Source organism: Rosa chinensis, chromosome 1 (genome assembly GCF_002994745.2).
Source record: "Rosa chinensis cultivar Old Blush chromosome 1, RchiOBHm-V2, whole genome shotgun sequence".
In the NCBI taxonomy this organism is placed as follows: domain Eukaryota; kingdom Viridiplantae; phylum Streptophyta; class Magnoliopsida; order Rosales; family Rosaceae; genus Rosa; species Rosa chinensis.
The window spans coordinates 67,351,126-67,479,782 of record NC_037088.1 but is presented as its reverse complement, the minus strand read 5'-3'; the positions used below and the strand labels follow the sequence as shown (position 1 = coordinate 67,479,782).

The 128,657-nt window shown below is 38.9% G+C and overlaps 17 protein-coding genes, 2 long non-coding RNA genes, 2 other non-coding genes and 1 pseudogene across 54 annotated transcripts; 9 read left to right on the top strand and 13 right to left on the bottom strand.

Moving 5' to 3' along the window:
• Positions 1–5,140: 5,140 nt before the first annotated feature.
• On the bottom strand, positions 5,141–9,269 carry LOC112184549 (two-component response regulator-like APRR5). Of its 2 annotated transcripts, XM_040512557.1 has the most exons (9): positions 8,974–9,095; positions 8,614–8,728; positions 7,857–8,018; positions 7,619–7,749; positions 7,363–7,512; positions 7,083–7,251; positions 6,649–6,988; positions 5,712–6,462; positions 5,141–5,613 (listed from the first exon to the last, which is right to left on the bottom strand). In XM_040512557.1, the coding sequence occupies exons 3-9, from the start codon at positions 7,942–7,944 to the stop codon at positions 5,491–5,493; spliced, it is 1,752 nt and encodes a 583-aa protein (XP_040368491.1). In that variant the 5' UTR covers positions 7,945–8,018; positions 8,614–8,728; positions 8,974–9,095; the 3' UTR covers positions 5,141–5,490. The 2 variants fall into 2 exon arrangements, with proteins under 2 accessions (XP_040368491.1, XP_024178583.1); XM_024322815.2 differs by lacking the exon at positions 8,614–8,728 and having other exon boundaries at positions 8,974–9,269.
• Positions 9,270–18,539: 9,270 nt separating this feature from the next.
• On the top strand, positions 18,540–20,693 carry LOC112184559 (ribosome-binding factor PSRP1, chloroplastic). The gene is made up of 4 exons (XM_024322824.2): positions 18,540–18,878; positions 19,668–19,811; positions 19,907–20,261; positions 20,366–20,693. The coding sequence occupies exons 1-4, from the start codon at positions 18,627–18,629 to the stop codon at positions 20,494–20,496; spliced, it is 882 nt and encodes a 293-aa protein (XP_024178592.1). The 5' UTR covers positions 18,540–18,626; the 3' UTR covers positions 20,497–20,693.
• Positions 20,694–20,841: 148 nt separating this feature from the next.
• Positions 20,842–22,593, bottom strand: LOC112184552 (transcription termination factor MTERF8, chloroplastic). Its single transcript, XM_024322818.2, has 2 exons — positions 22,246–22,593; positions 20,842–22,177 (listed from the first exon to the last, which is right to left on the bottom strand). Exons 1-2 carry the CDS (start codon positions 22,493–22,495, stop codon positions 20,901–20,903), a joined length of 1,527 nt encoding a protein of 508 aa, XP_024178586.1. The 5' UTR covers positions 22,496–22,593; the 3' UTR covers positions 20,842–20,900.
• A 291-nt stretch (positions 22,594–22,884) lies between these two features.
• Positions 22,885–25,390, bottom strand: LOC112184532. Its single transcript, XM_024322800.2, has 3 exons — positions 24,466–25,390; positions 23,466–23,587; positions 22,885–23,372 (listed from the first exon to the last, which is right to left on the bottom strand). The coding sequence occupies exons 1-3, from the start codon at positions 25,216–25,218 to the stop codon at positions 23,228–23,230; spliced, it is 1,020 nt and encodes a 339-aa protein (XP_024178568.1). The 5' UTR covers positions 25,219–25,390; the 3' UTR covers positions 22,885–23,227.
• A 668-nt stretch (positions 25,391–26,058) lies between these two features.
• Positions 26,059–28,992, top strand: LOC112184521. Its single transcript, XM_024322790.2, has 6 exons — positions 26,059–26,779; positions 26,936–27,104; positions 27,349–27,525; positions 27,652–27,735; positions 27,978–28,059; positions 28,176–28,992. The coding sequence occupies exons 1-6, from the start codon at positions 26,427–26,429 to the stop codon at positions 28,631–28,633; spliced, it is 1,323 nt and encodes a 440-aa protein (XP_024178558.1). The 5' UTR covers positions 26,059–26,426; the 3' UTR covers positions 28,634–28,992.
• A 2,891-nt stretch (positions 28,993–31,883) lies between these two features.
• Positions 31,884–33,055, bottom strand: LOC112181795 (60S acidic ribosomal protein P1). The gene is made up of 3 exons (XM_024320196.2): positions 32,894–33,055; positions 32,425–32,631; positions 31,884–32,109 (listed from the first exon to the last, which is right to left on the bottom strand). Exons 1-3 carry the CDS (start codon positions 32,960–32,962, stop codon positions 32,053–32,055), a joined length of 333 nt encoding a protein of 110 aa, XP_024175964.1. The 5' UTR covers positions 32,963–33,055; the 3' UTR covers positions 31,884–32,052.
• An 809-nt stretch (positions 33,056–33,864) lies between these two features.
• On the bottom strand, positions 33,865–38,614 carry LOC112184507 (serine/arginine-rich splicing factor SR34A). Of its 3 annotated transcripts, none has more exons than XM_024322784.2 (14): positions 38,480–38,614; positions 37,542–37,807; positions 37,279–37,399; positions 36,661–36,726; positions 36,506–36,580; positions 36,270–36,402; positions 36,094–36,140; positions 35,955–36,012; positions 35,364–35,413; positions 35,218–35,274; positions 34,874–34,956; positions 34,704–34,775; positions 34,543–34,585; positions 33,865–34,224 (listed from the first exon to the last, which is right to left on the bottom strand). In XM_024322784.2, exons 3-14 carry the CDS (start codon positions 37,363–37,365, stop codon positions 34,204–34,206), a joined length of 792 nt encoding a protein of 263 aa, XP_024178552.1. In that variant the 5' UTR covers positions 37,366–37,399; positions 37,542–37,807; positions 38,480–38,614; the 3' UTR covers positions 33,865–34,203. The 3 variants fall into 3 exon arrangements, with proteins under 3 accessions (XP_024178552.1, XP_040368871.1, XP_024178546.1); XM_040512937.1 differs by lacking the exon at positions 38,480–38,614 and adding an exon at positions 37,967–38,379; XM_024322778.2 differs by lacking the exon at positions 37,542–37,807.
• A 4,151-nt stretch (positions 38,615–42,765) lies between these two features.
• Positions 42,766–46,926, top strand: LOC112184475 (polyadenylate-binding protein-interacting protein 12). Of its 4 annotated transcripts, none has more exons than XM_024322746.2 (12): positions 42,766–42,943; positions 43,067–43,192; positions 43,316–43,904; positions 44,100–44,216; positions 44,320–44,364; positions 44,464–44,536; positions 44,634–44,746; positions 44,911–44,970; positions 45,056–45,103; positions 45,249–45,317; positions 46,352–46,413; positions 46,518–46,926. In XM_024322746.2, the coding sequence occupies exons 3-12, from the start codon at positions 43,401–43,403 to the stop codon at positions 46,576–46,578; spliced, it is 1,152 nt and encodes a 383-aa protein (XP_024178514.1). In that variant the 5' UTR covers positions 42,766–42,943; positions 43,067–43,192; positions 43,316–43,400; the 3' UTR covers positions 46,579–46,926. The 4 variants fall into 4 exon arrangements, with proteins under 4 accessions (XP_024178514.1, XP_024178507.1, XP_024178525.1 ...); XM_024322739.2 differs by having other exon boundaries at positions 43,058–43,192; XM_024322762.2 differs by having other exon boundaries at positions 42,769–42,943; positions 43,058–43,192; positions 44,103–44,216.
• A 2,182-nt stretch (positions 46,927–49,108) lies between these two features.
• On the bottom strand, positions 49,109–50,206 carry LOC112173505 (small heat shock protein, chloroplastic). Its single transcript, XM_024311143.2, has 2 exons — positions 49,837–50,206; positions 49,109–49,732 (listed from the first exon to the last, which is right to left on the bottom strand). Exons 1-2 carry the CDS (start codon positions 50,081–50,083, stop codon positions 49,302–49,304), a joined length of 678 nt encoding a protein of 225 aa, XP_024166911.1. The 5' UTR covers positions 50,084–50,206; the 3' UTR covers positions 49,109–49,301.
• A 1,262-nt stretch (positions 50,207–51,468) lies between these two features.
• LOC112184469 (protein IQ-DOMAIN 14) lies at positions 51,469–54,757 on the top strand. 2 transcript variants are annotated; one of them, XM_024322734.2, is made up of 5 exons: positions 51,469–52,415; positions 52,527–52,913; positions 52,996–53,241; positions 53,374–53,550; positions 53,658–54,757. In XM_024322734.2, the coding sequence occupies exons 1-5, from the start codon at positions 52,287–52,289 to the stop codon at positions 54,333–54,335; spliced, it is 1,617 nt and encodes a 538-aa protein (XP_024178502.1). In that variant the 5' UTR covers positions 51,469–52,286; the 3' UTR covers positions 54,336–54,757. The 2 variants fall into 2 exon arrangements, with proteins under 2 accessions (XP_024178502.1, XP_040368490.1); XM_040512556.1 differs by having other exon boundaries at positions 52,996–53,250.
• Positions 54,758–60,538: 5,781 nt separating this feature from the next.
• On the top strand, positions 60,539–60,610 carry TRNAG-UCC. Its single transcript has one exon. It is a non-coding gene; the product is annotated as a tRNA-Gly (tRNA).
• A 312-nt stretch (positions 60,611–60,922) lies between these two features.
• On the top strand, positions 60,923–60,994 carry TRNAG-UCC. The gene has a single exon. It is a non-coding gene; the product is annotated as a tRNA-Gly (tRNA).
• Positions 60,995–61,795: 801 nt separating this feature from the next.
• Positions 61,796–64,295, bottom strand: LOC112195993 (growth-regulating factor 4). Its single transcript, XM_024336250.2, has 4 exons — positions 63,638–64,295; positions 63,336–63,506; positions 62,815–63,256; positions 61,796–62,739 (listed from the first exon to the last, which is right to left on the bottom strand). Exons 1-4 carry the CDS (start codon positions 63,855–63,857, stop codon positions 61,953–61,955), a joined length of 1,620 nt encoding a protein of 539 aa, XP_024192018.1. The 5' UTR covers positions 63,858–64,295; the 3' UTR covers positions 61,796–61,952.
• Positions 64,296–68,534: 4,239 nt separating this feature from the next.
• On the bottom strand, positions 68,535–70,474 carry LOC112201524. The gene is made up of 2 exons (XM_024342421.2): positions 70,292–70,474; positions 68,535–68,913 (listed from the first exon to the last, which is right to left on the bottom strand). The coding sequence occupies exons 1-2, from the start codon at positions 70,412–70,414 to the stop codon at positions 68,818–68,820; spliced, it is 219 nt and encodes a 72-aa protein (XP_024198189.1). The 5' UTR covers positions 70,415–70,474; the 3' UTR covers positions 68,535–68,817.
• Positions 70,475–70,944: 470 nt separating this feature from the next.
• LOC112172731 (putative zinc finger A20 and AN1 domain-containing stress-associated protein 8) lies at positions 70,945–71,427 on the top strand. The gene has a single exon (XM_024310202.2). It carries the CDS (start codon positions 70,966–70,968, stop codon positions 71,425–71,427), a length of 462 nt encoding a protein of 153 aa, XP_024165970.1. The 5' UTR covers positions 70,945–70,965.
• Positions 71,428–76,087: 4,660 nt separating this feature from the next.
• LOC112184410 lies at positions 76,088–79,101 on the top strand. Of its 19 annotated transcripts, none has more exons than XR_005804492.1 (5): positions 76,088–76,328; positions 76,965–77,019; positions 77,879–78,115; positions 78,211–78,295; positions 78,725–79,101. XR_005804492.1 is itself a non-coding variant. In XM_040512545.1 (4 exons), the coding sequence occupies exons 2-4, from the start codon at positions 78,066–78,068 to the stop codon at positions 78,926–78,928; spliced, it is 339 nt and encodes a 112-aa protein (XP_040368479.1). In that variant the 5' UTR covers positions 76,088–76,328; positions 77,879–78,065; the 3' UTR covers positions 78,929–79,101. The 19 variants fall into 19 exon arrangements, 8 of the variants coding, with proteins under 8 accessions (XP_040368479.1, XP_024178459.1, XP_024178453.1 ...); XR_005804491.1 differs by having other exon boundaries at positions 76,965–77,056; XR_005804489.1 differs by having other exon boundaries at positions 76,958–77,019.
• An 837-nt stretch (positions 79,102–79,938) lies between these two features.
• Positions 79,939–84,146, bottom strand: LOC112172722 (annotated as a pseudogene).
• Positions 84,147–91,980: 7,834 nt separating this feature from the next.
• Positions 91,981–93,821, bottom strand: LOC112184404. The gene is made up of 6 exons (XM_024322664.2): positions 93,731–93,821; positions 93,311–93,619; positions 93,108–93,206; positions 92,568–93,016; positions 92,444–92,476; positions 91,981–92,346 (listed from the first exon to the last, which is right to left on the bottom strand). Coding segments are annotated over exons 2-6 (630 nt in total). The 5' UTR covers positions 93,359–93,619; positions 93,731–93,821; the 3' UTR covers positions 91,981–92,345.
• Positions 93,765–100,166, top strand: LOC121050950. The gene is made up of 3 exons (XR_005804496.1): positions 93,765–94,299; positions 94,923–95,115; positions 100,030–100,166. It is a non-coding gene; the product is annotated as an uncharacterized LOC121050950 (long non-coding RNA).
• A 757-nt stretch (positions 100,167–100,923) lies between these two features.
• LOC112184376 lies at positions 100,924–119,306 on the bottom strand. 5 transcript variants are annotated; one of them, XM_040512540.1, is made up of 4 exons: positions 119,011–119,306; positions 118,118–118,186; positions 102,197–102,671; positions 100,924–101,246 (listed from the first exon to the last, which is right to left on the bottom strand). In XM_040512540.1, exons 1-3 carry the CDS (start codon positions 119,289–119,291, stop codon positions 102,212–102,214), a joined length of 810 nt encoding a protein of 269 aa, XP_040368474.1. In that variant the 5' UTR covers positions 119,292–119,306; the 3' UTR covers positions 100,924–101,246; positions 102,197–102,211. The 5 variants fall into 5 exon arrangements, with proteins under 5 accessions (XP_040368474.1, XP_024178405.1, XP_040368475.1 ...); XM_040512541.1 differs by lacking the exon at positions 100,924–101,246 and adding an exon at positions 101,435–102,144; XM_040512542.1 differs by lacking the exons at positions 100,924–101,246; positions 102,197–102,671 and adding exons at positions 116,524–116,687; positions 117,636–117,766 and having other exon boundaries at positions 117,815–118,186; positions 119,011–119,166.
• On the bottom strand, positions 110,791–112,601 carry LOC112172716. 2 transcript variants are annotated; one of them, XR_005804495.1, is made up of 6 exons: positions 112,459–112,601; positions 112,038–112,346; positions 111,835–111,922; positions 111,296–111,743; positions 111,172–111,204; positions 110,791–111,074 (listed from the first exon to the last, which is right to left on the bottom strand). It is a non-coding gene; the product is annotated as an uncharacterized LOC112172716 (long non-coding RNA). The 2 variants fall into 2 exon arrangements; XR_005804494.1 differs by having other exon boundaries at positions 110,791–111,204.
• Positions 119,307–121,496: 2,190 nt separating the features above from the next.
• LOC112184348 lies at positions 121,497–127,187 on the bottom strand. Of its 4 annotated transcripts, none has more exons than XM_024322610.2 (16): positions 126,760–127,187; positions 126,229–126,279; positions 125,914–126,150; positions 125,653–125,751; positions 125,512–125,567; positions 124,996–125,107; positions 124,592–124,762; positions 124,071–124,328; positions 123,756–123,968; positions 123,458–123,661; positions 123,257–123,382; positions 122,836–123,144; positions 122,633–122,731; positions 122,092–122,540; positions 121,968–122,000; positions 121,497–121,869 (listed from the first exon to the last, which is right to left on the bottom strand). In XM_024322610.2, coding segments are annotated over exons 1-16 (2,535 nt in total). In that variant the 5' UTR covers positions 126,877–127,187; the 3' UTR covers positions 121,497–121,868. The 4 variants fall into 4 exon arrangements, with proteins under 4 accessions (XP_024178378.1, XP_024178382.1, XP_024178387.1 ...); XM_024322614.2 differs by having other exon boundaries at positions 124,996–125,104; XM_024322619.2 differs by having other exon boundaries at positions 125,914–126,144.
• Between the last annotated feature and the right edge of the window lie 1,470 nt (positions 127,188–128,657).

Below are 128,657 nucleotides of genomic sequence, written 5' to 3'. Positions count from 1 at the left end.
AACCTGTTGTTCCTACACCTCCCCATGTTAAACCCGTAGAATTTAAATGGGTATTTGTAAGGAAGCGTAATGAGAAAAACGAGATTGTGATACACAAGACTCGTCTAGTGGCGCAATAATTTTCTCAATGCCCTGAGGTTGATTACGAGGAGACATATTCTCCCGTAATGGACGTCATAACGTTCCACTACCTTTTCAGTTTGGTAGTTTCCGAAAAACTGAATATGCAGCTTATGAATGTGGTCACAGCTTATCTCTATGGGGATCACGATACAGAGATATACATAAAAGTTCCAGAAGGACTTAATATACCCGATGCAAATAGTTCTAGACCACGGAACACGCTCTTTATTAGTTTTGAGGCGTTCACTTTATGGATTGAAACAATCCAGACGGAGGTGGTATAACCGTCTAAGTGAATATTTAATCGGGATGGGATATGTGAATAATAAACTATGCCCATGCGTGTTTATTGAGGAAACAAGTTCCTAGTTTGGAATTGTGGCAGTCTTTGTCAATGACATGAATTTGATCGATACTCCTGAAGAGATCAAGGAAACTGCAAAGCACTTGAAGTTGGAATTTGAGATGAAAGGCCTTGGGAGAACAAATTATTGTCTCGACCTGGAGCCCGAGCACAGTGCAGATGAAATTTTGGTCCATCAACCAAATTACATCCAGAAGATGTTAAGATGCTTTAATGAGGATAAAAGCAAGCACAACCATGGTCGTCTAAAGTCTAGAGAGAACCGTATCGTCCTGCAGATGATAACGAAGAGATATTGGTGCCAGAAGTCCCATATCTAAGTGCAATAGGCGCATTATTGTACTTGGCTCAATGCCCTAGACAGGACATCTCATTCGATGTGAACTTGTTAGCTAGATATAGCTCTGCGCCAACACGCCGCCACCGGAATGGCATAAAAGACATTTTTCGCTACCTTAGAGGTAAGGCGGATATGGGCTTATTCTATCCCTATGCATCAAGGAATGGATCAAACCCCCTTGATCCTCAGAATGATGCTTGCCTTGTTGGATATGCTGATATAGAATATCTATCAGACCCGCACAAGACATGTTCCCAGACTGGTTATGTCTTTACCATTGGGAATACTGCAATTTCTTAAAGGTCTACAAAGTAGACACTTGTTGCTACCTCTTCGAATCATGATGAGATACTAGCTCTTCACGAAGCAGTATGTTAGTTCGAAGCACATGTGGACTGCATTCCACCACTGATGAACCAACCATTATCTACGAGGATAATGCTGCTTACATAGAGCAGATAAAGATGAGTTTCATCAAAGGAGACAACACCAAACATATTGTATCGAAGTTCTCCTTCAATTAGCAACAACAGGAGCATTAGAAGATTGAAGTTAAGCATATTTGATTTGAAGACAATCATGCAGACCTCTTTACCAAGTCACTACCAAAGTACACATTCCAGAAGCATGTTCAAGATATTGGTCTACGTAAACTATCTGAATTACTTAACATGTAATTTTCAGGGGGAGTCGAAATCAGGGGGAGTATCCTGAAGCATACCCACTTGACCATTGTGTACTCTTTTTGTCCTTCGTCTAGGGTTATTTTTTCCCACTGGGTTTTGTTACCTGGCAAGGTTTTAACGAGGCACATCTTTAGCATGGTCACCCCACTTATACTACATCCTGAAGATGGTTTGATTCGACATATACATGCATTTGCTCATCTTTTCCCTTCGACCACGGGTTTCTCCCACTGGGTTTACCGGGCAAGGTTTTGGTGTAGCAACTCTAATGCATCCCTCTCGTAGACATACTATCTACTTATGATGATGATAAGAAGACTTCACCTATCTCTATTATGATACGACTACTCCACATTCACGCGCGTTGTGCTCTTTTTCTCCTTCGACCAAGGTTGTTTTTCTCCCACAGGGTTTTTATTACTTGGCAAGGTTTTTGACGAGGCAACTTAGAAGCGCTCAGCCTAGGCAACACTATTGACATGAAATATCCAAGGGGGAGTGTTGTAAATAATTATGGCTAATATCATGTAAATAGATGGAGAGTCATATATGTCTTTCCTTTCACTATAGATTAGTGATTGATAGGATTGTGAATAGGAGTAATTGACGTTGTTATTAAACGTTGCCTATTTGTATACATCATGTACTCCTATATAAACCCCCTCGTGGTGAGATGAATATACACACAATCTGATTCTCTGTGTCCAAACTCTCTCTCTCTCTCTCTCAGAAATTTTTCTGTTTTACAACAATTTCTGAAAATTTTCGAGAATCTTTGCTCGGAGGCAAAGACAGATTTTATCATCCTAAAAATTCGTTCTCACAAGGTTTCATGCACCGAAAGAAAGTATTGGATAAAGGTCCTTGGGAGACATACACGACTGGACAGGCACACTGTTTGTTACTGTACTGGGATAAAAATAGAAATTCTTGACAGTGGTCAGGCGTTAGGACCAGTGCAGTCGCATATTCAAATTCAAATACAAATCTAAGAAACAGTTGTTTGCTCATTCCCGAACTGTCTAGGATTCTCGTTTGGAGAGGCAAATTTGGTGGCGGATGTTCTTGCCAATTTAGGCCATTCAGTTGACGTTGCAAGCTGGACTCAGGGGCTCCGCCTTAATGCTTGTAATTTTGTTCTTCATCGAAAAAAAAAACTCTCTAGGATTCTCTGTTTGATTTGTTCAAACCATCTTCTACATCCACAGTAATGCTATCAGTGCAGAGGTCACAGTTTTCTGGTGAAGTAGTAGGCAAGCCCGTGAGCCAGTAGTGCAATAGTCCTACCCTGCAGTGACTGATCAGTCAACTCTGCAATCTCTGATCAGTAGGACTCCGAATAGAAGCCTAATGTACATTCTCTCTCTCTCTCTCTCTCTCTCTCTCCCTCTCTCTCTCTCTCTCTCTCTCTCTCTCTCTCTCTCTCTCTCTCTCTCTCTCTCTCTCTCTCTCTCTCTCTCTCTCTCTCTCTATCTGATCAACCAAACCAGAGTCAAACCACTGCCGCTTTCTTCCTTTCGTCTTCTCTTCCTCCTCCGATTCACAAGTGGATTTTAATGAAATTGGTAATTGCAGGTACTGTTATTTCATCCGTTATTGTTCTTTATATGCATTTCTATTTTAATGAGCTTTTTTCATAGACAAGTTGTCGAGTTAGCTAGATGACTAGGCTGTTACAAATAGTTGAGCCTTCACGTGCGGACTTCCGGATGCCACTGAGGGATGCAGAACCCTAGAATCGGATCAGGAAACGTGAGAAAACTTTTCGGTTTTCTTCTGTTTTTTTCCTAAATGGGTTCAGGAAGTATGTGAATGTGATTAATTTACATGGCAAGGGCACACAAATGAGGCTAAGGAAGACATTAATAATGAAACAAGTTTGAGAACCAATACCCCTGGTTACCTATGATTATGTTCGTTTTCGAAGACTTAAGCAGGCATAAATTGCTGAATTGATGTTATCTATAGTTTTTTTTATCAAAGGTTTGAAGCATATGTAGTTACGTATCCTGGCGACCTTGCAGCCAAGGCTACACAGTAGCAGCCTTGGATCCTGGTGGCCCAGAAAGTAGTAACAATTCTGATGTGATATATCGATCTGATGTAATTAGTTCCACTAGTGTGTTTCAATGGAAAACGTTTCTTGGTTGCTACTTCTTTGCCTCGAATTGCATCCTGGTATATATTTTGTCTCCACATTGAGAATTTGTCAAAAGAAAGAGGTTGGAATTGCTCGATCTCCTGCAATAATTTTTGATATGAAGTGGTTTTATCACTTTATGGTGGCTTTGAATTTTGTTAAATGAATAAGCCAGAAAACTCCCCGGCATGTAAAAGTGCTTCTGCCATCATCCACATTGTAACTGTATATACTCTTGGACAAGCTAGCTCGATTGAAAATGATTGAATGAAATGACGGCCGGTTCCGAGAAATTTGAAGCTTATATTTGGTGACCAAACTTGTATGTAGGACTATAAGGTCCTATTGAAAATTTGGTTTAACAGACATGACATAACAAAATTGATTATTAACTTCTAATGCAAATTTTCCCTCAAGGCAAAGTTATGATAAGTAGGTTGATGAGAAACATAGAAATGAAGGGAACCAAGAAAGTTAGTACTATACGTGCCCTGAAATCTGCATGCACTCATCAGATGTTCATGTGAGACTATAAGAAATTTTTGTCAGATGTTCTGAATAATTTTAGAATGTATTCGTCATCTTGCTGCAGAATGAAAGGGAGTTTGAACAATGGAGTTTGAATATGATCGGTTCAAAGATACCCCATATCTTGTGTCAGTAGCTTACTTACACACTTCAACGACTTAATCTTCATGATCCGATTTATATATAAGTATATAACACCATTAGACTAGTGAGCTGAGAGATATATGAAACCTATTTCATTCTCCTCTCTCTTTCTCCGGCCAGCTTTCACTGTTGGGTTTCGTAGATCAGCTGAAAGAAGGAGTAACATGACGACCAAATCAGACGACGTTGAAGACGAGGACCATGGCCTCGAGTCATCATCTCATGTTGGAATGGCAGGTCCAGGAAAGATTATTGTTGTCGGCGGTATATGCGTGATCCAATATTCCTTGCTAATTATTAATGTTTGTTTATGAGGTCCTCTTAGTTTTTTCCAAGATGAGGAGAATGAACCTATGGATTGATATAGTTTATTACTGTTAATTGTATTCTTTGGGGTGAGTAAATTGATACATAATAAGGAACTTGATATTTTGGTAGATGATGGACTCCCGGACAGGTTCTTACGCAGCTGAGAGAAGTCATATGACTGACTCGGACGGTCAGTTTTGCAACAATGCATTCTGCTTCTCCCAGCAGTCAGCATACTTGCCTCACTCAAAAAGGTTCAAGAAGCAACTAAATTGGTTTCCTAGATTTTGTTGCAATCTCACAACCGAATCTGAGATCACTTCTTCTTTGTTGGAGGATCAGAATTGAATCTATCAGTACTGAAGTTTTAATTTGGTTGATTGGATAACTGTTAATGTAATCTAGCACTCAATTGGAGGGCCACTGCTTGAAAACGCCTTCCATTTAAGTTGTTGGAAGGGACATTATCAAAGTATAAGCTTGGGATCATTGATATTCATTTGAAATGAAAACAATTTCTCCTCACCTCTCAATTACAAAATCCTCAAGTAGTTAGTAACAAGAAGATAATCCAGCAAGTACAAATGTAGTTTGTATACCAACTGACATGTAAGTCGGAATGACAAAACCTGTGTACATAGGGAAAGAATAACTAAGGCAGCCCTAAGAAAATTTCATGAGGATATAAAAATTTACAGCCCTATTTTACAAGGGATATACATGGTACCATCAGTTAATATACATCCAAAAACAAAATGAATAGGAAGCGGTGTCAGCAAGCATCTCCAGGCATCTTTCCTTCTAGGCATCAAGAAATGAAAATGGTGCAACTTAAAACTCTAAAAGAAACCTCTACTCAATCCTCATATGCATTGCCCTCAGCTTCCATATGTGAAGGATCATTAAGCACTTGACGAACAAATTGTCCCTTTATTCTTGGACGCTGCTCTGCAAGCTTCTTTCTGCTCTCGTAGCGAACCTGTGTAAGAAATTTCTTGTTAGAACTATAGCCTATTTTGCAACAATAGAGGTAAAAGTGAAGCTACAATATTAAGTACGATAAAGATAATGATCTACCTTCTTCTCGTAGCATCTATCTTTCCTCTTCAACCGGAACTTGTTGAGAGCTGCTTCTCTTTGGATGGATCGATTATTTCCACTGTGATTAAAGACACTGTCTTCATTCTTGCTCTCTGGAGCAGCCCTGAACATAGCCACCTGATCAACGTTGTTACTTCCACAAGCACTTCCATACCCCAGGCTATTCAGATGACTTGCATTGCCATTGCAAAAACTACTAGTTGCACTCTGATCATTGTTTGAAGAGATATGCCCTCGATCCTCATCGAATCTTTGTTCCTGCTGCTGCATTGTCTGTTCCATCGCAACCTTGGAATTATGATAAGCTGGGTCGTACACATGCTCTGGTTTATGGTTTTGAAGATTAGTCGGATAAAATGTACTCATTAGAAATGAGGGTTCCTGCTGGGCAGCTGAACTTGGCATTGGTGATGGACTTGACTGTGTGCAAAAGGTTGGAGGCAGTACAGTACCATACCCATTGCAAAGGTTGTTAAACCTTACACCTTTAATGGGAACAGGAAGAGGAAATAATCTCTGCTGAGGGCATGACGTTCCAATTTCAGACTGGTTAGACTGACCAGTAGCTACAGTGATGACACTCCTTGGAATACTTGAAGTAGCAGCAGGGGTATCACAATCCATATTAACAGGGGATGCAGGCTTCTCAGATGTAGTTTGGTATGCCTTTTGTTGATCGTTTATGCCAGTCAATGGATTCTGGGGCTGCAATGGTCTGTTGATGTATCTGCAGGACAAAATAGTAGATTGAATCGACAAATATGAGTCCAGTGAAAGAGTAATGAATAAATCGTCTAGTGAAGAAATTAATGATTAAAACCAACTTCATTGCAGACTCTTTATATAAATCCATAGATTGATGAGGTGCCCGTATCACAAAATTCATTGCAGAAAACAAAAAATGGAAACTCACCGTGAAAATGCTGAGGCGTTAGAATGGCCCAGAGTATGCCTTTTTTCAGTAACTTGAGTCTCAATGCCACTGGAATCTGATCTTCTCAAAGAAAGATCCAACGGCGGAGTAGAATCATATGTACTAGGCCTATTACTTGATGAAGAGTTTCTGAGATTGCTAATTGGATAACTACTGCATACCCCAAAGAAGTCGGTGACATTTCTTGAAGAGTTGACAAGGAGATCGTTATCATCACAAGCCTCACTATCCATATTAGCATCCCTCCTATGACTACCTTGCTTGGCAACCTCACCTAGTGGAGCTGCTAACTTGCCCTTGTAGGCATTCACTGCTGGTCCTAATTAGATTCACGGATTGACAAATGTTAACAGGCCTTCCTACCATACTAAACAGATAAAAAGCTGCTGAATTGAAATGTAAAGATATATCACCTCTGGATTCATTTTCATGCATAAGCAACTTTTCACTACAATTGGTGTTCCCTTCATCTTTCTGCATTCTTAAGTCATCCAGAAAATTTTTAGCCTGTATCTGCTGCGAAAATTCCTGCATATCCACAGGAGCACTCTCAGCTTCAAAATCTGGCCTTGTACAAGAGCTCTGCAAGAGAGATAAAACATTCAGTCGGTCGAAATTGAGAATGCAAATTGAGGGTTTTTTTCTGCATCATCTTCATAATATAATGAACTTCCAAAATAATAAAACACAAACCTGAGAATCAGTCCCTTTTTCAATGTCTTCCTTATTCCTCTGAGCACATGCCACATAGCCACTGGAATGATTGCTTGCAGCATCATTATCAGATGTACCTTCAATCTTTTCTTGTCCAACACTCTCATCTTGTGGGATATTTCTGGCTAACTGATAGACAATAGATTTCAATTAGGCTCAGGCAGACTTGTTAACATAAGAATTCGAAACTGAACTGGAAGTAAAATTAAAAATCAAAGAAATTGAGTAGGCATACAGCTTGTCTCCTCCAAACATGCTGCCACAGGTTTCTCAGTTCATTCTTCCTAATCGGCTTAACAAGATAGTCGGAAACACCTCTTGTCATGCATTTGTAAACTGTGTTAATCGAATCCTGAGAGGACATCACTGCAACATCACAAAAATAAATTCATAAGTATTTTTTGGTAAAAACCACTATAATGAAAATCAAATAGCATAAATCATGTCACATTTATTTGTTCTTCATATCATACTTATAACAGGAATGTTTTTGCAGATCTCATGCTCCATGATTAGTGTAAGCAGAGCAAATCCAGATATTGATGGCAGATCTACTTCCATCAGTATGAGGTCTATCTTATCAGACCTTGCCTTCAGTATTTCCCATGCCTTTAAGCCATCAGGTACAGCAGCAACTGCTCAAACAAAAACAAGAGCCAAGTTAAGTTCGGTGAGTTATGTCAGCCAAAAAATTGATATGTCCATTCATGTAGATTTCACCACATAACTGGGGTGAGCCTTAGACTTGCAATTTTACATGATCTGTATATGATAAGCACTACTAGAATATCTGCAACTTTTTACATGAACTCTCAAAGGGGGTGAATAAAGCCAAGAGTTCTCTTCATATCTTAAGTTTTCACTATAAAATAAAAACCTCTATCAACAGTGAGTGACCTGAACCACAAAACCTTCATCCAAAGAAGTCGAAAGAGATGAAGAAAAGCATTAAACCACCTGAATCTCTACTAATTAGTATTTATTTTTTACTGGTGAACCTTGCCTATGCTGCAGCTAGCTAGCTGTACATAGTGTAATTATGTTAATTCCTTGAATCTAAATATTGGTTTCTACTGAAAGAATTCACTCTCGTACTGTAATTAAAATTTAAAACTAGACCTCTTCCTGGACATGGTTGACTTTCATAATATTCACCATCTTCTAACATCTTTTCGTATTAATAGTAATTAAACACGATTCATAAGTAAAACAATATTTAGCTGCTCTTACAAAGATTAGATCAATTTCTGTTCTTGGCCTAAATTTCTTATCATTAAGATACACCAACACAAAATCACACAGCACTTGAACTTCATGTGAATTCAACAACAACACCCTTCAAATTCTTCATCATCAGCACAGTAGTCACAGAAATTAGAAAACCAAGATCTTAACCCTTTTCTCCTTTTTAACCCAAAAAGGCAAAGAAAGAAAAAAGAGAAAAGAAATACAGGATCTAACTCATTGAGAATCCCTATCTAACACACCTACAAATTCACCATCAAAAGATTGCCAAAAAAACACAAACCCAGTTGGTTATTTTAACCAAAGATCAAAACTTTCAAGTCAAGAACCAAATACCCAACTCACCTCTATAGCTACATTTCCTGAGCAAAGCAGCTATAATATGCCTTGTGGAGTCATCAGCCTCAACCAACAAGACCCTCATGTTCATTCCAGGCAAGAGCTTCTCCCACCTCATCACAACCCCACTTGATGAGTCACCGCCACCTCCGCCATTGTTCTTCATCTCTGTACTTCTCTGCTTCTCACTCTCTGTTCTCATTTCCTCACTACTCACCACAACCTCACCCATTTCTCAACTTCACAAGAAGAAGAAGAAAGAAGAGAGCTTTGTCTTTGTGTCTTGTGTTTCAGAAAAAATCTCACCGTTTTGGTTCATAAAAAGTCTTCACTTTTTGTCAAAGGCCTAGAAAAATATCTCAAAAATCTTTTGCTGCAAATCGGACGGCGAAGAAATCTAGGTCGTGGTGAATCCAACGGTGAAAAATATCTAGAAAGAGGGGAAAATATCTTGGGTGCCACGTCAACAGCCCTATCGAAAGGAGCGGCGTCATTGGGTTCTCTGTTTTGGTGGCCATGATTTTAAACTAGCCATTCTTTTTTGTTTTTGAGATTTTTCCGTGGAGACAGGTGGCATGGAGGTGGGTCCCTCTGAGTAGATATAATAGGGTAATATTTGAGATATTTGGAGATATTTATGAGTGCTTTGAGGGAACCAAAAGTGGAGATCATGGCTAGGATCATGCCACGCGGATGGCAAGCTTTAGCCTTAAGGGGAAATTAGGGCCTTCCATTTCCAACTGGTCAATTGCCCTCTTCAGATTTTCTTAATGTTTGCTATAATAATTATGAAAGTTGCTTGACAAGTGGGTAAGAAAACGTGTGGTGTTGTTTGGGTTTGATTGGGTAAAAAGGGGGAGGCTTGGATGCTATTTGATACTATAATACCCAACCCACTACCACTAGTCCACTAGGGGCCAAGATACTTCATTACAGTGACATTAACCCCCCCCCCCCCCCCCCCCTTGTTTAACATTGACATTTGTTCAGTAGTGACATGAACCTTTGTTTAATAGCCTCTTATCACTCTCTTTCATACTAGATGGCATCAATGAGTTGGAGTGCTCCTTATTCACACATTGCATCAGTCTCATCAGATACTATTTTTTGTATGACTTTAAGAGTTTGAGGTGGGTAAGTGTTACTTGTTTACAAGATTTTGAACATGAGTTTGTGGAAATGATATACTAATTGAAGTTTGCGGGTAAGATAGATACGAAAGCATAAACGATTAACTAGCAAAACCAATGAACTTACAGCAAATGCCTGTAGTGTAGATAATGAACTAGTAAAACCAATGAATGCCTGTAGTGTAGATGAGATGTTGAACCCATTTTAATACTTATGCTTCTCTATCAATTATAAAAGTGTTGTAGAGAATTGGATAATTGTATTGTATTCATCTCACTATAAGGTTCATATAGGGTTACATCATGTATACAAAAGACAATACAAAATAGCTATACTAATCAATCGCACATTACAAGTATGTCAATCGCATACATTAAGCAATACCTATTGCATGAATAGTCATTATCATTTACAACAGGATATTCTATGTCAATAGTGTTGCCTCTGCTATGCGCTTCTAAGTTGGCTCGTCAAAAACCTTGCCAAGTAATAAAAACCCTGTGGGAAAAAACAACATTTGGTCGAAGGAGAAAAAGAGCACAACGCGCGTGAATGTGGAGTAGTCTACATCCATCCACACTCCCCATTGTGCCGCTCAAACTCGGTGATGACGTTTTGATCGTTACCTCAGTAAAAACCTTGCCAGGTAACAAAAACTCTGTGGGACAAAAATAACCCTGGTCGAATGGCAAAAAGAGCACAACACGTTCTTCACTCTTCGAGATCGAACATGTAGACATCATACCTCCCCCTGATGTCAAGGTCTCCCCCTGATTTCTACAATTATGAGAGTTCGGATAACTTTCTTAATCTGATGCTCTTCACATGTTTCTCGAAGGTGGATTTAGGTAACGACTTGGTAAACAAGTCCGCTACATTATCCTCTGAACGGATTTGATTCACTTCAATATTTAGAAGTGTTTGTTGTTGCTGATTGTAAAAGAACTTAGGTGATATATGCTTGGTGTTGTCGCCCTTGATGAAACCTAACTTCATTTGCTCAATACAAGCTGCATTATCTTCATAAATGCATGTAGGTTCATCTGTGGTAGACTTCAAACCACAAGTTCCTCGAATGTGTCTAACTACAGACCTTAGCCATATGCATTCTCGCACGGCTTCATGTAGAGCAATAATCTCTGCATGATTTGAGGAAGTAGCAACAAGGGTCTGCTTTGTAGACTTCCAAGATATCGCAGTGCTTCCCATGGTAAAGACATAACCCTTTTGGGAGCGACATTTGTGAGGGTTAGAGAGATACCCTGCATCAGCAAAACCCATCAAGACATCGTTGTCATTTTGATCGAAGGGAAGAGGAGAACGGAATGTGGCGTTTTGCCTTGTGGAGTCCGATCCCACACTTTTGTTATTTCTTTTATCTCTATAGGGATAAAACAAGCTCATATCAATCGTACATCTCAAGTATCGAAAGATTGTCTTTATGCCAATCCAATGACGGCGTGTTGGCGCAAAATTGTGTCTAGCTAACAAGTTCACTGCGAATGAGATGTCCGGTCTTGTGCATTGAGCTAAGCACAATAATGCACCTATTGCACTTAGATAGGGCACTTCAGTCTCTAATAAGTCTTCGTCCTCATCCCTTGGACGAAACGAATATTTTTCAGGCTCAAGACTACGACCGATAATTGGAGTACTCACAGGCTTTGCTTTATCTTTATTAAAGCGCCTTAATAATTTTTGAGTATATGCTGACTGATGGATCATAATCTCATCACTACAGTGCTCGAGTTCTAATCCGAGGCAAAACTGTGTTTTCCCCCAAGATCTTTCATCTCAAATTCGGATTTCAAATACTTAGCAGTTTCCTTTAACTCATATAGAGTTCCAATTAGGTTCATGTCATCGACATAAACTGCTGCAATTGCAAATCCAGAACTTGTCCTCTTTATAAACACGCATGGGCATATTTCATTGTTGACATATCCTTTCCCAATCAAGTAGTCACTTAGACGGTTATACCACATCCATCCAGATTGTTTCAATCCATATAGTGAGCGTCTAAATCTTATTGAAAACGAGCTCCTTGGTTTAGAGCCACTTGACTCGGGTAAGTGAAGTTCATCTAGAACCTTTATATATATCTCTGAATCTAGATCCCCATAGAGATATGTTGTTACCACATCCATAAACTGCATGTCAAGTTTTTCGGAAACTACCAAACTGACAAGGTAGCGGAACGTTATAACGTCCATTAAGGGAGAATATGTATCCTCGTAGTTGATTTCAGGGTGTTGTGAGAAACCTTGCGCCTCAAGGCGGACTTTGTATCTAATAACCTCATTTTTCTCATTACGCTTTCTAACAAAGACCCATTTATGGCCAACAGACTTTATACTTGGGGGTGTTAGCGTTATAGGCCCAAATACCTGTCTCTTTGTTAGTGAATCCAATTCAACCTGGATCACATCTCTCCATTTAGGCCAGTCTGCTCTTCGTTGACATTCCTCAACGGAGTGAGGTTCGATATCATCGTGTTCTATAATTTCTTGAGCAATAGAATATGCAAACACATCATCAAGAATAATAGAATCTCGATTCAACGTCTCATGTACACTAGTGTAATTCATGGAGATCTTCCTATTCCCTGGAATTGATTCTAACATTGGAGTGTCCCCCAATGATGTCTCTTGGACATAACCATAATTCGGAATATCTTCATGAGACGGGTTATTTAGATGATTGATGGATCTTTCTGTACTAAACTCGCTTTTTTTCTCGGGCGAGAATCCATCGAACCTTTGAGCCTCCCATGTTTCCTTGCTGGGAGCCCGGACTGAGCCACATTGCCATCACTATTAGTGGTGGAGACGCCATGCCCAATACCCCTAGGGGTGGCGCCATGTCCATGATTTTTAGGGACATCAATTCTTACAAGCACGTTTGCAGCAGGTATATGTGATCTTGTCACTTTAGCGATATCAGAAAACGCATTAGGCATAGAGTCTGCTACTTTCTGAAGATCGAGAATTCTCCGCACTTCAATTTCGGACTGTGCGGTTTAGGGATCAAGATGAGACAAAGTGGGGACAGACCACGACAATTCCTGTCGTTCCTGTTGAACATTATTGTCCTTCTAGCCCTAGGAGCATATAGAGCTTCGGTGACATTAATGCTTGTGTCATTTGACAACATAAATTGAGCTGGTCCTCGACCATGAATCAATTGTGATGGTCCAGCTATTGTAGTCACAGAAGATCGACTAGGCGTCATCCATATAAATAGTTGCCTATGTCGCAATATAGTATGTATGGTGCCACTATCAATAAGGCATTCCAACTCTCCAGGAAACATACTGAAAAATAATAAAGTTAGGAATTAAAACATGTCCATGACATCGAATAATAATACGATTCTTTATTAATAAAGATAGCTAATGATTACATCAAAGGTCCCAAAAAGTCTAATCCAAAATAAAATCAAACTAAGACACATTATAGTCACTCTATCCGTTTGGTAACTCCAATCAAATATGACCAGAAAAGTAGAGAGAGATGTTGGTGGAGCAAGGCTCTCTTAAGTACCATTAATTTCAATGACTTTCCTAGACATCATATTTCATTGGGTGCACCACATAAGAAAGAGTTTAATACAATTGTCATTTATTAACTAAGGCATATTGCCATTACAAAAATTCTTGGAAAATACAAGGACTAATCTAATCAAAGTCTGCAGCATCCTTGTGCACTTCATCATCAGCTTTGAAATCCTCTATGGTGAGATGGATGTCTCCACCATTTTCTTCTTCTTCTGCAAGGTACACTTCTTGCTCTCTCAGGTCCCTGTATGCCCTGTATCTTGAAGCTAGTTGCTCGCTTGCCTTGCATTGCTTGAACCAATGCTCACTTGATCCTCATCGATGACACATGTCATTGTGGTTGCCTCCCTTTAACTGAGGTGCACGTTGTGCATTTTGTGGGCGTTCCCTAGTAGGGTTGGTGCTACCACCACGACCTATGGCGCCTCCACCACGATCACCTCTCCCACATGTGGCATTGCCACCACGTGTATCCGTACCAAACTTGCGGTTTCCTTCCTTGTTAGGGTGGTTATATGAACCCATACGTCTCTCATATCCCTTATTCTTAGGGTTCTGCTCCTTGAGCCATCTATTGGGTGCATTATAATTCGTCTCATGAACGTTTTTAGTTCCAATGGGCCTTGAATTATAATTTCTCACGAGTATGTTATCATGTTTCTCAGCTACAGATATGAGATTGATAAGCTGATGAAACCTCGTGATCCGTCCAGCATTGACTTCAATGCGGTATTGCTTTGATACCACAATGGCTGAAACGGGGAAGGTGGAGAGAGTTTTCTCAATTAGCTCTTGCTTTGTGATAGGTTGTCCACACACTACTAGAAAAACCCTCTAATGCACACAGATGAGATTCACACAAATATTCACACGGATAGATATCTGTGTGAAAAACACTACAATACACACAAATATCTATGTGAAAACTATATTCACACAGTATACCGTGTGAAACATATTCTAAAAGTGGGGGCCGCAAAAATTCACACGGATATCCGTATGAAACTCACATGGATTTTCGTATGAAATAAGATGATACACATGTGTTTGTGTGAATTATTTTTTTTTTCACATATCTGTCAGAAATTCACACGGATATCTGTGTGAATAAAATTAACACACAAAAATCCGTGTGAATTGTATTTCAAAATAAAATAAAATTTAATTAAGTACATTAAATTTAATAAATATATTTAGTTTCACACGGATATGCGTGTGAATTTTTTTTTTCTTTTCTAAATTTCAATATTCGTTATTATCTCGAAATTGAACATTTATCTCCCTCGAATAACTTCAATTAATGAGTTACGATGAAGTTTGCCATGGATAGACTCTAGGTTGGTTATTTTATGATTTTTATCTTTATACTTCCTTCTTATCTTTTACAATTGGTATTTAGAGATATCAAGTTATCAACCCTAGCAGCCACTCATTTTTTCTCTCCTCGAACCACAGCAGAAAGCCGACGACCCAAACCCAAGAAGAATCGACGGGTTGTACCGAGTCTAACCTGAGTGCGCAGCCACCACAGTTCTCGCCCCTTGCTCCTTCCTATTCCGGCGACTCCTTCCACTCACCGCCATCACCAATCGACTCAGATCGAGCCAATTAAGGATACCCAGAAGCTTCTTCCCTCAATCGAGGTTAAGGTAAGGCATGGGTATTCAATTTCCTCTGTTTACAATTTGTCCCAAGTCTGCCTAATTTTGCTGGTTTTTATAGGATCTGTCGACCTATTTCTCTTCCAATATCCTTCGATTTGGATCCGAATCATCATGGGTCTTCCACCTCAAGCCAGAACTCTTTGGATCCAACAATTCGAACTGGCAGTCAAGGCAATCCTTGAAGAAATTTTAAATTTATGGTTTCTGATCAAATCTGCGAAAATTTCTGTAAATGGCATTGAATTGGTCACAGCTTAGATGAATGGATTGGGTAGTGTTTCTGGAGATATGGCATGCAGCAGCACAAGTTGTAATGGAACTCTTCCAGCCCGGTGGATGGATTGGGGATGAAAATGACAAAAAATTGAGGGACCAAAAAATAAATATGTAAATAATTTAATAAAAGTTTAATAAATATATTTCATACACACAGAATTTTTATTTTTATCAGGAGTAATTGCTGGAGCTGTGATTTAAGTGGGGTCCACCAAATACATTCACACGGATAACAAAAATCTGTGTGAAAGCAGCATTAGCAACGCCAGCAATACGTACGGATTATTAATCCGTCGTTGTACCGTGTGTATTGGCACTTTCACACGGATTTCCGTATGGAATACTACGATTTCACACGGATTCTCATCCGTGTGTGATGGGGGGTTTTTCTAGTAGTGACAAAACCTCAACATGGACTGTAGACGAAGAGCTTCTGAATTATATTCAGTAACAGACTTGAAATCAGCAAAGCACAGATTGTTCTATTGAACCTTCAAGTCAGGGAGGAGGGAATCTTGGACATTGCCAAAGCGCTCTTCTAGAGCTACCATAGCTCTCTTGCATCTTTGATCGACATATACTCCAATCTGAGTGCCTTGTCCATATGGCGTCGCATCAAGATAACTGCTTGAGCATGCTTTGTAAGTACTCGCACGAACACACGATCCTGGTTAGGTGCCTGGATTATGGGTAATATTCCCTTTGAAGTGAGGTGGTTCTCAATATCGGTTACACAACTGTGGTAATCCGAGCCTGTTGAGTCAAGTATGGGAAAGTTAAGTCTATGTTCATTCGACATCCTGAAAATAAGAAGAGAAGATATATTAGTTTTGGAACTAAACTTCCACAAAAACTATAATAATAAGATTTCCGAGCTATGCTACCAAGAAAACAATTTCCAAGAATGTCTTTTGGATTAGACCAAACAATAATGTTTTAATATTGTCACAATTTGATGCTTACGGACGCTCTTAATCCAAGCATTATGAACACTCTTAGTTTGTTAAGCGAGAATCCCCATAATTTCGCTTTATTAAATAATCGAACCCATGTTTGTATATTGAAAATCCTGCAGAAAATAAAGGAATTTAAAAGACAAGAAAGCAGGAACTTTTATTTTTAAAACTTACTTGTTGAAATTCGGAGCAGATTCGCTTCTGAACAGCTCCCACTTCGAATGGTGTACAGATCTCAAAACTACTCCAATAGGGCTGAAATTTGGAGGTCAGATAGAAGAGGAAAAGGCGAACTACTTTGATCAAGGAAGGATTTTGATCTCAGGTCCCGATCAAGACGTTTCTGGGCGTGTAAACATGATGATCTGCACAGGAACGAGCGTGCTGCTGTGCTGCAGGGGCAGCAGGCGTGCGACGATGTTGCAGGGGAAGTAGGAGGCACAAGGGTGCTCAAGGGCTGCAGAAGCAGCGCACGGTATTTCTAGCAAGGGCTAGGAGCTTGCGATAGTTTTTGGTGAAAGAAATTTCAGGTGTTAGGGTTTTTTTTTTTCTGGCTAGGGCTTGAGTTAGAGTATCGTGCTGATAACGTGTTGTAGATAATTGGATAATTGTACTGTGTTCATCTCACCATGAGGTTTATATAGGGTTACATCATGTATACAAAAGGCAATACATAATAGCTATACTAATCAATCGCACATTACAAGTATGTCAATCGCATGCATTTTGAGTCTGTCAATCGCATACATTAAGCAATACCTATTGTATGAATAGTCATTATCATTTATAACAAAAAAACAATTTGGTAAATAATTATGAGGAGTAGACATAAAATGTATCAAGTGAAGTAACGTAACCCTCACGTAGGAGCACAATCGAATATAGTTTACAGAAACCTACCAAATTGCATAAAAGAAAATGATAATACCGCGACACTCTACATTTCAATAACACTTACCCTTCACTTGTAGGTAGTTAATACACAATTATGTGAGAAGTTAGGGACATGAACCTAGTACTTTTAAAGTTTAATTATGCAATCTTCAATCTTGGTTATGAAAAGTTAGGGACTTGAACCTAATACTATTTGGTTTGCTCACGTACTAGCCCCAACCAAATATAGATTACAAGACCCAACAAGACGTGGGGAAGAAAACTAAAACTATAGAACACCCAAAGAATATGGAGGTCCAACAACATATTGAGAGGCCCAACAGAAACAAACCCAATAGTTAAGGAACCAAAGCATCCTCTCCAATTTTTCTTCATCCTTTTTCTTTTCTTTTTAGCATCCTCAGTTCCTCACTATAGGCATGTGTAGTTTTTATTCATCTTAATATTTATTTTCTTTTTGGATAGAAAATGGTGTTCTAGACTTCTAGTGGACTTCCACTCTAGGGCTTTGGCTTGGCCCCTCTTCATGCATGCTTTTATCCAAGACAGAATTCGAATCCCATGCTTAAAATTTAGCTCTTTAAGCTGACAATCATGGAAACTAATCCACTACGAGCATGGACTTCTCTAGCCACATATGGTTTCAGCTGGAATCAAATCCCAGAGCTGAAGATACCAAACTTGAAATCTCCCCCAAACTACAGCTGAGTTTGCCAACTCAACCACACCTTGAGCTCTAGATTTTCCTTTGAGAAAATGTTGGAATTTCACACATCATTCTCACACTAGAGAGAAACCTTATCTACTCCTATATTAGACTGAAAATATCTACACTCCAATCCTATCCAAAATGGAAGCATATTTTGTCTACCAATTTAGGGTATTGTCCAAATTGGACTAGGAATAAACACGTGTTAGTGGCTCCAAAATGTCCAACGAAAGGCCCATTCCACGTTGCCCCACAGCATTGAATCGAGAATCCAACCAGTCATCTCCACCGTCCATCCTATTTGGTCTACAATATTAACGGTTCACATTTCTTCTTCTGCAGTGGATAATCTCTGAAATTGCCGCGTAGTGATGGTCCATCACTATATCCAAGCTTGTCACTTTACTCAAGAAGAACAAGAACCCATCTTTCTCTGCTGAAATCCCTGAGTTTCTTTCAAATTCCAAACCCAAATGGCTACTCTTTTTACTTCTTCTTCATCTTCTTCTTTGTTTCAATCAATGGCTACTCTACCATCAACCTTTTTGGCAAAGCCCCAACTCTCCAAGCTCTCATCTGACTCCTCTAATTTCTTGAACACATGTAAGAATTTGAGACCCATTTCGATTGCGATCAGACCCAGAAACAAGGATTATGGTGTAAAGATGTCATGGGATGGTCCACTTTCTTCGGTCAAGTTGATCATACAGGGAAAGCATTTGGAGGTACTTGATTTTAAGCTTAGCTTTCTATTGGTTTGTCATGAAATGCAGGAAATTGTAGAAAGATAATAGCTTTGGTTTGTTTTAGAGTTTGGGGTTTAAAGCATCTTGTTGGGTTTTGAGTGTTTTGTTTGATGTAGTGTTGTGTCTGTTTGGACTCAAACTTAGAACTCAGAGCAAAATCTATGATTTGGGAAAGTACATTATGCCACTGAAATAGTTGTTTGGTATTCTATCTAAGAAGGATTTTATATCATGTTGAAGCAAGTTGGTAGTTTCAGCTTACATTTGCAGAAAATATAGCTGTTTATGTATTGAAGTTTGGGTTTTAAAGCAATTTTCAGAGGTTTTGATTGATTTGTTTTGTGCATTATTGCGTGTGTTGAGACTAAAGCAAACAACTTACAGCAAAATTATGATCATGTCTTGAAAAGTACTTTATGCGACAGAATTTAGAAATCTAAAGGATTGTCTCACTTGTCTGGTATTTCATTTGAAAGCCATTATCTGTTTTTGAGATGAAAGAGTTCTAAGCAATTTAGCTACATTCAACATTTTCAAAATCAGAAAATTGCTTTCAAATAGAATACCAAACAACCCCTAACCCCGATGTTATATGTACAGGTCCCACTCTGAACCATTTATTTAGGTAGAAGTTGGAAATATGCAATGACTTGTGAAGCTTTTGATTAGATCTTAGGTTGCTGTTCTGTTTGAACTGTTCTGTAGTGTAAGTATTGAACTATGCAAATGAGTGGAATTTGATTGAGAAATTTGAATCTGTGAACTTAGTTGACAGAACCAATCAAGAAGCATGTGGAAGACAAAGTTGGAAAGGCAATCTCAAAGCACAGTCACCTGGTGAGGGAAGCTGATATTCGGTTGTCTGTTCGAGGTGGAGACCTTGGAAAAGGCCCAAAGATCAGGAGATGTGAGGTATTGCCGTATGGGATTTTACTCAATGTTTTAGAATAACTGCATTTTACTAAATGTGCATTCTCATAGGCAATTGTTTATCTTTGTTCATGTAGGTCACTTTGTTCACAAAGAAGCATGGAGTGTTCAGGGCCGAGGAAGAAGGGGAGACGCTTATTGCTAGCATAGATCTGGCAGCTTCTATCATCCAGAGGAAGTTGAGGAAAATCAAGGAGAAGGTATCAGATCATGGCCGTCACATGAAAGGCTTTAACAGATTGAAAGTCAGGGAGGCTCAAATACCTGTGGAAGTGGAAGAAGAAGATCCCCAGGAGGAGGAGGAGGAAGACTTATTGGATGAGGTTGTCCGTACAAAATACTTCGACATGCCACCTTTGACAGTCGCTGAAGCAGTAGATCAACTGGAAAACCTTGATCATGACTTCTATGCTTTCAGAAATGAAGAAACTGGTATGAACTACAAAAATTCCTGATCCTTCATAGCCTTGTATATCAGTTTTTATTTATTTATTTCTGTCATCTAGTGGTTGAAATCTTTCTTTCTTATTGCTCAGGTGAGATTAACATCCTATACAGAAGAAAAACAGGAGGCTATGGGGTTATTATACCCAAAGGAAGTGGGAAAGCTGATAAAGTGGAGAATGGGGTGGTAGAACGAGCTAGAGAAGCTTCCATGGCAGAATAAGTAGGACTAGCAAAGTGCAGCGCTTGTGTATAGTTATGTTCCTAATGATCTGTAGGATTTCTATCAGCAACAGTGATTTGAAAGCTCAGGCCTCATGAGACAATAGTTGATCTTAAGTGTTAAGAGGCATAGTTTTGTAATGTATGAACAAAAATTTCTGATATACAGATTACAAGCATCATTTTATTGTTGCCCTACACATTGGGACTAGCTGATAATTCATGTTTAACTTCTTTTTTCTGCTTCTTGGTAGCCTAATGCTAATTAACATAACACCAATGAAAAAAAGAATTGCTGAGGCGAAATTGAAAGAGCAATATGGAAAAGAATCAAAGACCCCTTGAATGGTGCTTTGTGAATCACAAGGTATAAGTCATAACAAGGCAGCTGAATGAACTGAACTTTCATTCCACGTTCAGATCAATTACATAAGCAGGAGTTTTTGGTTTAAAACTCTCAGATGAAACAGTCAAGAGCTTATTCAGTGACATTCCTTCCCCCAAAATCTTCCTCTTCACTTCATACCTGGCTTTAATTCTGTCATCAAGCTTGTAACCAAGGAATGCAGGAAAGGCTAATAACTCTTCGATTTCACGACCCATATCATTTATCAAGTACTCCATCTTCTTCTCCAACGCACTATGACTGTACTGCAGTATCTGCGGGTGCCTCCTGCTCATGACAACAATGTCGGCACACGAAAAACCATAAATCAAGAACAACTCAATCACCCTTTGCAAATTATCAGAGCTTGTTCTGGTGGCAGATCCCATTGCTGCTGCCATGTCCCTTGTTCTATATCTATACCCAATCTTCACCAAAAACACAAGCTTATATGCAATGTTGTCTTCAAACGACAAGCCTAGAAACAATGGGGCTTTGATCAAGAACTTGTAGATATCATTCGAACTCAACCCACATTCCTTGAGAAACTTAATTCTCGGACGCATTTTCCTCTCCCTGCTGGCACTAACCACATTGGGGAAAACTAGCAAGAATTTGAATATCTGTTCATCACTTAAACCAGCAAATGACCTCAACAACTCTACATGGCCCTTCGTGTGATCCACAGTGTAGCTCAAAATTGCAGGAAGCTTCCCCAACAAAACCCCTGTGGCATTTTCATCTCCGCCACTAACCTCAGTGAGAAACTCAACTCTCGGAGCCAGCTGAGTCTCCAAGTCATAGTTCAGTAGCGATGGACGCCTCACAATCAAGTCAATCCCACCAAAACGGTTCAAGAATGTGATAGTCCTATCAATTTCCTCAGCTGACTTGAGACACAATGCCTTGTATAGATTCACCTTGTTGAGAACATCAACAATCTTCTCCTCCGGAACTCCGCGACGAACAAGCAATCCTACCTTATAACCAAATCCCACCAAGAATCTAACGTCTGCTGCCCGAAAAAGTCTCCTCAGCTGTCCCGGCTCAATTTTGGCTTCCATATCATGACGGACAAAACTCAAAAAGGGATCAATCTCCTCAGCAGTTAACAAATTCGGACATTTGGTGATCAAATTGGAAAGCACAAGCCCATCAAGTCCAACTGAATTAAAGCACTCAATCCGAGCTCGTAATGAATCCAAACACGTCAAAGCCAGAGCTGGATTCTTCTCCAAAAGCACTTTTGTTTCTTTCTCGTCTATTCCAACTGCTTGTAAGAGCGAGAAGACCGTCCCTGCAACAAGTAAATATCATGTAAGTTTTCCTCACATGAACTGAGTGATACGGAGTTGCTTTGCTTACCTATATCGGCGGTGACCGGATTGGAGCTGCATTGGAGAAGAAACTGTGCATTGGGTCCAAGACGCAGTTGGGGTAGTAAGGGGTTTGGTTCAGGTTTTGGGGTTTTAGCGAGCTTTAGCAGAGGAAACCATTCATGGCTACGGAAGGTTGCGTTGGAAGGAGGAGGGGGTGGGTATGAAAAGAGAGAATCAACGGAAGAAGAAGAAGAAGTGGGGAAAGGGTGTGTGAAGAGAGCGTAGGCTGAGACCATGTTCGCGACTCAGAAAATGGGGTTTCGGCTGAGGAGGAGGTTGAACTGTTGAAGACGATGCCACGATGGTTAACGTTCGTCTTTGCCTCTTTGGATTGGATTGGATATTATGGGCGACAAGCTCATGGACTATTGTTGACACGCAATAGTCAAAGTCCAATCCATATAGGGTACACGGATATATTTGTGTTCCATGACTACGATGATACCATGTAACACATGGAGCATCGATACTTATGCTGTAGTATTTAACCATTATTATAGTTGTTTCTTCTTAACCCCATCCCCCTATTTTTGATGTTAGTGAGATTCAAATCTGTCATTAGAGTGATTATTCATATTGAATTTGAATTTTCTAAGAACATTTTAGCCAAAATCGCAACAAGATAAACTGAACAATCCACCAGAGAGATTTTATTGGAATTTTAATTTTTCGGTAAAAATGATTGTTATCATGAAATTACAAACATTACACTAAATTCATATTCACAACATTTTGAATCCTAATGACACGGCAGGACGATCAATGATCACAACCGTCTTCAACTCCTTTGTGTGACCAAACCTCAGTCCTCATATACTCGATAGCCTCATATCTAGACAGATATCGAAAGGCCTCTAGACCGAACAGTCAATAAACACTCCGCTGGTGCCTGTCATAAGGCTGTTGCATTGCAGCCAGTTACACCTTTCTGGGGCAAAACCAACCCCCTGTGGCTGATCAAAGATCAATCAAGCCTTGTATTTCCTTTGGCTGTCCTTGAGACACTTCCTAGGAAGCTTTCCTTCATTTTTCTCATATGTGGGAATGCCTTTAATAAAGACAACAGACGAGCCATCCTTCATTGTTTTTCTTGGTGGTCTGTTCAAAGGAAACCTGGAAGACAACCGATAGAGAAGTATAAATCTTCAGTTAAATACCGGAAGCAACAGAATATTGAAATTAGATAGTGCTTGCAAGTGCAGTTACCCCTTTTCTAAATCTTTTCTATTATTATCTGGTATGTTGTCCTTGCCGAATTCTTTTCCTCTGTCATTTAGATTATCTGTGGTGTCTTTGTAAACTTCCTTCCTTGCGTCATTCTGTGAATTCTGGACAATGAAACAAAGGGAATAAACATACGTTTCTTAAGTTCATACGAACATGTAAAACAAAAACACAAATATAATACGCTACACTTTAGAAAGCGTACAAGTCTAAACACATTGTCTCCTAAGTATTTAATGGCAGAGACCCTAAATTTTGTTGTTCTGAGCAACAGTTGCATACTACCTTCAAACTTGCAACACAAAATCTAACAATCTAACTCTTGAGAAATTCAGAACCAGAAGGTAGAACCCGGCTATATCCAAAGCAAACTGTCATCAGCACTTAGCAGCGTTCTCCCTTACATAGCCTTAAATAAACTAAATTAATCATTCACCATATAGATGGATCTATTAGAGTGCCTTCCTTTCATCTTCTAAACTGATAGTTCTTCATCAATATATTAACAAAGACATGAACTCATTATAACCCCAATTACAGTTGGTAAAAAATAAAGGAGTGTGCTAGCATAAGCTGAACTAGAAGACTTGTAACTCCTAGATTCTGAACCCCCAATACGATTACGTGAGTAGAGTAAACATAAAATCTAGTCACTTACTCCAGTAAACCTTCGAATTAACTGGAGGCAACAGTAATGTTGATCCTACACTCAATGCAAACATCAAATTTCAAACACATGAAATCACAAGCTAAGTAGGAATTAAACCAAAAACACCACAGACGACATCACATGCAGGCTGCAGAGTCTTAGTAAATCAAAAACATAATCATTATCAAATAGCCTGAGAAGCATTACCAAAATGCTCACCAAGCATTGCATATAAGCTGAGTTTAACAAACAATTTCACTGCACCATCATAAAATTAAAAGCACAATCAACCAAGAACCGAAACAATTCAAGACACAAGATGTTTTATCTTACTTCAATGGGGTTGAGAGATATACATTGATCCCCTTCACAATCCAAAACCTTTGCTTCCTTCTTCTTCTCCTCAATGCCATCATCACCCTCCTCACCGCTCACCACTTTCCTCTTATTCCTCCCAAAGCTCCTCACCTTGCTCTTCTTCTCCCTCACTTTCCACATACTCTTCCTCCTAAACACCACCTTCTCCGTCTTCCAAACCTCACAGCTCGTGTCTATCACCGTCACCTCGCTCTTCGAATACCCCTTCAGCTCTCTCTCCTCTTTCTCTTCCAACTCTTCCTCCTCATTCAGTTCTTTGCTGTTGTCCGAATTCAACGATGTGATAGCTGTAAAGTCGTGTATGCCATTTCTGGTGCTGCCCGAGCTCTTGTTCTCTTTGCTGTTGGAGTTGGTGGTGGAGGAGGTGACACAAACTCTGGGGTGGGTTTGTTTTCTGGGGACTTTTTTGCCGGAAATTCTCGAGCTTTCTTCGGAGCCGTCGATGAAGAACAGCTCGGAGATGGCGGTGCTCATCAGGCCCAGCAATGCCTCTCCTTTTCCGTCGTCTCGGGTCGGATTGGAAGATTCGGGTCGATTTGAGACCGGTGGAATTGACTCGGTTGACTCTGCATTGGGACTCGGGGATTCCGAGGAGGAGTTAGGGTTATGTCTAAGGAAGTGGTCGAGGTCGAGGTTGTCGCCGGCGGGGAAGCCCTTGTTGGACCGGAGCCGGTCGAGCCAGTTAGGCCGGCGGACCGAGCAGAGCATTGCCGAGCTGGACGGATCGGATTGGCTGAAGGGACAGAGCTTTGATTTGGGAGTGAACAGGTGATGATTGGGATCGGAGATGGAGAAGAAATTTGGTGGCTTTGTTTGGTTTTATCGACAATTTTTGAGTTCGGAGCTTAAAGGTGAAGACTTGAAGTTGAAACGAGAACTGTTCTGTGTTACGTGGGAAATAGTGTCTTGCTCGCTTTTTACTTTTACTTTACCAAGCTGGAGTGGTGAAGCATGAAACATGTGGGGAAGTTACAGTAACCATGGTTCTAGAGCTGTCGCTCTCAGAGCTCTCTAGCTAGTACTACTACATTAGTACATTGTTAGGCCACAAGCTAAGGTTTCTTAAGGGGGTGTGTTCTTAAATCTTAACTTTGCGCAGTAAACTCGTTTGTTCATTTTGGTTATAACGAGACTCTGGCTCATACAATTCATGATAAGTTTGTTCAGTACACTCATTTGTTCATCTTGGTTATAACGAGACTCTAAAAAATGTAATTAATTACATATTTTTCAATAAAACTTTTAAGATCATTCTATTTAAAAAATAATAAATATCCGACTCATATAGATTTTGATTAACTGCGTGACTTCAATTTACAGATTTCAAGTAATTGCTTTTCAAGTTTTAGGAGTATGTACTATGTAGTGTGGCAACGGTCCCAAATGACCTTTCATGACATGAACTGGGATATGAGAAATAAAACAACTAGCTACAGCACACAAGAAGCAAAACGATAATACTGGCTAAGATAGTCAAACCAGGTAATCCTCTATCTCTGACCACGTGTAAAAGCCCACAGAACAAAACCCACCCTAACCATAAAAGCTTAGGCGACGTGAAAAACAAGAAACCTCAGCCACCGGGAAGCAAGCACTTGGAAACTTTAGAACGGCAAACGTACGATTCCAGAGCCTTTGTCGTTTCGTCTCTTTCCTAGTGCTCTTGGAAATCAACGGACGTATTAAAATATCTAATCTTTTTTATCCACCAATCCCAAATCCTATTTTAGCTTCTCCACAATCTCCAGAGGGCTCCCCTGATTTTCCTGACGCAATTCCCAGCCTACACCACCGAAACGGCGCCGTCGTATGAACCCCAAATCAACTATTTGTTTCTGTGTTTGATGCTAGAAATCCCCAAAAACCAAAAAATTTAGTAACAGAGTTGCAAGCTCTGCGTCAAAGTTTCAAGCTTTATGGCGGTAACCAACATGGGCTCTCTGCATGAGATTTTGGAGATGGTGAAAATAGAGTACACGGACTTTGTGGTGTTTCTGGGTCCTCTGTGGACGGCTTTCCTTATTGGTATTGTGATTGGTTGGGCATGGAAGCCGAAGTGGGCAACATTTGGTCAGGGAAAACTAGGCTCCTCTGTTTCTAAAGTCTTGGATTCGTCTATGCCTACTTCGCCGGCTAGGTCTGTGATGTCACCACCCTTAAAAGGGTTCTCATCAGCACCGTGCTTGTTCCAAGGCTATGAAGCTTGGTTCATTAACCATGCAGTGCAGAAGAGGCTTTCTCCCTCGCCTATCGAATTTGATGACCACAGGTACTGGTGTTGTTGTTGCAATTTGTGTGTAATTTGATATGAAATGCTGTTACTTTGAGCTTAGTTTTGATTTTTGTTGGGTTTGGTCCTAAGCGTTGTTGAAGAGTGTTAAAGTTGGAACGGAATTTCTCACTGGTTCTTGTACATTTTGTGTAGTACCTGTACATCGCAGATGAATGAGAAGAAGTCTAATGTTGTGGCTCAGGAGGATGTAGAAAATCTATGTCGGCTTGTAGATATGAAAGATGGAGGTCCGGCTTGGATACATATGATGGATCGTTCAACTCCAACTATGGCCTACCAAGCTTGGCGTAGGGATCCAAAGGTAATTGGTTTCCTTAATTCTCATTTCTAAAAGATTTTGTAGAAAATAGAATTCATTACAAACAATCGATGCACAGCCATGTTTCATTGCTTTATCTGAACTTTCATTCCATTGGTTTGTTTCCTTTTTACTAATTTCTATTGTGTCAAATTATGTGGGAGAAGTTAGTTTTTGTAGAAAGCAGAGTTCTTTAAACACAATCAATACACAATCCATGTTACATTGTTTCATATTCTTCTGTTAGATTGGTCCTCCTCAATATCGTAACAGGACTGTGTATGAGGATGCAACACCGGAGCTAGTGAGGGACTTTTTCTGGGATGATGAGTTCCGGTTAAGGTGGGACAACATGCTTAGTGATGCCACAACCTTAGATGAGTGCCCAACCACAGGAACCATGGTTGTTCAGTGGATAAAGAAGGTGAGACTTTTGAATTCTGTTTTATATATTCTCACCAATCAATCTTCGATTCAGTTTTTATGATTACAAAGATTCTCCCTTGCATATGCTTAAGTTGTTTATATCTGCATTGCTTTTGTCCTGCAGTTCCCGTTCTTCTGTAAAGACAGGGAATACATAATAGGACGTCGAATTTGGGAGTCAGGAAGGAAGTATTATTGTGTGACAAAGGTATGAAGAATGGAATTTTTGTTTGACTTGTATGTTCTCTTCTCTTTATCACTTCACTTCCTTTGATGATTACCGGCCTCTGCCTTGCTATGCCATTTTCACATTTTGTGATGTGAACTGGCAATGGCACATGGGTTGGACTTTGAAAGAAACTGAGGACTAGAATTCTTGAAGCAGAAACAGTGTTCCGTTTCCCATTCTTCTTTGACTAGATACATCAATGTTTGTCTTTTCTTTTGCAGGGAGTACCCTATCCTTCTATTCAAAGGCATGACAAACCAAGACGTGTGGATCACTACTACTCAAGTTGGTGCATTCAAGCAGGTAAACTCATGCTAGGCTTCTTTAATCTAATCAAAATGGCATTAGGAATATTCAGTGCTTTGGTTTCATCAGTTGCAATGATCAAGTGGCCGCCTTAATTTGTACATAACCTGCAGTGGAATCAAGACACGGCAATGGCCAGCTGACTGCATGTGAAGTTCAACTGTTTCATCAAGAGGAAACGGGAATCCCATGGGAAATTGCAAAACTTGCTGTACGAAAAGGATTGTGGGATACTGTAAAGAACATAGAGTCTGGTTTACGTGCTTACCAGAAAGAGAGAGCGTTAGGTGGAATAATTTCTCGGCCTGCCTTTCTGGCTCAGATCAACACCAAAATAAATCTAGAGTACCTGAAAGCCTCCGCTGGCACTGAGGATTCGTCACAAACTGCAGTGGTGACTACATCTGACAAACCTTTCAGTGGGAACATACGGAATCTCATAATTGTTGGTGGGAGTATTCTCCTTGCATGCACTCTTGACCGGGGGTTTCTGGTGAAGACAGTAATATTCGGTGTGGCCGATGTGGCCAGGAAGTTTGCAAATGTGGGGAAGAAGTCAAAACCAAAGTGACTGGATCTAATCCAAGAACTTCGATAGGTATTCTGTGATCTTCATCCTGAATAATACCCTTTTCCATGTCTTCAACAGGAGAGAAAGAGCACACTAGTATAGTACCATAAACCCTCTTCTTACTCATATGAGAAAGAGGAGAGGTTGCTCTTTTTGTTGATTAATTAATATAAAGTATATGAACCCTAGAGTTGTATCAAGAATACGGAGACATTTTGTAGCTGTATATACATTAACTGATATTCTTTAGGTTTCCATACTGCTGATTTAGGCAGTTCAGCATTTGTAACTCATTGGAAACTATCAGAAACAGAGTTTACAGAGTCTTCGTTGCTTATGTTAGTATTAGCTTCACAGCGGCTTGATTTCTTTTGTGAAATTTACGCAATACTGAACTAGATGGGGTTTCCTTGCTCGTATCATATGAATTTATTCTGTTTTTTCATGTTTGTAAATTTTAATGGGAATTTTCAATTATAATAAAAGGAATTGTAATACAATGACGGCTGTATTGAGAATAACAATGTTACTACGGCGGTTGGAAATTTGACATAAATTCTCAATCAAATACGACATGAATGGCAACTAGGAAAGATAAGAGAGAAATTCCTCTTGATTTCTTCTATTCATTTCAAGTGTGGCAGGGAATCGAAAATGGTGAAAGTGAGGAGATAATATTTATACCCTTCATGAACTATACACAGACTGGAAATAAGGCATGTATTCCTTGGGAATTAACGAACCACCAAGGTTTCGAATGAGTCCAACCCATCAAATTGAGGTGCCAACTTTGGCATCTGTGTGTTGCTCACCTCCACCTTGGCTTGTGTCATGAAATTTTCAATAGATGTTCGAATCCCACCTCTGATTTCCTGATTCAAGAACATGCATGATTCAAATATATATCAAGAGATTGACATATAGGTGCGTTCTTAGTTCTCTGTTCTAACCTTTTGCTTGTAATGGTTTCTGTCAAGGAAGTAAATCCCAGCCCCAGCCGCAAGGCCCGCAACGACGAAAGGCAGTGACACATTGATAGTACTCATGGCCATCGCAACTCCGGAAGATTATCTATTGTTTCTTGAGACAATTTTTGGCCTTCTGATGAAATGTGTAAATTTATAGATAGCTTTGAGTGGAGAGGCAACAAAAAGAGAGTAAAGCAAAGGAATGTGAGATGCCTTGGTGGTCAAGACAAGTAAAGAATGGCACCATTCACCAATAAAAGGCGAACAGAGAAAAGCAGCAACAGAAGCCAGTATGAAAGATATCCAGGATTGCAATATGACGATTTTTTGTGGCAAATTAATATATAATGAAGAACAACTTTTGCCGACGACGATTGTCTGGAATTGTTTCTTTGCAATCACTAGCTAAGAAACAATGCTACACAGCCTACACCGGTAAGGGTATGAGAAAGCTTCTTTGTACTTTGGCGGGAAATGAACTGGGAGCTTCCATACTGGTAAGGGTATTTTAGGAATTGAAAAGAGTAGGGTTTGGGTTCTGGTTTGCGCCATTGTACAAACTACAAAGCTACAGTAGATTACTGCGTTAGAGTCTTAAAACGGTGCGTTTCACTTTGACAGTGTTGGTCTGGGCCTTGTCTATAGTCCGAAACTTGCGCTTGAGAAAAGAGCCTCATTGGGCCGAGCGAGACCTTGGAACGGTGCGTTTCACCTTGGAAAAGTTACTGGGCCTACTCTATAGTCTACTAATTAGGCCTGAGAAAAGAACCTTAATGGGGCTAATAGTTAAGTGGAGCTTTCCAGAAAATGGGCTTTAGGGTTGAGGAAAGAGCCTTAATGTGCCTTATTGGGCTATTGCAATATTCACAAGTCCACTCCGATGCGAACTTTCCCGCCAAATCAATGAAGGCTCGGCGCCAATCTTCGTAGCACCATCCCAAAGCTATGTCGTTCGATTCGTTGAGTACAAGAGGTGGGAAGATTATCGCAAGTATCTGAAATCGAGGGTTCCGGCGACGGATGGGACTGGATCGAGTGGAACAATGCTGCTAAGGATCGGATTTAGTTTTTTATATACAATTTCTCTAATATGATCGAGCTTGCTATATGCAATCTAAAACATGATGAACACAAGCCAAGTATATTATTTTGCATTAAGCTTTTCTTTATTCCACAAGCATGACAAGATCAAACAATTTGATTACAAGTATATATATAGATGGTGAGAGAGAGAGTTGAATCTGATCATCAGTGAAGAACAATGGTTTCGAAACAGTGAACCCCATCGATCTCCGGCGCAAACCTTGGCAATGGCATCATACTCTTGCTCTCTAGCAGCTGCTGCTGCTTCTCTCCATATTCACTATTGGCCGCCACCGGCGATGATGAAGAAGCAATTTGACAGGCCACCTTCTGTTTTTCCTTGTCGTTTTTTATGAAGCACATTGGCTTGTGGATTGTATCCGAGGAGAACATTGTTATCAGAATAGGCTCTTTGCTTCTGAGTTTGATGACGTGAGCGAGAGGAGGTATTTAAAGACTAAGAGAACTGGATTTGGACGGATACCGGCGCAATGGAAAAGTTTGGTCTATCTAACACCGACTTGATACGTGGATGGGTTAAATTAGATAGACCATCCATAAACATAGATAGACCAAACTAGCTAGGTACTTGAGAGCCTAATTTAATGAACATACCCATCGGAGAGATTGTATTAGGTACTTGAGAAAAGTTTGGTCTCTATATAACACTTGATCGGAAGTTTGGTCTGTTTCACCCGTCGGAGAAATTGTAAGGCTTCTTATTCTACGAGCTTCAGATATTTTTCCCATATCTACAAGGATGTGATAGAAACTTCCAATCAAATGTCTTGTAGATTCTAGACTCAATAATGATCATGGAAATCATTACAAGAATGCAAACTTTGGCGGTGTGGTATATTAGTCAGTGGTCACCATCAAATTGGGTTAATGACAGTGAGGGAGGAAAAATCCAATTAAATTTTGGCCTCCAGTTTGCGACACTAAAAATCACAAAAAAGGGACCAGGACAAGAGTCCATTATGCAAGAATTGTACCAGCAAACCCGATTGGAATCAGGTTATCAGGGATCGGATTCTTTGGCTAAGAAAAACACTAAAAATGGGACAAAAGGGGCCTAATGATGGGAAACACAAAACCAAACCGCACAATTACAATGCTTCCCAGTGAAGATATATCAATGGAATAGGTTGATTCGGCATATAAACTAGTTGCATAACATAAACCACACACATTGTAGATAATTAAAGATGGGTAGAAAGACTTCGTATTATTCAACAAGTTAAATGAGATAGATGTACTACAGAGTAGGTAAAGTTGTAAACTTTTAGAGCAGTAATTGAACATCAATTGGTCCTAAAATTGGCTGAAACCAAGAAGACAACAAGTATGAGCATCCATGTTTATTTTCTAGTCATCGAACAAGCTGATACCCAGGTCATCATCACTTTCTTCCTCTGGCTCATCCTGCATATACACAGCAAACAGAAGAATAAGAAACAAGTTGAACAGACAAGAACAGCAACCAATATGCAAAGAGACTAAAGCATCATAAGTATCCTTACTTCATGTAAAGAAAAACTCGAAAAGACAACAAAGATACAATGTTATACCCAGAACCAAGCATCAATACAGCATAAACTTGAATTTGAAGGTTTAGCGACTCTCATTCATGACCACAGATTCCGTAATAGAGCAACGAAATTATGCATGAATAGCAAGTAATAGGCGTATCAAATTCACAACTGAAAGCCTAGCAGAGAGCATTAAACACATTCTCACCTTCTTCTCCTCGGCTGCAGGAGGAGCAGCAGTGGCGGCGGCAGCCGGAGCAGCCATAGCTACCGGAGCTGCACCACCACCACCACATCCAACATTCATTGTAAGGCCACCAAGATCCTTCTGCTCCGCAAGATTGGCAAAGAGGTTGGGCCAGTATGCTTCCACGTTAACATTTGCAGATTTGATCAAAGTAGCAATCTTCTCAGCCTATTTCAACCAAAATAACAAAGAATTCTCAGATATATAATCAAAGTAACAGGAGAAACATGCATGAAACCACAAACTTGTAGCACAGCGTTTTATCGAGTCTACACTATCTTATTCCTTCCCTTCCACAGATTGACAAAGCATATACAAAAGATATAAACACAGCACCAATTTGGAATTAGAGTTTATAAGCTCCACAACGTACATGTTGAAATTTCCAAACTACGTAGACCTAATTAATATCAATAAGGGAGGTTCTTACAGTGATTGGGATGCCCTCGTCATGAAGAATCATGGCGGCGTAGGCGCAAGCAACTTCACCGGTAGACATGGTTTCACACAAGATTGGATTTCACAAATTATAAAAACCGAAGAACAATGCGGAGGAGGAGGGATGAGGCGCAGCGTTGTAACCGTTTTGTAAATGGGGTCTTATATATAGAGGTTGAAAGGGCTAGGGTTTTTTATTAGGATGCCACGACAGTTGTCGGTTTATTACTTGGGCTGGCCCAATTCGTAATCAACAACTCACCACTTTTTAGGGAGCCCACTACTAGCCCACTTCGTAATCAACTCATTCCTTGGGCTGGGTTTGAGGGATCACACTGCTAGCCCAATTCGTAATCAACTCATCACATGGGCTAGTTTTTTTTTTCTATTAGACATGGGCTGGTTTTTCGGGAGCGCGCACTAGTAGCCCCATTAAGTTCCTAACACAAAAAGGAAATTTCAGCTTCTTTTATTTTTTTTTATTTTGAAACGGAAAAAAATCCTATTTACATTTTACAGGACGGTAAATGAAAATACGGCTGATTGTAATTTTTATGTACGATATATTGATTGGTTTAACTACTTTGTTCTTTAGCTGTTTATTTTTTAACAAATTAGATAGAGGATCTCCATTTCATTTAAAGGGGGCCAAATAAAGTTGAAACCTTTTAATCAAAAAATAAATAAAGTTGAAACCTTCAACAAATAAAGTTGAAACCTTCATTTAAAGGGACCAAATAAAGTTAAACTACTTTGTTCTTTAGCTGTTTATTTTTTAACAAATTTGATAGAGGATCTCCATTTCATTTAAAGGGACCAAATAAAGTTGAAACCTTCAACAAACAATAGTATATATCACGTAGCTAAATCGTTTTTGAAGACCTACGATTTTTTTCAATCCACAACAATGTTACAAGGAAACAATGAACTGAAATCTACCGCTATTATTCAGAAGGAAAAAGAGGTCCCAAGATTATAAAATGAATGATAAAACGATACAGTCGCAAATTCACATGATGTCCAGTGAATAGCTCTTATTTATTCAAGTCAATCTTACGCAACAAGTCCACAAAACTAACTAATACTAAAATACACCCCCGATAGTGTCTTACCCGTTCATGGGCAAATTAAAATCACTAGACATTATCGCTCTTTTCTGGACAAATAAACACACAATAGCAGCCATAATCCAAAGCCAATGAATGTTCTAAACAAAAATAATATTTTCAACAAGTCCCCTCAGATATTTGAATTCTTGCACCTAACACCCATACGCCTTGGAAGGATGACTTGCCAGGAGGATCAAGCACTATCTGACCGCGCCTGCAATATATCAATCTTAAGTTAGCATAATGAAATATGTCTAGCTATTAACTTATAATGCCAAGGTTTTTAACTCAAAATTTGGCAAAACTTTCAACTAATATCTCTCTAATTCTACTTTCTATAGAGCCAAGTTTAAACTCAACTCCAACTAAGCATGTCCAATTATTTCCAAGAATACAGTGTTTGGATGTTGTAGGAATGTAGGTTATTCGTTTTATTCCATCCGTAACTAAAAAATAACCTTTCCATTTTCAAATTTCTAGTGCCTATACTATGCCCCACATGAACTTGTATATTAGAATATACTCCACTTACCGGGCGGGGAGACCCTGACCTTGATCTTGACATTGATCTTGGCCTGCATAGGGTAAATTTATAAAAGCATGTATTAGACATCATAAACAAAACAAAAAACAAAAAAAGAAACAAATACAATTAAGAGAGTAAGAATTACTTATAAAGCCAAAGCCAAATACCTGGAAGGTTTGACCGGAGATGCAGACCTAGATCTTGAAACTGATCTAGAAACAGATCGCTCCAAAGAATTGCTGCATTATACAGAACGAATCACAAGATGTAAAAGGAGAAAGAAATTGCAAAATAATAACACTAATAGTAGATAAGTTGGCGGACGACAGCTCAATACCTCTTATTCCTTCTTACACTACGGCTTCTGCTACGGCTTCTGCTCCGACTCCTAGAGGGACTGCTGCTTTCATACACTTTAACCTGCCCAGTTGGTACACAAACAATTGCCAGAACAATTTTGTGAGACAAACCTAAGTCAGAAATTTGAGAATATATTTCTACAGGTTACAATCAGGAATGGAATAGAGAACTCAGAGTACTCACACCATCAACCTTAACAGCAACATGTTGCAATATCCATGGTAAACATAAATCATTTGCAAAATAATATTTACACATCATTCAAACAACTAGATAAAATAAAGCACACCCTAGCAAACTTCCACAAAGATAAAGGTTTACCCGAATATAAGATCTTGCCCAAGGATTTTTAAATTCAGTATCATGAAGTTCCCGAACCTGAAAAAAGAACAATAAAAATATTATGTAAGCAAGTGAATTAGTGTGGAGCTTATAAAGGGAGCAGAAGGTCTTGTAGTTGAACTTACAGCATATTTCATGTCATCATAATTGTTATAATCAACCAAGCCATAAGTCCCTGAACACAAAGCAGGAAATTCATGTGTTAAGCAGATAAACATTTCAGCTCATAGAAAATTAGGATAACCATTAATTGCATGCTAGTGTATTTTCATAAGATCTGAAGTATTACTGATGACTCTATAGCTTTTCTAGAGTATGATGGCATGGAGAGTGAAGACACTTATCTGGTACTAATGATAGAATATTGTTGGTCTACATAAACAGTTTTCTTTAAAAAAAATTTCTCTATAAGCCACTACAGTTAGCAAACTTACATCGGAGCTGATAAAAACAAAGCAGAAAGGGTTGTTTGCATTAAGAAAATTTCTAGGCAGGGGGTCAGTATTAGGCACAAATCCTTGCACTTCCCTAATAAGAGGATCTTGAATCTCATTTAAGTTAAAAAAAAAAAAAAACACCTCAGGATGCATATCTGACTCTGACACTCAAGTGGAATGTATGATCAACTTAAGTTCAGAAATAAATTGAACAGTAGAGTAAATTGACAAATTAGCATAGAGGTATCAATTGCTAAAAATATAGGGTAAAAACTATACCTTCACTGTCACGACAAACCTCGGCAAAACACACATCACCAGCTTTTCGCATATGATCCTGAAATCAATAATCAGTAAGGTTACAAGTAGAATACAAAACAAATGGGGTGCACAAGTTTGGGAGTAGACATAACCAAACCTTCAAATCTTGCCATGAAGCAGAAGAAGGGAGGCCACGAACAATAACTGGATCAAATGCAAATATACATCAATCAGTACGAAACTAAACGTACGTGAACTTTTAATGGAAGGCACGTGTTAAACATATCTCGGATTGTTATTCAACCAAGTAAGGCATCCTAGAAGAAGACACACCTCGAAATTCAGAATGACGTGAGACACCAAATCGACCCCCACTGCTGCCTCCTCTGCTGCTACTGCCTCCACCATATCCACCACGACGATCACTAGGTGGCGGGCCCCTACTACCACCATGGGCAAGCTCAACCTGCATTGGGGACAAACAAAAAATCAATAAACCACAAAGAAACCACAATACAACATAGAAAAATAAATTTATAGCCAGAAGCATAACAGGAACTTTTTAGTACCCTTAAACGACAGCCATCAAAGTTGTACCCATCACGACCCCTAATTGCATCTTCTGCATCCCGAGAACTCTCAAACTGAAATCCAAACATATAGTCCATTAGAGAACTATCAAGGTTCATTCAAATACATCCAGAGCACAAAGCACAATAAGTACCTCAACAAAACTATAGCATGGAGGGCGAGGTGGAACCTTCAATTCAATATCCAAAATGCGGCCATACTGCAGAGGAAAAACAAGTTTAGGATGCCGAACAGACAGAACTAATACAATTCATTTCAAATAAGTGAAATAATTTCACAAAGAAAAAGAAAAGAACATTTTTTTATCTAATAAGTGCTACAAGAACTCTTTCATACTTGTTTTTAACACATACTATCATATATCAAAAACTTTTTGCATCAAGGTCAATGAACTGCACAAACCTCGTGAACTAAAACAGACACCTTAAGCAAAATTTAGAAATAAACAACTAGAAGAAATGAAAGTTGCAAGCAGTGATCTATAAACCTCGTCATGTTAAAAGGCAAGACACTGCATAACACATGTAAAATTAAGCTTGTGCTCTTTTAGTAAATCAAACATGGAAAATTATTGTGTGCACTTGCTCAAATAATAATGTGTAATGTGTAAAATCAGATTTAACTTCCGAAGAGAATGATATAAGTTATACTTCTATTGACATACCAAAATACAGGGTGTAACAAAAATTATTAAGGATAAATGAAGCTCATATACGAACAACCAATATATAGTAAATAATTCGGTGACAACCTTGTAGAATAAATCTTCAACCTCCCGTTCTCTTATATCTGAGGGTAGGTTGCCGACATAAATTGTGCGAGAAAATCGTCCACTCATATTTGAGACCAAAAGATTGGCTGCTGCAAATTTTCTGCAATCAAAGAAATAATTCATGTGAATATTGCATCCAACAATTTGTAAAAATCTGCTAGTTTGGTGTCCAGTTATCATCTTCATGTACTCTGTTGACAATATAAAAAAAACAAAAAACAAAACCAAACAATGAAGCAAACCAAGAGAGCAATCCTCGAGGTGAGCCGTGCTCCACAAGCTCCATTGCTCATTTGCTCCAAGATGCTCCAAAGCAATAATTATATTGAATTAAAATTTGAACTCCTCATCCTCTCCAGAATTTTAGCAGATGTATAGATCTTCTGAGAGTGAGCAAGAATCTCCAATAACAAAAAATTATACTCATAACTCCAAAATGATTCTCCCACTCCCTCTCTAAATCCCTATGTATGATTGCCAAGCTCATATTTGTCCAAGCGCTCGACATCTATCATAAACAAAGCATCTGTGTCATGAGATCAGGCAAGATTGGCATGTATTTATGTATTTACCTTATTCAGCTCTCTTAAGAGCATTGGAAAACAAAAACGAAAAAACAAAAACCCTAGAAAACAAGTTAAATTTCTCCCATTTATCTTACACTTACTTCCAGTGTTGCATAAACCATGTCCATGGTGCTCTCAAGGATCCCATTATTCATCGAATTTACGCACCAATCACCAGTTTTATCATGGTAATGTTTCTAATAATGATGCAGTTTCCAATTTCCCCGACTCGATTGCTAATCAGCTTTTCATAAATTACACACAAAAGCCATGCAGACAGTGTTTCTTTAGTTTAAAACGTCTTCTTGCACAATACTCTGATCTCTTAAACATCAAGAAACCGAATTCACTGCCGAAATGTATGAGCAGAAACTATGCCCTAAGAACACAAATGTAGAATCCAAGCAAAAATCCTCCAAGATAATCAAGGCCGATTTCATCCTCAATCAAAGACGTAATGAAATCGTGGCTACCTAGTTCAAATACTCTCCAAAATTTACCAGCGACTAAAAACCTAGCAGACAGTGCAGAGAATCACAGAAACGCAGCGATTTCAAAACCCTAAAAAGGTTAATGCATAGAAATTGAAGAGGGGAAGAGGACGAATATCACACCGGAGACGAATCGGAGAAGCTTCGGAGGTGAAGAGTGCGGTTGTGGGCAGCGCCGGCGCCTGAGCCGTTCAAGCTTGAAACTTCGAAACGCCGAGAAAAGAGAAAGTGAAAGAGAGCTAGGGCAAAATGCCTGATATATAAAAATGTGTGAGAGTAAAATTCTGGACCTCTTTTACGGCTCTATGGTTTGGGCCTAGGCCCAATATTAGAGTCCGGATATAACATTATGTAACCCCATTTCTATGGAGGGCCTCTGCTTAAAGGTCCAGTGTCCCCAATTTGAGCCCAAAAGTGGGCTGAGCTACTATTGAGTAACGCAGTCTATTTCAGCCCACCATATTGCGACGACTGCTTCGAAGGATTCAAGACGATAATTGCTTTGCTATTTTGATAAATAGTAATTAGGAGATGGCTTCGACCTTGTTTTTTTTTTTTTTTTTTTTCGCTTCAACTCTTTGTTTGGAAAGTTGCATTTGACACCGTAAAGACAAGAGGTATTAATCGAGTAAAATATTACTCCGCTAATCAAGCAAGAATCCAAAGGATTGTGTATATAGGTCGCTTCCTCTCTTTTTTCCAATCTTGTCCTTCTAGAATTTTAAAACAATCGTAATCTATAAGTTCTTGATGGTCTTAAAATGCACGCAAAAACACCTAAACTCGTCAAAGCCATGCATTTGGCTTCTTATTCTCCTTCATCCTACTCCATTGAGTCTTGGGAGGGTTTTCAAACTTTCTGACTTTCTCTTGTTTTCCTCTGTGTTGACCATCCGAATAGAAAGCCCTCCCTTTCAACATTCCCCAAGTCGATCAGGTTGTATGTTGCTCACTTTCAAGGCCAAACACGACGTTGTGTTTTGTTCTTCAATCCATGCACACATGTGCTAATTGAGTCGTGATGGAAAGGTTCTCAAATGCGATGGATATACATGTATGGAGAATAAAAGCTTAGCTTTGACTGGGTTCTGCAATTGCTTCCTTATATTAGGAATCGGAATGTTTGAACAAGTCGGATCATCTACCATTAATTCCACCATAACCAAATAAGTATAGAAGTAGATACGTAAGTGGTCGTATAATACAAGTATAATACTTGGATTCCGTCGACGATGATAAATTACATTGCGTGGTGTTAACGTGATAATTTCTTTGAGGAGTTGGAAAAATTTAGGACAATTAAAATGTTTGCAGTGAGAGCCTCATCATTTCCTGGTCCACAAGCAAAATGAATGAATGAGATTTAGTTAATTAGGGGTGGTGCTTTAGCATGATTTGGGGCTAGATCTACCAAGAACAATGCCAAACTATTTACAAGGCAAATAGGATCAATCAAGCACTCCAAACTATGTTGCTTGAGAAGGCAATAATAAATTGACAAAATTGGTTATTGTTGGGACGAATATTGATTATAATATTATTTTTTTTGAGTTGAAGGAGGTCAGACATTTTTATTCAATATGGAATAAGCAATATTATACAGTGACCCGCCCCTGTGGGGCCGTCAGAAAGAAACACCGCTAAACGCAATATCACATAACCTATTGAGTGAAGCTCAGAGGTGAGTAAACTAATAAGAAATTGATAATAAAATTTTTCTACAGAATCCATCAGTAGACTCGCTGACAACCTCAGATCAATAATCTCGTCAGTTCCTCGCGGGTACTGATCCCAATAAAAAATTAGGTATCTAGACAAAAACCGTCCTGGATCCCAAATTTTTATAAAAAAACCACCGGGATCCCAAATCCAGATCCAAAACTGAAGAGGCCCACATGGACCACATGCTGCAGCCCTAGGCATCAAGCCCAAATCAAAAAACCAAAGCAAGGCCCAACAGCACTTAGGGTTAGCCTTGGCAACCAAAACAACAGAACCGTTGACTTTGCCGCCCCTGACACCTGCACCCAAGCTGCGCCGAAGTCGGAAACTGCCAAAATCTCGAAAGAAGGTGAATGTAATTTCAAAGCGCCGCCCCACCGTGCCTCCATCCAACCAATGACGAGGGACTAAAAGATTGAGCCCAACGTCGTCAACCTGGAAAACAGACGAGCAAAACGGAATTGGAATCGCAAGTTGACTTTGCCCCCATACCAGTAAACGCCGGTCAGCCGGAAAACAACCATGAAGGGACTTGAACAAAATCGAACCCGACCCGTGCAAAACCCAACCCATCAATCGCAGCTGCCATGCTTGAACCAGATCTGCCTGCATCTCAGATCCTTTGAGCCGCGCACGCCGTGGCCTAGACGAGCCACCAAAACTTGATGGCACCCCTGAGATTGCACAGTCCTGCACCGTACAAGGCAATCGCTCCAGAAAAGACCAGGTCCCCAGTCCTATGAGCCGCGATGGGGCAGGAGAAACCTGCGAAAGAGAACACACGGCAAAACCCTGCCTTGATTTGGGCGATCCCAAAAAGGACGCCGTAGTTGTACTCCATACATGACGGAGAGAGGTACAGAGAGGCCAAACCCGAAGCGGTGCTCTCCCAACCCTAGCAGAGCTCTGCTAGGTCGAGACATTCTTTAAATTACTTGGAATATTGATTATAATATAGTGTCACTTAAAAACAAAAATGTCAAATCATTGATTTTTTATTGTAGTAACTATCGTGTTATTTACGTTATTGAAATATCATATTTATTTTTATGTCTAAGCATATTAACCATGTGATTCGAGTTTTTGCTGAAAATGATTGATTAATAAAATTGACCGTAATCTACAATGTGTTTTCCCTCCTTGTCTATGAATTGGAAACAAGACTAACTTTTTTAATTTTTATTTCTATTACACCAATGGTTGCCAACCAAAAATTATATGATATGCATAAACAAAAAGTATAATCACATGTTGGTTACAAACATCATTGTTTCACCAATAAATAATGAGTTTAGTGATCAAGTGATTGCTTAGTGTAGTTAAGTATGAAAATAAATAAAATAATGAGGGATTTTAAATTTCTTAGATTGCTTTGAAAAATGAACTAGGACAAAGAAATATACAAGATTCAAGTTGGAAGATTTATACACTTGTATGGTTGGACATGATATTGATGTGATTCCCTTCTCAAAGATGTGCCAATAAGGCCTTAGTAATCAAACAGAAATAGGATAAGAAGTCAAGTAACAATGATTATTTGCTTATCTTTCCATTCTATACATTTCATGACAGGAGTATTTTCTTACCTTCTATGTAAAATTTTGACATTGTTCATTCTTTACATATAACACATAGTGCGGTAGCTGTACTAGCCCTCTTAAAAAAAAAAAAATTACACGCACACACAGTGCAATGATAACCAAACAACTTATACAATACGACATGAAATAAGACAATTACGTTATGATAACAAAATACAATTACTCCTCACACTCTAATGTCAAAGTATAGTGCGCTAAAAAAAGATACTAATGGGATCCAATAAAAGAGTATGATACTGATATTAATATTCATGTCTCTACACACAATGATTCATTTAAGCTGTTTGATATATGATCATCAAAAAGCGATGAGTTGTCTATATTGCAAAAATTATTAGATTTGCACACGTGACACGTAATACGGCCATAACATGAGTATCGTAAAAGTTTGTTAAGTAAAAATGTATTTCATCCTCCTTTACTTTCACACAACCGTTATGTTTAAGAAATCACTTCCAATAATAGGTTGTAGCAACTATATTCAAACAAACTAGGATTTTTTCAAACATATCAAATTCAAAGTTTGTTTTGATCACCGAGAAAACTACGAAACAGAATTAACTTAATCAAACTATAAAAAAAGACCAAAATGTTTTGCTTCCATTGTCAACGTCACTGTCAAGATTATGATATAACAAGAACCTTTAGTAACCTTGCAGAGCTTTATACCAACTACTCCAGTATTGAAATCTCCGTATTCACAAACTTTATCTTCAACAATTGTAAGAAATAAAAAGGAAACAATTTAAGAGAATAATCTCACCTCCAAATTAGAATGGATACTCTCTTTATCTCATTATTAAATACCAAGCAAATTTGGATTTTCTTTCACTACCAAATTTGAAAAATAGCATCATGTATATCCAAATAGTGTAAAAATCTTTCCATGTTCTACAATATACCTCTCATAAATTCCATCTCATGCGTTTATGTAGGTCATACATGCATCATGCGTGTCAGAATATAAACAAAAATTTAAGATCATCACAAAACACATGTTGTATTTGCCAAATTGAAAACTCCAAAACCAGAAAATATATATATATTTTTTTTTTTTGGGGTTGGTGGGTCTTCTTCCCCATCCATAATTCCATATCATAAGCGCAATATATAATCATCACCACGGTTTTGGTACGTTGTGAAGAAGAGAAGGGTCCAAAAAGGCAGTGCCTGCGTAATCGGACGATCCCAAGCACAAAAAACACATACCCTTTTCCTCTCTCTATCTTTCATTCTCTCTCTCTCTCTCAAACTCTCATCATCAGTGAGTCTATATATATTTTTTGGCTGAATAAATATATAATATTTATATAAAAAAAAAAAGAATAAAGATCTGTGCTTTCTGCTTTGTTTTACCAATTTTGATAAGAATTTGCAGTCTTTGCAGACCCTTTTTTTTCTGCTTGGCCTTTCTCTCAATCTGTTATACTAAAGCGATCTTGAGGTGGGCTTTGTTTCATTTCAATGGAGTTGATGCTCTAGATAAGCCTCTCTCTTTTTCTCTCTTTCTCTGGTAAGCCAAAAAAAAAAAACAAAAAATGATCCCTTTTCTGTTCTGTTTCTGGATTAAACAAAGAAACAAGATGATGATCTAGTTTAGTTTTGTAGTTTCTGATCAAATGGTTTGGTTTTGCAGGTAGTTTGGTGTTATAAAGTTGCGTACTTTAGAGCTGTTTCGGATCAAAATAAAGGTCTCACGTGTTTTCGAAAACCAAACAAACATGGCTGTTGCTGAGAATGCACCGAGCTTCGATAACTCATCGGAGTCCAATGCTCAGAGCGATCTCGAAAACCCACCAAAACCCAAAATGGACTCGGCTGCTGTGGTGAGTGTGGACCCCAATTTGCAGTCCAATGGTGGTGGTGGTGATCAGAACAATTCTGAGCTGAAGAGCCAGGAGGGTTTGTCAGTCCCCAACCACAAGGCTCAAATGGGCCAGATGCAAAATGGGTTCGAGTCCAATGGGGTGGCTGCTGATGACCATCAGATGGTGAAGGCTGGTGGGTATGGGACTGATCAGAGCTCCAATGGGGATGAGAATTTCAAGAGGGATATGAGGGATTTGGAAGAGTTGTTGTCCAAGTTGAATCCCATGGCTCAGGAATTCATACCTCTAAGCCTTGCCAACAACCAAGGGCAAACTCTTCCTGGTGGATTTGGCTACACTAACAATCAGTTGCTGCAGGCCAATTCCGGCAATGGGAATGGATTTATGGGCAAAAGGGTACGTCTGGATTTTTCGATTTCTTGGATGAAGTTCAGTTTTTTTAGGATATTTGGTGATCAGAAATGTGAGCTAATTGTTCAGTTTTTTTGGTTAGTTTATGATGGAAATGGATATGTATACTTTGTTGGCTTTTTCTTTGTGTACATTTCCATCAGGAAGTGGATAGCTAATTGGGTTTTGTTTTAATTTCAGCAGAAGAAGAATGGCTATAGTAATCAAGCCAGGAGAAGGAACTATTACAAGCTGAGTTTGGCACAGCGAGAGGAGATGATCAGGAGGACTGTGTATGTTTCTGACATTGACCAACAGGTATGTGTAGTTTGGTGGTTTGTTTTAGGTTCTAGGCTTGCTGTCTGCCTTTGCATTTAACTTGTGTTGTTGTGCAAATTGACACTCTTTTCTGCATTATCAGGTTACTGAAGAGAACCTGGCTGCTCTCTTTATTAATTGCGGACAGGTAAGCAGTGTTGATATTTTCCTCATATGTTCTTGTTCATTATACAAGGTGCCATGATGGTGGATTATCTTCTGAATTATTTTCTGTCTGCTTTTACAGGTTGTAGACTGTCGTGTATGTGGTGATCCTAATTCTGTTCTTCGATTTGCTTTTATTGAGTTTACAGATGAAGGTATTATCAAAAGCTATCATACTTCAACTAGATAGTGACGATTCTTTGTTTTGTGATGATAAATTGATGAGTCAACAATTTTATGATATGCTTGCAGAAGGTGCAATGGCTGCTTTGAGTCTGTCAGGAACCATGCTTGGCTACTACCCTGTAAGAGTGCTGCCTTCCAAAACTGCAATTGCACCTGTTAACCCAACATTTTTGCCCAGGGTGAGGCCTATACGAGACTTTTCCTATTTGTTATTGACACACTCAAACACACTGACACACACACACACATCTATATGGAAATATATATATTATGTGCACAGCAATTCATTTTCTCCTGGGCTGATTTTATATTCTTTTGTCTTTCTTGGTGTTATTCTATGCAGTCAGATGATGAACGTGAAATGTGCTCAAGAACTATTTATTGTACCAATATTGACAAGAAGGTAGTTTTCAACTTTCTAATTGGGTTTACGTGGTTTATGAACAGAACTGGTGCAGCTGTCTAACTGTGTTGTTCACTCGATGCAGGTTACTCAAGCTGATGTCAAACTGTTTTTTGAATCACTTTGTGGAGAGGTTGGTCTATCTATCTGTAAATACTTCTGCTAGAATTGTAATACTGTCTAATGAACTTATATTATTTTTTCTTTTTGGATTGCATTAGATTTCTGCTAAGATTGTAATTGTCTTGTGGTTTTTTTTTTCTTAATGGATTGCATAGGTTCAACGCCTGAGGCTCCTTGGAGACTACCATCATTCCACTCGTATTTGTTTTGTTGAGTTTACAGTGGTAATGACATAGTGACTTTTGATATATATGCTAAAGTTTTTAATACTCGTGCCTTACTGTATTATGCTCTCTTTGTGTGTTTTCCTCCACCTTTCTTTAGAACCTTTAGACAGTTTATGAAGGCAAAGTTAAGTGATTTAGTCCAATTAGTCTGTGTGGTTCATTACAATTCTAGAATAACCTATAATGAAGTTTTATATAGACTGTTTGGAAATCAGAGGATAGTAATCTGAGTGCAATACATTTTGTTGATTTCTTATATGGATGTTGGTCTATGTTTAAACACAATAGCTTACTGTTCTAGAATGATCCATGTTGGTCTATCATACTTGCCAATGATCACAAAATTTTGAACATCAAAGAATGTTGGTTTTGGATCCGGGAAATTGGGATTGTAGAGTTAGTGGAAGGTTTATGGCAGTGGCTAACCTGGTGCACTATAGAGTTACCTGCCTTGTTTTTATGTATCAATTCTGAAAAACACATCGTACCTGGTGAAGTTGTGGGTACTTTTGATGAGCAAGAAGCTTAACCAATGCTCCGTTAATCCTGCTGTTGACTGAAGGTCATTCTTGTCAGGATGTAGTTCCTTTTAGAAAAATGTATGGTAGAATTAAGAGTAGTTTGGATAGATAACCCCAAGTTTAGCTCATATCATACTGAGAATTGACTAGGGAAAGGTATAGAAGACTGCCACTTGAACTTCCTTAATAGGATACTTCTATGTAGAAGACCTCAATATCCAATGCGCATGGACAGATAAATAAGTAGGAGATTTTTTTACCTGCAATATCTTGTGTGCGCAAGCATGCTGTAAGTTGTGGTTAGTTATTAACCTATTATTGAGAAAACACTTAATATATCATGCAAATCATCGTTCTTTGTTAAGACTGAACATCTCATGAATAACTATTTCGATCTCTTTTCTTTTAACAAGTATTGTTTTGTTTTATTATTATTATTATTATTATTTTAGATTAAAAGTAGTCTGCTGTTAGTCTCCTTGTCCTTATTCTTTCTTTTCACTTGTGCAGGCTGAAAGTGCAATTGCAGCTCTTAACTGTAGCGGTGTAGTTTTGGGATCACTGCCTATAAGGTTAGTAATCTGTAGCTTGAACTGTTGTATTCTCCAGCTGCTCCCTCCTTATAGAAGCAACTTATTTTGGAACTCTTATTCATTTTTATGTGGTATGCATGCAGGGTCAGCCCGTCAAAGACACCTGTCCGCCCCCGTGCTCCTCCTCGCTCTCCATTGCACTAGACCTGCCTTTCGTTGCTGGACTAATTTCCTGCTGATAGATATATTTAAATATGCATACATAGATACAGATATGTTTACGTATTTGTGTTTATCTATGCTTTTGTTCTTCTGGTTGCCGTTGGGTATCTCTGTTACCTACAACTACTAGGGGTTACTTGTGGATTATTTTCGGTTGTAGAGTTGGATGGAATTCTGAGGCGCTGAATGGTTTTATTTATCGTGCACATTATGATGAAATCTGGAGGAATGGTGCCCGAAATCTTTGTCTTTTGATGTTTCTCATGACCAGAAACTGAAAATATTTTGCCAGTGGTATAAATCTTTTCTTAGCTGTTTTATTCTGCTTTATTCTTATTCTTTTTGCACTGGCTGGTTCTGTGTTTCATTACAGTTTAGGAAAAACTGCAGATCTAAGTCAATCTAATACATACTTACCTAAATCTTGACTTGATTCTCAAGAACACAGTGGCCCACTTTCCTAATTAGAGATCTTGGTTTCCTAACTTTCGTGGTTATATGTCCCTTAATAATTTATAATCTAATATTATTATATTTTCCTACGCCATTTATAGATTTTGCCCCATTCCTGGAGTGCTAGGGGGTAATGTCACTAATGTGATAGTCTATCACTATATGTAGCTCCTTTTTTCTCATATGCTGTTGCGAAATCTTTCCAAGCCTAGGTAGCTCCTATTTGTTTTTCCGCTACCTAGTTGAAGATTGATGGAGATGGGGTGTTCTCTTGAACTGCTATTGCGTTGCTTCAGGGGTTGCTTTGGGATCCGACATCATGACCGGAGGCGGGAGCCCTAAGGCCTCTATGAATGCAAAGGTAAAGGCTTTGGAGCCACGGAAGAAGAAGGAAATCGCAAAGCTCCTTGGACGTCCTGATCTCATTCACGCCGAGACCAATCTTTACGAAGATGTAATATTAGACTGTGATATTGTCATGAACCCTGACCTCATTGAAGTGGAATGTGACTCTCACCTTGATGCTGTGAAAAAGCAAGCCTTGTTTGACCAAGTGAGCAACAACATCAGCGGCCAAAACCTGATTATCTAAGTTCATTGTATAATCAAATTTCACACTTTCGGAAATCTGATTGGATTGATCAACGTCGCAAGTCTATTACTTCGAGAATTTCTATTGTTTAAATGATAGGTTCAACCTTTCAAAAAAAAAAAAAAACGACTAGTTCAAGTGTTCAACACCATTAAGAAAAGTGTTTTCATCCAATCAACAACTTCCTAATATTGCTTTTACTTGCAAATCATCTACTAATATAATTAGGTTAGGTTACTCTTCTTGTGTATGCTTCGTAACCTTCCTTTGACATCACCATAAGGATGATGTAGCTTACAAACAAGGTGTACAAAAAAATCAACCAACTTAATGAGGTGGTTTTCTACTTCGAATCTATTAAAGATCTTCATAGCCCCCATGCCTCATTATGAAACCACCCTTATAGTCTAAACTAGTGTCCATCCTACAAAAGCTATACCATTAGGCTTCTACCACGCACCTCTAAGTAATTTCCAATACAATTTCATTAGAGCTGAAAGCTACCATGTGCATGCGTGTTGACAATTGCTTTATCTTTTGGAGTAGTATAAATACCCATCCCTCTTGTTTTGGCTCCCAATCCATATTGCCCTTCTCAACAGAACATAAAACAAAACCCTCATTCCTTACGCCTTTCCTTAATTAATGTCACCTTTGCTCCTTTCTCACTATATAGATGACACCTTTATTCCTTCACACTCCCAATAGCTAAAGCCACCACCAAGTTATAGACTCTAGCTCCTTGGCTCTTGGACAAAAATGGGCAACTGTTTTGTTCTTTGCAGAATCAGTACTGCTTCTCGGATTGTTTCTGAGGATGTTGCGCCGAAGCAAGGAAAAGTTGTGAAGGTTCTGAAGATGGACGGGGAAGTTTTAGAATTCAGGGCACCTATTCTTGTCAAGAATGTCTTGTTGAGCTTTTCAGGCTCTGCAGGTATAGGTGTATCAAAGCAATTAGCTTCAGAACATCTCCCTGCAAATTATGAACTGAAGTTAGGGAAGTTTTACTATATGGTTCCTCTTCTTGGTTCTGTTACAAAAAACAACAGGACAGCTTCTGCTACAACAAGAAGGATTAAAATTGTAATAACTACGCAACAGCTTCAGGAGCTTTTGACAAACCAAGTATCAGTCCAGAAGTTACTTTCATTTTCAGGGCCGAAAATTAAACCGTGTAATTTGGTTGATCCTTCCACAAATTGGAAGCCTAAGCTTCAGGTCATCCCTGAAGAAAGCGAGCACTGAATGTCACAACCAGATAATAGAGGCATAAGGCACACCAGGTTGCATGGTTAATTGTAATGTATAATGTAACTTATAGGATTGAATTGTACTCATCAACTTTGCAATCAATACGTTTAATTTCACCTTATTTATATTTTCTGAACTTGTTAGGTAGCTTCTCAGTGATCAGCAGGACAAAATCTATGATTACCATTAATTATTAGAAAGCTCAGAAAGTTTAGGTAGAGTGAAAAATAAGGTCACGCTTTTCGACTCTTACAAAGTTCTGCTTTGATATTTCACACGGAGAAGGCACATGCCACTATACTTGTTCCGACAAAGATGTTCCACGATTAACTAGGGCATCTAATCCCTTATTCCCATTTCATATGGTAAACAAGCCTATACTTCTCATACCGAGAAGGACTCTATATGATCACTTGACGTCTACATCAACCACATTGCGCTCCACTTTGGTCTTAGGAATGGCGATGTACAGAACACCATTCTTGAGCTCTGCGTTCACTTTGTTCTTTTCACAGTTATCAGGAAGCTGAAGGCGTGTGTTGTAGGAACTGAAGCTCCTACTAAACCACGCATCGTCCTTGTTCTCTTCCTTGTTTCGCTCACCCTTTATAACAAGCACATCATCCTCAATGGACACCTTGACATCCTCTTTAGAGAGTCCTGGCATGTCAAACCGCATTTTGATCTCATTCTCGTCGTCTCTGATGTCCCAAGGAGCCCGAACCTCGCCTCCTGATCGGCTTCTGCTGCCGGGGAGTATCATAGTGTCTTCGAAAATACGGTCCATTGTGTCCAGCATCTGGCGCATAGTCCTCATTGGTGACATGGGGTCTAATAAACCTGCAAATTGGTACCAATTTGAGTGATAACAGCAACGAATTCCAAGAAATAAAGAGGCCAACTATACTACACATATGACATCAGTTTCAAGTTTTGTTACTTACCAAAAGGTGAAACATTCACAGCCAACCTAGAGCTAGGCCTCTTCTCCATTTGAGTCCCTTGGTTACTACCCTGATTAACAGCCACGTCAACATTGCCATCTCCACCGGCCTGAGCTCTCAGCACCGGCAGTCTACGTGGTGGTGAAGGAAAGCTGGCTGATCCTGAAATAACATTTGCTTTAGCTGAAGCCAATGCTTTGCTTGCTACAAAAGGTGATGGTGATGACAAGGCCAATGTTGAAGCCATAGTATTAGTGACAGACAAAGTTGTGCACAGAAGGAAAATGAGTCTGAAGTCTTTTTGAGAGAGGAAGCTTCTGTTTTCTTGCAAACTAGAGCTTGGAGATTGCTTGGTGAAAATGGGAAGGGATCATTAAATTTATAGGTAAGGGAGGGAAGCTTGGAGAAGGGCCTTGAACATGGGGAGTGTGATAGTGTGAAGGTTCTGGATCTAATACTTGTAATTCTTACATTTTCTTGGGCTTTCGGGAAAGATCGATGTCATGTCATGACTCATGATATCTATCTTTTCTCCTTAGCTAGTTAAAGAATGTGATATCGTAATTAGACCCTTGAACTCTGAGATATTTTCAGACGACCCCCTACTGTGTGGTGTGTCATTCAGTGCAAAGCTTTGCATACGTACAAATCCATCCTTGTCTTTCTCCTCTTTCACCTCTCAAATTGAAGACAAAAAATCTGTAAAGATACGAATAAAATGCCGAAGTCTGGTGTAGTCAATAGTACTTTTAGATAAGTAAAATGCTATGTTCTTGTCTTTTTAAGCAACTTGTTCAAAATATCATGCTCTTATTCAAATCCTGATCATTTTAACTTAGAATTACTCAAAATGCAATTATTGTCACTAAAAAATGAAGCCATGTTCACCCATAATATTTGTTTGGCTGTACAATATAGGTAGAGGATTACCATCTCTCTAGCAACAATGGAGTAACCCTTGTGCTTCAACCAGGAAAGCAATTTAATCACCTTACCACAATCTAGAAGGTCTTATGAGTCATTTGGCTACCTGAGGACAACAAATTTGGAGCTCAAATAGTAGCGTAGTGGCTTACAGTTTTTGAGGTTGCCAAACTGGGTTCTAGTGCTACTGCCCATTCTTTGTTCTTTCCTCTTGTTAATGCATGAGGAGGACTCTTCTGCAGCAACGACTTTCAAATATTCACCTACTCTGTAAACACTCATAAAGAAAGTAGCAGAGAATTCAGAGAATCCAAGAAAGCTTGAATGTATCTATTGAATGGACTACTGCTCCTTTTCCACATAAATACAACAATCCCATCTTCTACTGCATTTATTCCTAAAGGACCTAAAGTGACCCAAAATCTTATGTATTCCATAACAAATGAATGAAAGATCCCATAACCTTAATCAATAGCCCCTTGCCCATAAATCCCAATCCCCAAAAGAAGACCATCTTCCTCCCAATCTTATGTTAAGCAATTTCCAGTTTCCCCCAAAAGTTGACCAGTTCTTTCATTGTGATCCATTAACCAAATATTTAAGTGAAATGTTTGTTTAAGTTTCAAAATAAATTTTCTAACGTCTATTTAAACTTCACTTTTGTCAAAATTTTCTAAAAATTCAGGTTGCTGCTACTAACCGGTTTGATGAATATCGCTCTCTTTAACTCGAATCATCCTTACATGAATTTTATAGTCATTCAAACCGCTAAATTCTTTGCAATTTATAAAGTCAAAGTTGCTTGAATCTCAACGAAGTTAAGACTCAAAATAATGTTGATTTGACTGAATTAATTCTAACATGATAAACATCAAAACATAATATGGACGCTAAATATTTGACTAAACGCACGCACACAATAGTAAACTAGTCAAAGTACTGGTAGATTACTAGGTTCTAGCCTTCTAATTAAATCCGGTGCTCCAAAAAAAGAGAAAAACATCAAAACTTAACAATTCCTTCATCATATTTTTTTTTACAGAAAACATGTAAAAGCAAAAGTAAAAGGCTAAGCTCCCCTCCCTCTCTTTGCTTCAGCTTTCAGCAGTCTCGAGAGGTATTCTCCATTTTACTGTTTCATGTTGGTCTCAACTCTCTGACACAGTGCTCCCCATTAATAAATTCCTCCATGCCACAAGAAAACACAACGTTTCCTTTTCCTCTTTACCATTATACACTGCCCTGCATATGGTAACGTTTATATATACACACCATTACAGTGATTACACAGTGAAAGAAAGGCCTGCTCTGCCTCCCATATGCATGGACTTAACAGTAACATTTTGCAGAGACCCACTTGCTGCAGATACTTTGTTCTCTTCCTTCCCCTTCATTTAAGTCTCTGCACCTTCAGCATTCATATATACCACCTACTCAAAACAACAATCTCCTATAAGAAAAAGGTTCCTTACAGTTCATCTATGGAGGTTCGCCGGTTCTACCATTAATGTGTAGCTTTTAGTAGCATGGGGAAGACTGGAGGAGGAGGCTCATGGTTAACTGCGGTCAAAAGGGCTTTCAGATCTCCCACCAAGAATGAGAAAAGCAACACCAGGAGGAGAGAAGAACTACAAGAACATGAGGAAGAAGAAAAGGTACACATATTTCAGTGCTATAGTCTACTCTAATGGTTGAAGTTAGCCTGTAAAATTTTGTAACTACGAGATCTGTAAATTACTGACTTATTGTTGGGGTTGTTTTTGCAGAAGAGAGGAAAAAGGAGATGGATTTTCAGGAAGCCTGTGAATCAGGAAACAGTCATACATGTGCAGCATACTGAAGAGAAAGCCTTATCTAAAAATGCCACAGAAACTGCTCAGACTGCAACTGCGGCTTTAGTAACTCCTGTTTGCCAAGATAATGAGACTGTTACTAATGGAGCTGCTGAAGAACAAAGAAATGCTCTTGCAATGGCCGTGGCGACGAAAGCAGCTGCTCAGGCAGCGGTTGCAACTGTCCAAGCAGCGGTGGAAGCTGTTCGTTTCAGTACTAATTCTAGTTCTAGTAACTGTAATCTCTATAGGCCGCGACCTTCTATTTTCGTTAGAGATTATGCTGCCATTGCTATTCAGACTGCCTTCAGAGGATATCTGGTAACTAATCATTAACATTAATCCTTGTTAGTTAAAATGTGGCATACTAAATTACTAATAATGTGGTTCGGGTTTAAACTAGGCGAGGAGAGCTCTTCGGGCGTTGAAGGCGCTGGTGAAGCTTCAAGCATTAGTGAGAGGCCACAATGTTAGAAAGCGAGCAAAGACGACTCTACAATGCATGCAAGCACTGGTTCGAGTCCAAGCTCGGGTTCTTGACCAACGAACTAAGAGGCTTTCGCATCAAGGAAGCCTAGATTCCATGTTCAGTACAGATCATCCCAATTCTAGCTTATGGGGGTCACATTTCTCAGACAGGAAGTCCATTGTAAGCAATGTATGAAAATTCTTTACTTTCAGTACTAAAACTTTAGCTATTGTCTCAGTTAATTATAATTTCTTTTTGGTGAACTTAGATGTAATTGTCTCTGTTATAATTCAAGTGTAAATGTATTTGTAGTCAAGAGAAGAAGAAAGTAGTACCTTGGATGATGATGAGGATGATTGGGTCCATTGGGATGATCTCCAGCCAAAAACACTAGAGCATATTCAAGCCATGTTGCAGAAAGCGAAAAAAGCTGCAGCATCAAATCGCAAAAGGACTACTCTTGCGTATGCCTTGTCCAACACAAACCAGGTCTTTAGATCTATCTACCACATACCCTTTTATTCTGTTATAATGTCTTCAATAAACCTGTATATAACTATATATAAGTAGCTCATAATTGCTAAATTTGTGGGCAGGAGGAGCTAGAGGAGAAGTTTAATATGCTTGATGGGTGGACAAGAAGAAAGCAGTGGGAGAATGGGAGAGCTTCTTGTGATCAGCAAAGAGCAGACCCTATTGTAAAAACAGTTGAAATGGACACCTCTAGACCTTACTCTTATAGTCCAACCACCCCCAATTTGAAACGAGCAGAATATCAATACCAGTGCCATCACTACCAACAACAACAAAGACCTCATCAGTACTCATATCCGGTTGCCTCTCCACAAGCACCAACCACACCATTTGCATCCCTTACAAGAATTCCGCAAGTGCACTCGGCTAGCCCTCGTTGCTACATTAGAGAAACCGGTCATGGAGTTGGAATGGGGGAGAGTGAAGTGCCAAACTACATGGCTGCAACAGCTTCAGCCAAGGCTAGGATTCGGTCACAAAGCGCACCAAGGCACAGACCTGCAACACAGGACAGAGAAAAACAGTGCTCAGCAAGGAAGCGCCTTTCATTCCCGGTTCCATCTGAGCCATCTGGTACTGATTGCACTTCAGACATCGAGTTGAAGAGCCCGAATTATAAGGGGATTAATGGAGGCCAAGCAATCCGAAGAGAGCACAAAGCAAGCAATGTGTCTTATTATGTAACAGACAGTGAGACATCTCCAACTTCCAGAGGTGAACTAAGAAGGTGGTTGAGGTGATTAGCAGCCTAGCTATGGCAATTTAAGGCAGTACTGATTTAGTTTTCTCAATGCCAAATGCACATTATGTGATGATGATTATAGAGACTGATGTATTCAACTTCTATGATTAATATGTCAAATCTGGTAATGTATTTGCTATTTTCAAGCACATTTACACTGAATTACAATCATGCTCTTATAGAGCTTATACCATGATTACACTGTGTGTATTACAGCTAGAAAGCTTACATAGACACCTCTGTCAATATGAGTATATTCCAGCTGCAGCATTGCTGGAAAGCATAGTGTGCTACAGCTCATGTAACACTCCCCCTCAAGTTGGGGAATAGATGTCTCGCATACCCAACTTGTCTAGTGAGCTGTGGAACACTTTTCCAGAAACTGCTTTGGTCAGGATATCTGCAAGTTGATCTTCAGTACACACATGTGGCATGTTAATGGTTTTTGACTCCAACTTCTCTTTGATGAAATGTCGATCCACTTCAACATGTTTTGTTCTATCATGTTGAACTGGATTGTGTGCTATATCAATGGCTGCTTTATTGTCACAATACAAATTCATAGCATGCTTGGGTTTGAACCCCAAGTCTTTCATCAAATGACGAAGCCATAGCATTTCGCATACTCCATGAGCCATTCCTCTGTACTCAGCTTCTGCACTGGATCTAGCAACCACTTTTTGCTTCTTGCTTCTCCACGTGACCAAGTTACCTCCCACAAAAGTAAAGTAACCAGAAGTAGACCTTCTATCAGTGATAGAACCAGCCCAATCTGCATCTGTGTATCCAGCTATGTCTGTGTGGTTATTCTTGGAAAACATGATCCCTTTACCGGGATTTGTTTTCAAATACCTCAGAATTCTATGTACCGCGTGCATGTGATCTTCACTTGGTGCATGCATGAATTGACTTACAACGCTTACAGCATATGCAATATCAGGTCGTGTATGTGAGAGATAAATGAGCTTGCCTACTAACCTTTGATATCTCTCTTTGTTAGTAGGCACTTGGTCTGGATATTCTGCTAATTTGTGATTTTGCTCCATCGGTGTATCTGCTGGTTGACATGCTAGTAAACCAGTCTCTATGAGTAAGTCAACCACATATTTCCTTTGAGATAGGGAAATGCCTTCTTTTGATCTAGCCACCTCAATGCCCAAGAAGTATTTCAATCCTCCAAGATCTTTCATCTCAAAAACAGATGATAGATGTGCTTCTAGTTTCTTGACTTCTTCTGGGTCATTACCTGTCACAATCATATCATCAACATAAATGATAAGTGCAGTAAGTTTATCTTTTCTGTGTTTCAGAAACAGTGTATGGTCAGAGTTGCTTTGTTTATAACCAAACTGTTTCATAGATTGGCTGAATCTCCCAAACCATGCCCTGGGGGACTGTTTTAGTCCATAAAGGGATTTTTTCAACTTGCACACCATTCCTGCTTGTGAAGGTAGAGAATAGCCAGGAGGTAGATCCATGTAGACTTCTTCCTTCAAGTCTCCATGTAGGAAGGCATTTTTTACATCAAATTGCTTCAGAGGCCAGTCAAGGTTAGCCGCTAATGACAGTAGTACTCGAACAGTATTCATCTTGGCCACCGGTGCAAAAGTCTCTTGATAGTCAATACCATATGTTTGAGTATACCCTTTAGCAACCAACCTGGCTTTATATCTATCCAATGTACCATCAGCTGCGTACTTCAAAGTATAGATCCATCTGCACCCCACTATTCTTTTCCCTGCTGGTTTTGGGACTAGTTCCCATGTTTGACTCTTTTGCAAGGCTTCCATTTCCTCTTCCATAGCTTTAGTCCACTTACGATCTGCTAGAGCATCCTGTACTTTATTTGGAATGATAATAGCAGATAAATGAAATACAAAGGACGCATATGACTTGGATAACCTATGGGATGACATGTAATTGCTTATGGGATATTTGGCCTTGGCTTTAGGATCTGGTTCATATTGAGCCTTTGGTTGACCTCTATTTTTTCGAAATGGCAATTTATGACTTGGTTCCGTTTCAGTGTTAGGCTCAGAATTTATATTATCATGAAATTCAAACACAGGGTTATTAATTACCTCTGGATCATCCTCAGGGAGCATTGGTGTTGATGGGATAGTAGAAGGGGAAGAAATCTCTCTTACTGGTGATTCTGGAGTTGGCAGCTGATTTCCATTTTCAACGATTCTAGAGTTTGCTTCCGATGTCGGTAACTGGTTGCTCCTTTCAGTATTTCCATGCTCAATTCTTGTTTCTCCAGTACTTCCATGCTCTTGGATGTCCATGGGTTCCAAGGGTGGACACAAGCAATCCCTCGAAGACTGCTCTTCCTCAATATCATTCTCCCCCTGAAGAGTAGCCTTCGGGGAAAAATGTAGATCATGTTCATGGAATGTAACATCCATGGAAACATAGGTACGTTTAGTGGTTGGACTATAACACCGATATCCCTTTTGAGTGGAAGCATAGCCAATAAAGATACACTTTTCAGCACAAGCATCCAACTTAGTCCTCTGGTTTCGATGGATATGTACATAAGCTACACAACCAAAAATCTTTGGATCAAGGGCATGGGTAGGTGGTAAAGGTAAATGACTGGCAAGAGCTTGAATTGGTGTTTGTGGTGGTGGACTGGTTTCCTTAGATGTAGACTGAAGGGCTTGAGTAGGAAGTCTATTTATGAGGTAAACAGTAGTTAGGATGGCATCCCCCCAAAAAGATTCTGGCATATGAGCTCCGATCAACATGGAGCGAGCAACTTCAAGAATGTGGCGGTTCTTTCTTTCCGCCACACCATTTTGTTGAGGAGTTTGAGGACATGTGGTTTGATGAATGATGCCATGGGTAGCTAGATACTGGTGAAAGAGATGGTTCACATATTCTCCACCATTATCTGAACGAAGGACTTTAATAGGTGTTTGGAACTGAGTTCGGATCATGGCATGAAAAGTCTGAAAAACTGGGAAAACATCACTTTTATTTTTCAGCAAGTAGATCCAACTCATCCGGGTGCAATCATCGACAAATAAAACAAACCATTTCATTCCAGAGGGGGTTGGTGGACAAGGTCCCCAGACATCAGAGTGAACAAGATCAAAAGGGGCAATACTTTTAGTGGAGCTCAATGGATAGCTGACACGGTGACTCTTGCCTAAAATGCAAGTGTCGCATTTAAAGGCGGATGGTTTATTATGTTGAAACAATAAAGGGAAGAGAGTTTGAAGATAACCGAATGATGGATGTCCCAATCTCTTATGCCATAACCATATCTGTTCTTCATTTGTGGAAGTTCCTTTTTGAATCTGATGCACTTCACTTACACGATGATTGCCAGCAGTGGTCATCTCCATGTAGTATAACCCCCCTTCTCAATACCCCGCCCAATGATTTCCCCTGTTAGGATGTCCTGAAATATACAACACCACGGGTAAAGAATTACACAACAATAAAATTGTTTTGTTATCTGTTTGACAGACAAGAGATTATGAGATAGGGAAGGAACAAGTAACACTGTATCAAGGGTAATGGAGTCTGTAAGAGTGACAGACCCAGCACCTGTAATTGGATAGGAATCGCCATTGGCATTAGTTACGCCAGACCGGTGAACTGAAGTTAAATGGTGAATATTGCTAGAGTTATTAGTCATATGGTCCGTTGCACCTGAATCTATTATCCACATATCCTTCCAATTAAAGTCAGAGTTACTCGATAGCAGAGAGTAAGGTTTACCTGAAGTGGTCATGAAGGTAAAAGTGGAGTTACCAGAGTGATTCATGGGAACTGAAAAAGGTGCTTTCCTGGGTGATGTAGATGAAGAAGGCTGGAAGTTACGAACATGCGGCGGTCTGTATCGAGCAGCCATGGTTCAGTACTGACTAAGTAAAGAGAAGAGAAATCGGATCCTTGGGTGTTGCCTATCGCGCAACCTTTCGGTAACTCCTTTTAATGTGGCCAGGTAGTAGAGGAACGATTTTGGCGGAGCTCAGCTCACTTGTTTAGCAGGGGACGAGACCCTTTGCTAGCACTTCTCGTATCCAATCAGCCTAGACACCACATTAATTGGAGGGACCTATGTGGTTGAGCGAGTAAGCTCGACGTTACAAGGATAAAATTTCTAATCTAATTTACCTTTTACTTTTCATTTCAAGGTGAAGAGGAAGACAATAGAGGTGGGTTTCTTCTTCTCCTCTGCGAGATGTTCCTCTGCAGGATTCTCTCTCTCTCACTTTTTTTTTTTTTTTTTTTTTTTTTTTTTGAATGTGGGGAAAAGTTTAATATAAGAAAATTAGAAAATGGGGCAAAGATTTGGTGGGTGGTATATGGCAAAAGTGGCCCCTTTTTTTTTCTTTCTTTTCTATCTTCCTTCACGTGTTGTTCCTTTCTTCTTTTGCTTTTCTTCTTTTGCTTTTCAGATTGTTGTTCCCCCCCTTGTTTTGCTTTTCCAGTTTCCTTTCTTCACTCTTCCTTCACGTGTTGATCATCATCATGCCTTTTTTTTTTTTTTTTTTCTTTCTCTTCCTCCTTTTTCGAGAAAAGCTTCTCCTTTTTGTTTTTTTCTTTGATTTTCTTTTCTTTTCTCCGGACCTTGCACGCCTCCTCCTTTTCTCTCTCACTCCTCTCTTCTTTCTTCTCCTCTCTTTTTCGATACCAGCCTTGTCTCTCTCTCCTTTCTTTTCTTCTTTCTTCTGTCAGCTGAAACTGAAGTGGAAGTGCAGATCGGAGAATGGAGCTGCTGCTGTGGTGGAGTGGAAGGCGCGGTTCGATTGGAGATGTTGCAGATTGGGCTTCGTTGGTGGGAATGGAGGTGAAAAGAATAGTAGGGTGCAGTACGGCCTGGGTCGAAGGAGGATCCGAGCGGCGATTCGCTGATAGATGGTGCAGTACGGCCTGGGTCAAAAACAGATGATCGAGTTCGCTGAGGATTCGCCTCTCTGCACGGAACCAATTCCCAGGTAGTCGATTCAAGAAACTGGTGAGTACTTGCTTTCGGCTTTGGAAGCTATGGAGGTTGATTTAACAGGTGCTTGATACAACAATTTGCAGGTTCTAAGCGCACGCAGATTGGGAGCTACAGGGGAGTTGTCTTGGACAATCAGGCTAAGGGGACCAATGGAGGTCGATAATTGCAGGATTGAGAACTCGGATTCGGTCAGAAAGGTGAGTTTCTGGTGCTGGTGCTGGTATTTATGTTTTCTGGGTAAAAAGATGAAGAACAGAATTGGTTCTTGGTATTTTTGTGAGCTTCTGTTCAATCTTTGAGCAAAAAACTTGTTTATGGGTAATGGGTAAGATGAAGAAACAAGGTTCTTCTTTTGATATTTTTGGCAGCGGAATATGGGTATGGGTAATCTAGATTTCTAGAGGTGGGAATCAGGCTCAAGAGCAAAACTGCTCTGATACCATGTCAAATCTGGTAATGTATTTGCTATTTTCAAGCACATTTACACTGAATTACAATCATGCTCTTATAGAGCTTATACCATGATTACACTGTGTGTATTACAGCTAGAAAGCTTACATAGACACCTCTGTCAATATGAGTATATTCCAGCTGCAGCATTGCTGGAAAGCATAGTGTGCTACAGCTCATGTAACATAATAAACTTCAAGCAACTGCATAATATCCTCAGTTTCAACTGTCACATTGTTCAAGTGTTCATTTCCCTCACTTCTAACCAAAATATATATTCATTTTGATCAAGAATCTTTGAACAGAGAGGCGTAAAGAATTAAAGATTAAGCAGATTACAATTTTCTTTCTTTACATTACACAAAGCTAAAGTATTGGATGTTTTATCTTTTTTATTGCCAAAGCTTCTAGCATGTGAAGGCTTGGTAACCGAGAAAGAAACAAATAGAATAGGGAAAAAGAAAAACCTCAGCAACATGATTTACAAGAGTAAGAAAAGAAAAGATAGAGACTCCCAAGCAGATATCAATCAAGAAAAAGATGAAAAGAACCATTATATATGATTCGAACTCAAAATGTAGACCTAATTCCTCTTAAAGTATTTACGGTTACCTCTTAGAGATTGGAAGTAAATCAAAAGTCTACAGTTTTTGTCCCTTTGCGATCATTTGTAGCAGTAAAAACTGCAATAGATGTTATTGGCAGGTAGTTCATCAATTTTTGACCTATGGTGTGACCTAGAAGTAGCGTTGAACTGAGGTTCTGAAATAAAATGAAAAGAGCATGTAGCGTTTGTAGTCCAACGGTTAGGATAATTGCCTTCCAAGCAATAGACCCGGGTTCGACTCCCGGCAGACGCATTTCTCTTTTGTTTAATTTTGAGTTCATTTTCCTTAAAATTCCAACTCCTGAGCTAATATCATGTTGCTCGTAAAGCTCATTTTATCGCGTATACGGTTTCATTTGAATTCATTTTCCTTAATACTCAAACTCTCGAGCTGATATCATGTTAATCATAACACCCACTTTATAGTGGATACAATCGAGGATATCAAATTTTTTCACATTACTCGTGAAGCTAACTTTATCGCAAATACAAGTACTACTTGACTATTTCTTCTTATCTAAACCAAAAATCTACAGTACATTTTGAGCCAATCAAATAACATCCAGCGTTTGTAGTCCAACGGTTAGGATAATTGCCTTCCAAGCAATAGACCCGGGTTCGACTCCCGGCAGACGCATATCATTTTTGCCTCTATTTGAGTTCATTTTCTTTAAAACTCCAAGTTCTTCTTCTTTCAAAGATGAAATATTATTTCACCACGCTATTCATGTAGTTAACTTTGTCCTGGATACAAATCGCTACTCTTGGTCATGCTTAGGACATTGACAAGATTTGGATTCAATCGCCACCCTCACCTACATAGGCCTCCCTCGGCTTTCAATTTCCACCAATTGAGATCTGCACTTCACGAGCCATGTCTATTTCTCTTCATATAATACACACAAACTAGGCCACATTTGGAGCCAATCTTCTGGTGAGGCCTTGAGGTCATGACTCTGCCTCTAAAATAGGTGGCGCCGGATATCGAACGAAACAGATTACATCAGTGTCTTACAGTCTTCTCTGCTAAAAATAGCACTAAACAGCATCGGCACTGCCGTATATGATCACAGAGAACAACTTCAAATGACAGAAAAGTTGCATACTTTAAGCCGCTTAAAGCCACATTTTCTCCCACATCCAGGAAATGGTTACTACTAGTCATCATCAATGGCGTCATTGAGTATAACAATCCAAGAATCTCATACGTTTGCTTATGCAGCGATTGTAACTTTCATTTTAGTACTAAATATCGAAGCTAAAATGGACTGATGCTGCAGACTCCCAAGTCAATTAGAAGCCAAAAAGAACTTTTAGCTTCTCATGATATAAACAATTAGATGGGATTAGTCAGCTAATCATTAGTAGAAGCATCTAACACAAACCTTAAAAGTCCCGACATAGATTAAGACATATAGTACAGGCAAAATGATAAAAGTGATTGAACGAAGGTTCTGTTCTTTAAACAAGAAAGCTCGAAAACATGAAAGACTGAATCTTTTTTTTTTATCAAATACCCAAATTGAAATCCTCTTTAGTAGTCAAAGAACTACACCAAACTAAGCCGAAATAACAACATGATCTGAAGAAAATGACTATGCATTGCTCTGATTCGACCACAGAGAAACAGTCTCTATTTTGGCCTTTGAACTCCTAAGATTTGGGCTACTATTTCCACTGCTATCAGAGAATGAAGCAAACGTTTTCTGAAGAACTCCGGATGGTGACGACACCGTAGTCCCCAATGGGCTACTAAACTCGCCGTGGTTACCGTTAGTGGTGATCGGAGACGACGGGTTTGAGGCGGCGCTGGTGGTGGGCTTTAAGACCTCGGCTAAAGGCCCACCAGGCGGAGAAGGAACCCAAGAAGCAGGGGTGAGCCAGGTCGAGACTCGTGGCTTAATCCCGTTTCCACTTCCATGGTTACATCCCAAGCTCATCTGCGTCTGACCCATCTCATCGCTAATGGAATTGTAGCCTCCCATTGATAGTGTCAATGAAGAAGGTGAGAGCTTCCCACTTGATGGAAGAGAGCTATTGTTGTTGTTGTCTCCGTTGTCGTTTTTGGACCAAGCATCGATAAAGCTTCTTGGGGTTTCTTCGAGTAGAGGGTTTTCCAAAGCAACCACATCAGGATTCAGAAACATGTTGCAATCATTACCTTGTTGTTGATGATGACCATCTCCGGCATTGAAATTTGTATAAGAATTTAGATTCAAGAAACACTCTTCCTCAGAACGCTGGCCGAAAACAGAACTATTTGCATCGAAGTAGGGGATCCTAGAGCAGCTCAGCTCTGTTTTGCTCTGCATCATATCGTGCCATTGCGCATCGGAGCTACTCATCGGAGTCGCTTCAGTTTTCATCATCCACTCCACGCCTCTGAACACACACAAAAATCAGCTCAATTTTCTACCTTTAACTAAGAGCAACGTTAACTTCAAAACAATCACCCACCTGACTTCTCTGTCTGATGAAACAGAGTTTACACCACCTCCAAAAGGTGCAGACTTTACACCGGCCTTGTCCAAATACATCTGAGTCTGATGAAATGGTTGAAGTGAAGATCCGAAAAACTGAGTCGGGTACCCATTTTTGCTCATCTCGTGGCTTGGATTCGAGATAGTGGGAGGAGATATTGGCCGAATGTTGTTGCTATTGTTGTTGTCACGGCGTACCCTCTTAGCGATGGTAGTAGTGGTGCTTGTAGTATTGCTGGCATGAATTTCCACATGCTTTCTTGAACGGGGACGGCCTCTGTGCATGTGGCGCTCACAGTACTTCTGGTTCGGCGCAACATCTCTCGAACACCTCCATTTCTTCCCGTCCGTCCTCTTGCACCGCCCCGGCTCCGGATCTTTGCTATTCGACAGCCTCAAATTGAACCCACCGCCGCTCACTGCAACCCCCCAAACAAATCAAAAACCCGAGAAAACAAACTTGGTTAATTCAAAGACAGAAGAAAAATCGGTCATTACATGGAGATTGCGAAACCGAGGCGGAGGCGGAGGCGGTGGTAGTGGGAAAGAGGAGGTCACGAGGCACAGGGATAGAAGCCATCATGTACTTGTAAATCATGGCTTGCCTCTCAAGCTCCTTCCACTGTTGATTAGTGAAAGGAAAATCCAAAGCCGCTGTCGTCATGCCTCCTGCAAGAACATATCAGCTTCTTCAGTCTTTTATTAAAGATTGAAGCTTTCAGATACAGGACAGAAAAGACTGATTGAAACCTAGTTTGCATTGACCTGAAACGAAAAGGGGTTCTAAAATTCACACAAACCTGGGGATCTGAGAGCGGTTGAGGTGTGATGATGAGTATTTGTATTTGATAAGTACTGAAAAGGCTGCAAGCATCTCAAAACTGAACCTCCACTACTGCTACTAGAAGAACCAGCTGCTGGTTCTGCAACACCAGGGGGTCTGTTACACGTGGGACCATCGCCACCGTCGCACCTTTGATCTGGACGGCCACGGTTGTCATGATGGACCATCATCATCATCTTCTTCCTTAGTTACTACTACTGTTACACGGTTCACACTCCAACTCAAAAACTAGCTCTTCAATTTCCTTGTCTTAGACGCCTAATAATTAATGGAAACCCACTTTGGCCTATTTGGGAAACCACTACCTTTCCAATCGAACACTCTGAGCTGCCCTTAACTTTTTGGTTCTGCTGCTTCTGAGAAAAGCTTTGTGATCTGGCTTATGGGTGTTTCAGAATTTCAGAGCAAAGATATAGACCCCCATATCCTATTATCTCAGCCCTTTTGAAATAAAATAAAATGAAAACTCTTTCTTTTTCCTTTGTCTTTTTTTTGCTGGCTTTTTGTATGAATGGGATTTGATTAATGGGTTGCCGCCATTCTTAGCCTGTGATTTGCTTCCATGCTTCCAACATTCGCACACCAAATCATAAACAAGTAGCGTAGCTAGTTGCCTAGTTGACAAAGCAAAAGAGAGGAACCATACCCACCACTACTCCTCTCTTTCTCATGAGTCATCATTATTGCGGTATCTATCGTTTTCTGCATGTCAGGCTAAAACAACCGTACTCATCCTTTCATATTTCTTTTATTGGGAGGAAACCTCTTCATCCGTGTAACAGTCTCTCTACATAAACATAATAGGACAAGACATAGGTTTACCATAAATTCCTCATTCTCTGATTTAACCTTTCATTACAAGTACACAACTATGAACAACTACGATAGAAGATAGAAGGTTTAAGCGTTAGTTGAGCTAATGTTCCATCAATGGAAAATTTGAATCACATGTAAAGTACGGGGGAATACATAGAAATTTACACTGAGCAAACTCTCGAGTTCACAATCAATACAAAAATTGTGAGAATAGTACTGACAACATGATTGTTATTTTACTTTCTATTATCAAGTTAGTGAATTAGATATGTCAGACAACACGATCGATATTGAATATCTCCGCATAAGAAACTAAACAATATCCTAATTGTGGCAATAAACATTACAATTTAGAGATTTTGTGATACAAAATATGAAAGCTCGGAAGAAGACATCAATATCATGTTTATTATTCAAACAACATGTACATAGTTATTGAGTGATCAAAAACTTTATGATGAGTTACTCTTAAATTTAAAATGAAGACACGATATATTGTGAGAATAATTTTGACAAAACTATTGTTGTTTTACTTTGCTATTATTATCAAGTTAGTGTATCAGATATATTGCTTTAAAAACCAAACATAAATTACAATTACATACGGTGAAAATTACTTTAAATATAGTAAATCACAAGTTACGCAACTTCGATGTTGTGACATAAGCGCGTAGTTTGTCGTTTTATAGGCACCGTTAGCCCCTTTTGGTGCATCGGGAGGTGCAATGGACCCAAACTAGATGCAAACGTCCCCCACTCGCATCACTGAGCGAGTAGCTATCCCTATAGCAAATCCTCGATTCTGATTGGTACGTGACCACAAGCGCTCACGCGGTTGAGATTGGGAATTATTGCATGATGGCGACCAGAGATGAGGGTGGTAATGACAAAGGATAGAATTCTAGGCCACATGATCTGCATCAAGATTTTTTATTTTAATTGGGCTTGTTTTTCTACTTGTAATTTAATTGGACTTGGGTCCCTTGAAAAATATCCCATCTTGTAAATATGACCAAAAATGTTTAATTGCCACAACTAACTCCAATGAAAAGACCAAGTTGGTTGGATCTTATTGGGTGACAAAACGGTTATTTATTGACATCTAATTCATACTTTCTAAATATATCCAGCAATTATTATTTATTAATTATTTCTGGCTAGCTTTCTCATGTTACTCTTATCTTTATATCCAGCAAATCTCATTTTTGTACCCAGAAAATTTGGGAAAAACCTATATGACAAACATCAATTTAGGCATTTAGCAGGAATCTCATAATTGTGTTATAGCAGGGCAATTGGTTGGGTGAATTTACGATTAATTATAGTGATTCTTCCTTTGATCTAACGTTTTTAGTCGGGTGACTAAGAATATTTAAAAAAAAAAATCAACACTTTGAAGCAAAGGTTTGTTTAAATTAATTTATAGAATATTTGTGCTGCTGAGTTTGCATGCTAATAATGATTTTCTTTTGGTTGATCAAAATATTTACTATTCATCCTCCATGGTAGATGAATTCTGGACGGTTCTTTAAACATAAGAGCAACACTTTGAAGCAAAGGTTTGTTTAATTAATTTAGAATAGTTGTGCTGCTGAGTCTGCATGCTAATAATGATTTTCTTTTGGTTGATCAAAATATTTACTATTCATCCTCCATGGTAGATGAATTCTGGACGGTTCTTTAAACATAAGAGCAAGACTGAAGGGTCTGTAATCACATGAATTTTTCATGAATCCGTTGAATTTGTGAGTCCTATTTAAATTTGTTGAATACTGATCAAAATGAAGTTGACCCAAAGGCTTGGTGGGATTGGATTCGCAAAGATCAAAAGTTTGGATTTTTGTTGCTGGGTAGTGAAGACATGGGTATTTTGGGGAAGTTAATTAATATATTTAAAATAAACTAATTGCTTGATGTATTAAAAAATTTACTGGATACATTTAGAATGACCTATGTCTAAATCACTCCCTTACCAAACCCCTAATTCTTACTTGAAGTGCTAATGTGTTTAATTCGAAAGTATTGGCATTAGATATGTGTTCGATGAATTATTGGTCAATTTGAGATTGTTTATGAAGGACTTAATAATGTCTTAAATCGTTTGTCAAAACACTTTTCAATACTTATGAACTCGTTTAAAATACTGGAAATTATTTCATGCACCGACGGTGTAAGTGACCCAACCCTTATAAAATAATCTCTTAAAACACTTTCCGTTTGAAAATAAATAAATAAATAAATAAATATATATATATATATATATATATATATATATATAATGAAAGCTTTGAAACATAACTACCAGTTTGTGTTGACATGACTTGATACACAATATAATGGAGGATTGTATTGTGATTTGACAAACGGAAAGTGTTTGTGATTGCTAAGCAAACTGATATTGTTGATAGTGCAGTGCACATGAATCAATATTTGATGTTATATAATCCAAGACCAAGATAACAGCTTTCTCATAATGTTGTGACAAAACAAGTGGCTACCAGAAAAAGAGAAGAAGGATATCAGAGAGTAAGGTGGGCTTTTCAAGGAAAGGACAATAATGTTGTTAAGGGTGATGAGGTGGCAGCTTGGGGTCATGGGCTGGGCTGGCCCAGACAGACAGCTGGGGAGGGTGCTCATCACATTCACATTCACATTTACATTTACATTATGCAAAGACAAATCCCTCTTTCTCTCTTTGAATCCCTGCCTTTCCTTTCCTCTCTGTTATCAGTCTATTTCTGAGTACACTGTCCTCACCACTGTAGTCAGCCTTTAGCACAGTAAAAAGAATTTACAGACCGGCCGACTTGTTTAGGACAATTTTGTCTTTGGTTAACCGCTATCGGCCGACTTATTTTGAATAGTTTAGTCTTTAGTTAATTGCTAATCTAACGTCTTTCAGTGCAGTTAATATGAATCTCAAACCAAATCAACGAGCGAAAATCCAATTTTGACTTTCCCATCGTATGATATGGGGGGTTTCCGGGTCGGTCGGTGGGATTTGAAAATATGAGAACCATGTCCATATTGTGTTACATGGATTGTGTAATTTTCGATTTTCCTAAGTCGAGGCATTATTGTGCTTGGAAGGGTGTGTCTCCAAGAATGGAACAATGGAATATCAAGAGCATGGACCGCTTGGTTGAATGGTGTAGTGTTCAATGTTCCCAATGATATTGAATTATTGATGATAAGGAAGGAAGCAAGGAACCGAAGGAAGGAAAGCTACCACCGCCAAGGAAACACCAACTCTCTCTCATCACCTATTATTTATTCCCGAGATCAGAAACAGCTCACAGAATCATAAGTGCCAACATTTCATTTTAATTTCATTTGTCTAATTAGGATTTTTCAAAATTTCAACGGTATTCTTTACTCCAGCAGTCCAGTGATTTAAAAATCCGGAATTTTTATGTCAGAAACAGTTAGATTGTAAATAATTTACAGTTTACCCCACTCAATGAGCTGATCTAATGTTCTGAGTTCTACAGTTTCAATATTCGATAGTTCTGTTACGAAAAAAGATGCATCTGCTTTCTGCTTAGGTAGTGGTTAGGGGAGGATGGGCTTTTACCTATCTCATCTCAAGGGACCACATAGGTATAGGGTAACCCTTCTCTTCCCCAATAAGTTGTTTTGGGGTAGGGAACTCTCCAACCTTTTCAATTTTCAGTGGGGGGTTTCCATTCTTCCCCATCTTCTTGTTGTTCTTTTCTTTATTATGACCATACCAAATTACCAATCGTGATGGAGAAGGGTTCAAGGAACCAATGCGTTCATGAATGTTGATACGCACTAAGAATGCGTTCATGAATGTTGATACGCACCTAGTGAGGTCCACTATATCAGCATGCGAGGCTAGAAAGTCTTTGTGAGGATTTCTTTTGGGTTGGCTTCTATTTGAGTTAATTGCGCCCTCCAACCAAACCAAATTCCACCGCATTAACGCATTAACAAATTAGGAAAGAAGCCTTCAAATTGCGCAGCTCTCACGTTCTTGTAATTTGTTAAATACTTGTATAACATATTCATAGCCGATAAAGATAAGTTCTCCCAGATAACTACTGGGAACTGCATTTGAATCTGAAAGCTTTAAACATCAAAATCTAAATGCAGCAATAGTTTTCGTCTGCTACTATGAGATACAAAACTCAAGCCTTCAAGTAAATGACGTTACATGATTGGGGATACGATACAAACCAATTACGTCAAAGTTATTCTTTGAGAAGGAGGAGAAACTACATAGAAACTACCTGCATAATGGGAAAAATCATTTTAGGGGCCACAGTATCAAAATGCAGTAGCATACTCTCAAGGCATCTATTCAGCTGCTTCTGCAGGTTGTGGAGCTTCAGTTTGTTTTAAACTCTCAAGAGCTGAAATTCGTCTGTCCAGTGACTCATGGAGGCCTTTCACCTGGAGAAACAAAGAAAAAAGAATCACAATTCACCTTTCCTTGTCTTGCAGTCCACTTAAAGGCCAAAGATATTATTGTACACTAATGCTTATGAGAATCCATGAATCTTAAAGACCAGAAAATCATAAAGATAGCACCAACATAAGAGCATACATCAAACCCAAATATAAAATAGAACCATAGGTGATATACAGGACAAACAACGAATTTCCAAAGATTCCATAAGTTCTCTCAAGGACTGACTTCAGCATTGCATAAAACTTTCTCCAAATTGAGTCAGCAGCGTGGATAGCAACTTATAGGTTGGATATTGTGTCTGTGCATGTGTTAACAGATTTGTAGCCTAGACACTATCATGCTTTGATGACTAGCTAGAAGCGCTTTTACTTAGCAGGAAAATCTAGTAAGAAGGTTTCTTTCTAGTTCAAGTAGTGAGTCTAATTTCACCCTGTGGTGTACAAATCATACATAAATTATATTTTCGAGTTGCATTTGCATAGACGTTAAGCATATGCTGTCACAGTGTAGTGTTATAGCTAGAAGACTGAAACCATTTCAAGCATGGTAAAAAGTACAAGAAAAGAGCAACCAACACAAGCTAGACTCCTTGCCTATATTCAATCAAACCCTCCTCATTTTCTCCTTCCATTAACAAGTGAACTGAATCAAAATAACCACTTGGGCGCCAGCCAAAAACTATAATCAATTACTCCAACAATATTGCGACATCCTTGAAATGCAAGGATGCGCAAAACATGGTACACCAAAGGCGAAAAGTGCAAAACACACAATAAAAAACAGATACCAAAAAGAACTAACCAAGTCGAGACTAACTGATACAAGATACTGGTTGTAAACCAGACACAAGTCGGGCCAACACTTGAGCTCAAACCAGTACAACAAGATACCATGAAGCTCAAAACTCACAACTGATACAAGAAGGATCACAAAAAGTACCACACAAAATAACTAGATTAACATTCGAGCTCAAACTAGACAAAAGAAAAGTCGAAAAAACACGGGAGCATGACTGTTTTCACATCCAAGAAGAGGAAGCATAACACACCATCACCCACATTTTCCAGAGCACCCTAATCACTCCATTCCTAAAATACCAACATTATGTTCTCACTTTTCATTTCTTAAACCACAAGTTCAAAACCACACCAAAATTTCAATCCCACCCAATGTTCCAACCACCAATTACCAAACCCTAACTTTATCCGCAACCTCATCTTGCAAAATCAATTCCGATTCCAGAAGAACGGGACGTTCTAAACACCCATGAATGCAACAAATCGAGGTTTCTAAACACCTTAATTTCAAGATCAACTGAAAATTTGAGACGAAAATGAAGAAGAAGGAGGGCGGTAGTACCTGACGAGAGATGGCCTCATGAGCGACCTTGTAGTCATTGTGAAGGATGTAAAGCCCCGTAAACGACGCCACCGCAGCTCCGGCGAAGAACGACGCCAACCTCACTCGAAGAACGTAACCCATCTTCTCCTTCTTCTTCTTCTTCTACTTCCCCTTTCTGCCTTCTCCGATCTATAAAGACCTCGTGAAGACCGACGCGTCGTGTTCGTTTCTTAAAGGGCTTTGAAAACGCATCGTCGTTTTTTTTCTTCTGATTCCACTTGTGCCAAAACACATCGCAACGTCGCCGTTTAACCAAAACACTAGTTGTTCTAATTAAACTTAAAACATCCATTTATTTATTTTTGGACGAATTTCTTATGTGAATTTTAATTGATAACTACCTAGATTGTTCTGGATTGTTCGAATTGTTAATTCATTCCAAACTCGGTTAGTAATCAGTATAAATCCACCGACCATGAGAAAAGAGAAATCATTTGGGTTGATTAGTCCTAATCCTCATAGGATCATGAAATACTACGTCGACCTTATCTAAATCCTACACTACGATGACCCTCGCCTATATAAATCGCACAAACCCCACATCAAGTCTTCAAGAAATTTTGTACGTTCTCTTTACAGTTACGAACTAAGATCAAAGAAGAAGAAGGAGAACCAATTCAAAAGCAAAAAAGATGGAGTTGCCAAGAAGCATGGACTGTCCCCCTCCACTCTGTGCAAGAGGTTGCGGTTTCTTTGGGACTTTGGCAAACAAGAATATGTGCTCAAAGTGCTACACTGATTATCTGAAAGAACAGCTTCTTGCTAAGCCTACTGCAGAGCCGGCCGTGGTGGTGCCTTCAGTGGAGAAAAACCTAGACGTCGCTGTTTCTGCTAGCGAGTCGTCGTCAACCACTACAACTAGTGATCAGCCATGTGGTGTGACGACAAAGAATTGGTGCCAGAGCTATAGCTGCAAGAAGAAACTTGGTCCAGTGCAAGTGGCGTTAAAATGCCGCTGTGGTGGAGTGTTTTGTCCAGAGCACAGGTTAGCTGAAAAGCACTCATGTAGTGTGGATTACAAGAGGCCTGGAGGAGAGCTCTTGGCTAAGCAAAACCCAGTTTGCAAGGGTGACAAGTTAAAGCAGAGGGTTTAGAATCAACTTTAGATAATCAATCCTGAGCTATAGAAAATCGATGCATGGCATTGACAAATTAAGCCAGAGGATAATATGATGTTGCTAACTGTAGCTATGTTACTTGTTTGCATGAACTTTAGTTATAAATTTATAATACATTGTTGATTTGCTAACAATGGCTTTCATTCCTTATTTCAGCAAGATGAATGTCTTTAAATAAATTTTCTGGCACACTTTCTCAGATTAGATATACACATGCCGATAGACATTAAAATTCAAGGAATAAGAGTAGTAGAGACAGAGCAAGGAGGAGCAGCGCACTACTAGAAAATTGTCTACTAGTCACCCCTGTTAGCTGGACACACTTCTGTAACGGTATCATTTGATGGTGTAAATGACACTTTTTGTTATCATTTGTTTCATTTATTTAATTGATACACATAACCCCGACTTTACCCTCTCAATTCTTGATTTATCAGAATATCTGGACTTATTAGATACCAATATCAATTTGTATTTGAGAAAATATAAAGTTAAGTAAATGAAATTAAAATATATAAAACTGATAGATCATACCGTTATCCATAAGTTTTGTTTGCACACTGTTATTATAACCGTTACTTTTAATCTCCACTACTGAAATCCGTATCAATACTTAAATTATTATTCGATATACTGTTTTTTGGTAGAAATAGGGAAATTCTCAAAATTAAGCCTCAATTGGCCCTATAGCTATACTTTGTTGTGAAGTGTTTACATTATTAAATAAGGTAAGAAAATAAAATTAAAATTTTGAATGAGCTTCCCCGTCCATTCTAAAGACCAGAGCTGACGCTTTGCAGCTGATAGAATCTTCGACCTGGTCTTATTGCATGAGGCATTCTGCAGCACAAAGAATATATAAGAAATAGGGAGATTCTCAAAATTAAGCCTCAATTAGCCATATAACTACGCCTTGTTGTGAACCGTTTACATTATTAAAAAAGCAAGTTATAATTTTGTACATGCTTCCTAGTTCAATCTCAAAGCAAAGGCAACACTTTGCAGCTAATAGAATCTTCGACCTGGTCTTCTTGCATGAGGCATACTGTTGCCCAGAGCTCTTGATTTGCCACCTAAAGGGGATCATTTCTTCCTCATAGCAGGCATTTGTTGAACGGTATGAAATAACTTCTTCCCCACACTCATCACCTGAGACACAAACTTGAAGCTTGAAGTTTCCATATGACACTTCCTCTTGATTTAGGGGCCCTACTCGACATGACAATAGTAGGTTTCAGCACATACCTTCAAAAATCCCATTCCCACCTAACCCTAGCAGCTAATTTGGGGCTAGTAGGCCTTTTGAACTCGATCACTTCCCCAAAGCCAAAGCCAATAAGGGAGGATTAGCCTCAGAAGTGATCCTCAACTCCACCATACCCACATCACCACGTACCGTCAACCTCCAAAACTGGATCAATTTCAAAACTGTCACTATTTTCGTTGTACAATAAGGTTTCAAAACTCGGATTCAGTGTCAGTTCTAAGAGGCCATAGTCTCAGGCCCATCCATTTCATACGGGTCTCAAATCTCGAAAAGTCCAAAATTTTTCCTAATTACAATGGAAATAATTAACCCAAACCCCAAACCGGAACATAAAACAAATCCAAATCCTAGTAGGAAAACAAAAACGACACATTTTGCACGACTATATATATGTCTTCTCTTCTTCAACGTCCCAAACGAAAAACCTAAGATTTTGCGGAAGAGAAAAGAAAATCGTGATCCAATTTCAGAGTAAGAACATCATGGAGGAGACGAAACAGAGCAAGCAAGAAGAAAAGTGAAAGGAATTCGAGGATAGAATTAGCACTTATGATAATGGCTGGAATTCCAGTCTGTCGATCGAATAAGCAAAATGGGAGATGAAGAACAAGTCCTTCAACTGTGCTCATCGCGTGTTCGAATGTGCCCTCGCACACTTGTTGGACTGGTTCAATATCTGGTGCCGATACTTTCGGATGGAAAAATGCTCGGGAATGTCGCCGGTGCTCGAGAAGTTTACGAGAAGCCACCGAGTAAGGGTGGATGCTAGATGCACAGTTATGGCTATCCTACGTCAAGTTCGAGCTTCGAAATGGCATTGTTGTTCTTTTTCATGATGTTTAGACCAATGAAGATGTTGAATATTTACAGGCCATTGAACCAGACAGTTTTACACTGTTGCTCTTTTTTCATGATCTAAGAACAGTCTTCATCTTCACCATCATAATGAAGCCAAGGAATCTCATCATTGTCCAAGCAGTCTTCATCATCATCGTCATCGTCCAAGCAGACTTCATCATCATCATTCTTTTTTTTTTTGAACATGTCAATGATGTCATCATCATCATTCAAGTAGTTTTCATCATCATCCAAAGTGCTTTCATCCTAAATGTAATAAAGATCAGTAGTCTGTTCACCGTCCATATGATAGATAAAAGGAAATTTATAAAAACACTGCCAAAAAAAAAAAAAACTGAAAAAAAAAAATCTTATCAGTGAATATCTTAGTTAGGAAACAAAACACTAGAAGAAAAAAAAATCTCAACCTTTTTGGGCTGTTTCAGAATCTTGCTTTCTCTTGACTCACAAAAGAGAATCAAGTGCAGTTCCTTCCAATTTGAGACTGTATAGAGAACTCCAAACTCTAACATCAAAATAGGTCATTTCTCCTGCTTTCTTGACTTCATTTCCCTTAACTTGTTAAGCAGCCCTGAGTATAACGGGATAAATGAAACTCCAAACTGAGGCCCTATAGTCAAAAACCTTGAATTGGGGTTAACTACAATTTCAACGTCTGCCTTATAATAGATAGACAATCAAGAATGTGAATGACATTGTTGTTTTTTTTTTTCATAATGTTTGGACTAGTGAATGTGTTATATATTTACAGGCCATTAAAACATACTATTTGACACTGTTGTTCTTTCATGATTTAAGAACAGTCTCCATCTTCACCATCATTATGAAGCCAAGGAATCTCATCGTCGTCCAAGCTGTCTTCATCATCGAAGACATCATCATCGTTTTCCAAGCACTCTTCATCATCATCATTCTTTTTTTTTTGAACATATCATCACCATCCTCTTTCAAGTAGTCTTCATCATCATCCAGAGTGCCTTCATCCTAAATGTAATAAACATCAGTAGTCTGTTCACCGTCTATATGATAGATAAAAAAGAAATTTATACAAACATTGGCAAAAAAAAAAAGAACTGCAAAAAAATTCTCATTAGTAAATATCTTAGTTACAAAACGAAACACTGAAATGCTGCAACCCTTGTTGAAGTTTGTTATATGAAAATGCAACCCTAACTATTGAGGTAATGGCCTTAATGCCTGGCTCATTCTTTTGATTAAGCCGCAGTGAAACGTTGCACAAGACTTTGACACACTGCTCATAGTTATCAGTGGCTTGCTTTTCATCCGGTGTTAACTAATTCCTCAAGAATAGCCTTGGTAATGCAGACGTAAACCCAAATAAACTGGAACACCAACCTTCATCAATATATGAATCACTGTATTTAGCAGTATCTTCTTCGGTAGCACACAAGTCAAAACCACAAAAGAGAGTAACATTAGGATAATTCTGTATCAATGGTACTAGAGTTGGTTAAGTCAGACCATAGAAGATGTCTAAAACTAGTCGCAGTGCCGCCCAATAAACATTTTTTTTGGGGGGGGGGGCAATAAAAGTTTACAAAACTTCGCTAAAGATCTCCAAAAAGGTTGTCGGAGATCTTATGCCCCCTAATAAAAACTTGCAATAAAGGTTCATTAGGGGGAAGGAGAACTAATCTCTCTAAAATTAGGCAAATAAAACTTTGATTGAGGAAGAAGATGAGAAGATTACATCAATTCAAAACCTTTTATTGAGGGGCAATAATTGTTTTATTATGAGATAATAATTTTTTTTTCTTTTTTTATTTCCTTCTCGGCCTTCTGCACACAGTTTATAAAAAAAAATAATTGATTTGAGCACCCAAAAAATGCTCTAGGCACCCACGTCTTCACCTTTCTTTGCCGGTTGCAGACCCGGGACCAGAGATACAATCGAAAATCAAATTGTAGTTCACCCACATAATCAAATTGAAAGACCCTAAGTTGCTGATTTGGGGCAAAAAGGGCGTCGTTGGCAAAGGAAGAGATGTACAGTGGCAGAGGAGACAAGGATGAGAGCATGGATTAGCGTTTTAGATTCCTCCTCTAATTCCGATTCCTCCTTTGGTTCAGGTTCAGGTTTGATAAATGTGATGTCCGACATCTGCATATCGATAACCCGGTCGTGGATGGTGGCTTCGTCCTCTGGTACTCGACTCCACCAACCTCCGATTCACCTCCTACTTCGACAACTCCAATGGCTAGGGGCCCAAAACTCGTTTACCGGCTACGAAACCAGCTCTAATGTTGCTGGGCCCAGTCCTTCACCAGAGAGAGAGAGAGAGATGGCATGCATGTAATTCATTAATTAGGTTGAGGGCAGAATAATCATTTTTCTTTAAATTGGTGCCAAAAATGGGATAATTTTGGCTCTTTTTGATGATTTGGGTCAAGAATCCAATAGAAAAAGTAAAATCCATGAAGAACCCAACAAAGGAACGGGTACGGGTAACCCAATAAAGAAACCTATATAATGACAATAATTTCGAAACCCCCAAATCTGAAAAACGCGGAAGGAAGGGGACGACGACTCTTAATTTTGCATACTCCTCATGGCAGGTCGATTCTTGCGCCATGAAAGTACCGAAAGACCTCAGGTTCGAGTTCGCGGGAGCCCAACGCCAGAACGAAAGGAGTGTACATGAGGCGAGTCATCTTCTCCAGCACGACGCTCTGACACCGGAGATGCGAGGACATAGCCTGCGTTTGGCCTCTCTTTCTATCAAGATTCCGGGTATTGGAGTTATGGAATTAATTGAATTTATTTATGGAAAGTTGGGGAATTGGGGTTTAATTCTTCAGCATTTTTTTTTTTTTTTCAGATTTTGGCTTCAAAGAAATAGCTTTCTGGGTCTATGTTTCTGCTTATGAAATTGCTCTGGTTTGGGCATTTACTGATGTGAATTTGAGTTCTCAGCTTAAATTCAAGGCAGCTGATTTGCTTAGTTGCCTTGGCACTTTGTTCTAGAAGTTGGATACTGATTTGGTTGAGAAAATGGCTTGCATGTTCCAATTGAGAATGAAAAAGATGAATACTTGAGCTGTGTGAGTGTAATGTTGGGTTTGCTTTAGAGTGAGTTCATGTTTATATTGTTATCAATATATAATCAAAACTTTGCTTTCTTTTATGAAAGTGAAAACTAAGAAGAGATATGAAACCGAGGTTTTGAACATTTCTGGTTTGTCATTAGAAATCTAGGGTTGGGTTTGATGTATAGAAGTTTATGTTGTATATCACCCACGCCAGAAGAGAGTTTGAATCTGTGATTAATCTAAATTACATGAACATTTCTTGATGTTATTTAATTGATTTTCCTTTGGTTAAATTGATTGATACAACTTTGCTTCTATTTTCTGGTGAAGGAATCAGAGTGACTCAAAGTAGTACTAAACGATTGAGCCCTGGGTGTCTTCGGAAATAACATGTAAGAAGACAAGGCAGCAAGTTCCCCCTCTAGCAAGGTTTCTCATTGCTTCTGGTTCTAGCTCAATCATATTAAACCTGAAACAAGAGAAGCTAGGTGTAGTTGTAAGAGCTGCAGCATGCCATCTGTAATCTGCAGTATGTCAGCTGCAGTATGTCTTTTTCCCAAATCATCTCTTAACCAATAAGAAATACGGTTCTAGTAGACTAAGAATTGTTGCTTCATAAACAATGGTCTTAAAAAGGAAGATAGTGCGATGTTTAACAATCTATGGACTGATTCAATGCTTTGATGAACTTTTGCCAGACTTTTATTCTAGGAAGGAACCCCACTATTCAATGCTTTGATGAACTGTATGTGTGGTTCATTGTGATGAAAAACAGAGAATTGAGAGAGAACAAAAATGTGAAAAGTGTGATTTTCATTGAATTGATCCCATTACAGTTATAGCTTGATTTTGTATCACTTCCAAAGCATAAAGCTCAAGTTGGGAGAACTGTATAAGTATTAAATGTGGTTAAGTTCTTTTTAGTGTGTCTGGTTGATCCATTGAAAGTCTTTCTAATTGTCTTGACAGCCTATTTTCAATTAGTTGTGACAATTTGGTGAAGAAGGGTTTTGCTTGATATTTTGGTTCCTATTCTTTTTTTGTTTTTGTTTTTATTTTTATTTTTTCGGTGGTTGGTGTTATGCTACTACAATTTGATATGGTTGAGGGAATTGTGAAGAGTCCATGTAAAAATTGGACATGTGTTTCCATGAACATATATTTCATGCAGCAATTGATATCTGTACCCTTAGATAATCTGACATGTTTCTTTTGATACACAATAAGAGAGCTATTGCTTGTGAGAGGCAGGTGTTAAGCAAGCTGATGCAGAGATGGTTTTCAGAACAAGAGAGGAAGCGTGTCTTTGAGAAGTGGGGTATTGCACTCGACTGTAAGGCTCTTTGTTAAGTGCATTTTGATGATGAATGGTATTATGTGTATGTGAAGATGGTTGTGGCATGTTTCGTGAAGCGAGCATGAGAAGAGGAGAAAGCCAATGACACCAGTTACTTCCAAGATAAAGAAATACAAAATCAAGGGTTACTCGTAAGTTTTTGTGCCATTTCAGTCATCTTACTATGTTATCTTTTGGAATTGGTAATAGTTTCATATAGTAATTGGTTTTGAAAGTTCTTGATCAGGTCTTACAAGTCCCGGTTTAAGTTATTGAATGATGGTACTATTCGACGCTGGAGGGAGGGCAAGTGGCACAATGCACATCTGAAGGTGTGTCTTGCATTTTGATTTTTCAATGCTTGGGGTTGATATCCAGAGTTGGTCAATGTTAATCTAGCAAGTTGTTAGACATCAGTTTATGTTCATATTCTATATAACTTGATGCTTTACAACATGTGTGGAATGATGCATTTTAATTCAGATACAAATAGTAGGAGTTGTAAACTATTTTCCGAGTTGCAGCAGCAAGGAATTTCTTATAAAGCTACCGGTTTGTTTCTTAGACCAGAGGGCCATCATTATTCGTTTCATTAGTGTTGTGATGGTCCCAGAAATGTTACTGTAATTGTTGACATATATATTTCTAAACTGAGATGAGAGGGAAAAAAAAAAACACCAAGGAAATTAAGCCAATATTTATGGATGAGCAAGACCACTCTTTTTGTGTTTTCTGATACTTTTCACGGTATCTCTGAACAGCAGCTGCATGTGACAAAATCAAATGATGAGCTGCAATGTAAGGCTCAGTTTGTGAAATCCCAGCTGTGCAATTTCCATCAGCTTTGGAGCACCGTGCCGGAGGATTCATCCCATTGTCATGGCAGAGCAACCACCACTCCAGGCTCTTTGAATGTCATCCGGTTCTTCACTTTCCCAGTACCATCGATAGACATCAAAATTTAGGTTTTTTCATGATATCAATGTCTTCTTTGTAACGGTGATATTTGTCCACCGTAACATCTGTTATATCATTATTTGCAATGTTATGATAACATTAAGACATTATTGTTGTGTAGTATGTGTCAGGATGATCTATTATCGTGTATTATGTGTTAAATGGCGCTTGAAATTGTTCTCACTGAGTAGCCCCAATTGGTACCCACAAATCCGTATGATTTTGTTTTGTTGACTAGAAAAGAGTGATGTGTCTCGGCAATATAACTAATAAGCTACCTCCCGGATTGTTTCAATACCGCAATGTTCGGACTGCAAAAATCGGCAAAGTTGGAATCTGCCAACCCATTTGCTGTGCACAATTCGGAGAGTGTTTTGAGACTTGATGACGAATTCACAGAGGTTAACAGAGTTGTTCAACTGTCGACTAATAAGCTAAACAGGGATGCAGCAGTTGATGTATTAGGGAGGGTGGCGAGGGATGTGGTAGTAGGAAATCATTTTGGGGAGCTAATGGGAGGAATGGCTTGTTCTTGGGAGAGTAGGGAGGGTGGTCTTGTTTCTGCAACTCAGTTTGGGTTTTCAAGAACTTGTAATTGAAGTTGATTCATCCAAAGCAGCTCAGCCAATCAACGACCGGAGTACATGCATGCTGCGAAGAGAAATGATAGCAGCAGCAACTAGCAAGCCAGCAATTGACTGAAAGAGAGGCTCCTCAGTCCTTACATGGTGTTGTTTTGTTCTGGGCAATGTTGTACCTGTTTTATATGGAGGAAAGAGATTGAATAACCTTTTTCTAATAGGGGAAACATTTTGTTTTACATTAAAGCTGAAAATGTCGCATCATAACTTCATAAGTTTTAATATTGATGAACTCTAGTTACCCAGAATTTTGATATCAAATTAACTTGTTCCGTTAGAAACAAGTAAAATGTAGTGATTTGTGGTTCGGCCATTGCCTGAATTCTGAAACTAACAGTTGTTCAAAATCCAAGACAATCTTTTAAAAGAACAGAAAATTTAGATGGAAGATACAATTTTTCTACTCCAGAAAGAAAAGACGAGCTATTGTTTAAATTATCAAGAATCCAAAATGAGCCGACCCGTCAATGAACGGAAGCCGTTTTATGCATGAATATCACTTCAGACAGTCGGCTGTGGAGTCTTGACTATGATAAAACACAGCAAAAACTCAAACTTTTTAACCAAAAAAGAGGCAAACACAAATCCAATCTGCGAATCCCATGAGATGCAAATATTGATGAAACAGATTCAATCTTCACAACATAATTTCCCCACATCCAGTATAACTTCCCAAAATAAGCCTCTAATCCGCACACTAGTACACTTTCGGGGCAAAAGATGCTGTGACTGCTCCTGAAGTCCTGCCAGCACCAAAATAATCATGAGATGCATTCGAAGTGGCAATTAATAGGATAAAGGACTACATCACAGAATACGATTTTAAGTGTCTTTACTATCTTCTGGAAGTAACAACACAATAAAACTCAATAAGCAATACAGGAAACGAGTTCAAGTGTCTTCCAAGTATGTTTGAAGGTTTAGAGGCATACCTGCCACTGTTTCCCAACAAAATTTGAGCTCAGCCGGCCATTGGCCAATGATCTGTCCAGAGGAGCTCCATTTCCACCATTAAGTACAGATGACTGGCTGGGAGTAGGTTCAGGCCCATTCATGTCCTTGGATTTGCTTGCTCAAAGTTTTTACGTTCTACATACCTCCTGAAACACCATTTAATTGCTGATTCTGCTTCACAGACTGCAAGTGTGCATTATTTGCATTTGGAGTAGAAGTAACCACATTTTTGGAATCAAGAGATGATATCTTCTTTAAGCGGAGAGTCTGTGCCACTGGAGTAACAGCCACAGAAGGCAAACATGAAGAGTAGGGGGATGATGCTGCTGCAGCAGCAGCAACTCTGGCAACGGCAGCTGTAGCTGCTATCATCTCTTGAGCTCCTTCACGCAGCTGAATATAGTCCCCCTCAATCACAAATAGCTGAAAAGGCAAATTACAGTTCTCAAGAGATGATAATAAAATAAACAATCTACACAAACATAGATACATTTGAAATCATCAGCAGAACTCACTTCAGTATGAGCAGCAACGAAATCATCTAGCATTCCATACTTTTTCTTGTAATCATGCCAGTGTAAAGGTGCAAGCATCTTCCTGAGCCTATTTGGTAGCTGTATTTGGAACAAATAACAGATTATTGACTAAAAAGTTGCTAATAGAAACAGAAAATGGCATGCTCACTATAGAAGTTCTGGTAGCTAAAAGGTAGGCTCACCGTCGAACTGATATTAATTCTACCACCAGCTGGTATTGTCCGAACCATGCAAGCCAACAATGACCTCTCATCTAGAAGAGCGGTCTCCGAAGTCCTACCCACTGATGGTGCATTGGTGTGTCCAGTTGAGACAAAGGACTCAGGCAAACCTGTACCAGGGGAATTGTTTATTGTAATTTCATTGAGATTGACTGAATGGATTGGAGTGTCAGATTTTGAGGACTTGGTAGCAGAATTTGGTTTCTCAGCCGTTAAAACTTGTCCATCCAACCCATGATCGATCAAGGTCTGAACATTCTGCTCATGTGACCGTTCACATGTAAATTAAGCTGAGTATCTTCCACTAACTACTGAAAACATAACACTCTGACCAGCTCCAGCCAAGTAAAAGAAAAAAGAAGCAAAACAAAAAATTTCTTACCTTGGTTTCACTGCTCTTCTCAAGAGAATCCAATCTTAAAGAATCAGTTAAATTGGTAAGACATTTGTTGCAAGCTCTGATCAGTTTGGGGTGAGACCAAGTAACTGCTATTAATTGACTCAAGAACCTGAAACAAAATACATACTTTAATTCCCACCTAATTAAAATACACAAAGGCACATAATCATTTACAAGGAAATACCTGTGCTTCCTCGGGGGAAGATGATATCACAGGCTCAGGCTCTGCCCCTTGGCGAATTTGAACATCCAAATAGTCTTGATGAAATGGTTGCCCATTAACAGAAGTTTCATAGTGATACTTTGCATCTAATCTTATCAGGTTTTGATCATTTTGGGAAGATGGAGGTTCAGTTTGTGTAGCTATCTGCAAACTCTCGGACGGAGCCTAAAAAGAGAGATCAAGTGACATGAGTTGGTCATTACGGATAACGGATGCTGATCATAATCAAAATAGAAAAGAGGTCTTCGACTGTCAGCACCTGTTGGTTCTGCCACTGTTGGAGAGATGACATTGCAGGTATTGAGTGAAAATTCCCCACATGTGATTGAGGAACCTGTGGTGGCATGGAATGGGGAACCCCAGGTTGATCCAGAACAAATGGATGCATACCAGTCACCAGTCCAGGTGGAAGAAAGGGAGGCATCCCAAGTAGAGACGAAGGACCAATTGGAACAGTAGGAACATGGTCAACCTGATAAACCATAACAATCAACGTTTATAGATAAATAAAGAAAAACTAATATAATTGAATCAAAATGACAAGGTCAAAATCATGTTTGATGCGGTCAAAGTACCTGACTTGATGCATTGACAGTTGAAGAAAACGATGAAACGACCTGTGAATTCCCATTTGGGAGGGCACCTGGATTTCCATTTGACGTATTTATATCAATCTGGTTCCCATTGTTCCGACCAAACTGAGATGCATCCTTTGAAGTTGAATTTGCTGCACGTGATTCATCAGTGTAAGTTCCATTTCTTTGTCTAGCATCAGCTAACTCAAGCTGAAGCTGTTGTACCGTATGCATATGATGTCTCTCCATTTCAGCAAACTATCAGTTATCCAAAAGAAAAATCGAATTGGTCAAACTCACCAAAAAAAACAAAACCATGTTATATTTAGGTATAGCACCACCCTCACTTAGGTATTGCTTAAAAAAAGTAATACAAAAATATCAGCATTTAGGCATACATACAATTGTTCTGATTTTTCTATGAGCGTCAAACATGTTTGCAAGCTATATGGAAAGAAAAAAAATGAAAATGCAATACAGAAAACAAAACTAACCAACCTGTCTTTGACAAAGCAAGCCAGAGCTGATTATAGTGTTCTGAATGTTCCCGCAACTGATTTTGAAGTGTAGTTGACTGCAAAGCATCCATTTCTTGAACACGGGTGATCCAAGCTTGTGCTTCGCTCAGTTGTTCATCCTTAAATAGAATGGCTTCTTGAGCAAGCCTATGCTGAAAATATGATGGCTATCAGGCACAGCTTCACAATAACTAAATGTAGCATGCAACTCCTTGAAGTAAAAAAAAACATCAAACTTGTTCCAATTTCTGTCACTTATTATTCAGTGTCTGACATTTTGTTAACAATTTGTTTATACACTGTTTATTCACAAAAGAATAAAATAGTACAAAAGTTCAATCATTCTACCCATTACAGTAAGACCATACAAAAGCATCATATACATGCAAATGAACAAACCTGTTCCTGCAACTCAATAAGTTGCCTCTCTTTTTATTGAATATGTTCTTGAAGATCATGTAATTGCTGTATATGCTGGGCTCTTTCAGCTTCTGAATGGTCACGCTCTCTTCTGCAATAGACACCAAATTTTTAAACTTGTTGATATAACTATAACCTCAACCAGCATTTATTCATACAGAATGAAATACAAAAGCCTTATATATTATGCAATAAAATACAAAAAAAGTAAATCTTCACACTCATCATTGTGAAGAACACATATTTAAGCTTGAACGACAAAGGTACACATGCTCTTGAATAATTAAAATGAAATACATATAATTAAAACCTCAACCAGCATTTATTCATACAAAACGAAACACAAAAGCCTTATATATTATGCAATAAAATAAAAAAATAGTAAATCTTCAGAGTCAGTGTAAATACAGTGAAGCAACACACATTTAAGCTTGAACAACAAAAGTACATATGCTCTTGAATAAGAGCTCAAAAGTGCAGAAAATAGGTCCCAAACCCATGGATCATTACCTGGAAGTTGCTAATTCTTTGTTCTGTTCTCTGAGAAGGCTCTCTTTGGCCCAGGCCTGCCAGAAAGTTATGAAAGTGGGTAAAAACTATAGATTACTCAGCTAAACCAACCAAGAGAAATTTCATAAGCATTCAACGTACCGCTTCATTATCTAACTTGGTAGCATGCAGCTCTCTATCTTGATTGAGGAAGCTGTGGTGGCATGGAATGGGGAACCCCAGGTTGATGCAGAACAAATGGATGCATAGCAGTCACCTGTCCGGGTGGAAGAAAGGGAGGCATCCCAAGTAGAGAGAAAGCACCAATTGGAACACTAGGAACATGGTCAACCTGATAAACCATAACAATCAACGTTTATGGATAGAAAAAGAAAAACTAATATAATTGAAAATGGCATGCTCACTATAGAATAAGCTGCTGGATTCGACTTGATCATATGCACTCTGCTACTCTCGCCGCAATTACAAACCACGAGTCCTGGCTTCGCCGTCATCTGGCCTCGGGGAGCCGTCGTCGTCCTGGTGAGCCGACAACGGGAAGACCACGAGTCCCCGAGGCCAGACGACGGCGAAAGAGTTTGTAATTGCGGCAAGACAAGTCGAATCCGGCAGCTTATTTAGAGTGGACGGCGAGGTGAAACGGCAGAGCAGCAAGGACGAAGAGTCCTCGGTGGCCGGCTTTCCAGCGTCGTCTGGCCCGAGGGAGTCATCGTCGTCTTCAGGGAGTAGTCGTCGTCATGGAAACTAGAGAACCGCCATGGAAACCAGACCAGAGCTTCAATTCCGAGCGAGGGTAGAGAGAGAGATAGCGAGGAGAGAGAGAGATTGAAGAGAGTCAATTGTGTTTAGGGTATAAGGCTCGGGGAGTCGACGTCCTCATGGAAACCAGAGAACCGCCATGGAAACCAGACTAGAGCTTCAATTGCCAGAGTGGATAGAGCCGGAGGGAGGCTGGGTAGAGCAATTGGTAAATTTTGAGTGAGAGAATTTATAGGGTCATGACATAGAGGATGCCTAAAAGCTAAAACTAATTGTGGCTTGGACACAAATTTGAAGGAAATTAATTTACCCGAATGGGGGTATTTTCAGAAAATTATAGTGCAAAGTGACAAATAATCCAACAACCGAGTGCGGGGGAGGTTCCCTCATGCCACCCAAAGCATACAAAGAAAGGACGTATGTACCCCTCCAAGGTATGCATTGCTTCAATTTTTTTAAATAGTTTTGGCTCACATTTTACACCCAAAAAAACAGTGGACGCGGATTGACCGTTTCTTCATTTCAATAAAATTTGATGAATCTGTGGAATTGGTTGATAGTGTTTGATGTATGAGTTACATACATGTTTGATGTCGTGATGAATAGAAAGAGAGAGAAGAGGGAGTGAAAGGGGCAGAATGGGAAATTGAATGGAGGAAAAAACAAAAAGGGAATCAAATTTCAAACAGAGGCGAGGAATTGATTGGTCTGCCAAGCACATGCAAGCCGTGAAGGAGGGCAGTGTGTCAGAAGACTCTGTCTCTCTCTGTACGTGATCACCAAGCTATGAAATTCAAACCAATAAAAGCAAATAAAAAAGTCTCTAGACACTAAAATATAATCATTTGTACCAAAAAAAATAAAAACCATCATCATGTGACTCACTGCCTAGAACCGGTGTTTGATCTGCTTGCACTTCTTCATGTCAAGTTAGATATCATTGCAAAATTGCCCTTGATTAGAGGGGGTTGATGTCCTTTAATTTATGGGTAAATCTTGTTTGTTAAAAAATCAAAGCTTAATTAATCTTGAGCCCTCTAGGATTCTCCATGGTAGTACACTGGTCCTGCACTGCAATCTATGACCGGTCAAACCTATTTTCTCAGTCCAGATTGCACATTTAGCTTCGTCATGCTCTCGTTATTCTTACTAGTAATGTTGAAGCTAAGGTATCATATATTCTCTGAAGAATAATGTGAGAACTGATTAAGAATTGAGTTTGTAATTACTTAAATTAGGCGATCGAAGAATGAGACTAATTATTAGTTACGGTTTAGTGATGTCTCTGTTTTCTATGAGCATTAGCGTTTGAGATGTGACATGTATAACTTAGAAAAAAAACGAATACGTGCCTAATAAGGATCAAAAACACATGAAACCCTATTTTTAAGTCTCATTCTCTTTGCCCGGGTGAGATGTGATGTGGTTATTTAAGAAGAAAATGATACATGTTCGAATAAGGGAAAAAAAGAAAGAAAAAAAGGTTAGTATCGAACACCTCTTTCGGGTCTCATTCGCTTTGCATATTTCCTCCTTTCAGGCCACCTCTGTGGCTCTGTTTGCTTTTGGATAATATGTATAATTTGTTGACTCTTGTATGAGCTGGATCGCATCATCTACCACATTAATGATCATGTACGAGTTCTGAATAATTTGTTGACTCTTGTATGAGCTGGATCGCATCACCTACCACATTAATGATCATATACGAGTTCTGAATCTCGTTTCCTTATCACCTCTTTCTTTGAGAGCATTTGTAGTACGCAAGTGGAGATTACGGACTGTTGCTTTGAATGATTGAATCTTGGATGCCCGTTATGGTGCCATTTCTAGCTTAAGCCATGTGAAGGGGAGAGTTCAGTACACGTACAAATAAAAAGACCTCGTGACCAAGAACACCCATTGGCCAATCACCATCCCCATATCTTTGCTTTACCAGGTCCACTATCTTACTTGTACAGTTGTACGTTATCTCCACCCCTAACCCCTCTTCTCTCCCTCTACAAATTTTTAATGCCTGGCCCTAGACACGCAGAACCAATGGGACAATGGGCTCTCTCACTCTCACTCGCACTCTCACGACTAATTTTTGAAATAAGACTTAAAAATCTACTTACCGTAATTGTCAAATACATAAGCACGGCTTTAAACTAGTTTGGAGTTTTATTTTGAAATTTTCAGGCTCTTTCATGTTTAAGCCAATACCTTGTTTAGCCCTAGTCCCCAAGCACAAAATACACTTCCACTATGATCACATTCCAACGTTCAATCAATTGGCCATAGATTCAGTCTTACAGGTTAGAGATTCGAGTTTATATATAACTCAAGATTAGAAAGAGGGATAGTAGGAAAAATTACCAACAATAACTTCAAAATCAGAATTACGATAACGTATCATTCCAATGTATTCTAAGGTAGACTATAGTTAGTTTACCAACCATTATTGCGATGCATTCATTATTGCTCGCAGTCGAAATCATACAAGACATGGATAATAAAACTACAATCAAAATTCATTACATTTTGAGCAAAGCATAGTGTTTCCAAACTAAGCGCAACAAGTTCAAAAGATTTAGAGCCCATAGTCAATGAGTTACTGTTGAATTTAACTTCATAAATTGCTAGGTTCTTGCCTTTACTGAACGTGCATTGGGTACATATTATTTGTGGATGTATGTGTGTGTGTGGCCCTACCACTAAGGGATCACTTTTTTTTTTTGTGGCCATTTTAAGGGTTCCCACACTTTTAGACTGTATTTCGGCATCTCGACTGTTTAGTTTTTATGTTCTAATGTATAAGTCATTTATGCAAATTTTCAATCAAATTTATGATCATTAAGATATCGAACTAAATTAAATCAATGGAAGAACTGAATGTGTACAACTTAAACCGTTCGTGTTCATAATTGTAAATCGCAGCTATGAATGCCTTAATGATTATCAATTTGGCTGAAAATTTGTACAGATGATTTACTCATATGTACATAAAACCTGAACGGTTAAAATGTGAATATGTGATAGAAAAATTGGTCTAATGTGCGATCCCTAAAATGACCAAATCCCTCACTAGAAGGGCCCCATTGTTTCTATGTGAGAATAGGGAACGAGAACTAAGTATGAGGCAAGGTAGAGAGGGAGAGAGAAATGACACAAGAATATATAGTGGTTCACTCTGCACTTGAGGCAAGGCTACGTCCACTTAGATATTTCACTATGAGTGAGGCCAAGTAGCTTTTGTAGTATACAATTGTGGGGATCATGGATCTCATCCATCTCTAAGAAAGGGAGGACTTCCCTTTATAGCTAAACGAAGTCTCATTCTAGTTTACATTTCCGATGTGGGACATAATACATATATTTACTTCTCTTGAACCCTTTTAGAGAGCATGGGAGGGAGGCCTCCCGGGGAGATACAGGCCGACCTCCACCATAGAGAGGTTAGCTCGGGTGTCGGTCTACCAGATGTATGTTGTAGGCGGGACTAACCATGTCGCGGGGTCCACCTATGAGGTCGTTGCTTATGCTTGGCGGTATGTAATATAAGTGGTATCAACACCTGTATATATAAAATGATCTCTCACTAGAAGGGCCATGTATATATGAGTAAATCATCTTTGCAAATTTTCAGCTAAATTGATAATCATGAAGACATTCATAACTGTGATTTGCAATCATGAACATGAACAATTCGGGTTTAACAGATTTGATTCATCAATTGATTTAATCTAGTTTGATACCTTAATTATCATCAATTTGGCAAAAAATTTGTAGAAATGATTTATACATTATAACCTAATAACTGAACGGTTGAGATACTGAAATGCGATCGAAAAGTGGGTCTCACAAGAGATCACATGAAATGGCCAAAAAAGAGACCCCTTAATGGAATGGCTCATAATTTTTTTTCTTTTTGGCTAAATTCTTGCAAATAAATTCTGCTTTTGGGTCAGGTGGACTTTGGGTGGCGAGTTAGTGCTGACAAAGTTGAGTATTACGGATCCATATCTCCTGCGCATGTTGTCTTTGCCATATAGTAATTGTGCAAGTTTTTTTTTAGTCGGAGCCCTTCTGGCTCCTTCAGTCAGTCATTATAGAGTTCCAGTGTGAAGTCTAGTGGTCATTTCTGTGTCAGAGATGTTGCCCAAATTCATTGTAACCAGTTCATTATTAATGAAGTTTCTTATTGATAAAAAAAATATATATATATGCTTTTGGGTTTCTACTGATTCATTGATGTAACCAAAAAGTTAAATAAATTCATGGATATTAGTTAACTCATATTTCATTTTCTTATATAGTAGAAAGTCACTTAGAAAATTGGAAATAGTTTCTCTTTATTTTTGTTTCCTTGATCAATTGACTACACATAAGCAGTATTCGAGTTTGGGAGTTTGGATTAGTGATGTGATATTTGACTGATGAATTAACATAAGAAATGTTACGTTTTAGGTTTTAGATTTTATATATCAAATAGCTGACTGATAGATTCCAATATCACATGTTTTGTTTGGTTTAAGTGTTCATCACTTCATCTGCTGTGATTTTAGTAAAATCTAGTTACTTTTGCCTTCCTTAAGGTTAACAATCGCTTGTTTAAAGGGTTAACCAATAGTCCCATACCAACGGTTCATGAACACATTTAGAAGCAAAGGACCAGTTTTGTGCGGGTATTTCATTTGAAATTTCGGATTTGGTCCATAGGTTAAAAATAGAAAGCAATTGTTTTTTTCCTACTGTACGTCAAGACAAACGAGATGACACACCATTCCAATTTCAACTGCTTTGAAAGAGGACGCTCGAATAATCGAATTCATCCCTCAGCAAAAGTGAAAGGACATACGTACCCTCATGCCCCCAGGCATACATTATTTTAATTGTGAAATGGTTTTGGTTACATTTTGCATACCTGCCTAGCCTTAATGAATCTAAGTGGATGCGGATCGATCGTTTCTTCATTTCAAGAAAATCTGATGAATCTGGGAAATTGGTTGATAGCGTTGGATGCATGAGTTTACATGTTTGATGTAGGCGTGATGAATAAGAAAAAAAGAAAGGGGCATAGCGGAAAATTGAATGGAGGAAAAAGAAAAAATGAAAAAAGGGGATCCTATTTGATATATGAAATGGAGGCGAGGAATTGATTGGTTTGCCAAGGTCCAAGGACATGCAAGTAGGGATGGCTACGGGGCGGATTGGGGATAAAGATCACAATATCATTCCCATTGCTATAGTCATTCTCCACCCCATCCCCGCTCCAATCTCTAATAAAAATATATTTGGATTCTCATGAAATCACAAAGCTATAATCTCTAAACTGATGATGACATGCACTAGCAATTTGTATCACCGCAATCTATGATGGACTTTAGTTCTGGATCGTCTTGCCAGTACTTCATGCAACCTGGCAATCTAGATTTTCTTTTATTATATTTATATCATGAAAACTCTTGGGATGATTGGATCTCAGCTCCCATTCAAGGGATCTATATGGATATCATAATGAAAGGGGAGGCTAGTTTCTCAGGATAATATTGCAGAGAGAGATTTCTTATTTAGAATCTTGGATTACCTTTAAGTAAGAATTTAATTCATAGAATGATCGAGCTGGGTCTTTTTGTTGTCTTCTAAGGTTATAATCTTAGAGCTTTACTCAACATTTAATCAAAATTTAATCAAATTAACACTTCCATGGCCAAAGTATACCAAATTCATATTGCTTTTGCATCTAAATATCGAATAAAACATGGGATTGGATATGAAGTTTTTTTAATGAATTCGTTTTTGTGCAACAAACATGTAAGTGGCTTCGTTTTGCTTATTTAATAAAAATTGCTTTTTAGATGAATTGATTTGAATACAATTTCCACATAGGTAATGGTGTGGGGGTCGTAGCTTTAGCTAAGCATGTTTTGCATGCTCTCTTAGCATTAAATATGGAGATTGAAGCATGTAAAGCAGGTCTCTTACTTGGTATCCACCAAGATTGGACGGAAGTAGACGTTGAAAGTGATTCTATCATTTTGATTGCTGTCTTGAAAAGAGGTGAGTAAGATTTGTCAGTGGTGGGACGTGAGTTGGAAGATTGTAGAGTGCTTTTCAGTTAGTCAACATTCGTCACATCTATAGAGAAACAAATGGTGTAGCTGATAGATTAGCGCACTTTGCTAGTGTTGGCTTGATTGATGATGTTTGGTTAGGGCAGACTCCTGTTATTATTCAGGACGTACTCTACGAAGATTATTGCATGTAATGTATCTAATGTGGCTGCATTTATCAAGAGTGCTGCTGCTAATGCCGGTTTTCGGACTTGGGTGTGTGTTGTTGGAACACTTGAGTTCTCGGTTGGATTTTCGACTTTGTTTTCGAGGCTGAGCTTTGAACTTTTGAATGAATAATTGGGGTCCTCAGTGCCATGTATTAGCAGAGAACTGCCAATTGGAGAAGGATTCATGTCTGTTAGTATTGCTGGGGAAAGGGTGAGAACCATATTGGCAGCAGCAGCAAGCCAGCAATTAAGCAAAAAGGACTTGTTGACTAGAACATAGTGATGGTGTCTCGGCAATAATGACTAATAAGCTACCTCCCGGATTGTTTCAATACCACAATGTTCGGATTGCAAAAATCGGCAAAGTTAGAATCTGCCAACCCATTTGCTGTGCACAATTCGGAGAGAAAGTGTTTTGAGACTTGATGACTAATTTACGGAGGTTAACAAAGGTGTTCAAGTGTCGACTACAGGGATGCAGCAGTTGATGTGTTTGGGAGGGTGGACAGGGATGTGGTAGTCGGAAATCATTTTGGGGAGCTAATGGGAGCAATGCCTTGTTCTTGGGAGAGTACGGAGGGTGGTCTTGTTTCTGCAACTCAGTTTGGGTTTTCAAGAACTTGTAATTGAAGTAGATTAATCCAAAGCAGCTCAGCTAATCAACGACCAGAGTACATGCTGCGAAGAGAAATGTTAGCAGCAGCAACTGACTGAAAGAGCGGCTCCTGAGTCCTTACACGGTGTTGTTTCGTTCTTTTGTTCTGGGCAATGTTGTACCTGTTGTTATATGGAGGAAAGAGATTGAATAACCTTTTTCTAGTAGGGGACTCATTTTGTTTTACATTAAAGCTGAAAATGTCGCATAATAAGTTCTAATATTGATGAACTGTAGTTACCCAGAATTTTGATAACGAATTAAATTGTTCCGTTAGAAACAAGTAGGATGTAGTGATTTGTGGTTTGGCCATTTGCCTGAATTCTGAAACAAACAGTTGTTCAAAATCTAAGACGATCTTTTAAAAGAACAGTAAAGTTAGATGGAAGATGCAATTTTTCTACTCCAGAAAGAAAAGGCGAGCTATTGTTTAAATTATCAAGAATCCAAAATGAGCCAACCCGTCAGTGAACAGAAGCCGTTTTGTGCTTGTATATCACTTCAGACAGTTGGCTGTGGAGTCTTGACTATGATAAAACACAGAAAAAGCTAAAGCTTTTAAACCAAAAAAAAAAAAAAGGCAAACACAAATCCAATCTGCGAATCCCATGAGATGCAAATATTGATGAAACAGATTCAATCTTCACAACATAATTTCCCCACATCTAGTATAACTTCCCAAAATAAGCCTCTAATCTGCACACTAGTACACTTTCGGGGCAAAAGATGCTGTGACTGCTCCTGAAGTCCTGCCAGCACCAAAATAATCAAGAGATGCATTCGAAGTGGCAATTAATAGGATAAAGGACTGCATCACAGAATACGATTTTAAGTGTTTTTACTTACTATCTTCTGGAGGTAAATGCAGAATTAGTCATCTTGTCAAAGTAACAACACAATAAACTCAATAAGCAATACAGGAAACGAGTTTAAGTGTCTTTCAAGTATGTTTGAAGGTTTAGAGGCATACCTGCCATGCTGTTTCCCAACAAAATGCCGGCCATTGGCCATTGATCTGTCCAGAGGAGCTCCATTTCCACCATTAAGAAATACAGATGACTGGCTGGGAGTAGGTTCAGGCCCATTCATGTCCTTGGATTTGCTCAAAATTTTTACGTTCGTCATACCTCCCGAAACACCAAAAGATACACCATTTAATTGCTGATTCTGCTTTACAGACTGCAAGTGAGCATTATTTGCATTTGGAGTAGAAGTAACCACATTTTTGGAATCAAGAGATGATATCTTCTTTAAGCGGTGAGTCTGTGCCACTGGAGTAACAGCCACAGAAGGCAAACATGAAGAGTAGGGGGATGATGTTGCTGCAGCAGCAGCAACTCTGGCAACAACGGCTGTAGCTGCTATCATCTCTTGAGCTCCTTCACGCAGCTGAATATAGTCCCCCTCAATCACAAATAACTGAAAAGAAAAATTAAGGTTCTCATGAGATGAAAATAAAATAAACAATCTACACAAACATTGATGCATTTGAAATCATCACAGAACTCACTTCAGTATGAGCAGCAACGAAATCATCTAGCTTTCCATACTTTTTCTTGTAATCATGCCAGTCTAAAGGTGCAAGCATCTTCCCAAGCCTATTCGGCAGCTGTATTTGGAACAAATAACAGATCATTGACTAAACAGTTGCTAATAGAAACAGAAAATGGTATGCTCACTATAGAAGTTTTGGTAGCTAATAGGTAGGCTCACCGTCGAACTGATCCTAATTCTACCACCAGCTGGTATTGTCCGAACCATCCAAGCCAACAATGACCTTTCATCTAGAAGAGCGGTCTCCGAAGTCCTACCCACTGATGGTGCATTGGTGTGTCCAGTTGAGACAAAGGACTCGGGCAAACCTGTACCAGGGGAATTGTTTATTGTAATTTCATTGAGATTGACTGAATGGATTGGAGTGTCAGATTTTGAGGACTTGGTAGCAGAATTTGGTTTCTCAGCCGTTAAAACTTGTCCGTCTAACCCATGATCGATCAAGGTCTGAACATTCTGCTCATGTGCCTGTTCGCATGTAAATTAAGCTGAGTATCTTCCACTAACTACTGAAAACCTAACACTCTGACCAGCTCCAGCCAAGTAAAAGAAAAAAAAGCAAAACTAAAATTTTCTTACCTTGGTTTCACTGCTTGATAAGTGGTTTAAAATGCAGTCATATCTTCATAATTGCTTGGCTATTGAGTCTTTTGTTGGCCTAAATTATTCTAATTATATCATTTTTCTGATTTGCTAGGTCTGATACTTGGATGAAGGAATTGGACAATTAAAGGCCCATTGCTGCACTTGGACTTGGAGGTGGATACGTTGACTTGTGTGGTCAATTACTAATATGTATAATTAATTGTTGGAGAAGAGATAAGCCTCTCACGTGACCAGCTTCCTATCCTCTTCTCTACTCATTTGAAGACACTCCTTTGCTTTGCAAAACGCAGCTCAAGCTTTTCTGACATTCAGATTCAATTGCCTTCTAATTAAGGGGATTGAAGGGGTACCTAGCAATTAAGAAGAGCCCAGTTTTTACAAGCTCCTTGAAGTCAGTTGAAAGAAGAGTTCAATTACAATTGAATGTCTTCATGAATTGGGGGATTTTGGCCTACATGAAATCAGGAAGTTCAATCAAAAGAAGACGTCTTCAGGCATTAGATGTCAACGAAGGGCTGGGCAATGAACAACATAAAAGAGAGGTTCGGGCATATTGGTTTCTTCTTCTTCTCCTTCAACCTCAGTTCATCTTCTGCATTGTACTCTTCCAAACTTATGGATCTTTTTGCTTTCATTTTTATTATGGAGAACTAATTTCCTAGCTAAGGCTAGGGGAGAAACTTTGGATTTCCCATGTAGTTTTTATTAATTCGATTCGACAAGAACTTCAATGCAAATTCAGTTTTTGGATGTTCAAGTTTAATTTCTGCATTTACTTTTTGATTGATTGATGGGTATTTGATAATCTATTTCATAGGATCAGCCATGTTTTTCCTATTGTGTAGTAAAAATATCCATGCTTTTGAGACTAAGTAGAGTTGCAGATTGATAAACAATTTCATTGGAATTGTTTCTTGATTGGTTGTTGCCATAGGTACAGTTTATACTTGAACTATTCCTACAGAAATTGATTGGGCCTTGTGTATTTGAACTAGCTTAAATTGAATTCATCCTTAGTGTCAGTTTTCTTGAATAAGTTTCAAGGGAGAGAGTCGAATTAATATGATTGCATAGGTGATTTAAAGTGGAACCCCGAAACCTTAGTGTATGTCCTTATTGAATTTTTTTTCCTCAACTAAACTCATTCAAATTGTCTTCTTTTCAGTTTATTCATCATTCTGTGTTTTTCTCACTGCTCTCGGCGGAAACGACACTTGTACTTCTGAGTCTATACTACTACACGATTCCTGCACTTGGGATTAGCAATCACTGCTCTTCTCAAGAGAATCCAATCTTAAAGAATCAGTAAATTGGGAAGACATTTGTTGCAAGCTTTGATCAGTTTGGGGTGAGACCAAGTAAGTGCTATTAATTGACTCAAGAACCTGAAACAAAATACATACTGTAATTCCTGCCTAATTAAAATACACAAGTCACATAATCATTTACAAAGAAATACCTGTGCTTCCTCAAGGGAAGATGATATCACAGGTTCAGGCTCTGCCCCTTCGCGAATTTGAACATCCAAATAGTCTTGATGAAATGGTTGCCCATTAACAGAAGTTTCATAGTGATACTTTGCATCTGATCTTATTGATGCGCTCAAAGCAAGCGCATAATTTAACCCTGAAAATATCGTTAGTAGTATAAGCAAATAGGGATCGTTCTATTCCGGGGATTAAGGGTACACCTGTCATTGTGAAACAAATAAAGAAAAGTATTATTTACAAAAATAAAATAAAGAATAAATATATACAAGTAAACAAAAATAAGGGGGGGTTTAGGATTCTTAAAATTAAAATTAAAATAAATAAAATAAAGAAAACGTAAAAACATATATACAAGGGTGGAACGCAAGGAACAAAGATCAAAATCAATTCCATGTAATCAAATTCGATTCAAACCCTATAATTGTTCTTCCAAGTCATGAGAGAGGAGTTGATCATGTGAAACGTTAAAAGCAAACAATTTCCCATATTTTACTTTTCAATGCTAATTAACCTAAGCGAAAGCACCTAGATCAATCCTATCAAACATGCAATCAAGCCCTAGAAAGCTAGTCAATCATGACATGTTCAACGCATTAGACATAGAGAAAGGCTATCAACTCAAGTGTACAACTTAGTTATGGAAAAGTCCACCTAATTGCAATCCTCTTCAATTAAATTCGATTCTTGTCCAGAACCTTTACTACTTTTGATTCAAGTTACACAAAACGAAAAGTCGATTTCATGTTCTTAAACCTAGCACCAATTACATGCAAATCCTATAAGTGTCGACCCAAATAAGATAAACATATAAAAGTTTTCTGTAAAGCAAATTTAATCGAACAAACTCACATAAGCAACTTAGAATCACAATTATAGAATTCGAAAACTTTATTTAAACATAGAAATTGGGCTTAAACTTTGCCCTAAACGTTAGGTTAACTAGAAACAAATTCATACGAAATCAAACAAGAAAAACAAAAGATCATCATTACAAGGAAAAAGAATGAATTACACCGTGAGGGGAGATGGAGATGGAGAGCTAGATGGTTGGATCTTGAATCTTGGAAGCAAGCCTTCAAGGTGGATGATGGAGGATATGATCTTCACGGCTCCTTCTTCTTCTTCCTCTCCTTGCTTGAAAACGCAGAACTTTGCAACTAGAGAATGGAGAAGGAAAATGGAAAGGAAATGGAGAGACAAAGAAGATGAAATGGATGAAGGAATTGGTGTTATGGATTCAGAAATTGGTGATTGAGAGTGAGAGGAGAAGGTGTTTAAATAGGGAAGAAAAAGAAGAGTGAAATGATGAGATGAAGAAAAATAATGAAAGTGGAGTATGAGAGTGGTTTGTAAAATATGTAAAAGATGAGGTAATGATGAAAGCAAAGCATGAAGGTGAAGAAATGTGGAAGTGATGATGATCTTTTAGGGTAGAAAAAATGTATCCAAGGAAAAAGAAATGCTTTCTTCATATGGGTGGGAAACATGAATATGTGGTGTTGAGCTGTTTTCAGGTCAGTTTCTTCCCCTTTATTCCTTCAATTTTTTCTCCATCAAAACTTCAGAATGAGCCTTCGACTTCTTCATAAAAAATGTTCCACTATGAGTGTAGATCATCCTGACAAATTTTCAGAGCTTTATTTTATGTGGTTGGGCCGGAAATGCTGCTGGACCTCTTACAGGTCCAGTTTTCCGGTTTTACTTCTGTAGAAAATTGGGCTGATTGTTTGAAGGCCTTCCACTCATATTTTTCTCTGGCACTCTTCATAAGAAATGATCATTTGGGTGTCTAGAATGGATCTGGAGAGTTTCAGCTCATTTCGAGTTCATTTGGTCAGGTGGCCGCTCCTTCTTCCTTGCTTGGCTCTGATTCTCCTAGCCGGAGTAAGAAAATATTCAAGGTTGACTTTTTAGTGCATTTTCATTCTTCTCCATCATTTCTAGGTAATTATGGACGTAACACTCATTTCTTCTTCATCTACTCCAATGTACCTAAAATTAGAAACTAAGTTAAAAATCGATTCGTTAAGGAATAACTAAGCAAAATGAGAGGAATTAACATTTAAAATATTACATTAAAATGCGCCTATCACTTATCAGGTTTTGATCATTTTGGGAAGATGGAGGTTCAGTTTGTGTAGCTATCTGCAAACTCTCGGACGGAGCCTAAAAGGAGAGATCAAGTAACATGAGTTGGTCATTATGGATAACGGATGCTGATCATAATCAAAATAGAAAAGAGGTCTTCGACTGTCAGCACCTGTTGGTTTTGCCACTGTTAGAGAGATGACATTGCAGGAATTGAGTGAAAATTCCCCACATGTGATTGGGGAAACTGTGGTGGCATGGAATGGGGAACCCCAGGTTGATGCAAAACAAATGGATGCATACTAGTCACCTATCTAGGTGGAAGAAAGGGAGGCATCCCAAGTAGAGACGAATGACCAATTGGAACACTAGGAACATGGTCAACCTGATAAACCATAACAATCAACGTTTATGGATAAATAAAGAAAAACTAATATAATTGAAAATGGCATGCTCACTATAGAATAAGCTGCTGGATTCGACTTGATCATATGCACTCTGCTACTCTAGCCGCAATTACAAACCAACGCTTCGCCGTCATCTGGCCTCGGGGAGTCGTCGTCGTCCTGGTGAGCCGACAAAGGGAAGACTACAAGTCCCCGAGGCCAGACAACGGCAAAAGAGTTAGTTCGTAATTGCGGCAAGAGTGTCTATCTGATCCAAGTTATATCCTGCGGCAGCTAATTCTACTAAGAGTGAGAGTGCCGAAAAGTGGACGGCGAAGCCGTTTGGGAATGCGGTGAAACGGCAGAGTCCTCGGTGGCCTCTTGTCGGCTTTCCGGCACCGTCTGGCCCGAGGGAGTCCTCAGTGGTGGCAAGACTTGTTCCGGCGTCATCTGTCTTCGGGGAGTAGTCGTCGTCATGGAAACTAGAGAACCGCCATGGAAACCAGACCAGAGCTTCAACACCGAGAGAGGGTATAGAGAGAGAGCGAGGGAGAGAGACAAAGAGAGTCAATCGGGTTTAGGGTTTATGGCTCGGGGAGTCGATGTCCTCATGGAAACAAGAGAACCGCCATGGAAACCAGACCAGAGTTTCAATTCCGAGAGAGGGTAGAGAGAGAGAGAGAGCGAGGGGAAGAGAGTCAATTGTGTTTAGGGTTTATGGCTCGGGGAGTCGACGTCCTCATGGAAACCAGAGAACCGCCATGGAAACCAGACCAGAGCTTCAATTCCTAGAATGGGTAGAGAGAGAGAGGGAGGGTATGGGTAGAGAAACTGGTACATTTTGAGTGAGAGAATTTATAGGGGTTTAGAGGGTCATGAGAAAGCGGATGCCTAAAGGCTAAAACTAATTGGCGCTTGGACACAAATTTGAAGGAAATTAATTTTCCCGAATGGGGGTATTTTCGGAAAATTAGAGTGGAAACCGATAGGACAAATAATCCAACAACCGAGTTCGGGGGAGGTTCCCTCATGCCACCCAAGCATACAAGGAAAGGACGTATGTACCCTCATGCCTCCAAGGTATGCGTTGCTTCCAGATTTGCTTTAATGGGGAAGTTACTAATTCTTTTACTGCTCATAGAGGAATCCGTCAAGGAGATCCACTTTCACCTTATATTTTTGTATTGTGCATGGAAAAATTGTCCCATCTAATTCTGGAAAGCTGTTAGAGCATCCCAGTCTGGCCCCAAGATTTCTCATCTCTTTTTTGCGGATGACCTCATGCTGTTTGGTTAAGCTAGTGAAAAGCAGGCCCATGTTCTTAAGCAATGTCTTGATATCTTCTGTTCCTTATCAGATCAGTCTGTCAGTTATGAAAAATCTCTCATTTTTTGCTCTCCTAATACCAGTACTGAGATTGCTGGAAATATTAGTAATATCTGTGGTTCCCCTCTTACTTCTGATTTGGAAAAATACCTTGGTATGCCTTTAATTCACTCAAAAGTTAATAGATATACATATGCCTCTATTCTTGATAAAGTTCAAAATAGACTCTCTAGTTGGAAGTGTAAGATTTAAGCTTTGTTGGAAAGTTGACTCTAATTCACTCCGTGAATGCTACTATTCCCAATTATGCCATGCAAACTGTAAAGCTCCCGATGTCTATATATGATGATTTGGATAAGCTAAATAGGAACTTTTTGTGGGGTTACTGCGATGAAAAGAAGAAAATTCATCTCATAAATTGGAACACTGTTTGTTTGCCTAAGAACTTTGGTGGTTTGGGCATTAAAAAAACATCTGATATGAATTAGGCTATGCTTGCAAAAGCTGGATGGAGACTCCACAATAATGATTCTGGATTGTGGGCTACAATTTACAGGGAAAAATACCTTCGTAGTGCCAATCTTGTTGATGACTCTTATGTTGTCCCCAAGGATTGTTCCAATACATGGAGAAGTATTGTTCATGGGGCTAATCTTCTTAAACAAGGCTTGACCTGGAGAGTTGGAGATGGAAGACGAAATAATTTCTAGTTCGATATGTGGCTGCCTCCTTTTTCCCTTCAGAATCATATTCTTCCTTCTGCCTCCTTTAATCTTGCTGATAAAATTTCTAACTTTTGGGATGACCATGGTTGGGACATTGATAAATTAATTGCTTGTCTTCCTCAACATATTATCGACCAGATTATTCGTATTCCTCCTAGCTTTGATGGATGTGGAGAAGATAAACAGGGGGTATACATCTAATGGTATCTTTAGTGTAAAGTCTGCTTATGCTATTTTTCTTGCATCCTATTTGTCAGGATAACTCTCCATGGAAATTCATTTGGAAATTGCAGCTTCCTCCCAAATTGAAGACATTCACATGGATTGTTTTCCATGGCAAACTCTTAACAAATGTTCAAAGAGCCAAAAGGAATTTGACCAATGACAACTGTTGTCCTTTATGCCATCAAGCTCTTGAGACTCTTGCTCACCTATTTTGAGATTGCCCTGCTGCTCAATTGATATGGAATTCTTTCAATATACCATCTTGCGTGGCTAATACTTTTCAGATAAGTTGGAATGGTTGGCTTATGGCTCATCTTCTGTGCAAGGTCAGTTTTAGCTCTGAATTGCAATGGAACTCAATATTTGTATTCATTTGTTGGTATATATGGAAATGGAGAAACAAGGTCATTTTTGAACCAAGTTTCTAATATCCTTTAATCTCAAATCACCTAATCAGCAATGCTGGTACCGAATGGGCTACTGCTCAGGCAAAGAAGTCCTTAAATATTGGTTATTGCTTAAATCTCTTGAATTGGTCCAGACCTCCTAGTGGTATGTTTAAACTAAATGTTGATGGTTCTAGGAATGGTAATTCTGGCAAAATTGGAGCAGGTGGTATTATCAGATGTTCTACTGGTACTTTGATCAAAGGCTTTTAGGCCAATTTGGGCATTGGAGTGGTTTTACATGCTGAATCATGGAGCTTATACTATGGTTTGAAACAAGCTATTTCTTATGGTATTGATATGCTGGAATTCGACTCTTTTGATCAAACTTGTTCTCGACAGTGATACTACATTGCACCCTCTTGGCTCTCTGATTTCTTGCTACAGAACTTTGCTTGGGAGATTCAATTATGTTTCTCTTAATCATATTTATAGAGAGTGCAATATGGTTGCTGACTGCTTGGCCAAAAACAGTATTAACCATGACTATGGAGTGATTGAATTTGCCGACCCTCCTCCTCATGCTTTGCAGGCTTACTTGGATGATCTGGATTCTGTTGGTAGATCTCGAAAGATCAAAATTGGGCATGATTCTGATGCTGTTTAGTTAGCTTTTTCTTTTTTCTTTTGCTGGCCTTTCTGGCCCCGTGTTAACCCAAAAAAAAATTAAAAAATCAGTCAATCTCTCCAATGCAAAGTTTAACTGACCAAAAAAAAAAAAATACACCCTGTAACCATTCACTTCTCCATTTAGCCATTGATATGTGCTCCGCCTGGCAACATTTTCAGAAACTCATAGGCTCCTATATAAACATTCAAAAATCAGAACTTTTAGGAGAACAGAAGCTGATCCAAAATAGTAACATCATCAGAAACGAAAAGGAAAAAGGACATTGATCGAACATTGGTAAAATCCAAGAGATCTATCCGTTAATTAAAAATATATTGCAATTCCAAGTTGTAATCACTAGCTTGAAATCATACACGCAAATTCAAATGAAACAATAAGTGAGAGAAGTGAGTCATACAGCTGGAAAAACAACACTACAATCATTTCCAGAATAAGTTTACAATGAAACCTGAGAAGTGTTTAATCAGTAAAGGCAGTACACCCTCTCCTTACAATAGAAGGCAACAGATTTCAATGAACAATACACACACACACCATAAATTTGCAAAATACAAACATCTTTACACCCACCATGGATTTTAACAAAGCTCTCAACAACACCCAAAAAAGGAGGAAAAAGAATAAAAAAGAGAAAATTAAATCAATTGGGTTACTCGCAGAGTTGCGTATATTTAACTACAATGTTTACTGGAAGACTGGAAAAGTAGTCAGAGAATGCTGCCTTCTAACAATTATCAGTACCAAACTGCACCTTAGCTCACCATCAGTATACTGTATGGATGTAGAGGCTTGAAAGGAAGTTTTAATGACCAAAAATCAAGTACATGAAGTATACACGTGATCCTAAACAAAGGAATGTCCAACTAATCCTGAACAAACTTAAGAAAACACACATCCAAAACTTAAAGAGGGCCAATTGAACTGCAATTCAATGCGGCATTGTATTGCACAGCCTCAAAAGTTAGAACAATGACGGAGCTAAACTAAGATAAGATCAGGCAGTTCTATTGACACCAAGCACAGCTGAATTTGTATATGCAGTGCTAGTTCATTCATGATCACAGTTATGCCTAAAGAATAAGAGAAGAAAGAACATGAAGCATACTATGAGTATCGACTAACCTGACTTTGAACTAGTTACACTGTTGCAGCATCCCCATTATTTGAGAACTTTTCAACCATCGAAGGCTTTGGTCTGCATGCAGCTCCCAATGCATCAGTGGAGAATGAAGAAAATTCTGCAACCAATGCATCAGTGGGGAAAGGAGCATCTTCTGGATCGATTTCATCAATGAAGCTCTGTTCTAAAATATCAGCATCAGTGGGGAAAGGAGCATCTTCTGGATCGATTTCATCAATGAAGCTCTCTTCTAAAATATCAGCATCAGTGGGGAAAGGAGCATCTTCTGGATCTATTTGATCAATGAAGCTCTCTTCTAAAATATCAGCGGCGGTTTTAACAACAAAAGGGGCATGAAAAACCTTCCAACGGCGATCGCTGTAACTCTCATCATGCAAATGAGGGCAGTCTTCAGTCATGTGATCAAGAAACTTGCTGCAAATAAGACAACACATAGGAACTGCACAGAGAGGACGTCCAACACCTTTGGTAGAGACATATAGGCGATCCCATACATATCCCTTTGGTAAGGGTCCAAAAGGAGCAGGCTGAACACATTCTTCTTGACCTGTTCACCAAAAAAAATAACAACATAAAAAACTGAGCCACATTCCATTGAACAATAAAGACCCCACAAAAAAAAAAAAGGATCCTTGATTAAAGAGGATATCCAATATTACGACATATTAAAGAGGAGCAAACAAGAGTATTTTATGAAAGACGATATCTTCCAACGCAGTAAATCAATCTGAAACAATTGCACCATTAATTCTTCTTCTGATTAAGCCAGTAGCCACCAGGGCACCAGTCAACCTATATGAACATAATTTTAGGTCTAAAACCTGTAAGAAACATATCACCTCTAAGCAAAATAAGATTAATAACTCGAGCATGGGTGTTGATCAAGAGAGCATCTTAAAGCAAAAAATAAAAAAAAAGCAGGAATGAATGCCAAGTAATTTCCAGCTTAGAGGATACATAAGCTATCGACATGGTACGATGCTTGACATACATCTTAAGGCTGACACCAGTAGTGAGTATATCGCACAAACACTTGTTATATGACTTTTCTATTCTAGATTTCATTCAAATGCGGCAACAAAATAAAGCACTACAAAGAACAATCCGATTCTTTTGATAATACTCAAATTCGCTTTGAGAGACCCAGAATCACAAATTTGGTTAGAGAAACAATGAAGCAGCAATTTGTTACTCTACAAATTCCACCAGAAAAGTATACGTATCGAATCAAATCAAATTTGCAGTACAGGAAACACATACAATATCTATCAATTTATAGTACAGAAAAAGAATCCATACATAAAATTCAGGTAAAAACTGAAAAATTAAAACAAAACCCTAAAAAGCGATATGAAATTAATCGCGGCATACATACCAGCAGAGACTACCCCATCGCGACCATCTCCTCGATTCACCGCAACTCCATCCCGTCCCGGTTTCTTGATTAAGCTCATGGTTAAAGCTCTGCGTTTCGAGTTTCTTCTCTTTACTTCTCTTCTTCTGGACGAATGAGCGAAAATTTGGGGGCTGAGAACCTAAATACCCCGAATGGGGGTATATTCGGAAAATTATAGTGGAAACCGATAGGACAGCCGAGTGCGGGGGAGGTTTCCTCATGCCACTCAAGCATACAAGGAAAGGACGTATTTACCTCATTGCTTCAATTTTTAAAATGGTTTTGGCACACTTTGCATCCAAAAAAAAAAAAAGGACTCGGATAGATCGTTTCTTCATTTCAAGAAAATTTGATGAATCTGTGGAATTGGTTGATAGTGTTTGATGTATGAGTTACATACATGTTTGATGTCGTGATGAATAGAAAGAGAGAAGAGGGAGTGAATGGGGCAGAATGGGAAATTGAATGGAGGAAAAAACAGAAAGGGAATCAAATTCAGACGGAGGCGAGGAATTGATTTGTTTGCCAAGCACATGCAAGAAGGTGGTGAAGGAGGGCACTGTGTCAGAAAACTCTGTCTCTCTCTGTACGTGAACAACAAGCTATGAAATTCAAACCAATAAAAGCAAATAAAAAAGGCACCCTAGTCTGTAGACAGTGTAATATAATCATTTGTACCAAAACAATAAAAAACATCATCATGTGACTCGCTGCCTGGTACCGGTATTTGATCTGCTTCCACTTCTTCATGTCAAGTTAGATATCATTTCAAAATTACCCTTGATTAAGCACCCACGATACAATGAATAGGGGGTTGATGTCCTTTAATTTCTGGGTAAATCTTGTTTGTTAAAAAATCAAAGCTTAATTCTCGAGCCCTCTAGGATTCTCCATGGTAGTACACTGGTCCTGCACTGCAATCTATGACCGGTCAAACCTATTTTCTCAGTCCAAATTACACATTTAGCTCCGTCATGCTCTCTTATTCTTACTAGTAATGTTGAAGCTAAGGTATCATATATTCTCTAAATAATGTGAGAACTGATTAAGAATTGATTTTGTAATTACTTAAATTGGCCGATCGAAGAATGAGACTAATTATTAGTTACGTGCGGTTTAGTGATGTCTCTATTTTCTCTGAGCATTAACGTTTGACATGCGACATGTATAACTCAGAAAAAAAAAAAAAAACAAATACGTGTCGAATAAGGATCAAAAATGCATGAAACCCTATTTATAAGTCTCATTCTCTTTGCCCGGGTGAGATGTGATGTGGTTATTTAAGAAGAAAATGATACATGTTCGAATAAGGGAAAAACAGAAAGAAAAAAAAGGTAAGTATCGAACACCTCTTCCGGGTCTCATTCGCTTTGCATATTTCCTCCTTTCAGGCCACCTCTGTGGCTCTGTTTGCTTTTGGATAATATGTATAATTTGTTGACTCTTGTATGAGCTGGATCGCATCATCTACCACATTAATGATCATATACTAGTTCTGAATCTCGTTTCCTTATCACCACTTTCTTTGAGAGCATTTGTAGTATGCAAGTGGAGATTACAGACTGTTGCTTTGAATCTTGGATGCCCGTTTATGGTGCCATTTCTAGCTTAAGCCATGTGAAAGGGGAGAGTTCAGTACACGTCCAAATAAAAAGACCTCGTGACCAAGAAGTATTACACCACGGCCATTGGCCAATCACCATCCCCGTATCTTTGCTTTACCAGGTCCACTATCTTACTTGTACAGTTGTACGTGATCTCCACCCCTGACCCCTCTTCTCTCCCACTACACATTTTTAATGCCTGGCCCTGGACACACAGAACCAATGGGACAATGGGCTCTCACTCTCACTCTGACGACTAATTTTTGGAATAAGACTTAAAAATCTACTTACCGTAATTGTCAAATACATAAGTAAGACTTTAAACTAGTTTGGAGTTTTATTTTGGAATTTTCAGGCTCTTTCATGTGTAAGCCAATACCTTGTTTAACCCTAGTCCCCAAGCACAAAGTACAGTTCCACTATGATCACATTCCAACGTTCAATCAATTGGTTATTGGCCATAGATTCCATCTTACAGGCCAGAGATTCGAGCTTATATATAACTCAAGATTAAAAAGAGGGATAGTAGGAAAAATTACCAACAATAACTTCAAAATCAGAATTACGATAACGTATCATTCCAATGTATTCTAAGGTAGACTATAGTTAGTTTACCAACCATTGTTGCGATGCATTCATTATTGCTCGCAGTCGAAATCATACAAGACATGGATAATAAAACTACAATCAAAATTCACTACATTTTGAGCAAAGCATAGTGTTTCCAAACTAAGCGCAACAAGTTCAAAAGATTTAGAGCCCATAGTCAATGAGTTACTGTTGAATTTAACTTCATAAATTGCTAGGTTCTTGCCTTTACTGAACGTGCATTGGGTACATATTATTTGTGGATGTATGTGTGTGTGTGGCCCTACCACTAAGGGATCACTTTTTTTGTGTGTGGCCATTTTAAGGGTTCCCACACTTTTAGACTGTATTTCGGCATCTCGACTGTTCAGTTTTTATGTTCTAATGTATAAGTCATTTCTGCAAATTTTCAATCAAATTTATGATCATTAAGATATCGAACTAAATTAAATCAATGGAAGAACTGAATGTGTACAACTTAAACCGTTCGTGTTCATAATTGTAAATCGCAGCTATGAATGCCTTAATGATTATCAATTTGGCTGAAAATTTGTACAGATGATTTACTCATATGTACATAAAACCTGAACGGTTAAAATGTGAATATGTGATAGAAAAATTGGTCTAATGTGCGATCCCTAAAATGACCAAATCCCTCACTAGAAGGGCCCCATTGTTTCTATGTGAGAATAGGGAACGAGAACTAAGTATGAGGCAAGGTAGAGAGGGAGAGAGAAATGACACAAGAATATATAGTGGTTCACTCTGCACTTGAGGCAAGGCTACGTCCACTTAGATATTTCACTATGAGTGAGGCCAAGTAGCTTTTGTAGTATACAATTGTGGGGATCATGGATCTCATCCATCTCTAAGAAGGGGAGGACTTCCCTTTATAGCTAAACGAAGTCTCATTCTAGTTTACATTTCCGATGTGGGACATAATACATATATTTACTTCTCTTGAACCCTTTTGGAGAGCATGGGAGGGAGGCCTCCCGGGGAGATACAGGCCGACCTCCACCATAGAGAGGTAGCTCGGGTGTCGGTCTACCAGATGTATGTTGTAGGCGGGACTAACCATGTCGCGGGGCCCACCTATGAGGTCGTTGCTTATGCTTGGCGGTATGTAATATAAGTGGTATCAACACCTGTATATATAAAATGATCTCTCACTAGAAGGGCCATGTATATATGAGTAAATCATCTTTGCAAATTTTCAGCTAAATTGATAATCATGAAGACATTCATAACTGTGATTTGCAATCACGAACATGAACAATTCGGGTTTAACAGATTTGATTCGTCAATTGATTTAATCTAGTTTGATACCTTAATTATCATCAATTTGGCAAAAAATTTGTAGAAATGATTTATACATTATAACCTAATAACTGAACGGTTGAGATACTGAAATGCGATCGAAAAGTGGGTCTCACAAGAGATCACTTGAAATGGCCAAAAAGAGACCCCTTAATGGAATGGCTCATAATTTTTTTTCTTTTTGGCTAAATTCTTGCAAATAAATTCTGCTTTTGGGTCAGGTGGACTTTGGGTGGCGAGTTAGTGCTGACAAAGTTGAATATTACGGATCCATATCTCCTGCGCATGTTGTCTTTGCCATATAGTTATTGTGCAAGTTTTTTTTAGTCGGAGCCCTTCTGGCTCCTTCAGTCAGTCATTATAGAGTTCCAGTGTGAAGTCTAGTGGTCATTTCTGTGTCAGAGATGTTGCCCAAATTCATTGTAACCAGTTCATTATTAATGAAGTTTCTTATTGATAAAAAAAAAAAATATATTCTGCTTTTGGGTTTCTACTGATTCATTGATGTAACCAAAAAGTTAAATAAATTCATAGATATTAGTTAACTCATATTTCATTTTCTTATATAGTAGAAAGTCACTTAGAAAATTGGAAATAGTTTCTCTTTATTTTTGTTTCCTTGATCAATTGACTACACATAAGCAGTATTCGAGTTTGGGAGTTTGGATTAGTGATGTGATATTTGACTGATGAATTAACATAAGAAATGTTACGTTTTAGGTTTTAGATTTTATATATCAAATAGCTGACTGATAGATTCCAATATCACATGTTTTGTTTGGTTTAAGTGTTCATCACTTCATCTGCTGTGATTTTAGTAAAATCTAGTTACTTTTGCCTTCCTTAAGGTTAACAATCGCTTGTTTAAAGGGTTAACCAATAGTCCCATACCAACGGTTCATGAACACATTTAGAAGCAAAGGACCAGTTTTGTGCGGGTATTTCATTTGAAATTTCGGATTTGGTCCATAGGTTAAAAATAGAAAGCAATTGTTTTTTTCCTACTGTACGTCAAGACAAACGAGATGACACACCATTCCAATTTCAACTGCTTTGAAAGAGGACGCTCGAATAATCGAATTCATCCCTCAGCAAAAGTGAAAGGACATACGTACCCTCATGCCCCCCAGGCATACATTATTTTAATTGTGAAATGGTTTTGGTTACATTTTGCATACCTGCCTAGCCTTAATGAATCTAAGTGGATGCGGATCGATCGTTTCTTCATTTCAAGAAAATCTGATGAATCTGGGAAATTGGTTGATAGCGTTGGATGCATGAGTTTACATGTTTGATGTAGGCGTGATGAATAAGAAAAAAAGAAAGGGGCATAGCGGAAAATTGAATGGAGGAAAAAGAAAAAAGGAAAAAAGGGGAACGTATTTGTTATATGAAATGGAGGCGAGGAATTGATTGGTTTGCCAAGGTCCAAGGACATGCAAGTAGGGATGGCTACGGGGCGGATTGGGGATAAAGATCACAATATCATTCCCATTTCTATAGTCATTCTCCACCCCATCCCCGCTCCAATCTCTAATAAAAATATATTTGGATTCTCATGAAATCACAAAGCTATAATCTCTAAACTGATGATGACATGCACTAGCAATTTGTATCACCGCAATCTATGATGGACTTTAGTTCTGGATCGTCTTGCCAGTACTTCATGCAACCTGGCAATCTGGATTTTCTTTTATTATATTTATATCATGAAAACTCTTGGGATGATTGGATCTCAGCTCCCATTCAAGGGATCTATATGGATATCATAATGAAAGGGGAGGCTAGTTTCTCAGGATAATATTGCAGAGAGAGATTTCTTATTTAGAATCTTGGATTACCTTTAAGTAAGAATTTAATTCATAGAACGATCGAGCTGGGTCTTTTTGTTGTCTTCTAAAGTTATAATCTTAGAGCTTTACTCAACATTTAATCAAAATTTAATCAAATTAACACTTCCATGGCCAAAGTATACCAAATTCATATTGCTTTTGCATCTAAATATCGAATAAAACATGGGATTGGATATGAAGTTTTTTTAATGAATTCGTTTTTGTGCAACAAACATGTAAGTGGCTTCGTTTTGCTTATTTAATAAAAATTGCTTTTTAGATGAATTGATTTGAATACAATTTCCACATAGGTAATGGTGTGGGGTCGTAGCTTTAACTAAGCATATTTTGCATGCTCTCTTAGCATTAAATATGGAGATTGAAGCATGTAAAGCAGGTCTCTTACTTGGTATCCACCAAGATTGGACGGAAGTAGACGTTGAAAGTGATTCTATCATTTTGGTTGCTGTCTTGAAAAGAGGTGAGTAAGATTTGTCAGTGGTGGGACGTGAGTTGGAAGATTGTAGAGTGCTTTTCAGTTAGTCAACATCCGTCACATCTATAGAGAAACAAATGGTGTAGCTGATAGATTAGCGCACTTTGCTAGTGTTGGCTTGATTGATGATGTTTGGTTAGGGCAGACTCCTGTTATTATTCAGGACGTACTCTACGAAGATTATTGCATGTAATGTATCTAATGTGGCTGCATTTATCAAGAGTGCTGCTGCTAATGCCGGTTTTCGGACTTGGGTGTGTGTTGTTGGAACACTTGAGTTCTCGGTTGGACTTTCGAATTTGTTTTCGAGGCTGAGCTTTGAACTTTTGAATGAATAATTGGGGTCCTCAGTGCCATGTATTAGCAGAGAACTGCCAATTGGAGAAGGATTCATGTCTGTTAGTATTGCTGGGGAATGGGTGAGATTGTGAGAACCATATTGGCAGCAGCAGCAAGCCAGCAATTAAGTAAAAAGGACTTGTTGACTAGAACTGAGTGATGGTGTCTCGGCAATAATGACTAATAAGCTACCTCCCGGATTGTTTCAATACCACAATGTTCGGATTGCAAAAATCGGCAAAGTTAGAATCTGCCAACCCATTTGTTGTGCACAATTCGGAGAGAAAGTGTTTTGAGACTTGATGACTAATTCACGGAGGTTAACAGAGTTGTTCAAGTGTCGACTATAGGGATGCAGCAGTTGATGTGTTAGGGAGGGTGGACAGGGATGTGGTAGTCGGAAATCATTTTGGGGAGCTAATAGGAGCAATGGCTTGTTCTTGGGAGAGTACGGAGGGTGGTCTTGTTTCTGCAACTCAGTTTGGGTTTTCAAGAACTTGTAATTGAAGTAGATTAATCCAAAGCAGCTCAGCTAATCAACGACCAGAGTACATGCTGCGAAGAGAAATGTTAGCAGCAGCAACTGACTGAAAGAGCGGCTCCTGAGTCCTTACACGGTGTTGTTTCGTTCTTTTGTTCTGGGCAATGTTGTACCTGTTGTTATATGGAGGAAAGAGATTGAATAACCTTTTTCTAGTAGGGGACTCATTTTGTTTTACATTAAAGCTGAAAATGTCGCATAATAAGTTCTAATATTGATGAACTGTAGTTACCCAGAATTTTGATAACGAATTAAATTGTTCCATTAGAAACAAGTAGGATGTAGTGATTTGTGGTTTGGCCATTTGCCTGAATTCTGAAACAAACAGTTGTTCAAAATCTAAGACGATCTTTTAAAAGAACAGTAAATGTAGATGGAAGATGCAATTTTTCTACTCCAGAAACAAAAGGCGAGCTATTGTTTAAATTATCAAGAATCCAAAATGAGCCAACCCGTCAGTGAACAGAAGACGTTTTGTGCTTGTATATCACTTCAGACAGTTGGCTGTGGAGTCTTGACTATGATAAAACACAGCAAAAACTAAAGCTTTTAAACCAAAAAAAAAAAAAAAGAGGCAAACACAAATCCAATCTGCGAATCCCATGAGATGCAAATATTGATGAAACAGATTCAATCATCACAACATAATTTCCCCACATCTAGTATAACTTCCCAAAATAAGCCTCTAATCCGCACACTAGTACACTTTCGGGGCAAAAGATGCTGTGACTGCTCCTGAAGTCCTGCCAGCACCAAAATAATCAAGAGATGCATTCGAAGTGGCAATTAATAGGATAAAGGACTACATCACAGAATACGATTTTAAGTGTCTTTACTTACTATCTTCTGGAGGTAAATGCAGAATTAGTCATCCTGTCAAAGTAACAACACAATAAACTCAATAAGCAATACATGAAAGGAGTTTAAGTGTCTTTCAAGTATGTTTGAAGGTTTAGAGGCATACCTGCCATGCTGTTTCCCAAGAAAATGTCGGCCATTGGCCATTGATCTGTCCAGAGGAGCTCCATTTCCACCATTAAGAAGTACAGATGACTGGCTGGGAGTAGGTTCAGGCCCATTCATGTCCTTGGATTTGCTCAAAATTTTTACGTTCGACATACCTCCCGAAACACCAAAAGAGACACCATTTAATTGATGATTCTGCTTCACAGACTGCAAGTGAGCATTATTTGCATTTGGAGTAGAAGTAACCACATTTTTGGAATCAAGAGATGATATCTTCTTTAAGCGGTGAGTCTGTGCCACTGGAGTAACAGCCACATAAGGCAAACATGAAGAGTAGGGGATGATGTTGCTGCAGCAACAGCAACTCTGGCAACAGCGGCTGTAGCTGCTATCATCTCTTGAGCTCCTTCACGCAGCTGAATATAGTCCCCCTCAATCACAAATAACTGAAAAGAAAAATTAAGGTTCTCATGAGATGAAAATAAAATAAACAATCTACACAAACATTGATGCATTTGAAATCATCACAGAACTCACTTCAGTATGAGCAGCAACGAAATCATCTAGCTTTCCATACTTTTTCTTGTAATCATGCCAGTCTAAAGGTGCAAGCATCTTCCCAAGCCTATTCGGCAGTTGTATTTGGAACAAATAACAGATCATTGACTAAACAGTTGCTAATAGAAACAGAAAATTGTATGCTCACTATAGAAGTTATGGTAGCTAATAGGTAGGCTCACCGTCGAACTGATCCTAATTCTACCACCAGCTGGTATTGTCCGAACCATCCAAGCCAACAATAACCTTTCATCTAGAAGAGCGGTCTCCGAAGTCCTACCCACTGAGGGTGCATTGGTGTGTCCAGTTGAGACAAAGGACTCGGGCAAACCTGTACCAGGGGAATTGTTTATTGTAATTTCATTGAGATTGACTGAATGGATTGGAGTGTCAGATTTTGAGGACTTGGTAGCAGAATTTGGTTTCTCAGCCGTTAAAACTTGTCCGTCTAACCCATGATCGATCAAGGTCTGAACATTCTGCTTATGTGCCTGTTCGCAAGTAAATTAAGCTGAGTATCTTCCACTAACTACTGAAAACCTAACACTCTGACCAGCTCCAGCCAAGTAAAAGAAAAAAGAAGCAAAACAAAAATTTTCTTACCTTGGTTTCACTGCTCTTCTCAAGAGAATCCAATCTTAAAGAATCAGTAAATTGGGAAGACATTTGTTGCAAGCTCTGATCAGTTTGGGGTGAGACCAAGTAAGTGCTATTAATTGACTCAAGAACCTGAAACAAAATACAAACTGTAATTCCCGCCTAATTAAAATACACAAGTCACATAATCATTTACAAAGAAATACATGTGCTTCCTCAAGGGAAGATGATATCACTGGCTCAGGCTCTGCCCCTTCGCGAATTTGAACATCCAAATAGTCTTGATGAAATGGTTGCCCATTAACAGAAGTTTCATAGTGATACTTTGCATCTGATCTTATCAGGTTTTGATCATTTTGGGAAGATGGAGGTTCAATTTGTGTAGCTATCTGCAAACTCTCGGATGGAGCCTAAAAGGAGAGATCAAGTAACATGAGTTGGTCATTATGGATAACAGATGCTGATCATAATCAAAATAGAAAAGAGGTCTTCGACTGTCAGCACCTGTTGGTTTTGCCATTGTTGGAGAGATGACATTGCAGGAATTGAGTGAAAATTCCCCACATGTGATTGGGGAAACTGTGGTGGCATGGAATGGGGAACCCCAGGTTGATGCAGAACAAATGGATGCATACCGGTCACTTGTCCAGGTAGAAGAAAGGGAGGCATGCCAAGTAGAGACGAATGACCAATTGGAACACTAGGAACATGGTCAACCTGATAAACCATAACAATCAACGTTTATGGATAAATAAAGAAAAACTAATATAATTGAAAATGGCATGCTCACTATAGAATAAGCTGCTGGATTCGACTTGATCATATGCACTCTGCTACTCTAGCCGCAATTACAAACCAACGCTTCGCCGTCATCTGGCCTCGGGGAGTCGTCGTCGTCCTGGTGAGCCGACAAAGGGAAGACTACAAGTCCCCGAGGCCAGACGACGGCAAAAGAGTTAGTTCGTAATTGCGGCGAGAGTGTCTATCTGATCCAAGTCGAATCCTGCGGCAGCTAATTCTACTAAGAGTGAGAGTGCCGAAAAGTGGACGGCGAAGCCGTTTGGGAATGCGGTGAAACGGCAGAGTCCTTGGTGGCCTCTTGTCGGCTTTCCGGCACCGTCTGGCCCGAGGGAGTCCTCAGTGGTGGCAAGACTTGTTCCGGCGTCATCTGTCTTCGGGGAGTAGTCGTCGTCATGGAAACTAGAGAACCGCCATGGAAACCAGACCAGAGCTTCAACACCGAGAGAGGGTATAGAGAGAGAGCGAGGGAGAGAGACAAAGAGAGTCAATCGGGTTTAGGGTTTATGGCTCGGGGAGTCGATGTCCTCATGGAAACAAGAGAACCGCCATGGAAACCAGACCAGAGTTTCAATTCCGAGAGAGGGTAGAGAGAGAGAGAGAGCGAGGGGAAGAGAGTCAATTGTGTTTAGGGTTTATGGCTCGGGGAGTCGACGTCCTCATGGAAACCAGAGAACCGCCATGGAAACCAGACCAGAGCTTCAATTCCCAGAGTGGGTAGAGAGAGAGAGGGAGGGTGTGGGTAGAGAAACTGGTACATTTTGAGTGAGAGAATTTATAGGGGTTTAGAGGGTCATGAGAAAGCGGATGCCTAAAGGCTAAAACTAATTGGCGCTTGGACACAAATTTGAAGGAAATTAATTTTCCCAAATGGGGGTATTTTCGAAAAATTAGAGTGGAAACCGATAGGACAAATAATCCAACAACCGAGTCCGGGGGAGGTTCCCTCATGCCACCCAAGCATACAAGGAAAGGACGTATGTACCCTCATGCCTCCAAGGTATGCGTTGCTTCCAGATTTGCTTTAATGGGGAACTTACTAAATCTTTTACTGCTCATAGAGGAATCCGTCAAGGAGATCCACTTTCACCTTATATTTTTGTATTGTGCATGGAAAAATTGTCCCATCTAATTCTGGAAAGCTGTTAGAGCATCCCAATCTGGCCCCAAGATTTCTCATCTCTTTTTTGCGGATGACCTCATGCTGTTTGGTTAAGCTAGTGAAAAGCAGGCCCAGCAATGTCTTGATATCTTCTGTTCCTTATCAGATCAGTCTGTCAGTTATGAAAAATCTCTCATTTTTTGCTCTCCTAATACCAGTACTGAGATTGCTGGAAATATTAGTAATATCTGTGGTTCCCCTCTTACTTCTGATTTGGAAAAATACCTTGGTATGCCTTTAATCCACTCAAGAGTTAATAGATATACATATGCCTCTATTCTTGATAAAGTTCAAAATAGACTCTCTAGTTGGAAGTGTAAGATTTAAGCTTTGCTGGAAAGTTGACTCTAATTCACTCCGTGAATGCTACTATTCCCAATTATGCCATGCAAACTATAAAGCTCCCGATGTCTATATATGATGATTTGGATAAGCTAAAAGGAACTTTTTGTGGGGTTACTGCGACGAAAAGAAGAAAATTCATCTCATAAATTGGAACACTGTTTGTTTGCCTAAGAACTTTGGTGGTTTGGGCATTAAAAAAACATCTGATATGAATTAGGCTATGCTTGCAAAAGCTGGATGGAGACTCCACAATAATGATTCTGGATTGTGGGCTACAATTTACAGGGAAAAATACCTTCGTAGTGCCAATCTTGTTGATGACTCTTATGTTGTCCCCAAGGATTGTTCCAATACATGGAGAAGTATTGTTCATGGGGCTAATCTTCTTACACAAGGCTTGACCTGGAGAGTTGGAGATGGAAGACGAAATAATTTCTGGTTCGATATGTGGCTGCCTCCTTTTTCCCTTCAGAATCATATTCTTCCTTCTGCCTCCTTTAATCCTATTGATAAAATTTCTAACTTTTGGGATGACCATGGTTGGGACATTGATAAATTAATTGCTTGTCTTCCTCAACATATTATCGACCAGATTATTCGTATTCCTCCTGCCTTTGATGGATGTGGAGAAGATAAACAAATTTGGGGGTATACATCTAATGGTATCTTTAGTGTAAAGTCTGCTTATGCTATTTTTCTTGCATCCTATTGTCAGGATAACTCTCCATGGAAATTCATTTGGAAATTGCAGCTTCCTCCCAAATTGAAGACATTCACATGGATTGTTTTCCATGGCAAACTCTTAACAAATGTTCAAAGAGCCAAAAGGAATTTGACCAATGACAACTGTTGTCCTTTATGCCATCAAGCTCTTGAGACTCTTGCTCACCTATTTCGAGATTGCCCTGCTGCTCAATTGATATGGAATTCTTTCAATATACCATCTTGCGTGGCTAATACTTTTCAGATAAGTTGGAATGGTTGGCTTATGGCTCATCTTCTGTGCAAGGTCAGTTTTAGCTCTGAATTGCAATGGAACTCAATATTTGTATTCATTTGTTGGTATATATGGAAATGGAGAAACAAGGTCATTTTTGAACCAAGTTTCTAATATCCTTTAATCTCAAATCACCTAATCATCAATGCTGGTACCGAATGGGCTACTGCTCAGGCAAAGAAGTCCTTAAATATTGGTTATTGCTTAAATCTCTTGAATTGGTCCAGACCTCCTAGTGGTATGTTTAAACTAAATGTTGATGGTTCTAGGAATGGTAATTCTGGCAAAATTGGAGCAGGTGGTATTATCAGATGTTCTACTGGTACTTTGATCAAAGGCTTTCAGGCCAATTTGGGCATTGGAGTGGTTTTACATGCTGAATCATGGAGCTTATACTATGGTTTGAAACAAGCTATTTCTTATGGTATTGATATGCTGGAATTCGACTCTTTTGATCAAACTTGTTCTCAACAGTGATACTACATTGGACCCTCTTGGCTCTCTGATTTCTTGCTACAGAACTTTGCTTGGGAGATTCAATTATGTTTCTCTTAATCATATTTATAGAGAGTGCAATATGGTTGCTGACTGCTTGGCCAAAAACAGTATTAACCATGACTATGGAGTGATTGAATTTGCCGACCCTCCTCCTCATGCTTTGCAGGCTTACTTGGATGATCTGGATTCTGTTGGTAGATCTCGAAAGATCAATTGGGCATGATTCTGATGCTGTTTAGTTAGCTTTTTCTTTTTTCTTTAGCTGGCCTTTCTGGCCCCGTGTTAACCAAAAAAAATAAAAAAATCAGTCAATCTCTCCAATGCAAAGTTTAACTGACCAAAAAACAAAAAAAATACACCCTGTAACCATTCACTTCTCCATTTAGCCATCGATATGTGCTCCGCCTGGCAACATTTTCAGAAACTCATAGGCTCCTATATAAACATTCAAAAATCAGAACTTTTAGGAGAACAGAAGCTGATCCAAAATAGTAACATCATCAGAAACGAAAAGGAAAAAGGGCATTGATCGAACATTGGTAAAATCCAAGAGATCTATCCGTTAATTAAAAATATATTGCAATTCCAAGTTGTAATCACTAGCTTGAAATCATACACGCAAATTCAAATGAAACAATAAGTGAGAGAAGTGATCATACAGCTGGAAAAACAACACTACAATCATTTCCAGAATAAGTTTACAATGAAACCTGAGAAGTGTTTAATCAGTAAAGGCAGTACACCCTCTCCTTACAATAGAAGGCAACAGATTTCAATGAACAATACACACACACACCATAAATTTGCAAAATACAAACATCTTTACACCCACCATGGATTTTAACAAAGCTCTCAACAACACCCAAAAAAGAAGGAAAAAGAATAAAAAAGAAAAAATTAAATCAATTGGGTTACTCGCAGAGTTGCGTATATTTAACTACAATGTTTACTGGAAGACTGGAAAAGTAGTCAGAGAATGCTGCCTTCTAACAATTATCAGTACCAAACTGCCCTTAGCTCACCATCAGTATACTGTATGGATGTAGAGGCTTGAAAGGAATTTTTAATGACCAAAAATCAAGTACATGAAGTATACACGTGATCCTAAACAAAGGAATGTCCAACTAATCCTGAACAAACTTAAGAAAACACACATCCAAAACTTAAAGAGGGCCAATTGAACTGCAATTCAATGCAGCTTTGTATTGCACAGCCTCAAAAGTTAGAACAATGACGGAGCTAAACTAAGATAAGATCAGGCAGTTCTATTGACACCAAGCACAGCTGAATTTGTATAAGCAGTGCTAGTTCATTCATGATCACAGTTATGCCTAAAGAATAAGAGAAGAAAGAACATGAAGCATACTATGAGAATCGACTAACCTGACTTTGAACTAGTTACACTGTTGCAGCATCCCCATTATTTGAGAACTTTTCAACCATCGAAGGCTTTGGTCTGCACGCAGCTCCCAATGCATCAGTGGAGAATGAAGAAAATTCTGCAACCAATGCATCTTCTGGATCGATTTCATCAATGAAGCTCTGTTCTAAAATATCAGCATCAGTGGGGAAAGGAGCATCTTCTGGATCTATTTCATCAATGAAGCTCTCTTCTAAAATATCAGCATCAGTGGGGAAAGGAGAATCTTCTGGATCTATTTCATCAATGAATCTCCTCTCTTCTAAAATCTCAGCAGCGGTTTTAACAACAAGAGGGGCATGAAAAACCTTCCAACGGCGATCGCTGTAACTCTCATCATGCAAATGAGGGCAGTCTTTAGTCATGTGCTCAAGAAGCTTGCTGCAAATAACACAAAACATAGGAGCTGCACAGAGAGGACGTCCAACACCGCTGGTAGAGACATATAGGCGATCCCATACATATCCCTTTGGTAAGGGTCCAAAGGGAGCTGGCTGAACACATTCTTCTTGACCTGTTCACCAAAAAAAAAAATAACAACATAAAAAACTGAGCCACATTCCATTGAACAATAAAGACCCCACCAAAAAAAAAAAGGATCCTTGATTAAAGAGGATATCCAATATTACGACATACTAAAGAGGAGCAAACAAGAATATTTTATGAAAGACGATATCTTCCAAAGCAGTAAATCAATCTGAAACATTTGCACCATTAATTCTTCTTCTGATTAAGCCAGTAGCCACCAGGGCACCAGTCAACCTATATGAACGTAATTTTAGGTCTAAAACCTCTAAGAAACATATCACCTCTAAGCAAAATAAGATTAAATAACTCGAGCATGGGTGTTGATCAAGAGAGCATCTCAAAGCAAAAAAAAGCAGGAATGAATGCCAAGTAATTTCCAGCTTAGAGGATACATAAGCTACCGACATGGTATGATGCTCGACATACATCTTAACTCTGACACCAGTAGTGAGTATATCGCACAAACACTTGTTATATGACTTTTCTATTCTAGATTTCATTCAAATGCGGCAACAAAATAAAGCACTACAAAGAACAATCCGATTCTTTTGATAATACTCAAATTCGCTTTGAGAGACCCAGAAACACAAATTTGGTTAGAGAAACAATGAAGCAGCAATTTGTTACTCTACAAATTCCACCAGAAAAGTATACGTATCGAATCAAATCAAATTTGCAGTACAGGAAACACATACAATAGCTATCAATTTATAGTACAGAAAAAGAATCCATACATAAAATTCAGGTAAAAACTGAAAACTTAAAACAAAACCCTAAAAAGCGATATGAAATTAATCGCGGCATACATACCAGCAGAGACTACCCCATCGCGACCATCTCCTCGATTCACCGCAACTCCATCCCGTTCCGGTTTCTTGATTAAGCTCATGGTTAAGGCTCAGCGTTTCGAGTTTCTTCTCTTTACTTCTCTTCTTCTGGACGAATGAGCGAAAATTTGGGGGCTGAGAACTTAAATACCCCGAATGGGGGTATATTCGGAAAATTATAGTGGAAACCGATAGGACAACCGAGTGCGGGGAGGTTCCCTCATGCCACTCAAGAATACAAGGAAAGGACGTATGTACCCTCATGCCCGCCCCAGGTATGCATTGCTTCAATTTTTAAAATGGTTTTGGCACATTTTGCATCCAAAAAAAAAAAGGACTCGGATAGATCGTTTCTTCATTTCAAGAAAATTTGATGAATCTGTGGAATTGGTTGATAGTGTTTGATGTATGAGTTACATACATGTTTGATGTCGTGATGAATAGAAAGAGAAATCACAAAGCTATAATCTCTAAACTGATGATGACATGCACTAGCAATTTGTATCACCGCAAGCTATGATGGACTTTAGTTCTGGATCGTCTTGCCAGTACTTCATGCAACCTGGCAATCTGGATTTTCTTTTATTATATTTATATCATGAAAACTCTTGGGATGATTGGATCTCAGCTCTCATTCAAGGGATCTAGATGGATATCATAATGAAAGGGGAGGCTAGTTTCTCAGGATAATATTGCAGAGAGAGATTTCTTATTTAGAATCTTGGATTACTTTTAAGTAAGAATTCAATTCATGGAATGATCGAGCTGAGTCTTTCTGTTGTCTTCTAAGGTTATAATCTTAGAGCTTTACTCAACATTTAATCAAAACTTAATCAAATTTACAATTCCATGGCCAAAGCATACCAAATTCATATTGCTTTTGCATCTAAATATCGAATAAAACATGGGATTGGATATGAAGTTTTTTTAATGAATTCGTTTTTGTGCAACAAACATGTAAGTGGCTTCGTTTTGCTTATTTAATAAAAATTGCTTTTTAGATTAATTGATTTGAATACAATTTTCACATAGGTAATGGTGTGGGGTCGCAGCTTTAGCCAAGCATGTTTTGCATGCTCTCTTAGTATTAAATATGGAGATTGAAGCATGTAGAGCAGGTATCTTACTTGGTATCCACCAAGATTGGATGGAAGTAGACGTTGAAAGCGATTCTATCATTTTGGTTGCTGTCTTGAAAAGAGGTGAGGAAGATTTGTCAGTGGTGGGACGTGAGTTGGAAGATTGTAGAGCAATGTCTGCTTTTCAGTTAGTCAACATTTGTCACATCTATAGAGAAACAAATGGTGTAACTGATAGATTAGCGCACTTTGCTAGTATTGGCTTCATTGATGATGTTTGGTTATGGAAGACTCCTGCTATTATTCAGAATGTACTCTACAAAAATTATTGCATGTAATGTATCTAATGTGGCTGCATTTATCAAGAGTGCTGCTGCTAATGCCGGTTTTCGGACTTGGGTGTGTGTTGTTGGAACACTTGAGTTCTCGGTTGGATTTTCGACTTTGTTTTCGGGGCTGAGCTTTGAACTTTTGAAAGAATAATTGTGGTCCTCAGTGCCATGTCTTAGCAGAGAACTGGCAATTGGAGAAGGATTCAAGTCTGTTAGTATTGCTGGGGAATGGGTGAGAACCATATTGGCAGCAGCAGCAAGCCAGCAATTGAGTAAAACGGGCTTGTTGACTAGAACAGAGTGATGGTGTCTTGGCAATAATGACTAATAAGCTACCTCCCGGATTGTTTCAATACCACAATGTTCGGATTGCAAAAATCGGCAAAGTTAGAATCTGCCAACCCATTTGTTGTGCACAATTCGGAGAGAAAGTGTTTTGAGACTTGATGACGAATTCACGGAGGTTAACAGAGTTGTTCAAGTGTCGACTACAGGGATGCAGCAGTTGATGTGTTAGGGAGGGTGGAGAGGGATGTGGTAGTCCGAAATCATTTTAGGGAGCTAATGGGAGCAATGGCTTGTTCTCGGGAGAGTAGGGAGGGTGGTCCTGTTTCTGCAACTCAGTTTGGGTTTTCAAGGACTTGTAATTGAAGGACTTGTAATTGGGTTTTCTGCAACTCAGCTAATCAACGACCGGAGTACATGCTGCGAAGAGAAATGATAGCAGCAGCAACTGACTGAAAGAGCGGCTCCTGAGTCCTTACACGGTGCTGTTTCGTTCTTTTGTTCTGGGCAATGTTGTACCTGTTGTTATATGGAGGAGAGAGACTGAATAACCTTTTTCTAATAGGGGACTCATTTGTTTTACATTAAAGCTGAAAATGTCGCATAATAAGTTCTAATATTGATGAACTCTAGTTACCCAGAATTTTGATAACGAATTGACTTGTTCCGTCAGAAACAAGTAGGATGTAGTGATTTGTGGTTTGGCCATTTGCCTGAATTCTGAAACAAACAGTTGTTCAAAATCTAAGACGATCTTTTAAAAGAACAGTATATTTAGATGGAAAATGCAATTTTTCTACTCCAGAAAGAAAAGGCGAGCTATTGTTTAAATTATCAAGAATCCAAAATGAGCCAACCCGTCAATGAACAGAAGCCGTTTTGTGCTTGTATATCACTTCAGACGGTTGGCTGTGGAGTCTTGACTATGATAAAACAAAGCAAAAACTAAAGCTTTTAAACCAAGAAAAAAAAAAGAGGCAAACACAAATCCAATCTGCGAATCCCATGAGATGCAAATATTGATGAAACAGATTCAATCTTCACAACATAATTTCCCCACATCCAGTATAACTTCCCAAAATAAGCCTCTAATCCGCACACTAGTACACTTTCGGGGCAAAAGATGCTGTGACTGCTCCTGAAGTCCTGCCAGCACCAAAATAATCATGAGATGCATTCGAAGTTGGCAATTAATAGGATAAAGGACTACATCACAGAATACGATTTTAAGTGTCTTTACTTACTATCTTCTGGAGGTAAATGCAGAATTAGTCATCCTGTCAAAGTAACAACACAATAAACTCAATAAGCAATACAGGAAACGAGTTTAAGTGTCTTCCAAGTATGTTTGAAGGTTTAGAGGCATACCTGCCATGCTGTTTCCCAACAAAATGCCGGCCATTGGCCATTGATCTGTCCAGAGGAGCTCCATTTCCACCATTAAGAAGTACAGATGACTGGCTGGGAGTAGGTTCAGGCCCATTCATGTCCTTGGATTTGCTCAAAATTTTTACGTTCGACATACCTCCCGAAACACCAAAAGAGACACCATTTAATTGCTGATTCTGCTTCACAGACTGCAAGTGAGCATTATTTGCATTTGGAGTAGAAGTAACCACATTTTTGGAATCAAGAGATGATATCTTCTTTAAGCGGTGAGTCTGTGCCACTGGTGTAACAGCCACAGAAGGCAAACATGAAGAGTAGGGGGATGATGCTGCTGCAGCAGCAGCAACTCTGGCAACAGCGGCTGTAGCTGCTATCATCTCTTGAGCTCCTTCACGCAGCTGAATATAGTCCCCCTCAATCACAAATAGCTGAAAAGGCAAATTACGGTTCTCATGAGATGATAATAAAATAAACAATCTACACAAACATAGATGCATTTGAAATCATCAGCAGAACTCACTTCAGTATGAGCAGCAACGAAATCATCTAGCTTTCCATACTTTTTCTTGTAATCATGCCAGTGTAAAGGTGCAAGCATCTTCCCGAGCCTATTTGGCAGCTGTATTTGGAACAAATAACAGATTATTGACTAAAAAGTTGCTAATAGAAACAGAAAATGGCATGCTCACTATAGAAGTTTTGGTAGCTAATAGGTAGGCTCACCGTCGAACTGATCCTAATTCTACCACCAGCTGGTATTGTCCGAACCATACAAGCCAACAATGACCTTTCATCTAGAAGAGCGGTCTCCGAAGTCCTACCCACTGATGGTGCATTGGTGTGTCCAGTTGAGACAAAGGACTCAGGCAAACCTGTACCAGGGGAATTGTTTATTGTAATTTCATTGAGATTGACTGAATGGATTGGAGTGTCAGATTTTGAGGACTTGGTAGCAGAATTTGGTTTCTCAGCCGTTAAAACTTGTCCGTCCAACCCATGATCGATCAAGGTCTGAACATTCTGCTCATGTGCCTGTTCACATGTAAATTAAGCTGAGTATCTTCCACTAACTACTGAAAACCTAACACTCTGACCAGCTCCAGCCAAGTAAAAGAAAAAAGAAGCAAAACAAAAAATTTCTTACCTTGATTTCACTGCTCTTCTCAAGGGAATCCAATCTTAAAGAATCAGTAAATTGGGAAGACATTTGTTGCAAGCTCTGATCAGTTTGGGGTGAGACCAAGTAACTGCTATTAATTGACTCAAGAACCTGAAACAAAATACATACTGTAATTCCCGCCTAATTAAAATACACAAAGGCACGTAATCATTTACAAGGAAATACCTGTGCTTCCTCGGGGGAAGATGATATCACAGGCTCAGGCTCTGCCCCTTCGCGAATTTGAACATCCAAATAGTCTTGATGAAATTGTTGCCCATTAACAGAAGTTTCATAGTGATACTTCGCATCTGATCTTATCAGGTTTTGATCATTTTGGGAAGATGGAGGTTCAGTTTGTGTAGCTATCTGCAAACTCTCGGACGGAGCCTAAAAAGAGAGATCAAGTAACATGAGTTGGTCATTACGGATAACAGATGCTGATCATAATCAAAATAGAAAAGAGGTCTTCGACTGTCAGCACCTGTTGGTTTTGCCACTGTTGGAGAGATGACATTGCAGGTATTGAGTGAAAATTCCCCACATGTGATTGGGGAACCTGTGGTGGCATGGAATGGGGAACCCCAGGTTGATGCAGAACAAATGGATGCATACCAGTCACCTGTCCAGGTGGAAGAAAGGGAGGCATCCCAAGTAGAGAAGAAGGACCAATTGGAACACTAGGAACATGGTCAACCTGATAAACCATAACAATCAACGTTTATGGATAAATAAAGAAAAATTAATATAATTGAATCAAAACGACCAGGTCAAAATCATGTTTGATGCGGTAAAGTACCTGACTTGATGCATTGACAGTTGAAGAGAACGATGAAACGTCATGTGAATTCCCATTTGGGAGGGCCCCTGTATTTCCATTTGACGTATTTATATCAATCTGGTTTCCATTGTTCCGACCAAATTGAGATGCATCCTTTGAAGTTGAATTTGCTGCACGTGATTCATCAGTGTACGTTCCACTTCTTTGTCTGGCATCAGCTAACTCAAGCTGAAGCTGTTGTACCGTATGCATATGATGTCTCTCCATTTCAGCAAACTATTGGTTATCCAAAAGAAAAATCGAATTAGTCAAACTCACCAAAAAAAAAAAACAAAACCATGTTATACTTAGGTATACCACCACCCTCACTTAGGTATTGCTTAAAAAAAGTAATACAAAAAAATTCACCTAGGCAAAAATATCAGCATTTAGGCATACATACAATTGTTCTGATTTTTCTGTGAGCATCAAACATGTTTGCAAGCTATATTGAAAGAAAAAAAAATGAAAATGCAATACAGAAAACAAAACTAACCAACCTGTCTTTGCCAACCAAGCCAGAGCTGATTATAGTGTTCTGAGTGTTCCCGCAACTGATTTTGAAGTGTAGTTGACTGCAAAGCATCCATTTCTTGAACACGGGTGATCCAAGCTTGGGCTTCGCTCAGTTGTTCATCCTTAAATAGAATGGCTTCTTGAGCAAGCCTATGCTGAAAATATGATGGCTATCAGGCACAGCTTCACAATAACTAAATGTAGCATGCAACTCCTTGAAGTACAAAACATCAAACTTGTTCCAATTTCTGTCACTCATTATTCAGTGTCTGACATTTTGTTTATACACTGTTTATTCGCAAAAGAATAAAATAGTAGAAAAGTTCAATCATTCTACCAATTACAGTAAGACCATACAAAAGCATCATATACATGGAAATGAACAAACCTGTTCCTGCAACTCAATAAGTTGCCTCTCTTTTTCTTGAATATGTTCTTGAAGATCATGTAATTGCTGTATATGCTGGGCTCTTTCAGCTTCTGAATGGTCACGCTCTCTTCTGCAATAAACACCAAATTTTTAAACTTGTTGATATAATTAAAACCTCAACCAGCATTTATTCATACAGAATGAAATACAAAAGCCTTATATATTATGCAATAAGTAAATCTTCACGCTCATTGTTGCAAAGAACACATATTTAAGCTTGAACGACAAAAGTACACATGCTCTTGAATAATTAAAATGAAATACATATAATTAAAACCTCAACCAGCATTTATTCATACAAAATGAAACACAAAAGCCTTATATATTATGCAATAAAATACAAAATAGTAAATCTTCACACTCAGTGTAAATACAGTGAAGCAACACATTTAAGCTTGAACATCAAAAGTACATATGCTCTTGAATAAGAGCTTAAAAGTGCAGAAAATAGGTCCCAAACCCATGGATCATTACCTGAAAGTTGCTAATTCTTTGTTCTGTTCTCTAAGAAGGCCCTCTTTGGCCCAAGCCTGCCAGAAAGTTATGAAAGTGGGTAAAAACTACAGATTACTCAGCTAAACCAACCAAGAGAAATTTCATAAGCATTCAACATACCGCTTCATTATCTAACTTGGTAGCATGCAGCTCTCTATCTTTTTCTTCCAATTCCCTCTCCAAATCATGTATGGCCTGCTCCTTTTCATGGAGTTGCTCCTACAAAGACATGTCAACTGCTGTTAGTCGCTTCTGGAAGATGGGATTTGCTACACTATACATCAAAATAAGCATGCTAACAGAGCTTGTGTAACAGCTACACCTTGTTCTACGACAACTCCACCAAAATATACATTCTAAAAATAAAGAAATCAAGCAAACCTGAAGCTTGGAAGCAGCATTAGCATGCTCCTTCAGTTGGGCATCAAAGTTATTTTGTATATCCATTATCTCAGATCTTGCAATCATTTGAGCTCTAAGCTCAGTCTCCATATGCTGCAGTTCCTCTCTTTGCCTGACAATATCGTGAAGCCGCTGCTGCAAGAGGTCATGGTCCAAAGTCCCATCTATGGAGATCGAACAAAAGTCTACATCAACTGGCTCTCTTCCCTGCTGCACCTTGAAAAACAACAAATCATTTCCGCTTTCAGGCGAATCTTTGAAAACATAACTTTTCACTGGTCCCGAAATCCTTACCTCATATACTGTTCTCTCATCAGAATGGCCTAACTTTGATCGCTCCAGCTCCTGCGCATTGGAAAATTCGGAGTTCAAGAACAATAACTACAAATGCAAAACGAGAAGCACATAGACAGAGCCCAACTTCACAGCTAAGCTAATGTTACATAGAAAAATATCTACATTCTTCAGGCGCAGAAAGACTAAAACTAGACTTGGCTGAGCCAGATTCTCGTTCAAAGATTCACCAATCATGCTTATTTGAGATTATGTGAACGTACCAAACACATTACCCACTGATCACAATTCAAAATCCTAGCCACACACTAAATCTAATAACACAGACAGTAAATACAAATAGTTAAAACTCGAGCTAGAAACTAATTATACAATTTTCATAACAAATAAACCCTAATCTCCAATCCAAGTGAAGGCAACCCAATCCTAAACAATCAACTACTCCAAATTCCGTTTCGTTTCAGCTCAATTCACATTGTTCAATCCAAAGCAAAATTCAATGCCAGTGGTTTTCAAGTAAATCGACACTACCTCATCGCCGATGTTCCGAGCCGAATGATGCTCCGAGACGGCGCGCCACTGCTTGCGCGTCTGAGCTTGCATCATCGCCGGCATCGAACCACCGCGCGCGGCGGCCGTAGCCTCCATCAAATCAGAAGCTTACAGTCCAACTTCAACTGGCTCACTCACTCTGCTCGCGGAAACCCTAGGGTTCGTTGAGCTCGGAAAAAACGAGGCCGGGGATATGAGGGCCCGGGAATTTGAGAATTCACGAGAGGAATGAAGCCGGAGAGGTGAACGGAGTTGGGATTGAGGAAAGGCGGAAGTGTACCGGTGACGATTTGGGGTGCCTTTTCGGATTCAGGGGTTTTGGAGGGGTTGAATTGTAATTAACGAAGAGTTGACGAGAGAGAGAGAAAGAGAGAGAGGGATAATTGGCTGTGAGAAATTTTTACAAGTTTGATGAGGCTCCCGCCATTTATAGGGCAATTTTCACTACAAATGCATGATTGATACACGGCTTCGGGTGGCGCGTGGACATCGACCTAACTCAAAAAAAAAAAATTCTATTTAAGATTATTATTTTCTTTCAAAAGCCGAGGTGATTCCACAAAATCCATTAATGATATGGTAACGTACTCTTAAAATCTGCCACTGATTGACTCTCTTTAAATGTTATCATGAAATCTGTCAGTGATAACTTTGTTTAAAGTAACGTTACACTGGTGATATCGTCAGAGTCACCGTTGAACCTGCTAAAATAACACTATTTAAAGTAACGTTAAACTTGTGACATTGTCAAATTCTCAGTGCGTATCGAAATAAACAAAGAGTTTATGGATACATGTGTACGCAACAAGCTTCAAGGGTGTGTCATCTCTACTCCATTAGGCGAAATAGGGTCTTTTTAAAGAAACCTATAATCTCTATTACAAAAGAATTCAGGGTCTAGTAACTCAAGCCAAAACCGCTAGTCTTGACCCATCTCCAAGCCTAGCCTCAACCCACCTATCATGTTCATTGGTATTTGGTCATGCGTCAACCCACCTATCTCCAAGCCTATACACACAAAATGTATACAACACAAAGACAATACACATATATTATTGGGATCAAATTTACCAAATTATTTATAGTTAAATATTTGACTATTTTATACGATTGGCTAGAAGTTAGGAAATGGTGACCGTAGTTCATGTTACTAATCAATGTTGTCTCCGTGATTTGAAAATGTATGATAGTAAACCTTTAGTCAAGATGAAACACGACCCGATACAGAAATGTTCAACAAGCTTTTACAAGGTGGTGTAGCTCATGGCGGGAATGGTTTGTTTGAGCAAAGCCAAGTTTAGCCCAGAACTCCAGAAGGTCCAAAACTTGTTTTGGGCTGAATATAGTAAAACGAATCCATAACTTATCTCAGTATGATTTCGGGTCTGAAACCCTGCTCCGGCACCGGATCTAAATGCAACCAATTACGCACCACCACATTGCAAAAAGAAATTAAATAAAGAAAACTAATGAATTTGTTTTTTTTTTTTTTGATAAAAATGAATTTATTGTGAAATTGAGTCATAGAACTTATGAATTGAATAATTCTTTTTCTTTAAATAAAAGTTAATACAGTTGTCCTTGAGCATCGATGTTTTATAAACCAAGTAATTTTTATTAGCATAATATGAGTATCTGAATTTAGTAAGGTTTTGCTAAGAAATTACGCATGCATGTTTGTTTGGTTATTTGAGTTTGATCACATTTGGTTGCTTGGGGATTTGGATTTGAGTGAAATATTGCAGAGAATTTTGGCTTTTATCATGGCTACACATGAATTGGGTTAGATGTTTGGAGTCAAAATCATCTCTATGCAAAAGTGAGCGATTTAAGCATTTTAGACAACCAATCATTAAAATATATAATATATATCTGAT

Excerpts from the sequence above, each read along its gene's own strand:
- LOC112184410 (XM_040512545.1), top strand. The coding sequence starts at position 78,066 with ATGACACCAGTTACTTCCAAGATAAAGAAATACAAAATCAAGGGTTAC. Across the intron at positions 78,116-78,210 it reads TACAAAATCAAGGGTTACTC|GTCTTACAAGTCCCGGTTTA; the intron begins GTAAGTTTTTGT and ends GTTCTTGATCAG. Across the intron at positions 78,296-78,724 it reads GGCACAATGCACATCTGAAG|CAGCTGCATGTGACAAAATC; the intron begins GTGTGTCTTGCA and ends ATCTCTGAACAG.
- LOC112184404 (XM_024322664.2), bottom strand. The coding sequence starts at position 93,358 with ATGGTTCGGACAATACCAGCTGGTGGTAGAATTAGGATCAGTTCGACG. Across the intron at positions 93,207-93,310 it reads GAATTAGGATCAGTTCGACG|CTGCCGAATAGGCTTGGGAA; the intron begins GTGAGCCTACCT and ends TTCCAAATACAG. Across the intron at positions 93,017-93,107 it reads TCGTTGCTGCTCATACTGAA|TTATTTGTGATTGAGGGGGA; the intron begins GTGAGTTCTGTG and ends TTTTCTTTTCAG.
- LOC112201524 (XM_024342421.2), bottom strand. The coding sequence starts at position 70,414 with ATGGGTTACGTTCTTCGAGTGAGGTTGGCGTCGTTCTTCGCCGGAGCT. Across the intron at positions 68,914-70,291 it reads ATGAGGCCATCTCTCGTCAG|GTGAAAGGCCTCCATGAGTC; the intron begins GTACTACCGCCC and ends TTGTTTCTCCAG.
- LOC112181795 (XM_024320196.2), bottom strand. The coding sequence starts at position 32,962 with ATGTCTACCGGTGAAGTTGCTTGCGCCTACGCCGCCATGATTCTTCAT. Across the intron at positions 32,632-32,893 it reads ACGAGGGCATCCCAATCACT|GCTGAGAAGATTGCTACTTT; the intron begins GTAAGAACCTCC and ends TGGTTGAAATAG. Across the intron at positions 32,110-32,424 it reads CTGCAGCCGAGGAGAAGAAG|GATGAGCCAGAGGAAGAAAG; the intron begins GTGAGAATGTGT and ends GTGTATATGCAG.
- LOC112184532 (XM_024322800.2), bottom strand. The coding sequence starts at position 25,218 with ATGCTCTGCTCGGTCCGCCGGCCTAACTGGCTCGACCGGCTCCGGTCC. Across the intron at positions 23,588-24,465 it reads TATCTCTCAACCCCATTGAA|AATTCACAGAATGACGCAAG; the intron begins GTAAGATAAAAC and ends TTCATTGTCCAG. Across the intron at positions 23,373-23,465 it reads AGAAAAGATTTAGAAAAGGG|GTTTCCTTTGAACAGACCAC; the intron begins GTAACTGCACTT and ends GTTGTCTTCCAG.
- LOC112172731 (XM_024310202.2), top strand. The coding sequence starts at position 70,966 with ATGGAGTTGCCAAGAAGCATGGACTGTCCCCCTCCACTCTGTGCAAGA.
- LOC112184348 (XM_024322610.2), bottom strand. The coding sequence starts at position 126,876 with ATGGAGGCTACGGCCGCCGCGCGCGGTGGTTCGATGCCGGCGATGATG. Across the intron at positions 123,145-123,256 it reads AGAAGAGCAGTGAAATCAAG|GCACATGAGCAGAATGTTCA; the intron begins GTAAGAAATTTT and ends ACATGTGAACAG. Across the intron at positions 122,732-122,835 it reads GAATTAGGATCAGTTCGACG|CTGCCAAATAGGCTCGGGAA; the intron begins GTGAGCCTACCT and ends TTCCAAATACAG.
- LOC112184475 (XM_024322757.2), top strand. The coding sequence starts at position 43,401 with ATGGCTGTTGCTGAGAATGCACCGAGCTTCGATAACTCATCGGAGTCC. Across the intron at positions 43,905-44,099 it reads ATGGATTTATGGGCAAAAGG|CAGAAGAAGAATGGCTATAG; the intron begins GTACGTCTGGAT and ends TTTTAATTTCAG. Across the intron at positions 44,971-45,055 it reads GTACCAATATTGACAAGAAG|GTTACTCAAGCTGATGTCAA; the intron begins GTAGTTTTCAAC and ends CACTCGATGCAG.
- LOC112173505 (XM_024311143.2), bottom strand. The coding sequence starts at position 50,083 with ATGGCTTCAACATTGGCCTTGTCATCACCATCACCTTTTGTAGCAAGC. Across the intron at positions 49,733-49,836 it reads TGTGAATGTTTCACCTTTTG|GTTTATTAGACCCCATGTCA; the intron begins GTAAGTAACAAA and ends ACCAATTTGCAG.
- LOC112195993 (XM_024336250.2), bottom strand. The coding sequence starts at position 63,857 with ATGATGATGATGGTCCATCATGACAACCGTGGCCGTCCAGATCAAAGG. Across the intron at positions 63,507-63,637 it reads AACCGCTCTCAGATCCCCAG|GAGGCATGACGACAGCGGCT; the intron begins GTTTGTGTGAAT and ends ATGTTCTTGCAG. Across the intron at positions 62,740-62,814 it reads TCATCAGACAGAGAAGTCAG|AGGCGTGGAGTGGATGATGA; the intron begins GTGGGTGATTGT and ends GTGTGTGTTCAG.
- LOC112184552 (XM_024322818.2), bottom strand. The coding sequence starts at position 22,495 with ATGGTCTCAGCCTACGCTCTCTTCACACACCCTTTCCCCACTTCTTCT. Across the intron at positions 22,178-22,245 it reads TCCGGTCACCGCCGATATAG|GGACGGTCTTCTCGCTCTTA; the intron begins GTAAGCAAAGCA and ends TACTTGTTGCAG.
- LOC112184559 (XM_024322824.2), top strand. The coding sequence starts at position 18,627 with ATGGCTACTCTTTTTACTTCTTCTTCATCTTCTTCTTTGTTTCAATCA. Across the intron at positions 18,879-19,667 it reads TACAGGGAAAGCATTTGGAG|TTGACAGAACCAATCAAGAA; the intron begins GTACTTGATTTT and ends CTGTGAACTTAG. Across the intron at positions 19,812-19,906 it reads CAAAGATCAGGAGATGTGAG|GTCACTTTGTTCACAAAGAA; the intron begins GTATTGCCGTAT and ends TTGTTCATGTAG.
- LOC112184507 (XM_024322784.2), bottom strand. The coding sequence starts at position 37,365 with ATGAGTGGACGATTTTCTCGCACAATTTATGTCGGCAACCTACCCTCA. Across the intron at positions 36,013-36,093 it reads CTTCATGGCAAGATTTGAAG|GATCATATGCGAAAAGCTGG; the intron begins GTTTGGTTATGT and ends TATTGATTTCAG. Across the intron at positions 35,275-35,363 it reads ATGATGACATGAAATATGCT|GTTCGGGAACTTCATGATAC; the intron begins GTAAGTTCAACT and ends TTCTTTTTTCAG.
- LOC112184469 (XM_040512556.1), top strand. The coding sequence starts at position 52,287 with ATGGGGAAGACTGGAGGAGGAGGCTCATGGTTAACTGCGGTCAAAAGG. Across the intron at positions 52,416-52,526 it reads AACATGAGGAAGAAGAAAAG|AAGAGAGGAAAAAGGAGATG; the intron begins GTACACATATTT and ends TTGTTTTTGCAG. Across the intron at positions 53,551-53,657 it reads CCTTGTCCAACACAAACCAG|GAGGAGCTAGAGGAGAAGTT; the intron begins GTCTTTAGATCT and ends ATTTGTGGGCAG.
- LOC112184549 (XM_024322815.2), bottom strand. The coding sequence starts at position 9,199 with ATGGGTGAGGTTGTGGTGAGTAGTGAGGAAATGAGAACAGAGAGTGAG. Across the intron at positions 7,513-7,618 it reads ATGTTTGGAGGAGACAAGCT|TTAGCCAGAAATATCCCACA; the intron begins GTATGCCTACTC and ends ATTGTCTATCAG. Across the intron at positions 6,463-6,648 it reads AACGCCTCAGCATTTTCACG|ATACATCAACAGACCATTGC; the intron begins GTGAGTTTCCAT and ends TTTGTCCTGCAG.
- LOC112184521 (XM_024322790.2), top strand. The coding sequence starts at position 26,427 with ATGGCGGTAACCAACATGGGCTCTCTGCATGAGATTTTGGAGATGGTG. Across the intron at positions 27,105-27,348 it reads CTTGGCGTAGGGATCCAAAG|ATTGGTCCTCCTCAATATCG; the intron begins GTAATTGGTTTC and ends TTCTTCTGTTAG. Across the intron at positions 28,060-28,175 it reads AAGTTGGTGCATTCAAGCAG|TGGAATCAAGACACGGCAAT; the intron begins GTAAACTCATGC and ends CATAACCTGCAG.
- LOC112184376 (XM_040512540.1), bottom strand. The coding sequence starts at position 119,291 with ATGAGGGTACATACGTCCTTTCCTTGTATTCTTGAGTGGCATGAGGGA. Across the intron at positions 118,187-119,010 it reads CGATGGGGTAGTCTCTGCTG|GTCAAGAAGAATGTGTTCAG; the intron begins GTATGTATGCCG and ends TTTGGTGAACAG. Across the intron at positions 102,672-118,117 it reads ATATGTATGGGATCGCCTAT|ACGTCCTCTCTGTGCAGTTC; the intron begins ATGTCTCTACCA and ends CAAAGGTGTTGG.